Genomic DNA, 144179 nt, shown 5'->3' on the forward strand with positions numbered 1-144179 from the left:
CTAGGCCTATTCACTATAATTGAGTATCAGTTGTTCAATATATTGTCAAAAATATGACATTGTTTGAGTATAGTTGTGGAGTCAGTGAGAAATGTCAAGACAAGGCCAATTTGAGACAGGCAAAAAAAAAATCACCATTCTAACAGGATGGAGCAGTTTTTATGATAGATAAAAGTTTATGAAACATAGCTATACGTTTACACACACACACACATTTGTTTTTGTGAATTGTGGGGACTTTCCATAGACTTCTATTACTTTTATACTGACCAAACGATATTTTCTATCCCCTACCCCAGGGGTCACCAAACTTGTTCCTGGAGGGCCGGTGTCCTGCAGAGTTTAGCTCAAATCCTAATCAAACACACCTGAACCAGCTAATCAACGTCTTGATTGGCATACTTGAACCTTCAAGGCAGGTGCGTTGAAGCAAGTTGGAGCTAAACTCTGCAGGACCCCCTTGGTGACCCCTGCCCTAACCCGAGCCTAAACCCACCCCTTATAGAAAACCTGTTTGCATCGTTCCCCTTTAGATAAACATCATTTACTATTTGTAATTTTATTCCCTCATGGGGACCACAGGCCAGTCCCCAAAATGTCAAAAAATTTCAGGTTTTACTATCCTTGTGGGGACATTTGGTCCCCACAATGTAGCATAAGCAAGCACACACACGTTGGGTTACCATGCTTTATGGTTTTTATACTGCACAAACTGTATTTTGCATCACCGTACACCTAAACCTACCTCTTAAAGAAAACTTTCTGCATTTTTAGATTTTCAAAAAACTTGATTTATAAGCTTGTTTCCTTATGGGGACCAAAAAATGTCCCCACAAGGACAAGGATTTCAGATACTGCCATCTTTGTGGGGATATTTGATCCCCCTAATACAGGGTTTACCAGGACCACACACAAACAAAAAAAAAGACACCCATAAACTAAAATTTAATTCCATAAGCATGAGCTTATATTGTAAACACTGTAATATATGCAAATTACTAAATAATAAAATTTGCATTAGTGGAACATAAATTTACAATCCATTACAACTAACCAAGCTTTTCATTACAATTATCTTTTCAGCTGTATAGTTTGTATAGCTGAACATTTCATTGTAGCTGTAATTAGAAGGCAATAAAATCAGAAAGCCAGAAGTGCATCAAACTCAAATACACCAACCTCATAAAAGCTTTCAGTTAAATACCACAATTCTGTTGTTCAGTAGTTAATCTTCAATATTAAAGTCTAAAAACTTACTGAAGTGATAAATCTGGTTTATGAACCACATCTTTATTGATACTAGAATTCACCTTTAAAACCAAAAGGAAAGTGACCTCATTTTTATTTTATATAAAAAGGTTTATTTGTTTGAGAAAAGAATGACAGGATGTTTGTTCATTTTCAATTCTGCTTTGTACACGTGCTATACAATGCAGAAAGAGTTTCAAACCCTTTAACGGACAATCGTTTTACTCTGCTTAACCCTCAAATCCCTGCGGCACATTAAAAGACCTATAAAAACACTTGACTATCTTTTCCACTGAACCCAAGGACAAAAGGAATTCTTCAGTCAATTTTCATCTTCACCACATAAGTGCACACTATGGGGGAGGAGGGCGAGACGGATTTTCACCAGCTTTACCAGGCCACTTCCATCAATACATTTCATGAATTTGGGAAAGACAAGGGAGGGATAAACACTACAACAGTAATCTATAATCTTGCCCATAATGATCCAATACTTCAGAATAGCAACTTTGTCCTCACAGTATCAACCTGAGGCTCGATAAGATCACACAGCATTGTGGGTAATTGATTTTGCATGTACGAAATGAGGTGAGTTTACAGGATCTTACAGAAGTCATGTAGTTAATTTAAGTGCGTGTAATTTTAACAGGTCCATCCATATAAATTAAAGAACTGGTTGACAGGTTTCTCTTTTTTACACTCAGTACAAAAGGTCACAGCCTGTATAATTACAAACTTAACAACAAAAATATATATGTGATCATGAAAATGGACTCGAAAGAGGAAAAAGGTTCCTTCAGCATTGATCCAGAACCAGAGGATGCCACAAAAGCACCAGAACAATTGACAGACTAAACAGCCAATCAGATTTGTCTGTTTTTTTCAACATCAGGAGACTTTAAGACACAAACTCACATTGAAGTGAAAAAAAAGAAAGGGCATTAGAAGAAAATCAAGAAATGTAAATAACAGACTTAAATATGACGAAAAATGTAAACAAATCTTTATAAAAACAAAATCTAATATTCACACATTAACTGAAGGAAAAAAAGAGAAAAAAAACAACAACAACAGCAGCAGCCCTGCAACCTTGTGCTACTGACAATGACACTGTAAAACCACTAGATAGCCGATTGTGTGACTGAAATTATTTGGCGATGACATTGAAATAGGATATTCTATAAACAGTTTCCCTGTTATATGAGTTTCTTACAGAGCGCCAGAAAAGTTCTGAGTAGCCCTATTAATAAACAGTCTCTTGACAGCAACCACATAACATTAACTTTCCCAAAGACTGCAAGGTCAGATGTTGGAGCTTCGTCTCCCTCTAGTGGCCCCTAGCGAGGGCCGCAGGCGCGGATCACGGGCCTTATAATGCTCGTTGAAGTCCAGACGGAAACTGAGGAACTGAAGACTCTCATCAGAGCTGGTCATTAGCAGCCGCAGAAACTCCTGCACTATGCCCTAAAGAGAAACAACCATCTCAGGGTTAGATGAGCTTCAGGTGCTTGTTTGTACAAAATCTTGAGCTAACTAGACTCTAGCACCGAGTTCACGTTTCTATCTCTTGATATTGTAACTGCCACCCAGGGACAACGGATGAAATTTATCTTTAGACTAATAATGTGAATTGTCCTAAAATAAATAAATATTAATTTAACACCTTATTATTGATCAACATTAGTAGGTTTGAAATGATCGTTATTGATTCGTATTTAAAGCAGATAATATCAGGACTTATTTCAAATAGTAAACCATTTTTGTCAGGTTGTGTGTCAAAAAGTTTTCAAAACTTAATATACAGTACAATTTTTAAACTGTCTTGACTGTGTCAGATTTCAAAAGGTTTTTAAAAAATATTCTCCTTTTCTCTTATTTTAATACTTAAAAAAAAAATTACATTATAAATTAATATAAAACTCTACTGCATTATATGAATTTTTCAAAAAATACATATATACACATACATATACATATATATATATATATATTTTTTTTTTTTTTTTACATGTACATTGTACATTTGTAAAAACTCCAAGTATGCAAATTGATGATAAACACTGATAATATGAAAATTAAGAGAGACAAAAGTTCCCATGAAAATTCTGATTAATAATGAAATTTGGACATATTACAATTATGTGTTTAATATCTCCAGTATTTTCACAAGATTATAGTGAGAAAACAAGGATCCTGTCTTAGTTTATTCCAAATATATTGATTACATTTATATCTCTAAAGCATATAAATGTCTTTCCAGACTAGAGTTAAGCAGAATATGGGCTTTAATCAGAAAACGCTTAATATAAACATGATCAATTTTTATTCTACATTATTATCAAATATTCAAGCATAATATGTGGCGAGTATAAACCACGTTCTGCTGTAATTGTATAAGATTCCCATTAAGTGTTTGACTGTAGTAGACGTAATGTCTGGATCAGCATAAAAAGCCCTACTGAACACCATTAAGCATGTTCTCTCTCGCTGATACCTGCTGGTTCAGCATTTTTTCCCATGCATGCATGAAATGATATGGGTTTATTGGGTGAGCATATTAAAGTGTATGAAAGGGTGTGTAGGGTACCTGATAGAAGTGTGTGAGTAATCTGAGCTGAGAGCACATTTTTGGTATAGTGTCTTTAAACTCCTGCACACGTCTGTTCTCTTCAGCCTCCTGCTCTGCTGTTACACCCCACTCGCCCTGAAACACAGAAACAGAGCTATAAACAAACACAGAAAAAAAGTCACGCTCACACACATTTGTTTACATCAATTTAGCTGACGCAAGAGAAGAAGAAAAAATCAGTGGCAATAGAAAACCAACACCGTTCCCATTAAAATAGCAGCAACTTTCAAATTTTCTATAAATTTGCTAATGGCCACTTTCCAGAGTCAAATAAAGGAGTGGAACATAATTCTCTGTGCATGGAGATAATCAGACGCCTTTATAGCGATGGACCCTCTGAACATGTGACATAATCATAAGTAATGTTCTGGCCTATAAGAAGTCCTGCTTTCTTTGAACTTCTGGTTATAGCGATGGCCATTTTTGTTTTTGAGCATATGGATTTGGTAAAATTAAAAAAAAGTTTTTTTTAAAGTCTCTTATGCTCACAAAGCTGCATTTATTTGATAAAAAATACAGTAGAAACAGTAATATTGTGAAATATTATTACAATTAAATTAACTGTTTTCTATTTTAATATATTTTAGAATGTAATTTATTCCTGTGATACAAAGTTGAATTTACAGCATCATTAAACCAGTCTTCAGTGTCACATGATCCTTCAGAAATCATTCTAATATGCTGATTTGCTGCTCATTTCTTATTTTTATCAATGTCATTATTATCAATGAAAACTGTTGTGCTGCTTAATATTTTTGTGGAAACCATGATACATTTTCAATTTTCTTAAAAAAAAAAAATCCTCCCTCAGTTATAAGCAATATTTGTCTACAGTATTACACTTACTGTATAATAGAAATCTGTGGGGCAAGACATTATGGAGGTTTTAAAAAGTAGAGATATGAAGGTCATAGTATTGGTCAAGTACTTACTTTATTTTTCCATACAAAATGTGCATAATTTGAGCTGTAAAGTTAACATGATGCAGTTTTACTGAGCTGGTGACAGATTTACCAGCTCATCTCAAATAATCCCATTACCATGTGGAGATGGCCACTAAAATATATATATAGCTGATAAATGTTCTCATTTCACCTGTCAAAATATGCTAAAATATTTTTTGGACTGCAGGATGAAAGCATAAGGACTGTAATATTATTACCTATTCATTTTATGCGTGTAATTAAATGTGTGGAAAAGCACTGATTTGATTTACTGTCTATACAAACCATTTCTTCCCTCTGTCGCTTCTTGTCCTCAAACTGGATGCGTAGTTGCAGCTCTTCTAGAGCAGAGCGGTACAGAGTGTCCTGAGCATTCTGGAACTCAATGATCTGATCAAACACTGCCCGCAACTGATTCAACAGAGACTGCAAACACACAGAGGACAACAGAGTTACAGAAATGAGGACAAGTACGAGGGATTGGCGCCGGTACACAATTACCCTGTGTAAATGCATCGTACCCTGTTGTTCACATCCAGCAGGCAGCGAGAAATTATGGTGTCCAGGAAAACGTCATGAGCTGCTATAATGTGATCCAGATCCTGAGCCTGCTGAACCTTATTCCACAGCTCATCACAAGAGCACTCCAACACCTAGAGAGAAACAAACACAATATGATAAATAATCCAGCTCAAATGTTGGAAGGAGAAACAGGAGGCTAAACATACAGAGGGACGTACCTCAAATGTGATGTAATACTGCATCTGATGGATGAAGTGAACCATCTCGGAAGCGAGAACATGACATTGGTGCAACACACCGGAGAGCTCTGCGCAAATACACAGCACACATCTTATCTGTCTGCCGAGGAAAGCTAGATCTCACAAACAGTTAAAGTTGGTTTTATAACATCTCTAACCCAATGAAAACTGCACTCACCTGGCATGCTCTTCAGCAGTTTGGCGTTACACATTTGACCCTTCCATATATCTGTGAGGATGTACTCCATTCTTTTAGCTCTCCACAGGAAGTTGAACACTCGCAGGTAGTGGCTCATGCACTCACGGGTGAACACCTGACACAGGTATAACATGTGGTTAGGGATGCACTGATATAAACTTTCTGGACATTTTTGAAAAGCTGGTAATTGTTTTAAATGTCATGGCCGACAACCTTAAAAAAAAAAATTTGTGATTTTAACAGTAAAAGACTGTAAAAAAAAATGCTACAGTAAACACCTGTTAACTGGTTAACATTAAGTTTCCGTACTATAAACAGTGAGATAGTATACAGACAGTATACAGCAAGATACTGTTAAAATTATGTGGTTTCTTTGGAAGCGAAAAAGAGGAAGTCATTGTATGACACTTTTGATATTTTTTTGTTTCTTACTAGTTTTTTTTCTTACCAGTTATGCTCATTAGGGTTGTATGTTACATCTGTTGTTGTTAAATTAATGTTTATTGCATTATTTCAGTATCCCGTGTTACCATGATGATGTTTAGTGTTTGTGTGAATGACACCGTGCACCTTCTATATACTGTATAAGTATATCCCTTCTCAGCTTGTGGTCGAGCTGTTTATGATGAATTTTGGTTCATCATGTTACTTTGACAACCACCAAAAGAAAATGGTAATGATAGTGTATTACAATGGTACAAAACACATTTTAATACTTCAATACATTGGTATGTTAACATTATATCAGTAAATGAAATACAGTTTTTTACTGTAAATTTAAGTTAAATCTGTAAAACCTAATATGTTGCTACCGTATTTTTTACGGTGAAGTTCTGGCAACCACAGCTGCCCGTATTTTAACTTAAATGTCACCAATTCTTTTTTTTTTTACAGACTAAATAAATGAGAAATAAACACTAAAAACTAAAATAAATCATTTTAAAAACTACCAGTTAATTTAGGCATCACAATGTAATAATGTATGTAAAATCCAGATTACATTACAAAAACAAAAACAACTGCAAACTATTTTCGCATTCTGGGTCATTTTTGGCCCGGTGGAAAATAAGCTTATAAAGTAGTCATAACTTGATATTTTTCAACAAAAACATATTGTATCTGATGAATAACTTCTCATTAATAGGTGTTCAACATTATAAATGAATGCTGCAGTCAATCCAACACCTTGGCTCACTGAAATGTACTGCTTGGCTCTTGGACTGACATTCTGACAGCCCTTGGTCTAAATCTAAGTCTCAAGTGATTAAGTCTTGGTATGGGGTCTTGTTTCCAAGACCCAGACCACGAATAGATTGCTGAAAACTATGCGTTTTTTTAATTTATTGTTTAATGTTTTAAATCTCTCCCAGGTCAGAACCCAAATGTGGTATGGGCTAACAGTAAAGATCAACTTTAAGTGAGCAGAAAAATCATGCTGCATGTAGACGGTGTGTGTGAACTTCGTCGGTCTGCTGGTGAGGAAATATACATCATGCACAATGTCAGAGTTAAAGGACAGAACTCGGATAAACAAAATTAACTTTGGGCTTACGCCAAAAGAGTTTATTTACCGTGGCAATGGGCCCCTCTACATGATAATCCAAACTGAAGACGTCCCAACCAGTGTCCCCAGGAGAAACCTGGACAAAACAGGACACCAGATCCACATTCAGTGATGAACAATGATGTACTGAAATTTACCATCAGCCTGCATTTCATTTTTTGGACTCAGTCCCTTCTAAGTACCTCCAGTAGCCGGACATCAAGCCTCTTCAGTATCTCCGGACTGTCAAACTGGGCATTGGTTGCCCTGACAGCAGTCTCCAGGATACCGGTTAGATTGTGTTGGTAAAGAGTGGTGGCAGCCCTCGCCAACTCTGGCCTGAGAGAGAGCGAGAGATAAAGAGAGATTGATGACTCCAAGAAAAGAGAGGGATCTGTTATAAATCAGCAATAAAATCAAGCACACTCACATCAAGCTGAAACAGAGACGTCTATGTTTTAATGAGAGATCACCCGTGAACACACACACAAACTTACTTGAGGAGGTCCATGAGGTGTCGGATGAAGTCTCCCTGGCCCAGCAGCAGGTATCTCCTCATGGCCTGAAGATGCTCCAGCAGCTGGTAGTTCTTATTCAACACATTCAACAGATACTTACTGGTCTCAAAATATGCAGCATCAATCTTACTTTGAAAGGCCCCTTCCAGATCAGTGAACAACTCTGCAACTGAAAACAAGATACACAGGGTGTTAAATAAAAGCAAAAACCAGGAAGAGAGAGAGAGAAAAAAAAACAGGACAAGTGGAAAGAAAAGTGGTAAATGAAGAATAAGTGAGAAGGAAAAGTGAGGCAAAGCAAGAAAAAAAAAAGAAAGACTAAAAATGAAAATAAACTATTCTGGTAAATCCTTGTGGCAAACATTGCTTATTTGCAAGTGAAATGTCAGCTTGCAGTAAATTTCTGGCAGTGACCAGCGTTACAATAAACTAAAAAGTAGAACAAAGGCAAAACTCAAACAAATAATGGGGGAAAAATGAAATGAAACTAAAAAGAGGGGTTGAAAAACTAAAATGTTTTTGTTGTTAACAAGCATCTTGTTTTCTTTCCACCAAGCAGCAAATTATTTCTTTTAGTTGTGATTTTTGTATACATAAATGAAAAAGATTTCTAATTTTATATGAAAATTAACGAATCATAGTTCGTTAATTTCGAATAGTTAAATTATCATTTAATTGACAGCAGGGGTCGGCGATATGACCAAAATCTTATTATTTAGTAATTAAGTATGATACAAGTAATTGTATTTCAAGGTAACAATATATATCTCAATATAGTTATTTTTGCTTTAAATAAGGTCTTTATCTCAAAACTTTTAATACTATAAAAAATTCAATTCTTGTCACCAGCGTCAATATGACAAAAAACTAATACTAGCCTAAATAAAAAAATAAAAAAACAAACAAACTCAAGCTCACCGAAGACAAGTAAACAGTCAGCGATTAAATATGAATAAGAAACTAATTACAAACAATAGGACAAAAATACTACAGAAAATAATTAAATACTATATACATTAAGTAATCACATGTATAAAAACACAAATTTAATTTACACAGTAAAGAATATGCAATTTACAAAAGTGATTTAGTCAAGAGCAGTGAGAGATTTCTTCTCTTTTGTTGTTTGATTATCATGAATGACAAATCGCAGGAATATTAGACTGCCGTCACTTAAGAGCTGCCCGGATCCAATATACTGTTACACATGCATTTTTTTCTCAGCCATTTGCTTTCACTTACATGTAAGACTACTAATTTTTATTACTGCGTTTACGAGGATACTTGCAAAGACTGCCATTTTGACACATACAAGTGTGTGTATATAACCATCAAGGCCTAGGCTATAAAGCGGCAAGGATGGAATAAAGTGTGTTAGCTGAATAAACATTGTGTTTTTATTTGAATTAACAGTCTCTACCGGTTGACAAATTTCTACTGGTTAATTGTGTCTACAGGTAAATTGCCCACCCCTAACTGACAGACTAAAAACTGAAAAAAAATGAATAAACCTTAACTGAAAAAAATGAATAAACTTTAACTATTCAAACCACTGAAACCAACTAAACCTAAGCTTAGATTCAAAGTAAATTTGAAAAACAATAAAACAAGTTATAAACTATAATCACCATGGTTGTGTTATAAAAGTATTACAAAATTATGGTAAACATGAAAGTAGAATAAAGTTTTTGCAAGGTTATACATGTAAAGACCAAACAGCTTTAAGGTCAGAAAAAGTCAAACACAAAGTCAATGCAGAGAAAGAAAGAGAAGGACAAAACACCAGAAAATAAAGAACCTTCTACAATCACATTGAAGGACAGAGATGTACGCTGGAGTCTAAGAGCATTGATTAGCCATGCTAGCAAAGACGTTAAATACAGCCAGCATCGATATGGACAACTACACCACAGACAGGCAGTCAAAAACAGCACTTTCCTCCACAACAGATCAATCCTTCTCTCTCCTCTTTCTCCATCCCTCGCTTTCAGCAGGTTATTTAACTATTAGCTGCCATTATAGCCACAAATATTGCATTAGCCAGCATAAACCCAGCTATTTTAAGCGACTACATTTGCGCTAGCTCACCATCTTTGGGAGAGTCGGTGGATTTAGAGGCAGGCATGATCTTTCCCGGCGGCGTCCTGTCGTGGCATACCTGATGCAGGAAGTTGATGGATTTGCCAATGAGTAGCACCTAGAGAAGGACAGAAGAGAAGAAAACACATCATTATAGGCTCATTTCAGTCTGAAAATGACTCACTATTAGTTAATGTCTGGCATTAAACAACCAAATTGGAAGAAAGTGTAAGTGGTGCTTGGCTGTGCAAAATACACATCCTTCCTAGTGTGTAATAGGTTAGGTCAAACATGAGGAGACGTGTGCTATTGTATACTTTATAGCACACATTTTACCTGGAGAGCAGCAAAATCAGCATATATTTGTATTATATAATATGTATGAAAATATATGTATTTAAATCTTATTTGCTAGTATGTGTTATATACAGTGCCCTCCAAAAGTATTGGAACAGTAAAGACAAAATTGCTCTGTTGGCTGTGAAGTCAAGACATTTGCAAATATGATTAAAAGATGAATATGAGACAAAACTACAGAATGTCACATTTTATTATTAGCCGTTTCAACACATACATGTTTTACCAAATAAAAAGAACAGCACTTTTAGAGTTCATCCCACTCATTGATGTGAGCATAAGTATTGGGACAGTTGAACATAAGGCAGATATAAAAGATTCAAAGCTATTATTTAGATCCCTTGCGCACAATCACAGCAGTGAGTCTGTGACCCATAGACATCACCAGACTCTTGGTCTCATCCTTTGAAATGCTTTTCCCAGCCTTTAATGCAGCCAATCCCAATTGTTGCTTGTTTTGGGGAGTTTCTGCCCTTACTCTCCTCTTCAGCTGGTGAAATTCATGTTCAATCAGATTTAAATCTGGAGATTGACTTGGGCAATCTAAGACTTTTCATTTCTTTTCCCTTATAAACTCCTTGACTAAACTGGCAGGGTGTTCTGGGTCATTGTCCTGATGCAATATGAAGCACTTCCCAATGAATCTAGTGGCATTTTCTTGACTATTGGTAGGCAAGATGGTTTTGTACCCTTCCAAATTCATTCTGCTACTGTCATCATACATTAAGTCATCAGTAAAGTTGAGAGGGCCTGTTCCAGAGACAGCCATGCATGCCCATGCCATGACACCACCTCCACCATGCTTTACAGATGAGGCTGTATGCTTGGGATCATTTGCGGTTCCCTGTTTTTCTCCACATTTTTGCTTTCCCATCACTGGTTCATCTTTGTCTAATCGGTCCATAAACACAGTTCCAAAACTCTTCTGGCTCACCTTTGTGCTTTTTTGCAAACTCTAATCTTGCCTTTCTATTTTTGGTGCTGGTCAGAGGTTTGCATCTTGCTGTGTAGCATCTGTAATTCTGTGTCAAAGTCTCCTGAGGACAGTAGATTGTCAGAGCATCACCCCAGCTTTCTGGAAGTTGTTGGTAATTTTACAGACACATCGTTTAGGATTCATTTTCACAGCTTTTATGATTTGTCTGTCATCAACTACTGTTGTTTTCTCAGCCGATCAGATCATTGTTGGTTGTCGCTGGTGGTTTCCAAACTCTTGATTTCTCCATGCCCTTTGTTTTTGCTAGAGCTCTAATTGACTTCCTCTTTTCTTTTAGCATCCAAATTGCTTGCTTTTCTCTCAAAGTCAGCTCCCTCATCTTCATCCTGGTTTGTGTGTCATCATTGAATGCAAGATTCAGAATACAGAAGTAATGGATATAACTGATACGACACATTCCCTGATTTTAATATCTGAAGGATTAATGCAACAGGACACAGCTGATTACTTAGAAAGACCTGTGAGGCAACTGTTCCAATACTTATGCTCACATCAGATAGAGGGATGAACTCTAAAAGTGCTGAACTTCTTAGCTGGTCAAACATCTATGTGTTGAATCACCCAATAATAAAATGTGACATTCTGTAGTTTTGTCTCATATTCATCTTTTAATCATATTTGTAAATGTCTTGACTCCACAGCCAACAGAGCAATTTTGTCATATATATATATATATATATATAAACAATTTATAATAAATTCATAATACATCTTATACATAATATACAAAACATTATACACTGTATTTTATACAAGTGTATTATTTGTTATATAAATAGATTTTAAAATATTAGAAAAAAGATTTTGTTAAGTATATTATATATTTTTTAATTATATTAAAATAATTTTCTAATAAATATGGTATAATTATAATGGATAATATATTAAAATACAATAATGTATATTTATACATATACAAAATATTATACATCATATTTTATATGTATTATAAGTGTATTATTTACTGTGCTTGTTATATTATATATTGCCCGTTATATTATAATATTGCCTGTGTTCATAAACATATTATGACCACAGGCATGAGGTAGAAATAGATCATATTTTATATGTAAAAACATTTAAGTGCATTAATTATTTTATAACATATTATTTGTGTGCTCATTTACTCACTCAATTTTTTGTGTATGCTTATTTTATCTTACACATATGTCCCTAAGACTTATATAGATGGAAGTCTCAAGCCATTTTTAAGGATCAGAATATTCTAGATAACATTGTATAGACTCTTTTTACTGGTGCTGATAAGCAACTATCAAATAAATGATTTGTGTAGGTCTTGTTCATAGATCAATAACATCTACAATACGCCATGACAGATTTTAACTCAGTGTAAGTCAATGTAAAGTGCACAATGTACTATGAAATGCAAGTACATGATGTACTCTCATGATGCAAGTGCTGTACCTTCCTGGCTTGATCCATGGTGATGAAGGAGGGGATCATACTCTTCCTCAGAGAGTACTTGTCGTGCCACAGTCTATCTGTCTTCACCGTTGGGTCTGAGGCTACAAAGAACTGAACACAGGTTTCGATAATTAGATGGAGATCTTAATTTTTCTTATTTTAGGTAAGTTATGCTATGACCTGTAACACACACATACACACGCGCGCACACACACACACACACGCATAATGTTTATACTGATGAAACATAATTGCAGCTCAAAGACAAACAAATGACCTCCATCGACTGCTCATCTATTGCTGTAACACAACAAATGACCTTCTGTGGTAATTACACAGATGGAGGGAACGAACGCAGAAGAGCACATCAGTACTTTCAACACGGCAACTATTAAAATGACTACTGCCAAGAATAACGATGCCGAGCGAAACGAGGAGCTCGTAAACCCTTGGCCCAAGAGGAGAGCGGCTTCGATGGGTACATTAGTGATATAACCCTCTCCGTCACCTCCACCCTCAACACTGCTTACACTGAAAAAGCCTGTTACACTTCAGCGAGGGTGAGATTAAATCCTGTGATTACAGGCAGGAGCGCCTGATTGGTACCCGTGCGGAGGGGAAGCTGGGAGTTGATTGGGGGATAACTCTTCTACGCCTGACGACTTCAGACTTAGTCGAGTGGGCATAGACTAAATAAAGAAGGATTCATTCACACTATTTGGTAATGGTGGAGGACAAGGAGAAGTAGATGTGAGTGATAGTGGATGGAAAGAGAGACAGAAGGCCATAGAGGAAGTGGAAGGAGACTGGCCCATTAGCGCACGCTCATCTGTCCTCATCTGGGTGTAGGAGACTGTGGTTCACTGTGTCTGGAGCACTAAATCACACTCAAGTGCAGCCGTTTTCTCAGACACACAACACTGCACAAGTCAACAGAGTCAATTGACACTGGCCTGAGCTTGGCTTCCATTTTATGGTGGAACAAACACTGATAAAGTTAAATGCTTTTTTTATTTAATTATTAACTTTGTATTGATTAAGTGGTATTTTTTACAACTCAACCAAGCAGTTAAAAAAATATATAGGCCTAATTTAAGAATAAGAAAAAAAAAATATTAAAAGGGATGTTTTTTTTTTTTTACACAACTCAAGGAACAATAAGTGTATGCATATAAATACAAATTAATGCTAAAAAATATTTTCATGCACATATATGCGTGTGCGCGCACGTGCAAATACTTGTTTATTGTCATTCATTTATATATGTATGTGTATAAATCGTTAAATCAAAGTTTTGAATCACTTCATTAAAACTGACAGTCTTAACCAGTGTTGTTATTGTTAACTATAACTATCAAAAATAAAATAAAATGAAAAAATATAAGATATATGAAAACCAAACTTAAACTAAATATTTGTTTACATTATAAAGCTAAATAACTAAAAAACAAGACCTAATAAAAAAAAATAAAAATACAAAACCACATAAAATTACAAACATTTAAATTAAAACTGAATACATCAAAATAAAAGCTCATTCAAAATGTTCATAAAAACTAATACAGCAACCAAACATAAATAAAGTTGAAGCACTAAATACTATAGTACACAAATAATCCAAAAAAACACAGGTCTAAACTGATTCATGGAAGTGAATCAAACCGTTTCAACATCTTACCTCACTTTTGATGTGTAAAATCAGAGACACTTAAAAACCTGTCTTAACACACACTCCTAGAGATAGAGGCTTGTGAAGCAAATGATACACTCTTCAGGACATTTAATGAGCAAATTAAAACAAAGTTAACTACAATCACTGAGATATTCACCTAAATCTATACTGCCAGCAAAATCACAGAATTCTGAATATTTAGCCCAGGCCGACATGACAGGCTCTAAGTAAAGATTAGAGTACATAGTTTTGCAGTGTGCTGACTTTAAAGTAACTGCTCAAGTAATGAATTACAGTCTGAACACATACAGCAAATTCTAACAAGGATATCTGGGAGAGACTTTGCAAAGACAAGTAGTGTGTGTGTGTAAGTCCTGACCTCATGGTACGTATCCTCCAGCTCCCCGTCGTAGATCCAGCGATACAGGAAGTTAAGAATGGGGTGGGACACCAGACCAAGGATGTGCTGGATCAATGCTCTCATGTGAGGGTCACCCGTCTTTCCATAAGCATGTACAGCTGAGGCCAACTCTCCTCCTTTACGCCCTGAGAGAGTTATCTGAAATCAAATCTTTGCACTAAATGCACCTTATTACTGTGAAATATGATCAGGAGTCTGACATTAATGCTGACAACATTTTAAATGTATTGTGTTGCAGATTGTATCTTATCAATGAGATGTACCACCACTAACCTTGGCAGTAGTCCACCAGTGCGGCTAGTGTTTTCAGCCGAACCTTGGGGTCGTAGGTCCACACCAGCAGTCTCCTCAGAGTCAGACTGCTGTCCACGCTAATGTTTACACCCTGATCGTCTTCCACCTGGAGCTAAACACATATACACATCAGTTACCACTTTTCCACTGAAATGGTGCTGGTTCGTTTCAGTGTGCTTTTCACGCAACAAGGTTATTTCAGACAGGGTACATAAATTGGTCAAGGCTTTACTTTACTATATTATCCAGCAGATTGTTCCAGATAGGAACCAGCGGCGGAAAATTCAGGCTTGAGCAAACAAATGTTTCAGGGTCAAACACACATTTTCCCCTGCACATTAAGTGGTGTCCCATACTCACCTGTGCATGAAGCACAGACAACAATCTGTAGTATTCCTTTAGTTCTTGATGCAATGCAGCACAAAAACTCTGAAGATAAAAACAGGAAGCAAAAGTGTTTCTGAAATTATAGTGAAATTCCTGAATTCCTGACTACAAACAACCGTTTAAAAGTTTGGGGTTGGTAAGATTTTTAAATGTTTTAATTGAATTAAAAAATACAGTAAAAACAGTAATATTGTAAAATATTAAAATAACTATTTTCTATTTTAATATTTAAAAAAATAGAATTTATTATATAACAATTTTAAACATTTTATTGTCATTGTTGAAAGCAGTTAAACATTTTTTCAGAATTCTTTGATAAATACAAAGTTCAAAAGAACAGAATTTATTTAAAATAGTAATATATGGTAAAATATAGTCGTCTTTACTGTTACTTGTCACCTTAATCTTTGCTTCTTTGCTGAATAAAAGTATTAATTTCTTTAAAAAAAAAAAAATTTAAATGTATAATCTTGCATTATAAGGTTTGTGTAGGAGTTAAGGTTACATATGATATGTTAATTTCCTGTCATGTCACATTTCCTACCTGCCCGACTAGGCCAAAGGCTCGATCCAGGCTGTGGGAATCGGTATATTTTCTAATCTTATTGTGGAGCCAGCCAAGCTCTGCTAGCCTGCTGGTAGTGTCTCTTAGAGATTTACACAGTGGCACCTAAAGGACAAAACATACAGTTATTTACTCTCTCACAACATGCAGCGCAGGAGTTTATGATCCCATAATAACAGACTATAGGTAAAATAGAATTAGAATGCATTTATTTTTAAAGATTAAACTTAAATATCTGCTGTGGGAAAGTGTGGGAAATGAAAGTGTGTTTAGTGTAGGCTGCCTGTGAACTTGCCCGTATGTAATCTGCCCTTGTGACAAAGTGGCAAAGACATCTCATCAGTTTGAAGAAATGGCTTTAGCTAATCTTGACTTTCACTTATTTTGGGTCTTTGTGAGCAACATCTGTTCCATTCAACACAAAAACTCTTTAATAGCTTTTAATAAAAGGCCCATTTAAGCCTTTGATTAAGTGTTCACTTGCAAAGGTCACCAAGATTCCTTCAAAGCAAACGGTTGCCAAACAGACAACCAGTTCTTTTACTTTTCTCCCCAAGAGTGAGACGAAAACAAAGCAGCTACAGCAAATCTCAGACTGAATACCATAAGGAAGGGTTCATTTCTTACAGATTCTCACAGAACTACAAGGGAATATGCAAAAAGAGAGGTTCTTAAAACAATGATCCAAAGATTGGTTGGATTACTTAAACTAATGACTTCTGGCTAAATTTCAAGAAATGCCCTCATATTAATATTGATTCTATGCTTTATATAATCATATAATGCATAAAAAGTGACATTGAAATGGAGTTTGAATTTTTAGGTTTTCCGAAAGGATTCAGGCATTCATCTCCATCTGTGGTCTAATGGTTTGATATATATATATATAGTCACGTCCAGAACAAACACAAACAGCTCTGGCCCATCAAAGTGTCTACTTATCCAGCACACCTCACTGGACATAAAAAGCACATTGCTCTTTTTCAAACAACTAGATGCACCATTTTAAAAGTGTCACTTAAAAAAAGACACCTGATCGATTAACTCGGATTCACGGTCAACTTCTGCCAGGAATAATAATAATAAAAAATAAAAATAAAAAGGAAAAGGCCTTGGGAGCCGCTTGGCTCAAATGGATTCATGAGGCCACGTGAGTTGTAGCCAGACAGATGCAGCTGATGATGAGATCAATGCTTCTATATTTCCCATTATGTACTTACAAAATTGTCTACAGGTGCTCCTACTTAAGATTGTTTAATAAGAACTCATGTTACAAGTACTTTTATAAGAAGCGCTACACTAGAACATTCTGCTCATAATTACTTCCCAGCGTCTCAGTCTGACATCTAAAGTGTTTGTACTGTAGCTGAAGTGGATAGGTAAATAAACAAAGAACATAAAAAGCCCTTTGTTAATTTTCTTCACAATATAGTCATTATGAACTGATGATTGTTTTTGATTAGCTGTTCATTATGATTAAATAAACTTTCATAAGCTTTTTATTTGTGGTGCCATTTAAATGAGAGGTAATTAAAAAGCTGCTTTACGAGAACAGAGCAAGCTAATATTTATGATTATATTCTTGTGAAATTTAAACTACATTCATAATTATACAACAACATTGCAACATTATTTCTTTATTTCTCAGTTTATGCTAATATACACTACTTTTGAAAACTTTGAAGTTGGTGTTCTTTTTGTTTAAAGACGTTTTTGAAGTCTCTGAAGCTCACCAAGGCTGCTTTTATTTGATCGGTAAAATGGTTTTTACTTCTATTTTAATATATTTTAAAATGCAATTTATTCCAGTGATGCAAAGTTGAATTTTCAACATCATTACACCAGTCTTCAGTGTCACGCGATACTTCAGAAATCATTCTAATATACTGATTTTCTGCTCAAGAAACATTTATTTACAATGAATGTTATAAACAGTTGTGCTGCTAAATATTTTTGTGGGAAATGCGGTACATTTCTTCAGGATTTTATGAACAAATTTCAAAAAGAAAAGAATTGATTTGAAACAGAAATCTTTTGTAACATATACATGTCTTTCCTGTCACTTTTGATCAAATTAATGCATCTCTTATACCGATTAAAAGTATTAATTACTTTAAACGGTAGTGTATATTTAGAATTTTTCAAATATACCTACAGTATATTCCATCTGTTATTGTGACAGTGGTTCGAAATATGACAAGCACCTTTCAAAAAATGTATGCTTTCCCTTTATGCTTCACAGTAACTGTAAACAGCCTAGTTACTATAGTTATATACTCTGCATGTGAGCAAGTGATCTACAAAAATCAAAGAGAAATACAAGACCAGAATGAAAGGAAGATACAGGTAATAAAGAATCACCTTTGAATCAATTTTGTAGCAGTTTTCTGGGCTGCACATCTTGATGAACTTTCCATCTATTCCCTGGAAAACATAAAGAATGTCTCGGACGAGAGCAGCCTCCCCGATCTCAGCTGGGCCAGAGGAGATCGAAAAATATAGTGAAAAGGGAGAATTTAAATTAAAGTTCTGTAAAGGTCACACTCATATATGCAACTGCATCTTTAACACTTCTGAAATAGCTCTCTTTCAGAGGGAATATCTCTACACATAATGGATAAAAATCAAATGTAAATTGACTTAACAATTAACTAGTCAAGAGTAGCCTAAAAACAACTGAACAATTTAGTTAAATATAAGAGCTTGCATACAGAGTGAAACATTTATGGCATCTACAGCATAAAACTCCCAGGCACTTTTAAAATAATATATTTTAGTATATAATCACCCAATTATTTCCTGAAGCGTCCTGCCTATTTCCTTTAGACACTCACCACTGCCATCTCCATCCCGTCTCTGTCTCTGTGGGAGTTTGGGTGCCGGACTGGAAGAGGGTCCACTGGGGGGACGAGGGGCAGCAGCTGCCCCAGAGGGTGAACTGGAGACCGGGAGAGTCCAGGCTAGACGAGACCCTCTCATAGACTCACCGACAGCTTGGGGTCCAGGTCTGAAAATTACAAAAGCGGCAGATGTTTCCTATAAATACACATAAGTTTATCTGAAAACCTCTGCATTTCATCATTACATTGCCAAGCTCTACTATCGAAGGTCAACAACAAAAAAATCCTAAAATGTTTGCATTGCCTTTTGCTCTATGAAATTTCATCTCAAAGCCTATTTTCTAGAAACTCGTTCGCCCATTAGCAAAGCCTGTGGGAATTCACTAATTACCTTGTAATGTGAGCTTTAAACAAATAATGACACTGAGGTTCAGACATTGTAATGATGCTGTGGGTTTGACAGATTGACTGTGAAATGGATCCAGTAATCAATTAATTCTGGGCTTGGGGTACATGGCCATATTTAAAATATCTTAAGTGCTGCAGGTGCTAGACAGCTGCATTAATAATAGATGAGTGTACAGCAGTTCAATTAAACATGCTACAAATACAACAGCTCCATTAGTGAAAAAAAAATTACTTTAAAAGAGAGAGGGAGAGAAAAAAAAAAACCTCATATGATTTGTCATAGGCTGTTGCTGGGCTAAAGCACTATATGAAACACAAAACAATAAATAAATAACATTTATGAAACATAGCGTGCATTGCAATGTGATGCAACAGCTGGTTACAGTATAAACAGTTTTTTATGAATATAATGGGAGCAAAATTAGTCATGTTGGGTGGAGACAAAAAAACCAAGTACCACATGCAAACAAATTTTGCAAGATTTTTCTTTTTACTTAGAAACGGCTTCACTTTTTAAGAGACATTTTTCCGAATGTATATTAAACACACAAAGTGAAAACCTCTTTACATGAAACATTATTTTCCCTGTAGACAAAAGACAATTACAGAAAAAAAGTAAATATTTGTGTTGTAACAAACCAGAAACAAAGAAATGGAAACATTTTTAATGGACCGCAATCAAATACTACCAATAAACAGACATTGATCTATAACTGCTACATCTGCAAAAGCTCTCTGTGTTCAGAAATATTACAATGATTTCTAATCACGTGACACTGAAGATTGGAGTAATGGCTGCTGAAAATTCAGATTTGTCATCACAGGAATACATTACATTTTAAAATATATTAAAATAGAAAACAACTGTAATAGTTTACAATAGTGTTTATAATGTATTTTTGATCAAATAAATGCAGCCTTTGCATTGGTGCATTGAAGATGTAAATAATGACCTCCTTCCATCAAACACATTAACACATAAACACATATTTTTTAAGCCTAGACAACAGCCCAAAAATCTAAAAAGGACCAAAAACCACCAATTTCCCTTTCACATAATCACATGACAAAAGTATCAGAGTCGTCTGGCATTACTGACACCTAAGTTTGTGCAACATGTGATTTTATGGCACTTATTTCATCCTTTTTGGAGCTTGACAGCCCATGGTCACCATATGCTTTCACTGTATGGAAAACAAGATTCACTAAGTCAGCCATCACTGTCACTCACCCAGCGAGCAGAGACGGAGGGGTCGGCCCAGGCCCATTGATTGAGAATACTCCCATACTGCTGATGCCACTGGTAGCCATGCTGGAGTTATGGGCAGTGGCTGAGCGCTCTGGGTAGCTGAGCGGGAGGCTCTGGGGACGGGCGTAGTAAAACGGGGTGGAGTGGACATCACGAGGCAAAGCCTGGGCAAGCAGAGCTCCATAACCACACACCTGTGAAGAGGAAATACGAATCTCTGTCTTACACATAATGTAAAATCAATTTTATTATGTTACTGTGTAGAAGTGGAGAAACATCTCAGGAACATACAGGAACACGGTTAGACGGCTTCCTTGGGTCCTCACAGAGGCTGAGCAGGAGGTATAAGATGGACCATCTATGTTTCAACACACCCTGTTCACCAGAAACAAATCAATCAGCATATTTAACCATCACATGCTGTTCATTATATCTATATGTGTATATATCTCTATATCTATATCTATATAGAGTGCCCTCCATAAGTATTGGAACAGTAAAGACAAAATTGCTCTGTTGGCTGTGGAGTCGAGCCATTTGCAAATATGATTAAAAGATTAATATGAGACAAAACTACAGAATGTCACATTTTATTATTAGCCGTTTCAACACATACATGTTTTACCAAATAAAAAGAACAGCACTTTTAGAGTTCATCCCACTCATTGATGTGAGCATAAGTATTGGGACAGTTGAACATAAGGCAGATATAAAAGATTAAAAGCTATTATTTAGTTGCAGATCCCTTGCGTACAATCACAGTAGTGAGTCTGAACTGGCAGGGTGTTCTGGGTCATTGTCCTGATGCAATATGAAGCACGTCCCAATGAATCTGGTGGCATCAGCTTTCTGGAAGCTGTTGGTGATTTTACAGACACGTCTTTTAGGGTTCCTTTTCACAGCTTTTATGATTTGTCTGTCATCAACTACTGTTGTTTTCTCAGCCGATCAGGTCGTTGTTGGTTGCTGGTGTCCCTGGTGGTTTCCAAACTCTTGATTTCTCCATGCCCTTTGTTTTTGCTAGAGCTCTAATTGACTTCCTCTTTTCTTTTAGCATCTAAATTGCTTGCTTTTCTCTCAAAGTCAGCTCCCTCATCTTCATCCTGGTTTGTGTGTCATCATTGAATGCAAGATTCAGAATACAGAAGTAATGGATATAACTGATACGACACATTCCCTGCTTTTAATATCTGAAGAATTAATGCAACAGGACACAGCTGATCACTTAGAAAGACATGTGAGGCAACTGTTCCAATACTTATGCTCACATCAGATAGAGGGATCAAACTCTAAAAGTGCTGAACTTCTTAGCTGGTCAAACATCTATGTGTTGAATCACCCAATAATAAAATGTGGCATTCTGTAGTTTTGTCTCATATTCATCTTTTAATCATATTTGTAAATGTCTTGACTCCACAACCAACAGAGCAATTTTGTCTTTACTGTTCCAATACTTTTGGAGGGCACTGTATATAGATTTCTCACGTATAACTTGGAAATAAAAAAGACTTTATTTGCTGTGATGAGCTGAATACTGACCTGGGTCTGAAGCTTTCTGTGCAACTCAGAGAAAAGGGCAGCATCTGCTTCCCGTCTTTGTTTCAGCACTACAAATAAGAAAAAATAAAAATAAAAAGTTTTGCATCTTAATCGAATAAACCAGAAATATTAAAGGATAGCCTAATGAGTTTAGGTGCTGTTGACAGAATGGTCACTAGCACTATTGGGCCAGTATGGTAATATAGACTGACCAGCACTCATTTTTATACCTGATTAACTGTATGCTTATATGTCCAAAAACACATATGCAACATGTTTTATTTCTGTTTTTTTTTTTCATATTATGCCATTTATTTATTTACCATTTTACGCCATGTCAGCAAATTCAGGAATAATATATTTAAAATAGTGTAAGTAACAAAACTTCAATGAATTGCATACAATCATTTAACAATATACAATTTTATTTAACAAAAAATAAAAATATATATAGCATATTTCAAAATGATATTTGATAAATATAATTTAATAGCATTTAATAACAGCAGCAACAAAACCAACAACAGGCAAAATAAACTGACAAATTCTAATGTTTTCGAATAGAAGACATAAATGACAAAGTGGGTCTAAAAAAACTTCACAAAAATGTAATAAATAATTCAATTTAAACTACAGTTTATAATTAAGGTTTAAGCATTGTTTATTAGGCTAAGATGCAAAGACAAGTAGTTCACTGGAATAATTATACATGGTCAGAAATATAACAAACAAAACAGTAAATAAACATTACAGTATATTCCATTTCAAATGGCATGTTATTAAAATTATTTATATTTTTGTCAATCTAGATTATAAATGCCTACTGACAGTGATATTTTAGTGATACATCTGTAGGCAATCCGGCAGCAAATGACATGCACATCTAATCAGTGCTCTGACTGCTACCTGACAAAAATGTTAAATGCGTTTATTACGTTAATTTTTTTTTTAATTTTGCCCCATAAATTTAAGTTTACACTAAGCATATACCGGGGTATTGTGATCACAGATAATAAATTAATTAATTACAATTAACAGTGAAATTCATTTTAAAAAATGTTAAAAGAATTTAGAAAATTTTAAACAAGTCTGGTTAAGATCTGGTTAAAAGGTAAATACAGTGGCAATTCTGTTGGAAGTTATTAGCCATTTATTGGTGTATCTGATGGGAAAAATGCTTAAATATTGTGGAAAACAATTTGTAAAACTGATCTGGTAAAGGTTAACTTAGGTTAAAGGCTAACTTAGACGGGGTTTCGGGAAAATTTGGAGAAAGGTTTCTTTTGGAAGCATGAATTAGAATAGGTTGAAAATGAAGCAAATCTCCATATGCCATCATTATTCAGCCAAAGTGAACTTATAGTTTTCAAGCGTTATTATTAAAATTTTTTGTTATTTTTTTGGACAGGCATAACCGTTTAATGAAAACATATTTCTTACCAACACAAAAAATATGTTTTACAAATGAAATCTCGTATTTGTATTGGCAGGGCAAGTATAAATTGGAACTACTACACTGATCCACCAAACAGATAAAAAAATTTAAAAAAACTTATTATTAAGCCTTATACAGCATGTTCTGTGAAAGCCTCCTGCATGCATAATTGCACTTGAATAAAGTAAGGATAAGGTTTAAGGTTACTCACATTCTTTTTTAATCTTTTCAGACACCAGAAACTCATCCCGTTCAATTGTGGGTGCGTAATTACTTCCAATGACCCGCACAGCATACTGGAACTGATGGGCTACATCAGCTGACAGAAGATACACAGACAACAGATGCCATATTATATAAACAACTCAAAGAACTGGAGCTGTAAAAATGATCTAAAACACACAAACACATTTTTATACCCATATAAAAGACCCATTTCAGTTCAATAACAGATCTACATGCTATTTCTGTCAAAATCAGTATCTGATTACACATAGGACATTAACTCCTTTAAGGAGACTGAAAGCAGGGATCATATTCTGGTATGTCTGCTCTTTCTAAAGTCTCTTGTCCAACAATAAAGTGGAATGTCTGTTTCTCATTTGTTTATGTCTCTTGATGACTCTCTGAGCTGTTTCCTTCAGACTAGGGATTAATTCATACATAGCCTACATTTGAAATATGACAGCAGCAGTGAGCTGATAACAGCTTTAGTTTGAAGCATCGGAGTCTTTATGGACAAAAAGGGCCATTTGAAACAGTTCTCAAAGGGCCATCCCACTGATGTTCTCCAAGACTTTCCGCTTACAGCATCTCATCTCTGCTGCTCTGAGCCTCCATCTCAAACATTACCATATCACATCACACTGTCCGTTTTCATCGAAACTCACAGCCTAGTCCACCACTGCACATCCTAATCATGTTTAGCAGCTGTGTGGCAGAATGAGATGTGTGTCTTTACCTTCACTCTTGCCCGTGATCTTACAGCACAGATTCTGCAGAAGCACGTTGGGGGATTTCTGATCAAGCGTCGCCATTGTGCTCGTATATATTCCCCTCTGTGCGAGCAGAAACGGTCCGCGGTACGTTTTTAACCGCTGTCGCTTTTCATCTGCCGGGTTTCAGCTCCTGGCAACAACAGCGCCATTTTAACGGAACCCGCCGAAACGCGTCCACAGTCCAAGTATAGGTCTCTGCAGCAAAGTAATGGGAGTTACCAGATCGGGGCGTTTTTAGACCATGTGTCCTGATTGGCTGACGTCATAGTGATGGTAGGTTTAGGGGTGGGGTTAGGTAAGGGGGATCATTTTGTTTGTATGATTGAGAAACTCCCAGCAGTTTGAAAACACCCACAAATTCAGAAACGCCCTCTTTTACTCTGCAGAGACCTCAATCTCCCACAGTCGGACAGTCGACGGAAAACACAGCAGCGGCGCGCAGCGGAAAAACAGCCGGCTGGGAAATGAGACCTAAGAAAACGTTCCTCCCTAAAAACGTTACCTAAGCACCGCAAAACATAATAAAACATGTTGCATATTTATAATAATAATAACAATTGATTGATTAAATCCATTAATAATCAAAAATGGTATCTTGTACTAAAAACGGTAAAGGGGTAAATAGTCATAAACAAGTCCATCAATGAAAAAAATGAAGAAAAAAATTATATATATATAATAAAATTAAATAATCAGAATAAAAATTGCACAGTAATTTATCTGAAGAATTACTGTGTTATATTATTTAAAAATATATATTCTATGTAATAATGATTATTATGATGATTACTACTACTAGTAGGGGTGAGGTGGTTAGAGAGTCGGACTCGTAATCCAAAGGTTGCGGGTTCGAGTCTCAGGTCCGGCAGGGATTGTAGGTGGGGGGAGTGAATGTCCAGCACTCTCTCCACCCTCAATACCACGACTGAGGTGCCCTTGAGCAAGGCACAGAACGTTCACTGCTGTGTGTGTGTGTTCACTGCTGTGTGTGTGTGTTCACTGCTGTGTGTGTGTGTGTTCACTGCTGTGTGTGTGTTCACGGTGTGTGTGTGTGTGTGTGTGTGTGTGTGTGTATTCACTGCTGTGTGTGTGTTCACGGTGTGTGTGTGTTCACTGCTGTGTGTGTGTTCACGGTGTGTGTGTGTATTCACTGCTGTGTGTGTGTGTGTTCACTGCTGTGTGTGTGTTCACAGTGTGTGTGTGTGTGTTCACTGCTGTGTGTGTGCACTTTGGATGGGTTAAATGCAGAGCACAAATTTTGAGTATGGGTCACCACTTCACTTCACTTACTACTACTTCTATAAATGTGTAAAGTAGAAGTAGGTTTGCTGAATTAATTGTACTGAGACATATATTTAACTGGATTAATAACAAAAACATAGTTTTTATGAAAAGCTAAATAGCTAGTAATTTAATTTATTTGGTTAACAATTTAAATAATTTAATTGTTTTTCAATCCAAAAAGGTAGATTAATAATTCTGATATAATATTATCAATAATTACTTGTTGTTGTTGATTTTATTATTTAAAAATACAACATACATGATATTTATTAGTTATCTTGATTACTTTATAATAATTAAATTATAATGATCCTATATGTGAAATAGATAAGTGTTTTTATTGTTAATTAAAATAAAATATTTAGTATGATAATTATAATATACTTATTATGCTTATTTATTATCGTTGTTTACGGCTAAAAACACATCTATTTAATTTTTATTTGACCCTCTAACTCTAACACTCTCTATTCTAATTCTGTTTTATATATTTGTTTTCTTTTTTATTAAAAAAACATGAAGACTTGCACTCTATTTGTTTTCTGGCTGCTTGTTTTCTATAAAAAAGACCTTTAATACTAGCTTTCTCTATTCTTTTTCTGTTCTGTCGATTTTTCTTTTTATCTATTATATAATTAACAACAACAACAAAAAAACTTGCTTATTATTGCTCTTGTGTCGATTCTGATTGCTTCCATTGTGCTTTGGATAAAAGCGTCTGCAAAATGTCTAAATGTAAATGTTTCTTTTGTTATTGTTGTTGTTAGCTATGTATTTATTCTTCAAGTCACCGCACAGTCCTAAAGCACGCCTGAGAGGCGAGGTCATCACCTTACACCGGTCCGGTTTGTTGCTGGAGATTGACTGGCAGTAACTGGACGGGGAGTTACCGGACACCGGAGGGCGGGTGGGTGTAGCTGAGGAGTGCGCGTGCGCTCACTGAGCTCGTGACGTTCCGGTGCTAACCGACAGGAGTCGGGAGAGGAGAGCTCTACTACACCGAGTGCGTCAGTACACCGGAGGGACGCTTGACAAGGAAGAAGTGGCCAGTCCCTCAACATACTAAGGCAAAACGAGAGCTTGTTGTTTTTCTCCTCAGTCAGTGTGTTGTTAGGCGACACCGGAGCATGTCACTATGACAACGACTGGACTTTACACAGAAGCCTTCTTCTTCTTCATCATCATCATCATCTCGGTAACGTTAGGTGCTGCTCTGTAGATATCGTAATCGCAGTAGTCGCGTAGGACTGTCAGTTGTCAAGCCTTGAAGAAGAAGCCGTAGAAGACAGTCATGGATCAGAGACTTGCTACAATGATCAGCTAGCGTCTTATGTGTCCATTCTTCACGATTAGAGGAGAAAGCGAAGACCGCACACCTGGAGCAGCATGGATTTGAGTAGCATCAGGAGGCTCATCACTCGATACGTGAGTACAGACGCTATCACTCTCTCCAACTTGTTGGTCTGGTTTCGAAGAGCAGCGCTGCTTCCGATACACATTTATTTATTTTTTTACTTTAAAGCTAAAATGACACGTTATATATTCATTGTGTCCGTTTGTAAGGCGTTGGTGCATCACTTTTGAGGCTCTCTGTGAATATGGAAAGAGCTAGCAATATAGACTCACTCAACCAACCGGTTTCTACTGTTACTAATCTCAGGCTTTCATAATGAAGTTATCACTGCGGTTCCGTTCCGTCTGACTGTGACCTGATTCTCAAACCAACTCACTAATGTTATGTTTTCATGTCTAACGATGAGCTCACTCATGACTGAGATTCACAGACTGTGTTATGAAATATCAAAACTGGAAATTAGCCTCAATGTATTAAAAGGTAATGCGCACGCGCGGAGGGCAGGTGTGCATGAATGATGCCAAAAATTTGTGAATGGTTTAGTATTGCACACTTGTCAGTATAATACGTTAGTATCCTGTAAGTGTTTTTTCTTCTTGTTTTTAAGCATTGGAAGCAACCCATGAAATCCCAAATCCCATGTTTTGGTTTTAAGAATTGTTAGATATATTTGATTAAAATCTAACATAGAATAAAATATCCAAAAAACAACCCCCCCCCCCAAAAAAAAAATCAGAAATCTAAATAAAAATCTAAAATAAAATCTAAATATAAAATCAGACATAATTATTATTTATTCTTTTTTTTGCCCATCAAATGTTTGTATTTCCTCTCTAATCAACTCGACTGGTACTAATAACCTTGTTAGTTAGGCTACTGTAAAAACAATGATCATATAGCTACCTATTTTTCTGTAATTTGTGGGAAATATAACTGCATCATGAACTAAACCACGCTGAAAAAATGAATTATTGAATTTACTACATTTTTTTTAAATAAACAAATTTAGTTGACTATCTCTCAACATTTTTTTATGTAGCTCAATTAAATTATTTGCTACAACTTACCTTAAATGCATTTAGTATAATTTTTTTTCAGCAGCTCAGTTTTGAATAAATGTTTATTTATTTGTTTTGTGTGATACATAATTTAGTTTGAGTTCTTTTATTATTTGTATACAAAAGGAAAAATCATTCAAAAGTATAAAAATTATTTTATACTCTATTAATTGAAAGTGGCTTAAAGGCAGAATTTTTTTGTGCGTCAGTAAAAACTCCCATCAAATTCCATTAGAAACAAAGAAACATTGTTGCTCTACATCGTTTTATTATATAATCCAATCGTTTTCATAGACGTGTTCAGTCGATAGGTTATTCTATGTCATTACTACACAGATTAGACCTGCTTTTAAGCCACTTAGCACTCAGTATAGGCAAGAGTACATGCTAAACCAACTGTCCAAGCTGTTGGGGGTTAGAGAAAGAGATTTGCCCAGTAACTGAATCAAATAGTGTTGTCAAGATTCTTTAGTGGGTTAAACAGGCGGGCATGTAAGGTTAAGGACATTTTACAATAGAAAACAATTCCTTCAAAACAATACAAAATGTTATAATGTTATTTTGAAGAATATTTCTGTTTGTCGGTTGGTAGCTGAAATGGTGAAAAAGCATATGAAAAAACTGCATGACTATTTAGTTCTCCATCACTGAAGGCCATATGAATCTGTTATTCTGTTGTCTGTCACTGTATCAAGATGTCATGCAAACAGATGAGCAAAATCTCTTGCACTGTCTAGACAGTCTGCAGAAAACCTGATGAAAAGTGTGTGTGATAAACATGACGTGAGTAGTAATGGTTGTGTCATGTCACAAACACCTCTCCTGTCTGTCTGTGTTTTGTTTGCTCAGGTTTTACGGTAAACCATGTGACACATAGTGCTCAACAATAAGGGTGCCCTGATGAACGATTGCTTCAGTGTTATTTTATTAACATTGAGATGCTATAATAATTATGAATTAGTTTGTAGTTTTTGAATTTTGATTTTAATGAATTGAGTTATTAATGTAGTAGTTGTTTTTGTAAACAAGTTAAATTAAAATAAATTGAAGATGATTTTATCTTATTTAATTTTGTAAAATTGTTTTATTTTTTAGTAATTAACCCTTGGCTGTTTGTGTCACAAAATATCACAATTGTTGCTCACATTCATGGGTTTTCATGCCTTACAGAGATCTTTTTGACCAGTTAAAAATAAACGTTTTATTGTTGAGCTTTGCACACATTAAAGCAAGGTTATGGTTAAACCTTCAGAATCATATTTGCATGGTTGAGGTTTGAGAACAATGCTTCATTTGAAATGCAAAGCAATAAAATCCAATGGATTTTTTCTAAACTTTGAAATGAATTTATCCTGAGGAAAAGTTTAAACTTTTACGAAAGTTAAATGCATGTCAGTTTTTCTGGGAAACAGGCATTTTTTTTTATCCCACCCTAACTGATAATTTAGAGAGAGCTGTGTCATTAGACCGGACTGAGTGTAGTCACATGAATGTGTGTGTGTGTGTGTAAGATTGCCTGTGAAAAGCACAGTCCACCCCACTGCTCTTTGATCTAATGTGTGGTAATGCAGGTTGGCAGAGTAAAAGGAGAAAGGCAAATGAGAGTACCGGGTAGACGAGAGGGAAAGAGAGATGGAGCGAGAGAAGAAAAGAAGAGAGAAGGATGGAGAATGAGATGCGTCAGAGGAGATGAGAAATAAGTCCCTCTGCGGATTTGACAGGCTCAGACAACAAAGGAAGTGACAGTGGAATGATTTGCTTCCACCTGTAGTAGCGCTCACTTCCAGAGTCTGTCTGCTTGAATGGGCATTTTCACTGTAGGAAGATAAATATGAAATGGAAATCTGACACCTCTTTTAAAAGCTCATCATTTTTAGACCAGCTAGAATTAGTTGGAAATATGGAAATTGTTGTCTGCTTTGAAGTCTGGAAGAATGTTTCCTGTTTAAGAGAAAATAGATTAGATTAGATTCAGAATTATCAGTTGCAATCCCAATGTGCGCATTCTTATTTAAGGTTTATTTTAAGGTGGGGTGTGTGTGTTTTGTTTCTTTTTCAGTATTCAAATTCTTAAAATACTTCATACATAAAACGCTTAAAATTGTACTATTGCTGCAGTATATTGTATGCATACTATACTAGCCAGAATATTGGAAATGTACAGTTTTTAAGTGATTTTTAAAAAATTTTATAATACAGAATAATTGCCTTTATATATACAATACTTACAATTATTAACATTACAGAACAGGTTACCAGTTCTTTATTACTACGCAAAAACGCAACTCCCAGCCATCACCGGCTTCTGAATAATTTCCAGCATTGGACAGGAAGTAGCATGACTGCCCATTTCCTGTCCCAGGAGGCTCTGAGGTAATTTGAGCTCTGTGTACAGAGGTAATCTCATTGTCTGTGGTCAGCATCAGGAAAGACTTATTGGAAGTCATCCTACATGAGCAGGAATATGATTCAGCTGGTCAGACAGTAAAACAACATGGAAAGTCATGCCAAGCAAGTTCATAAAGTACATAAATGTTTCTCTTTCCAGCTATGACCATACTCAGCTGTAGACTAACTAGCCTGAAATATGTAATATGTAGGAATAACATACTACCATAAAATCATTATTTTTGTTGTATGTGTAATTTCTATGCACAAATTAACCAGAAGTATTATTTGTTGTGATTTCTCGTTTCTTTTAAACTCTTTCTGAACTCATAAATTGATCCGATGTGAATTGTAAGAAGAAGAAAAAAAGTCAGTAGAAAATGCATAAGATACTGATCATTTTCTGCCGGGACATTATCTGTTAATTTTATGGATATTTCCTTTAACCCTAAAACACAACACAATGCAATTTGTAATAAAAAAAAAACAGGGAAAACACCTTTGAAAACCTTTAATGTACTTTACTTGGAGTATAAAGCTAAGATATGTTTACCTAAGACTGCATTTTGGGTAAAAATCTCTTTAGTAAATAATTAGCAGTTTTTATCTGTTAAGATAACTGTAAATAAATCACAAAATCAAAATGAGTTCATGTGACAACAGTGTAGCATACTTTTGTTGCATAACGTTTCGTTTCACATATTATTTTAAAACTATGGTATGCAGTAAGCTTGCCAGTTGTGTCAGCCATACTAACATATTACATTGATTTAAAACATGTTTACATGACTAGCATTAATGGAGTTTAATGGCGCAAGCAACACAAATTTTATCAATAAATCTAACCTAATGGAACACTTTAGACAGAGCACATCATCCAACACAGTAAGTGCCAGCAACTAGCTGACCAAGCATCAAGAAATAAAACTATATCATTAAGACAACCATCAGTTTTACTCAAATAGTCTTAGCTTATGTCATTGTTTGTGCCTTTGGCTGGATGGTAACACCCACAACAAATCCGAGCAAACCATATGTGGATATTTTTATTGTATGTGTCTCTTATGATGGATCACATTGGTTTAATAAAGCTAACAGCAGCAGATCAGGGTGATGTTGCTAAAGGAATAGTTCATGCAAATGAACATTCTGTCATCACTACATATCTTTACGAACCAGTATGACTTCATTTATTCCATAGTGGCAGAATTGAATTTTTTTGTGTGAAGTTAAGGTTTTAGACTGTTGAGGACTCTTTGCATGACGCATACTCATGCAGGCACGTACGCATGTTCACCATTTATCTCGTAGACAGCGGACGCTGAACCGTGAACAGTATGCTAGAAGGATTTGTTGGTAATCAATATGGGTGATGAAATGATAATCATTATCCTCATGCTTGACATGCTCACCATAGTTCAACTGAAGTTCATGGTCTGCGCCTGAATTTACAGAGTTAAGAGCTGTGTTTTGAAACGACTAGAAGATTTTTGCCATACACAGCTAAATGTGTTCTCACAAACTTATTTAGACTTCCCATTCGAGTGGCCTGCTGCATTCCATTCTGAGCAGCTTATAAATGACAGCACACTGTCAGCCGAACGCTGGTCCCTCAGGGTCTGTCAAACAGCAGCCATGTGATTCTTTTCTAAGTGGAATGATCGAATGACTTGTGCTGTGGTTAAACATGATGTAACAAAGCTGATGTTTGTTCCCCAGTGTATTTGTTACTGGATTTGCATTCAGTAAAGAAAAGAAAATTAAAAAACTGAGGGAGAGGGGGGATAATCGTAGATGTAGCTTCAGGATGGAAACATGGCTGTGTGTGAGAGTGACAGTGAAAAATGCTAGATTTTTATTTTTTACCCTTGAAGTAAACGTAAAGGTCAGAAAGGCATGGTAATGTTTTGACAGAGTTGTTGCCTTCCAAGAAAATATAAAAATATCAACTTATCTCTCTTCTCTCAAGCAGAAAATAGTGTGATTCAAAAAGTGATGCATTTAGCACAACATAACAGGCACTCTTTCTCTTTCTCCGTCTGGCACAACTTCACAAAAAATGTTAAAAATGCCTAGAGCATATTCCACCCAAAACAAAACAAAAAAGATTTTATTTTAGATAGTTGTTTTATCCATATGGGTGAAATATCAAATTTTAAATTAAATCAAACATTTCAGCCCAAGACTACAGTGTAGAGACAATGACATTTGTGAAAGAAGGCCTTGAGCTTGGAGTTTTTGGGTGTAACCCTGTTTAGGCTCACTTCAGTTGTACTTTGAAGAACCAACGTGCTGCGACAAGCAGAGAATGTTGTTCATTCATTAGTATGGGAATTTTTCAATTTTTCTAAATAATATTAGATTTATTTTAAAATTCTGATGCATTTTCAAAGTTATTTTAATGTTCACCGAGATTCTTGAAGTTTTCTTAATGCACGTCTATGTCTACTGTAAATCAAGATAAGGACAGGCTAAATCGTACCTCTGCTTGAAGCCACTGCAAATGCCCTGATATGATAACTTGGTGTAGACCTTCTGCTCCCATATAAAGTACTGTAACTCTTGAGGGCTTACTGCACTCTTAATGCAACAGTCAGAGGAAAGAGCCACTGGAATAATAGCCTGTTGATGGCTGTGAAATTGAATTGTGCTTGTTAAAAGAACACATGACTCTCCACTCTATAGCAATAGAGAAGTCTGAATGCCATTGAATGGGCAGGTATTTATTTGAAAGAGGATTTTGGGCATTACATTTAGCTTTAAGATAGGGGGAGTGGAGTAGGAAAGAAAGGATTGGTTTGAAATGACCTTCACTGGATCTAAAAGTTATATATTTGACATAGATCGTGTTTCTATATTTCTCTTAATCTTTGGGAATGTTATCCTGTTTACTACAAAATTCATGTCTATAAATGTAAATGAAAAATGAGTCTGTCTTAATGACTTCAAAGATTTGTGTATTAGCCAGCCCTTCTCAAGATATCCCGCATGCTTGCACAGAAGATGTGAAGAAATATAAAGATGTTTGGTTTGAGTTATTCAACAGACATTCTTTGCTGAGTCAGACTGTCTTTGTATGAAAGGGTCGTTGAGTTTATGCAGTGTACCCACAGATCGATGGAAGCATTTACAAGGGCTTAGCTGCTTAAATCCAGGTGTCCCTGCCTGCTGCGAATGGAAATTCACGTTGCTGACCTGAGATCAGTTTAACAGTCCACCTGAAGACAGTTTTAGATAGAGGATCAGTATGAAAGGAAATATTTTAGTTATGGTACATAGAGTCCTGATTACGGCATTTCTAGGCCATGTTTTGTTTTTGACACGATAGGAATTATTTGTTTTTAGGGCTGACGTTATGTTCCATTTTTAAACCAATAGCCTGGAATGAACAATAATTAATTTTTGCTGAAATGAACTTGTCTGTTAGATTAAAAGAGCTATTTTTAGCATGTAATGGGCATTTGGCTTTTCGCAGATGTCCAGATGGAAATTTCATGAACATGAAGCATAAAAGAGTGTTTTAATATATCCCTTAATCTATCAAAAAACGCTTTCTAACCTTCACCTGTCCTCGTTCACTTTTTCTTTTCATCCCATGTAACCATCACTAAAAACATTGAACGCTCTAAATGAGATTAACAGGAGACAGGAGAGTTCAGCGGAGCGAGCTGCCAAAAGTTCAGGTCATGTGACCTCACCCCTGTCTGATCCCATAAGGCCCCAGGTGGTAAAAACCAGGCCAGAAAGGCAGAGAGAGATTTATTAGAATGGGAATTTTGGATATTTTTTATTAAATATTGGGTTTTGTAGGGCCTGTGTTTGAACTGAAAGGTTTTGTCTGTCTACACCAGCAGAGCTATTTGAATTGAATGGAGGGACGAAATAGGCAATAGACTGATAAGACTGCAAATCAAGAATCATCTCACTGCTCTTCAGGCATTGTGTGTATGAGTGTGTGTCAATCCGACACAAGCGGTCCTTGTCTAAGCGACTCACAAATGGAGCATGTGACGTACTGTGGAATAGCGATCTACACAACTAAACATAAGGCATGGAAACTGACAGGACAAAATGGACGGCCATTAACAGTGTGACCCAGTGACTTCCAGTTCCCCACAGACCTGTGATATATCTTCTGATAATGAGAAAGGAAACAAAACGTCACACTTTGTAACACAATATTCCCGAGTGACTCTCCACATGTTCTGATATGTACTGTCAGCTTTATGCAGGTGCAAGAAAAATAGGAAAGAAGGTAACAGTAACACCACAGCCAAACAGTCCAACTCTGCTCACTCACTCATGTAAAGATAGCCACAGCACACATATCACATATCAACACACTCACAGACTGCATCTGTATGTAGCTATAATAATATGTTCTTTCTTTAGGTCAGAGTGACATTTAAAGTGCTGGATTGTCAGAAAGCACTTTTTAGTCTTGTTATTTAAAAATGCAAGGCAGAGACAAACCAGGGAACTTAAAAAGTTACCCAATCACCACACACACACACACACACATACATATATATAGCTGGATGGATAGGCTTTTTATACATGCATGCATTACTATTTTATAATGTTTTTCAGTATAAACATTTCCAGATTTTAAACCACTATGCCATTCCAACCCACTACATTTGTTGTTTTAGAAGCATCGTTACATGTAAACATGGCAGGTCCTGTAAATTTCTCTACCCATCAGGGTGGATTATGAAGACTAACATGTTTGTCTGCCTTCCTGCTGGTTTGTTTAATTATGTATGAGATCAAAGTCACAGTGCCTGTGAGGGGGCTACTTAATGAGCACAGGCTAATTAGCCTGGCGCCATGCTGCCTATTAGAGATCTCTAAAGCCAAGAAAAGTTGATTTAGTGATCGCAGAGCCTCACTTGTTTCAGTTTGCATAGTACATCAGATTATAGAATTATAAAGATTGCTGTTGAAGAATGAGAAAAAAATAAGAGCAGTTGCTGTATTCACCCCAAAAAATTACATTTCTGTCATCATTTACTCACCCTTGTTCCAAACCTGAATGACTTTCTTTTTGACTTTCTTTCTTCTGTTGAGCATAAAACCAACCCAAACTGTTGCTGGACCAGCTGCTGTTTAGAAAATTACATGGAAAATAAGAGTTATGTTTTGGTACTCAAGCAGCGATAAAAGATTAATTTACTATTGGAGGCATCCACTGTTGCCAGATCTATCCTTATGAATCAAGTCTTGTAAAGGCATATGTCCAACACACTTGGCCGTCTTTGCACTTGTAGGAGCACCACTTACTTAAATTATAAAGCTGGCTGGATAAGAAGGTGTGAAGGATAATGCTGCCATCTTTTCCTTACATTTACTTTTAACTTGCCTCACTTGAGTATGTGCTGTGACCATGGGCCATTTCTTCCCAGGAGCTCACAGGAAGCAGGAACATTGATTTATTAAGAGTTGGCAAATTGAACCAAGCCTCATGAGAGCACCTGGCTTTTTTCGGCAGCTCCATTTGCCAGCATGGCACATTAATGAATAGAGGGATAATAGTCGACGCCGTCTGTGACTCAGTGACGCCAAGAGAATGTGCTGTTTTAGATGCCAGAATTACTCATGATTAACTGGTGGGATTGCGTATGATGATGGCATTTGTCTTCTTCCTCCATAGGATATTTGAAAAATAAATGAACTTTTTACACCATGTTGCAGTTCCTTAAGAACACAATCCATTCTTTTGAGTGGCCATTTATTGTTTTGACAATAAGTTGTAATGGATGAGAATATTAAGGGGCTATCATTACCAGAAAGCGCCTGTGGTCAGTTTAAATTGGAAGCTGCTTTCTTCTGTGGCTGAATACTAATGCTGGTGGGTGGAAGTGTGTACAGGGTCATGATCGTCACATTTAATATCCTGAACCCATCTGACCCACTTTAGGCTTCAGACGCATAAACGACACTAAAGGCTAAGCAACATTTTAAGGTTTTTATAGTAGTTACCCGAATAAACGAGTTCTTGATTGTCAACACACTATCTCAGCTAATTTTGCCAAATTTAAACATGTTTGAGTTCCAGATCCAGATCCATATTAGTTTACCTAGTAAGCACTGCAATACAAAAAAAAAACCCTTCTTTGTTGACATCTGTGGTTCCATGGAGAATCGTTAACATTCATGGAACCTTTACATTGGACAAAAGGTTCTTTGTTGTGAAAAATAGTTCTGTAGATAATTAAAATGTTCTTCACACTAAGAAATAGTTCTTTTAAGAACTGTTCACTGTTCCGAAAATGGTTCATCTATGTCACTGCCGCAAAAAACGTCTTATTTTTAGGAGTATACTGTTGAAAATATTCATATGTATGAACAGGTATTCTGAACATGAAAGGCTCAGCAGGATCTTGTTCTATTGACCTATTTTTTCTTCCCTAGGGGAATTTGAGGGCCCAAAGATAGATAGAGATGTTAACACTCTTGGATATTTGCTTGCGTATCTTCTTGTGGATAATCAAGCGGTCTTGCACAGGAAAGTCTCAACTGTTTCACTCTGTATCTCATCTTAGGCTGAATTTACTAAACTGTGTGAGCTGAAGACGAGCAAAGAGGTTGGTTGAAGCGACAGCCGGATCAAGCGTTGTGTAACATTAAAATCACACAGGGAAAAGCCGTTAATGGGCACAGCTAGGACCTCATAAGACCCCACAAGCCCTTGAGTCTCTGGATGATAAAGCATGTGAATGAAGACGTTTCTTCGAACTGACGAACAGGTTGAGAGAGTTCATAGTGGTTTCATTGTGAAGTGGAGGATTAAGCCACTTTATTAATGTTAGTCTGAGAGTAGAAATTGCCCTTCATTGTGTTACATAGTACGGGTGAGTTCCATAGAAGGCTCAATAGTATAATGAGAATAATGGGATATTATAACAGTATAAAAGTCTACATAATAATGGTAGAGATTCTGTACTACTCCTATTATATTTATACAGCCGTCGAAAAATTGCTTCACGTAAGTTAATATGTGACTGGCAAGGAAGCCTAAAGTTATGCAAAGATACAGAGCAGTATAGATTTTATTTGTTTACAGTTTAAAATGTTGCAACTTGTCATATTAATTGCCATATATATATATATATATATATATATATATATATATATATATATATATATATATATTATGTGTGTTAAGCACTGCTGTGTAATGGTAGTTTCTGCCTATACGCTGGGCTTCCTGAAAGTCACTGGCAGGTGGAAGAAGCAGACAGATTATGTAACACCTGTTTTTTGCAGGAAGATAAAAGCTGAAGCTATATCACTGATTGCATAGGAATTGAATGAGATGGAGCCGAGCAAGCTCAATTGTGGTGCTACCTGACTGAAGGCAGTGATGTGAAAATATAACTTTATGCAACAGCTCATTTTATATTTATGTAGGAAGTGTTTATGCTGAGGTATTAGGGAGCATCTTCATCAAATGTTCATGAAAACACCATTAGAGTGCAGAATATGTGAATAAACAGGAAGAAATGATAATCAGATTTGTGTTAGGATTGTAGTCAGCTTGATGGGTAGACCCTAAACTGCTCTGTTCTGTTTACAATATATGAAACTCATACCTTTTGATAAGGAGATTTTAAAGCAATTTATTTGTAAGAATTTAAAAATCTGCCAGACAAATCATTTGTTTATAAAGTGTTAATAAGTTGCTCTTTCCATTTCAGTTCAAGTTAATATATTTCAATACATGCTGGAATATTAATGTGACTGAAAAGTGTCAGGGTTGACAATTTAGAGTTTGAAATGGCAATCCTTGTGCTCAAGGTTGTGAAACTACAATATGCTTATTGGAATGAGGATTTAATGCTTCAGTTATTAGTTATATCAAAACTTAAGACAAAGTAATAGCAAGTGAATATTTGATTTGTCCTTGAAGATATCACTTCTTAAAAGGACGATGATGTCATTATGATTTTATTTTTATTATTTTTATGTAAGATTATAACTTTAAAAGAGGAACATGATCATGGTACACAACTTTGAGTCTTTTTAATAATACACTGATAACTAAAATATGTGTTATATGCAGTGTGTGTATATAGATTTTTTGACGCTAGATAGATAGCTCTCAACTTTCTTTTCATCTGTTCTTCCTCTGGTTTCACGGTGGGGGCAAGAGTGAATTATTCCTCTGCTGTGCGCTGTCAATTACAAACCTATGGCTCCATTTTTCAATTAGCTGGAACGCAGGATCCCTGGCTGAGATGAGCTGAACATCGATCCTCGTCTGAATCTTATTTGCTTCTGATAAAACATCAGTATGTTTGTTGTGCTTTAGTTACACTTTAAACACCTTCAAAAGTTACCTTTTGGTCCAACACACCCACATAATTATTTATTAAGTAAATACATTTATTCATGACTATTTGTTAGTTGGAATTGTTGGAATTCTCAGGAAGCTTGTATAAGTGAAGATGATAAAATAAGGACAGATGGATGTTGCGTTTAAACACTAAATGGTCGAGATACTGTACTTGAAACAGGACATCAGGTGAATGACTGGAATTCTTAAAAAAAAAGAACTTATAAAATAGTTAGTCATATTCTGTTCATTTCCCATCTTCACTCTTTCATCAGAATCCATTAGTTGTAATATACAGTATACATAAAATACACAATATGATCACACTCCTTAAGGCTCCATGGCTGTAGAACTTTGTGTATATGTGTGAATTAGTGTGTGTAAAGTCATTACATTGCAGAGAAGTGAAGCCTAGCAGAGCTTCTATATGACTCATTTGGTAAGTGGGTTAATTAGAGTGACCCACTAAAGAGGAGCAAACATGTGTTTTAATGTGAGGTTAATGATAAAAGTGCTTGCTGCAGGTCAGGACCACCGAGAGCCGTTGAACACCCTGAGAGACTGGATCCTATACATTCAGTTTCTCACACTCCCGAATCGGATCAAGAAAGGGTCCCTCCTGTCCTTAATATACTGTAGAGTATGACAGATTATTTCTCTTGACATATCCTTGAAATCTCGAACTGAAAACAGACAAGCATATGGCTTTATGCTTCATTGTATTTTATTTGAAATTGCCAGCTAGACAATGCATTAACATTTATTGATTTGTTTTGGCAAATACTATGACATAAATCTGTAGATCCTGGGAACTATTAATAACAACCATCATGTGATCATCATATGTGTGTGTTTCAGCCACACCTCCTGATCACATTATACAGACATGACATTGTGGCTCGCGTCCTGAGGCTGGTCACATGCTAGCAAGATTGATTATTGTGTGGGGTTGAGAGAGGGGCGAGGGTTTGAGTGATTAAGTGATTATTCTTATATAATTCTGGAAGGCGCTAGCAGTTTATTCTCACCGGTTCTTATACTGCTGACTCCTCAAGAGAGTGCTGCACATCTGGTCCAAGCTGCTAGCTGTTGTAAGGGGCTCTAAACATCTGTTTGATCTGTACACAGACAGACAAGAGATGACACATGCTTTCCCACGCTTGGCCACTAATGGATCATGGGTTTTGACCAATGCATGTCAACTAGATGACCTTGGGCATGGGCTTCAATCTTTCATTCTCTTGTGTATGGACTCGTTATGTGTTCGTTAAATATTTCTAGTGGAATATATGTAAGGAATAATTGATGACAGACTGTTTTTGAAAATGATTGTTGTTGTTGTTGTTATTTTTATTAGAATTGTTTTCTTCAAATAATAATTAAACAATCCATCATCTAACAACAACATTTATTTATCAATTTTTGTGTCTGAATAGTAGTTTGCTCATGTTATAGGAAATAACTATCATTGTCAACTAGACTTATTGTTGTTAATTAGTGCTGTCAAATGATTAATTGCATCCAAAATAAAAGCTTTTGTTTACATAATATATGTGTACTGTGTATGTTTATTATGTATATATAAATACTAACACATGCATGTATATATTTAAGAAAAATTTTATGTTTATATATTAAATATATTTATATATAATATAAAATATACAAATGTGTGTATATGTAAATATGTAAATATTTTCAAAATATATACTTTGTGTGTGTATTATATACATAATAAATATACACAGCACACATACATATATTATGTAAACAAAAACTTTTATTTTGGATGCGATTAATAGCAATCGATCGTTTGACAGCACTATTATTATTATTATTATTACATACTGTGTGTATATAAAATACGTTTTTGTTATTATTATTATTGTTGTATTTATATGCTTATTTATTTATTTATTGTTTTAATAATACTGTCTTTGTGTTATTAGGTATTACGATAATTGTAAGTTTCCAACAACTACAGCAACAACAACAACAACAATAATCACTGTTATTGTTATCTTGGACTTGCTTATATCAATTATCCTTTTTTTGTCATTTTGTGCTTTCATCAACTGTGCTGCTAAATATAGTGATACACAAGGACAGGTACACTTTACACTAATGGATACCAACTCCAGGCCTTTAAATATTTTATGTGCACATGTAGCACATTGGCCCAGCGTTCCCCATGAGATAGCATAGACCAGTGAAGGAATCCTAACGTGTATATGCAATGGGCATCTGGTAGAGACAGTTGTGATTAAGCTTGATGAGAGAAGAACATTATGGCATTCAAGTCTAGAAGCTTTCAGACCTCTCTGCTCTCTTCCGGGAGCGGAAGTAGCTAACAGATGGAGCGCATTTGAGAGCAAGTGTAGCGTTTACCATAGATACACCTCCACCAGCAACAGCGTGAACCCCGGTCAGCGAGTGAGCATAGCATGATCGCCACAGATGGCCAGTGTTGTTGTGTTTTGCAGATTTTTATACATTTGCTTGGCACCCTGTCTTGTATATTTCCTTAAAAAACATTTATATTTATGAGTATCTTTTTTTTTTTTCATTCAAACTGGTTTGCAAAATGGTGACTGATTCATTCGCAAACTGATTTGCATAAAGTGCTTGTCCAAAAGACTGGAAAAATCATAGAAATTCTGTAGGAGTATCTTAAAGGTACATCCGCAGCACAAAACAGCCTTTAATTTTAAGGGTCAGAGAAAATGGTTGTACAAAACTAAATTATGTTGCCAGAAAAAAATATTAAAAAGTATTATGAGAAGCAGAAAAGTTCATACATCAGCAACAGACTGAGAAGCTATAACAATTTGGGTAGCATTTTTCAATAGCGTCTTACTAGCGTCCTGGAGTTGTTTACTGCACACATTTTCTCCATGTTTCTTGGCTAGGGGCTGATTGTTTGGCCTGTTGACAACCCTATTAATCTCAGTCCTGTACGGGCCTGTCCGCCTCCCCCAACAAACTATATTTAAAATGCCTTTTGTGATTGTAAAATGTTGTTAACCTTAAGGACGAGCTGACTGGACAAGCGTGATAGCTCTTATCGCTAGCTTATGTGGACAATCCATGAATTATACACAAGTGTTTAGCAAATGTTACCAGAGCTACCATTGCATCAATAGCAAGGATGTGTGTGGGTTGTGTTAGAACGGCTGTATTTCAGTCATCTTCGCTTTGGTTATCAGTGGGTGAGATAAAATATGTGCAGCTCTGGTTTTTTGTGGTTTGGAGAAGAGCTGATTCATGAACAGACTCTTATACCTGAATCCTACACCATCAACAGAGCCACGACAAAAGCATTTCACTTTCATTTTGTGTTTGTTTACTGTATTCATGCTGAAATTACAGCCCTTCACTTCTTAGATGGATTTTGTGAATTAAATGAAGACTTTGATCATTATTAATCTCATGTAAATTTTACTGTTTGGTCTAGGGATGCACAATATTTATTGGACATTTAATTGTATGCTGTTATTTTGTATTATTATTATTATTTATTTTATTATGTATTTTACTGTCCCTATTTTTACATTTTACTGTAGCACACTTAAAGTTAATCTTTAAAAACTGTTTAATAATTTAATCTAGTTAATTTTTTATTTATTTGGGCAAAAGTAAAACATTTTAATACCAGCCATTAATCGGTTATGACACATAATATGAGAATAATTATCAGCTTATCTGTATACTAGGCCACTATTAAAATTTCTGTGTCTCTGGTGACCATGAGGTTGTGAACATCTGACATAGTGCCTTTCAGTGTTTCTACTGACTCATATCAATTATTAAGTAATGTATTATGTAATCTATCCTTCTATCGTTATATTAGTTGACTTTACTTTACTTTAGAGAGGCTAAAAGCATCTCTTTCTTATATAATTGCTGAAGCTATCTGAGTTCCCTCTGTGCACTCTTACATGAAGAGAAATGTAAACATATAGACAGATGGATACAAACACTATATTGCTTGTTCTCTCAAGACAATGATAATGCAAGATAAAAAAGAGGAAATATTGGCTTTTTTCACTCACATGGACAGTACTCACTTCTTATTTATAGCAAAAATGTATTGTGTAATTCTTATGCAATATGCATCGGACAGATAATGCACATGTGTTACTATGATATGAAGGTGTGATTTTTCCACATATACAGTAATAAAATAATTTCCCATGATAGAATAATTCAGGCATAGATGATGTGCTTATAATTCTTTAGACGATAATAATGAGCCCAGTAGGGAAAAAAGCACAAACAAACACACCATTGATCTTTTCCTTTCTGTGGTTTTCTTTTATCTAGAAATACTTTCCAGTTAGTATTAATTTAAGAGACATTATTTCTGTCTTAATAAGTGACAGTCCCACTGGCGCAACCTGGGGTTAAGTGTTCAGTCCTTAAATGATTCAAACCAGACACCCTCTGGACACCAACCCTAAGCTTTTACCATTATAAAAACCCATTACATCCTTGTTGTACAATCCAATAACTGATTTTATAGAACAGATCAGGATTAGAAATAGATTTAATGTGATCACACAGAGACAACTCGTTAATGCACTCTTCAATCCAGACATATTTAAAAGCTAAAATCTGATCAGAACCACATTCAGTGGTCTGCTCTTTAACTACTTCAATAAACTACTGTGGTTTTATTGTCCTTAAATGCTAGATGAATATTAAGCTTTTAGTCTCACTTAATGCTTGCCTTGCTTTTTTATGGTATGGATCTAACATACCATATATACCACAGAGTTTGCTGTATTGTTGCTTGGAAACACATTTGCTGACTCGCTTTCCGTATAAAAGAAGGTCTGTAACACACATGCATTTATTTTGCATTTACTTGAATGCATGCAAGCAAGAAAAGATCCGTTAATGCACATCAGTCAGACATAAGAATGCATTCATATTTTCCCTGCTATATTATTAGTGTTTTATGCATTGATAAAACACCCTGTATTGGTGTAGTGGCTTTCTGATTAATTAAAGTTTGCGGGAATGTAATCTGACAGATTTTCTAGGTTGTATAACTTGCTGAGTGCTGCATTGGTCAGAGTAGCTGCATATAATGGAATGTTCAATCATGTTGTTAAAATCCACATATTCAGACTGCACTGTGGATACCTGCTGTCTGCTTTTATTCCACTCATAAAATATTGTTGCCATGCCACATAAATCAGAATCAGAATCAGAATGAGCTTTATTGGCCAAGTATGTTTACACATACAAGGAATTTGTTGTAGTGACAGAAGCTCCACAGTGCAACAGAAAGACAGTAACAGGACAGGACACAGGTAATAAAAGAAAATAACAAGAAATAGCCAATAACCAATGTACAAAGCAGCAAAAAAACAAAAAATACACAATATATAATATAGGCGACTATGTATGTACAGGTCAAGTATGTGCAAATTAGAAATGATAAAAATAAAAATAAAATAAGTGAGTGTGGTGAATGGATAATGAATTAGTTGTGTGTTCCACATTTATTTATTGAGTGTTCATGAGATGTATTGACTGAGGGAAGAAACTGTTCCTGTGTCTGGTCGTTCTGGTGCTCAGAGCTCTGTAGCGTCGACCAGACGGTAACAGTTCAAAGAGGGAGTGTGCTGGATGTGAGGGGTCCAGAGTAATTTTGCCAGCCCTTTTGCTCACTCTGGATAAGTACAGTTCTTGGAGAGTGGGGAGGGTTGTACCAATGATTCGCTCAGCAGTCTGGACTACCCTCCGTAGTCTTCTTTTCATTTGGTAGCTGAGCTGAACCAGACAGTTATTGAGGTGCAGAGGATGGATTCAATGATGGCAGAGTAGAACTGTTTCAGTAAGTCCTGTGGCAGGTTGAACTTCCTCAGCTGGCGAAGAAAGTACAGCCTCTGCTGGGCCTTCCTGACAATGGAGTCAATGTGAATATCCCACTTCAGGTCCTGAGAGATGGTGGTGCCCAGGAATCTGAATGACTCCACTGCAGTCACAGTGCTGTTCATGATGGTGAGTGGGGGGAGAGCAGGGGGGTTTCTCCTGAAGTCCACGATCATCTCCACAGTTTTGAGCGTGTTAAGCTCCAGGTTGTTAAGACTGCACCAGACAGCCAGCTCCTTAACCTCCTGTCTGTAAGCAGACTCGTCACCGTCCTGGATGAGGCCGATCAGTGTGGTGTCGTCTGCGAACTTCAGGAGCTTGACAGAGGGGTCTTTAGATGTGCAGTCGTTGGTGTAGAGGGAGAAGAGCAGTGGGGAGAGAACGCAGCCCTGAGGAGCTCCAGTGCTGATGGTTTGAGTGCTGGATGTGAATTTGCCAAGCTTTACTAACTGCTGTCTGTCTGTCAGGAAGCTGTTGATCCACTGGCAGACGGAGGTGGGGACGGAGAGCTGAGTTAGTTTAGGTCTGTAGTCATTAAGTCCAGTAATTTTGTGTTTCTTTGGGACGGGGATGATGGTGGAGCGTTTGAAGCATGAGGGGACTTCACACAGCTCCAGTGATCTATTGAAGATCTGTGTGAAGATGGGAGCTAGCTGATCAGCACAGATTTTTAGGCAGGCTGGTGACACACCATCTGGACCAGGTGCTTTCCTTCTTTTGTTCTTCCTGAAGACCTGGCACACATCATCTTCGCTGATTTGAATTGTAGGTGTGTGGGAGAGAGGGGTTGCTGGAGGGGTGTTCTGGGCGGGTGTGGGGTGATCGTTCAAAACGACAAAAGAACTCGTTTAAGTCGTCTGCCAGGTGTTGATTATCCAGAGTGCTGAGGGGTGGTGTTTTGTAGCTGGTGTTGTCCTTCAATCCTAACCACACTGAAGCAGGATCACTGGAAGAGAATTTGTTCCTGAGCTTGTCAGAATAATTCCTCTTTGCCACTCTGATCTCCTTTTCCAATGTGTATTTGGCCTGTTTGTACAAGACTTTATCCCCCTTTCTGTGAGCATCTTCTTTGGCCTGACGGAGCTGTCTGAGTTTGGCAGTGAACCATGGTTTGTCATTGTTGTAGAATAGATGAGTCCTGGTAGGAATGCACATGTCCTCACAGAAACTGATATAAGATGTTACAGTCTCTGTGAGCTCGTCCAGATCATTTGCAGCAGCTTCAAAAACAGTCCAATCAGTGAGAGAGAAACAGGCTTGTAAATCCCGCTCTGTTTCGTTAGTCCATCTTTTAACAGATCTTAATACAGGCTTTGCAGACTTAAGTTTCTGCCTGTAGGATGGAATAAGATGAACCAAACAGTGATCAGAGAGTCCTAAAGCTGCTCGTGGAACCGAGTGATACACCACCTCTCATTGATGTAAAAGCATGTCCCGCCGCCGCGCGATTTCCCCGTTGATTCTGTGTCCCGATCTGCTCTGATCAGCTGGTAATTAGGCAGATGAATCACGCTGTCCGGTATGTCGCCATTCAACCAGGTTTCCGTGAAACACAGAGCAGCAGAGTTAGAAAAGTCCTTGTTTGTCCGGGAGAGCAGAAGGAGTTCGTCCGTTTTGTTGGGTAGAGAACGGAGATTTGACGAATGGATGCTAGGTAACGCCGTTCTAAATCCGCGCTGACGAAGTTTCACGAGCGCGCCGGCTCGCTTTCCCCGTCTGCGCCTCCTGTAGCGTTTGACCAGAGCTACGGCTCCACCAACTACAATGTCCAGCAAAAACCGGTAGAAGATTTTGTGGTGTGTTCTGCCGAATATTCAGCAGATCATCCCTGGTAAAACTGATCTTATTTGAAAAACAAAAAACAGGAGAAACAAGTTAGCAGTTACTAACATAAAATGTCAGTAACTGCTCTCTTTTAAGCAGTTAACTTTTAACCAGTAATGCACTGCAACAGCTCAGTGCTTTTATTGGATTATTGAGTTTACATCGACTTTGAATTTATGTTTTATGATTTTCAAATGCTTTTTTTCTTTTTCTTTTTTTGTCATAAACCAAAGAGGAAAAATAATATCATTTTCCCTACTGAAGGGATATAAATTGAAATAGAAAATTCAGTTGGTGGCGAAACAAGCCTTCTGGGCAGCACACTAGCATTTAGCGCAAATTTCCTTTATTATTACACTGGAGTGAGAGTATAGTTCCTAGCCATATCGGCCTAGAAAATCACAACATTTCATTTTCCGTCGGTCTTAGTACATAATGTAACTACAGAAGAGTCAAGTTATAAATAGGAAAATTAACGAAACTCTTTGGCCATTTTTGATGACCAAATGCTAATGGTCTAATGTGATTCAATGATCTATGCTAAGCTATGCTAAAAGTGCTACCGCCAGACACGGAGATCGGCTGAATGGATTCAAAAACGGTAAAACTCAACTGTTGGGGAGTTGTGAAATGAGCCTATTTCCAAAAAAAAGTGGAGTGTTCCTTTAAGACGAAACATCTGTCTGAACCACCTGCTCTCAGAGCCTCAAAGCATCCTGAATATTAATATTTATAAATTAATTTTAAGAACAAATGTCTACACTTTTGACATGCTACAGACTCACTGATGTCCCATTTCTGCTTCTTTTCTTCATTATTGTTCTTGGCCCCAGGTAGACCGCCCATGAATCATTCACATACCGCTATATATTTTATACTGTGCAAAAATTGTGTTTCCTTCAGTCTGAGGAGGGCAATTCAGTCTATTTTGAATGAGCTACTTCTTTATGGCACGCAAATCTGTTTTAGTAGGTATCGATTTCAGATTTAAACACCCCTAACGTCATCTAAGCCAAACAATAAAAAAACTTTATAGGCTGTTTAGACATCATGATCTTGTTTAAGTGGGCAGTTTGTGATTTCGAGCACCAAATGATATTTGAAGGATCATGTGACACTGAAGACTGGAGTAATGGTTGCTGAATATTCAGCTTTGCATCGCAGGAATAAATAGCATTTTAAGATATATTCATATATTCAAATAGAAAACGGTTATTTTAATTTGTAATAATATTTCACGTTTTTTCTGTTTTTGCTATATATATGTTTTTTCATTAAAAAATGCAGCTATGACGAACATAAGGGTTTTTTTCATAAACGTAAATAAATCTTACTGCCCCCAAATGGTAAGAACGGTAATGTCTCTTTTTTGTATTCCACTAAAGAAAGACAAATCAAACAAGTTTGGATTAATATGACAGAATCGTTATTTCTGGGTGAACTATGCCTTTAAAATAGTGTGTAAATCAAATAAGATTTTCATAAGTCTGTCTCTATGAGGCTTATCTGGCTTTGCATATTATTTGAGATTTGTTGTCAGGTTGGCATTGAAAAGCTTTTGAGTTCAAAGTCAGCACAGCATTAAATATGCAATTATAGTCATTTACCACTCTAAGTTAAACCTGTTTTCTTTTTTCTTACCGGCCAGTTACATCCATGTAAAAGGTCATTATGCTGTTATTTTCCTGAAAGGGCATGTTTTCCCCTTGTGGAGCGGATGTGTGCGATTGTGTACTTGTGTGTGTGTATGTGATAGAAACTTGCTGTGTGTGTAGGGTGGAGTGAAAAGGTTACCAGGCACAATATGTGTGTGGGTGTTTATTCCTGGCATTCGGTTATAAGACAACAGGTTGCCTTCATGTAGAATTAGTAAGAAGTAAGAGGGAGAGAGGAGGCGGCAAAATTAGAGTCCGCCCACAGATTATTTGAAATGCAAACACATGTTGTCCCACTTTGTTTAGAGGAGAAAGTCAGTGAATGTTTGTCCTTTTAAAACCCTCAAGGCTCCAGTTATCGCTGAAAAATAGAAAGCGTCCTTAAACGCTTATGTTTTTCCTCTGTTGATCGTACATTTCCTTCTTGTAAAGGAATTGTTTAGTTTTGCTCAGGGGAGGAATCCCCCCCTCTGTTCTCCTTTTGTTTCTTCAGTTTTTTTCTTCTTCTCGTGAGTTGTACTGAAACAACCGGACTTTTGGATGGGAAGTCGACACCCATGTGGACAATAGGACAGACAGAGATACTTGGGCAGTAGGCCAAGGTTTACTGGTTTCACTCATTATCCAGGTTGAGCAAGGGTCATGGAAACGCTGGTACGGAGAGATCAAGAGAACGAGGGTGAATAATGAGCTCAAACAATCCAGATCCAGATCAGAGAGGTGTGTACAGACACCTGCCTGATTCAGATTCAGCTCCACTTCACTTTTCAGTTACAACAGATTGGTCTGGGATGATATTGTATTAAAATAAGATGTATTATTCTGAAAATAAGTGGTCAATGACATTCCTTTTTTTTTTGTCCTGATCAAATAATCTATATGATTAATAACTTTAATAAAGAATGAATAAAAAATAATTGTGGTATATAGCAAACAAGTACACACTCGCACGCATTTCTGCGTTTCTGCATTTCCCTTCTTATCTCCACATCTTCCTCCTCTTAGGCATGTGACCCTACTGTCACACTTTTAAATTAGAGTCATTAAACGCTCACCTACATGTAAGCTGATGACAGCTTGAGTTATCACTGAATATGCCTCTATTCGATTATGACTACTTGTTTATAGATACATTTTGCCACAAAAATCATTTCTTAAGTCTTTTTTTTTTTTTTTTTTTTGAGAACCCTCAGTGTTTTGATCTGAAATGAGTTCCTGTTGTCTGTTTAATTGTTTGTATTGTGTTTCACATACGGGAGTCTGTCAGGCAGCACTGCATTAAGTTACAGGAATCATGCAGTGCTATTTTTAGCCATGTAACTTCAGTGATGCCCTGAAGCAGTTTGTGTGTGTGTGTGTGTTGAGCTCAGATTAGTAGTTATAAAAGTAGTGGTTGTAGTCATAGTTCACATTTTCCAAAAAACCCAGTTCTTTTTGCCTTTATCTTAAACATACTCATAAACTCACATTAACTACTTGGATCTTACTGTAATGATAAACTCACTCTGGCATTTTTTTTTAATTGTGTGAATTCTTTAAATAATAAAATGTTTTTAAATAAATGAAAGCCATATAATGTTGTGTACACCATTATTGATAAAATAATCTTTATTTTGCATTACAGTAATAATGAAACTGAGATTTTTCATATTATTGTAATGAGAATTTGGAGAAAAGTTATGCAATTGACACTACATGTTTATCTGAATTGGCTAATACTAATTAACTCGCTCTTACATACTTATGTTTATATATGCAAAGTAAAATAAATAATATAAAAGTAATGAAATAATTAATATACTTATATTTTTTGAAATCAGATTAAATTATAGACAGCACAATACGTTACAATTTAAATAATAATAAAAATGATATATAAATACATATTATTTTTTAATATTGTTTTATATAAGTATTAGTGTTCGACTTTCGATATATAAAGATTTGATGATCTAGAATTATTTCATATTTATTATCTTCAATGCTTATTTCTGAGTAGAAGTGGAATCTGACATTAAATAAATAAATTTATTCATCTATAAATGAAATTAAATAAATGCGCATCTATTCCATCATTTAAAACACAGGACTGTAGGATATCATGGAAAATGAAGGATGCATCCATGTAGCCTGGTTTGGATATGCCTTCTTACCTCCATATATTTGGATGTGCCCTCCTACCGCCATATAGTGTCTGCTGTTTTTGGTTTGTTCGCAAAATATCAAACTGTCATTAGCTAGTAAGGTCACAACTGGAAAATGTCGTCATGGAGAGCATTACATTTCAGTCTGTATGGCCTGTGGTGGCATGGAAAGTGCTGATCTAGGATCAGTTTTTGACACTTACTGTATATCCTGAAATATGTCATCAAAATATATTTGTTTTCATAGGTGGGTATAGCTGTTCCTGGATCAGCACTGATCAGCAGCGGCTGGAGGAATTTCAGCCGTTGTTTGCATGGACAGTTGGTGATTTTGTGTGTGTGGTAGGGTAACTTGAGCTGTTCGTCGGGAGCTCAGGCAGGAGTCGAGCGTGATATAATCCCTTTGACTAGTGAGACTACTGCCACCTCTCCTGTGTGACTGTTTGCTTCTTAGTTATGAGATTGTGTACTTGGTTTTCAAAGGAAGTTAAGCAGCGATTTTGGTCTGATTTCTCTTATTATTCAGAACCGGCCATCTTAGTTCAAACGAATAGTTTACCCCAAAATAACATTTGCCATCATTTACTTGCCCTCTTGCCATTCTGCACTTACATGCTGTTATTTGTTCTATGTATTAGAAGCGGGAAATTTCTTCTTTTGTGTTTAATGAAAAAAAAATACCAGCATGTAATTGTAGAACAACATAAGGGTGAGTAACTGAGCACTAGATAAAGGGTAAACTGTTCCTTTAACAGTAAATATACCACAATTCATCCATGATTAAACTGTTTGTTTTCCGTGTTAGCTAGCTAGTGTTAGCCTGCTAGCTAGCTAGTTTGGTGGATGTTGGGTTTATATATGTCATCTTAGACCCATCAGGTGCCTGGAAGAACACCGAACAGGCTCATTCATTGTGTGTGTGTGTGTGTGTGTGTGTGTGTGTTTTAGGGCAGTGGATTAGGTGTGATTATGAGGCTCAGGGTTCACTGAGCTTTTGACCAGCTGCTCAGTGCCGTCTGCTTAAATCCACCTCTATAACACAGAGAAAACACAGAGGAAATCAGAAGAATTCTTTATGTAATTTAAGCCTGTTTATAGTGGAATTTGCTCTCTGACCATACTTCTAGCACATTCTGTGAAGCAGCCTCATGTTTGAGGGTGAATCTCATAAAATAAATAAAATATATTTTGAAGTAGTACATAGTTTTCAAACTTTCTGAATTGGCATGACCATAACTGTAATCTGGATTTTTGTGTGTGTGTGTGTTATTCCCATTATTTCCAGTGTGAGTACCCTAAAAATAAAAATATACAAAAATGTATTTGAAATACATATTGGCCACGTTCACACAGCAGCAGAATACAGTTGTCAATCCCGTATTTGAGTCCTTAATACGGTTAAGTTCACACACAGTACGGTTATTTACGGGTGTGACAACCGCATTCTGTAACCGAACTCACAGCCTTAAATTTTCGGGACTCCGCATTCTCGGAACACAGCGCTGTGTGAACGGTACAGGACTGGACAACTAGTTGTCTGTCACGTCATACAGCCGCTCTGCCACACAAATGTGCGTCTACCGTGTGTTTCGTGTTTTCACGTGTTTTCGGTAACTTACAGTGACGGAGAAATGAGCTGCGTGTCATCTGAATTTTTTTTTTTAGATCCCATCAGTTTTCCACCGGAGGTGCTCCTGTAAGTTTTGTGTTCTGTGCGCATCCGTGCGATTCAAATGTTCTGCTCTCCACCCAAATTTAAAAGCTGCCGTCGGTTAATGAAGATTTGACAAATGAGCTCGATTGGACACTTGTCGTGTCAGAAAGTGTTTCCATTACCCTTCAAATTAAGCAAATTGAAAATACGCCTAATGGAAACGTGTCAATTTCGCAAAAACGCTCGCATGAGGTGGTTTTTCAGGCAATGCGAAAAAGGAATAATTCGCAAAACTGCAATGGAAATGGTTTTTTTTCGCAATTACAGGTCACATGGTGTACGTAAAGTGTCATATGATCAGTCTTCTATTTACTATAAACTCCAAGAAACACTTAATACGTGGCCTCTCAGGTAAAAGGGGCTTTGCCTGCCATTCATGCTTAGACAATTCACACTGCACACATTTGCGGCGCAGTGAGGCTCTGATACGGCCACCGGAGTTGATCTCAGCCACTCTAGTCTATGCTTGTGTTTATATGAGGCGTGTCGCACACATTTCTGAAGCCGCTCTCCGCTCTGCTTTTGTAAAGATACATACACACGCCTCCTTCGATCAAATATAGCCAAAATCTGTCAAAATCCCATCAAATTCCGTTGCCATGACTTATCGCGAGAGGAAAAAAATTACGTTTTTGACGCATAACATCTGTTAATGGAAACGCGGTCATTTCGCAATACTTTTTTTGTCGACATTTATAAACTATCGCCAAAGTTTTGCGCAAATCTGTAATGGAAACGCGCCTAAGACTTTCAGTTTTATGGACATCGCCATCTTTGATTTTACTTTGGTCACCGTCGCTATGGTTACTAGTGAGGAATACGGGCTTGACTCCCGTTGCACGTTCATACAGACCGCTTTCTAAACACGACTGTAAGATGCTGTGTGAACGAGACATTTCGAGACTCACACCTGTAAAGAAAATGCAGTTGTCAATCCCAAAAACTGACAGTGTGAACGTAGCCTAATTTTGTGTTAAGTATAGGCCTACTACAAATACATTTACATATTTATGTGCTTAATAAAAATAACCTGCAATTGTACTATTGGTATACTAAACTGGTATACCTAAAGTCTGCTAATTTGGAACAACTAATTTTGTACTTAATGCACTTTAAATGTGTGGAAGTAGCGCTGAGAACTAAAGATACACTGAAGTGTTTTTGATTGTGCTAAAAGTGAACTATTGCAAGTGTACACTTTAAATATCTTGCATTTAAAGACTCTTAGTAAGTTTGTAGTAGGAAATAAATTTATTTTAAATAGTGTAAATTATGGCATAGGTTTTTTACTAGTGTAGTGGAAATCTTGTTCTAATTAGATTTTTTTGTTGTTGAATTTTTTTTTTTTTAATTGTTATACTTTATATATTCTATGTAGTTGTGTGTGTGTGTGTGCAGTGATATAACTTTTATAAGTAATTCATAAATACTTTTAAATGTTATTAAATAATTAATAAAACAATAATATTTCACATTACAGTAAGGAGATTTGATTTTTACTGCAATAAGAATTGAAAAAAATTGCTTATTTGTTCTGAAAATAATGTCACGATTAAAAAATCGAATTATTCTCTAACGATGCTTCCTTTCCAGTTGAAAGCATAATGTAATGTATTGTTTTTTTTTCTTTTGAAAGTGTTTTGTGCGATTTATCCTTGAATTTGTTTTCTTTTGAATGCGTGTTGTCATTTTAGGGGAGCTGAAAGACATGTTGAGTAATTTGGGTAGGGTGGATGGTGTCTGAGCTCACCCTGCAAGGTCAAAAACACACACACACAAATACACAGATTCATCGAGATGCATGAGTCACACAGAGAAACTTCAGACTGTCTTCCTGTGGGTCTCTTAGGATTTTTCATGATGAACAAGGTGATGCAAAGAATTTGACATTGCTGTGGACCATGACGTCAGTCTGAATTCTAAAGGATTTCATTTGTATAATTGATGTTGTCAACAGTTGAGCATGACCTTATATGTGTTTAAATCCCTGCCAAACCCTAAACGAATTAAAGCCAAACACAAGAACATTCAACATGTTCTCACTGTGCTTTTATATGACAAAAATCCTCATGCATGTCCTGTTGCATGCAGTGCTGGATACAGGCATTCTTTGAAGTGGTAATAGCTCATTTTTCTCATCTTATGTAAGCGCTTAAGAGGCTCGGCCGGATTTAATCCTGCCCTGATGGAGAGGGAAAGGCGGAGTCATATAGCAGCCAATGCCATCACGGCCGTTGACACTAGCTACAGTTGCAGACAGGTTACTTGTAGTACTGGAATGTAAAGACACACGGTATCAGGTGACTCCCTTCACCCTGATCTAAGATCAGCTTTCCTTGCATAATCCAAACCTATTAAAGCTGGTGTGAAGTCAGCAGCAGTAGCAAGAGCAGATGCTTCAGAGTAGCACATGTTGAGTGAAGTATGAATAACGAAAAATGAAGAGAGAAATTAAGATATGTGCAAACCTGCTAGGATGACTATTTCACGCTGTTGGTTTTATTGTCTCATAGTTTTTCGCTTTTTGCTTTTACTTAATGTAGTATGGGAAATGAATACAAAAGACAGTAGCAGTGGGCATCCTCCTGTACTATTTTCATCAGCCATATTGTTATTGTATGCATTAAAGGGATAGGTCCCAGAAAAATAAAAATGATGTCATATACAGTCCAGTGTTGTTTGTACATTTTCAATTCACAGAAAAAAAAGAATGTCAAACAGATTTGAAACCGTGTTATTTTAGTGTTATTTATAATATTTAAATATATATAAAATAATATTTATTAGTAGAACTAGCTTTTGTTATTTTATGTTTCCAGGTTTCGTTTTAGTTTAATTTATTAATTTTGTCATGTGCTTTTGTAATTTTTATTTATTTATTTTTTAAATATTACAATTTAGGTTAATTTATTTTTAAGTTTAGTTTTTATTTATTTCCATTTAGTAATTTTTAGTGCTTCAACTTATTTCAGTTAGTTATTAATCTATGTTGTTTTGTTTTTCATCTAATATTTATAATATATTTTTTTTTCAGCTGTATTACAACAAAAATGTTTTTAATAGTTTTATTTTTTTTGAGTAAATGATGACTGAAATTTTGGGTCAACAGTTCCTTTAAACTTTGGTGTAACATTAAATGTAGCTGAATCTTAAATATCTTAAATTATGCAGTTTTGTAATTTTTGCCAGGTGGGTGATAAAATGGGTTACACTAAAAGCCCCTCCTCTCTCTCTTTCTCTCTCTCTCTTGTTCTTTGCTATGAAACTATGTTCCCCTGCGTTTGAGAGTCAAATCAAGCATGACAGGAACCATACGTTCTGTATCTGTTCTCTTTCTCATCAGAGCAAAACTCTATAGTTGTAGCTCAAAGCTGGTTCCTCATTTGTGCACCTGTTTTCTCCAGTGGGTGGATCTGACCTGTGAACTCAAGTCAGGCCGGCCGACCATGTCAATACTGATTATAGAGTGTGTTCTCCAACAGGAAGCAGTCACATTGGATGGATGATGCATGAATATCTATGAATAAATCAATCCACTCTCTCTGTCTCTTTGTTTCAGTGTACAGGAGAGGAGAGCTGGGTTGACAGCAGGACGGTGTATATTGGACATAAAGAGCCTCCACCAGGAACAGAAGCATACATTCCACAGAGATTTCCTGACAACAGAATCGTATCCTCAAAGGTCAGATGTGCTCCACAGCCAAACAACTATCTGAACCAAAAACAATATGCAATATGCAAAACAATATACAATCATCTGGTCATTATAGAAAAATAAACACAAAAAGCATGATCAGGACATGGTCAGGTGGTCTTATCACCATTACTAGCTGATGAACACATTTTTTTTTGTATTCCAATTTATATTTAAAAAGTTTAATATATAAAATATTATAAAAATCAAAAAAATTTAAATTGTGTAAGAAAATAGCTAAATTAGAAAGTGTATATTAAATTACATAATTTTTTTACCACATTGTTTTTTGCTTGTTTTAAGTATAAAGTTTCTTGGGGGTTTTTTTGGTTTGGTTTGGGTTTTGCTTTTTTGTTTTGTTAAACATATCTCTTTTTCTCCACAGTATACTTTCTGGAATTTTATCCCGAAGAATCTCTTTGAGCAGTTCAGAAGAATCGCCAATTTCTATTTTCTGATCATCTTTCTAGTGCAGGTTTGTGATGGTGTCGCTTATGGAAATTGTCCTATTAGCATGAGCTGACCTTTCTGTGACAGCGTGATGTGTGATATTTCCCCCCTCACCATCTCTCTCTGTAGCTGATCATTGACACACCTACCAGTCCTACGACCAGCGGTCTGCCTCTTTTCTTTGTCATTACTGTCACAGCCATTAAACAGGTGAGAAAAGACCCTTAACTTTCCTCTATAAAAGGTGTCATAATTGTAACGTCACTCCTTCATTGGTCTCTTTCGCCCCTGCAGGGCTATGAGGACTGGATCAGGCACAAAGCGGACAACGCTATAAACCAATGTCCAGTCCACGTCATCCAGCATGGCAAAGTCGTGCGCAAACAGAGTCAAAAGCTACGGGTGCGCAATCACATAGAATGAGTATAACATCTGAAGCTCACAACATATAGATCAGTGAATTGTGCTGTTAGCGCCACCACATGGATTTGAAAAATATGACTGTTTTCAAACAGGTTTCCCCCAATACTCCATTGGTGAAACAAGCTCATACCATTGGTTATTGGACTGAGTATTGGGCTGCTCAGGACACTTAAATGAACAGCAGTGTTTTGAAAGTCCCATGCTGTTTTCATTTTTTGGGGAAATCAGCTTGTAAATGGCTTATCATGTATGCAAATTAAGCTGGCATAGGTAAAAAAAAAATAATGCTAAAAAGTGCACACTTCAGCTCTGAAAATTAGGTTTTTTTTTATTCTCAGAGAAATAAATCAACAAAGTTTCGCTCTACTAACCAGCTTTCCGCTTACACAGCCAGCTTGCTGTTTGGAAACAGAATGTTGGCCTGTCAACAAGCAGAATGACAGTGTGCCCACATTACCCACAATGCAGTGGGAACCCTTTGTTATTTATTTTTGAAACTATTGCTCTCTCTCTTTCAGTATAGAATATAAAACTGTATATAAAACTTGAAAAGCACAGTGAAAAACACTGGAAGCTGTTATGATAAAGAGAGAATGTGCTTGAATACTTACTATTACAGCTTTTCCTGCTGATAATCCGGTCAGCATCTGTAATCCGTAACACAACACATGCAGATAAACCAGCGGGAACAACAACCAGGATCAGGATTTTCATTTATGTAGATTCATGAGTATGATTTTTTTTGTATATTCCACTGTTATGTAAGTGACAACTCATTTTGTATAGTTGAATCGTTGTTATTGATCTCACACAGCTTTAGTGTATCTTACTTTATACAAGCACTCTGTCAGGGAACATACTGAAAACATTATGATACTTGAGTATTTAGGTCATTCCAGAAGTATATTTAGATATCCGTACAAATAAAATGACCAAGAAATGATGAACACTGGAAGACCTTTTCTTAAAGTCACAGTGTGTATTTTCTGCAGTTTGTTTCACGTATCTACATTTGCTCAACAAATGGTGTGAGTTTGGTCCAGGATTGCTGGGTTTGTCCAAACAATGGTTGCTGGAGACTGTTTGGAATCAGTCATAATTTTTGGAGTTAGTTATGTTGCTGCCATTGACATAAACATTACACTCTTCACCATTACTTTTTCCTACTCATAAAAGTACAGCACAATGTAAAATATTCTCCCTTATCTTCAGGTTGTTATTTGATTCAAACTGTTACTGTAAATGTTGAATTTGACCCTTTCTTGCTCATTGACCTTTTAGGTGGGTGATATTGTACAGGTTAAGGAGAATGAGACATTTCCATGTGACCTCATACTGCTCTCCACCAGTAGAGAAGATGGAACATGCTTTGTCACGACAGCCAGCTTAGATGGAGAGTCCAGCCATAAGGTGATTGGTCATTTTATAGAAAGAAAAATGTTACTGTTATTATTCCTAAAATTCAGTTTTATTCTAAATTCTGTACATTGTGACTGAAATGTTTTGACTACTATATATAGCACACTGCCAGTAATTCTTATTAGATGGGAGACGGTAGAAATATGTGTGAGAGTTTTTGACCTTGGAATGCCAACTAGTTTCTCTCATGCTCTCCTCTCTATACAAAGACCTATTATGCAGTTCAGGACACAAAGGCATTCAACACAGCGGAGGAGTTGGATACACTGCATGCTACGATAGAATGCGAACAACCCCAGCCAGACCTGTACAAGTGAGTGGTACACACATATATCAGCAGAAAACATAAACAAACCCTCGCTTTCTCTTACAGACACTGACTGTGCATAGAACTACTGTTGGACTGGCACAACTGCATGCCACACACTCCAGATACCCCAACACAAATATCCTCACATGGTGTCTTAACCACACACACACACACACACACACACACACATACATTGACACAGAGCCCAGACTAGACATTAATTTCTGTCTTTTCTTCCTCTTCTGCTGTAGATTTGTGGGACGCATCAATATTTATTTGGATCGAGACGAGCCCATCGCGAGGTAAATCTATACTCAGGAAATTGACTCTTAATTAAGGGGCCAGTGTGCGAAAGATTGAATTCAGGAGGGACACTTTATTATTTTCATAGAACAGGTCTCTCTTCCAATCCTGATTCTTAGTAAAGTATTCTGCTCCTCTTTAGATTTCCTTACAATCCACTCTAACTTTAATTAAAAATGTTCTATGTTGTATTTGGTACAATTATGTAAATAAATATGAACGTATACAGTATTGAAATGAAATAAATACAAAATATTTAATATTATATAATAGTACATGTAATATATATTGCATTTGATATAATAAAATACAGCAAATATTGTTATTTGGTAAATTTCATATATGCAAATATGTTAATAAATCTGAATAAATTGAGTATTTAAAATAAATAATAATATATAATTATGTAATTTATTATGTTATATAGAATTTAATAGAATAGGATACAAGGTTAATTTAGGCAGCTTCACAAATATTTATTTTCATATTTAGTACATTTAGTTAATTCATATTAGGATAGTTGATACATTACATTTAATTTATATGAATGTATAATATGAAGTGCATATTTTCATTGCTTTAACTAGCCACCATTTCCATTTACCATTTCACATTTTTTTTTTTAACATCTTTTACATTCATTTTTATTTCAAATAGACCTGCAATGTGAGAGATGAATTTGCAGGAAAACACATACACACTGTAAAAAGATGTGAGCATAATTTTGTTTATTATGCTTGTAATGCTGCATTTGATCTGTTTGATTATTTTAGACCCCTGGGTTCTGAGAACCTGCTGCTACGTGGAGCCACACTGAAAAACACTGAATACATACATGGTAATAAAAACACTTCATGTTATGTTTCATTTATGCACATACATTAATTATATTTGCAGTCGATTCAAGGTATACATGTATTAGTTTGTGTGTTCCATTGTTTGCACTCAGTCTAATTGTATTGATGTCGATGCTAAGATCCATCACTATAATCTGGCACAATGCCAATGTGATTTTTTTAGGCAATAGGAAGGGCAGGAGAACACGAGAGGAGAGTTGCTGATTGAGTCGTTCTGTCACTCCGTTCCCACTGTAATTAAATGAGTCACTGAGGCTTGTGAGATCAGAAAGACGTTCTTAATTGCTAGAGAGAGAGAGAGAGAAAGGGCGAGAGAAGGAGATGAATGTCACATTATACACGTGAGGATTCTAAGAGCAGGGCAAGCTCTCAAAATGTTTAACTTTGTTGCAGCCGAGCCATTATGACATAAAAAGAGCTCAGTTATGTAACAATGGCTTTTACATTATCATAGCATCAAAGAGGCTATATAGAGATGTCATAGAGGGGAATTATGATCTCAAAATGCTCTTCGTCCTCTCTTGTTTCTCTAGCTGTGGCCATCTACACGGGCATGGAAACCAAGATGGCCCTCAACTACCAGTCCAAGTCTCAGAAACGCTCCGCTGTTGAAAAGTAAGACACGGTGATAGGCTTTCGATCAGTTTATCTTGCTGTCAGCATGTACAGGGTAATGCATTTAGTGTGCTATTTGTAAAGCAAATTGCTGGCTTCTGTATTTGATGTCACAATTTGTATCAAGTTGCGCTCACATGCGTCTCGCTGACAATTCTGTCAGACAGATAGATGCAGCCATTAAGAAAACATGCAAAATATGTTTATATCGAATAAGCAGGTGTACTTTCTGAGATCTCCTTTCAGAGTTTGGATAACATTGACTTTTTCAATCAAATAAATGTTGATTTATTTTTTTTATAGACTTAATTTAATTTACTATTGTAGATGTTTTTTTTTTCTGAAAAAGAGTGATATTAAACTCAGAGACCCTCAGGGAAGGTTACTGCAGTTAGATCTTGTCATGCTGATGAATGATATGTGTCTTTGCCATTAGGTCCAAAAATGATTATGCTCATACTGTGTGAGTCTTGGATCATCTCATCGCTTTTTGTCGTGCAGGTCTATGAATGCCTACCTGATTGTGTACCTCTGCATTCTGATCAGTAAAGCTCTGATCAATACTGTCCTGAAGTATGCCTGGCAGGCCAACCCGAACAGAGATGAGCCCTGGTACAACCAGAAAACTGAGACCGAGAGGCAACGGCATGTAGTACGTGCTAGAAAACAATTATAATTATTATTATTATTATATTTAAAAAAAATAATAATAATTGATAGATTTTTTTTATCTAACTTTTTAATCTTTTATTATAGTTTATTATTAATTTTATATTTGTTATTTATTTATTGTTTAATTTTTTTTAAATGTAGGTAATTTAACTTTTCATAGAATGACAAATTTTGTTGGTGTGAAAACCATTATATTATATGTGTGTTTTTATTCAAATTTATTTTTGTACTACTTTATGTACTACATATACATAATTATAAGAACTTTTTTAATTATTAAAAAAGAAATCAGCTATTTTAAATTGTAATAATATTTCACAATATTACTGTTTTTACTTTATTTTTGATGAAATAAATGCAGCCTCAGTGAGCATAAGATACTTTCAAAAACATACAAAATCTTAGTTATTTCAAGTTATGGCCTCCATTGTGCTGTATATACTATATATTATGTTTTCATATCATTACCACAATCAAAGCAAAACAATTGCTCAAACTCACGCTTCTTTAATTCCCTGCATTTTGTCCCTTCAGTTAATCCGGGCATTCACAGATTTCCTTGCCTTCATGGTTCTGTTCAACTACATCATTCCTGTGTCCATGTATGTGACTGTGGAGATGCAGAAGTTCCTTGGCTCTTACTTCATCCTCTGGGATGATGACATGTTTGATGAGGAGCTTGGAGAGGGACCACTCGTCAATACCTCAGATCTTAATGAAGAACTTGGACAGGTAGGAAACCTCTTCAGTCCACTCCAAAACTGCTCCCTCAGTCATTATTGGTTGACTGTCTCTCTTCTTTCTCCATCACAGGTGGAATATGTCTTCACGGACAAGACTGGCACTTTGACAGAAAATAACATGGAGTTGAGGGAATGTTGTGTGGATGGGCATGTTTACGTGCCAGATGCCATCTGTAATGGGCAGATCTTACCTGGAGCTGCCGGAATGGATATGATCGACTCCTCTCCGGGCATAGATGGAAAGGTGAGCTTGTTCTCTGTTTCTCTGTGTTTCCATAACTGTTGTAAAATCAAAGTTTAGTGGGTATTTGAACATATATTAAACTTTTAAGTTGGGGTCATTTATTTATATATATATATATATATATATATATATATATATATATATATATATATATATATATATATATATATATATATATATATATATATATATATATATATATATATATATATATATATAATGACATTTCATTATATATATATAATTGTATATATGTGTATATATAAATACACACACAAATATATAAATATAAATCTATATATACATATATAAATGTATATATAAATACACACACACATACAGAATATATTTTGAAAATATTTACATGTATTTACATGTGTATATTTATATTCATATAATTTATTATATATATATATATATATATATATATATATATATATATATATATATATATATATATATATAAAATAATTTATAAACATGACATATTTTTCTGAAATATATACATGTGTGTGTATTTATATATATAAATAATAAATATAGACAGCACACATACATATATTATGTAAACAAAAACTTTATTTTGGATAATATATATATTCCGCAAGCAAAAGTTACAGGAAACACTTTTACTTCTGTGTTACAAAAGGTTTCCATTTCAAAATAAAAATGTCATGGTTTTCACAAAATTATTTAGTAGCAGAACTTTTCAACATTGATAATAAGAAATGTTTCTTGAGCAGCAAATAAATTGCATTTAAAATATATTGAAATAGAAAACACAAATCTGATCTAATACCATTTCATTAATATTAAGTGTGACTTAAGTATGCAGATACATTTTGGACCACTGTAGACATTTGATAAAGAAACTATAAAAACTTCTGTACAGTGAGAGAATGAACGTGTTATTATGAGCGACGAGTTATGCACAGATAAATCATATTATCACAAAGGCAAGTTTTTGCATGAATATTTTAGCTGTGGATGGCTGGAAAGATGGATGGATTCTAATTTTATCTTTGATATATGACCTTAGAGGAACCTGACATTAGCAGATTAGCTAAACCATCTATTAAAGAATTTGTTAACTTGTTAAATTTCCCATTACATCTCTTGTCAGTTGTGTTTTTGAATGTGAATTTTATCAATAATTTGGATAAACTCAGTTTGTCCATTCAAAATAGTTTCTGTAATGATATTGTGTGCATGTGCATAATAAAATATCAGAGTTCACTGTTGTTGAGGTTTTTAATGCCTGCTTGTATCAAATGTATCCAAATATTTACTGGATACATGAGTATTGACTGCATTTTGTTCGGAGTTAGACACAGATAGCCTCTCTCTCTCTCCTTTTATCTCTCCGTCTCTGTCACTTAATCTTTTTGCTACTCTCTCTGTCTTCCTTTCTTCTGGTGTGTGAGGAAACAGATGAATGATTCTGTTCCACTGAGACGACTCACTCTTAAGTAAAGGGAAATAGTGTGTGTGTGTGTGTGTGTGATGACTGAATTGCCTCATGCCATTACATACAATTATTAAATGTAATATTTTACTGCTTTAAGAATGAAGCAGCAGTTTTGTGTGCTGTATTTCAGTGGAAATGTGTGTGTCTCATCAGGAGCGAGAGGAGCTGTTTTTCCGTGCGCTGTGCCTCTGTCACACAGTCCAGGTGAAGGAAGAGGAGACCGTGGATGGCATTAAGAGAGGAATCCATCAGGGCAAATCCACCTCCTTCTACATCTCCTCCTCTCCAGATGAAGTTGCGCTGGTGGAGGGCATGAAAAGGCAAGATGCATACATGCACTCACACAGACTCACGATAATTTATACTCTAGTCTCCAGATTTTGACATAATGTGTCTCACTTTGGGATTGCATAACCCTAACCCTAAACAGTCAAAACATGGATTTTATGACCATTTTCTGTCCTTAACCCTACATTTGCTGTACATACTGCTGTGTCTAACCTTTACCCTTCATCACAATAACACACTAAGTTTGCCTTCCTTTTCTCTCACCTGTTCAGGTTGGGCTTCACCTATCTCCGTCTGAAGGACAGTCACATGGAGATCCTCAACAGAGAGGATGAGATGGAGAGGTGAGCCATCTGGAAAACAGCATGAGTGCAATGACCAACAGGAAACTAGCAGCATTTAGATGCTTTTGGACAGTCTATCAGTCTCAGAAAGTGTTTTTATCCACAATCTTACTACATATGTTAAATACAGATTATTACCATAAAGCTTTTTATATTTATTTTTATTAAAAAAAAATATTTTTAATAAAAAAAAAATCATAAATATTAAAATTGTCATTTAAAAAAAAATATATATATTTTTAAATAATAGTAAAATAAATCGAATAATGTAAAAGTAAAACATGAATAGAATCTATATATACATTTATGCATTTTACACTTTTTTTTTAACCCGCACAGAATTTACAAACAAGCCTTTAGCTTTATATCAGACCACTAGCAGTGTTGCTTACACTCCCTGTGGTGACTGCAGCTTTAATTTTCTTGTCATGCTATATATTTTGCCACATGCTGTGTGAGAAAGAAACCTCAGCAAAGGAACAGTTTGCTCAGCTTAATCTGTAATCATCTGTGTATTTACTCAGCAGGTTGTCATATAAATGTCATTGTGTGTTTATTAAAATAACACCGTTGTGGGAAGCAAAGTTCCCCTGTTTAGTGGCTGTTGTAAAAGGACCAGGTTTTGTGAGATGGAGTGTGTGTGTGTCCTTGAAGGACAAGGACCAGCCATAATTAGTGCAGCTACACACTGTCCTACAGCCGAGAACACGAGGGTCAGCACAGAGCGCAGTCACATAAAAACTCTGTCTGTCTGTGATAAAGATGTATCCCAAAGGACCCAGTCAACGTTCCATATTCCACTGATTTATGTGTACATAAATGTAGTTAGTTAGTAATAGTAGATCTGTTACCCTTTTGAATCTGAACACTTGCAACATTGTCTTTTTGTGTGCATTTGTGTTTATTCTTCACAGATTTGAGCTGTTGGAGGTGTTGAACTTTGATTCAGTGAGGAGGAGAATGAGTGTTATCGTAAGATCAAGCTCAGGTAGGATGAACACACACACACACACACACAGCTTTTACTTTCACAACTTCAGCATGGAGACATTCTTTTTTATATATATATATATAAAAGAGCACCAGAACGGCCAGACATAGGAACAGTTTCTTCCCTCAGGCAATCCATCTCATGAACATTTGAACTCTTAACAATAAACAATAAACATGAAACACACAACACTATCATATTTTTTATTTTTTATTTAACACACATACTTATTACATTTTAAATTTGCACTTAACATACCTGTATATACTGAATTGTATCTATTTTGTATATTGTGTTTGTGCTATTTTGCATATTGTCCATTTTGTATATTTGTACATTATTTTTTTACTATCTGTGTCCTGTCCTGTCGCTGCCATTCTGTCGCACTTTGGAGCTACTGTCACTAAAACAAATTCCTCGTATGTGCATGCCTGGCAATAAAGCTAATTCTGATTCTGATATAATATAGCTGACTTCTGGGTACAAATGTATCCTGAAAATTAAGTAGACATACACATATACACACACACACACATATTTACTTGACAATCTAAATGAGGACAGATAAAGCTCATTATAATTATTATGCTAAATTAATGAGTAATTATGTAATTATGAGTAATTAATTCCTGGTCTAAAGAAAAATTATGTCAGTTTCACATGTTCAATTTTGTGTGATTTAAGTATTTAAAATGTGCTAAAATAATTACTGTAGTTAATCATGCCTCCTGACCAGTGTGTTAATTATATTTGAATTAAATAATTATTTATTTATTTATTCATTCATTTATTGAGGTTAGTGATGTTGAGTTATGTTTAATGAAATAGAAATAATACAAATAGATTAACTTATCATGTCTATTGTTTTATTTTGCCACAGTAATGTCTTTGAATGATTTCTGGAAATATTGATATGTGCAATTATTTGTGATTGATTTGATTAATCTGCATGTCATGCAATAAATTGATTACAATTTTAGAGATTGGCAGTCCTAATTATTCACTTTATTTATGAATGATTCTCCCGTCTGAGAACATCCCCAAAGGGATTTAGCTAATGTCTGGGGATAATTTTGTCCTCAAAGCATAGCTGAGTAAACACACACATGCACACTCATTCTGGAGCTGCTAGTGACTGTTACACATTCCACTGAAAGTCTCTGAGTCACCATGTGTGCCCAAATGAAGGGGCCAGTTAATGCAAGTGGGTCAATGTGCTACTAGCATACAAATGAGAGCAAGATTTAGACATCTGTATGATTCCTGAATGCATTCAGTTACACAATTGACCTGATAACTTATCTTCTAATATAAAAAGCAATTAGGATATTCTTGAGAGCCTGACAGCATAACTAATGTGCTAATTTAAAGTCAACATGTAACAATGTTTGTGACCCATTTTACTATTATAATATGATGCATTTTAGAGGGGAACAGGAAAAAAAAAATCAAAAGACAAATAGGTTAGTTTGATTTCATGAATGATATAAAAATGTTGCTTTACCTATTACAAATGTATTGAAATGAGCATGACATACTTGTGGTGGTACATTTTCTTCCTTATAGCTGTTCCTTATAACTTTATTTGTGTTGATAATTGTTTGTTTGTTCTAGGAGAGTACTATTTGTTCTGTAAAGGTGCGGATTCTTCTATTTTCCCACGGGTGGTTTCTGGGAAGGTGGAGCAGGTCAGAGCGCGAGTAGAGCACAACGCTGTGGTGAGCAGAAATCGGAAACATCTTCATCTTCTTTCTTATTTTAGCAGAGCTATTTATAAGCCACCTTCCTAGATATTGATGGAAAAAGCTCCTCTCAAATGTGTTTGCTTGTGCAACTTTTGTTTAGCATGAACATCATCCTCAAACAGAGCTGAAAGAGAAAAGTAGCTAAACATCACTGAAAATGAAAGAGAGCAAAGACAATGTGTCTATTGTCATTCTACTTATGTGTTCTCACACTGCGGCCCAACACTGATCTCATCAGCTTTCATAAGAGGGATGAGTATTATAAACAACCGTTATTAGTTTAATGCCTCTGTAGCACCCAGAAGTCATTGGTACTTTTTGCACTTGATAATCTAATGAATATAATTATCTTAAACTTGACAAATATATGAAGTCATTTGAAGAAAAAGAATATAATTATGGTCCCATGCATGAGGAATGGATCTTAACACAGCTCTATGTTACTTCATTGTGTTACTCAGGAATGTGGGTCAGGAATGACATCACTTTAGAAAGGGGTTTGGTTGCACTGGTGTCGATGCTGATTCATGATTTTTGGTAGCCATAGTGAAAAGGTTTCTGTAGAGACAGACAGAAATTAAGCTTTGTTTTCAAGACTTTTATTAATAGTGATAATGGAAACTTTTCTACTAGAGAATTTTTGTTATTTAATAATCTACATTTCAAAGGGATAGCTCACCAAAAAATGATAATTGTGTTATTATTTACTCACCCCCATGCTGTTCTAGACCAGTATGTCTTTCTTTTTTACATGGAACACAAAATGAGATGTTTTGCAAAATGTTCACACTGCTCTTTTGCATACAGCAAAATCAGATCAAATAAGACAAGATGTCACCATAAAAATAATATTTGTGTGCATAAAACGTAACATTTGACATGGGATGTTGTGTTTAAGTCATACAGGCTTTTTATGTTGCTTTTTGGAAGCCTATTTCCACCACATAAGAAAAAGAAATGTGAAAATTGCAACACAATTCTGATTTTTTTTTTTTTCAGAGTTGCGAGATTTTAACTCTCAAGATAAAAACTCTCAATTTTGAGTCGCAGTACCTTTTTTACGAAGCGGTGGTAATAAGCTTCCATACTTTTTAGGAGCATGTCACCACATGATTCATTCTATGGAAAAGAGCAGTGTGAGCATTCTTTAAAATATCTCCATTTGTTGTACCACAGAAGAAAGAAAGTCACAGGTTTGGAACAATACAAGGGAGCGTAAATATAAATAATGCTAACATTTTAATTTTTCTTAGCAAGGTGTGTTGTTCTTTCCTTTATATTATGTTTATTCTGAGTTAAGTTATATCCAAGATTAATGCTGTTTTTAGGAAAAAAAATAATTCTGGAGTTGAATTTAGGCTGTTTTCGTAAATGAATGGACCTGGGAGGCTAAGCTGACCATTTAGTTTCAAATCTTTCCCTTGTAGGAGGGCTTACGGACTCTTTGTGTGGCTTACAAGAAGCTGACTCATGTGGAGTATGAGGAATCGTGCCGTCTCCTCAACAGCGCTAAACTAGCTCTGCAGGAGCGCGACAAGAAACTGGCTGAAGCTTATGATGTCATCGAAAAGGATTTCATTCTTCTGGGAGCCACGGCTGTGGAAGATAGGTGAATCACTGCCTTCTGACTCAGTCAACCTGATTAACATTTACCAAATACCACAAATACCATCTAAGTTTGATTGACTTGTTTAAATTCCTCTACTGACTTGATTAAACTTTCATTTTAAAGTTGGGAACTTAGAAGAAGCTAACAGAGTGGAATCCAAGCCATTTCATGTTCAGTATTCCTTTGTCAAATTCAGAATGCAAATGCAAATAGCTCTGCCACTTAAAGGTACAGTAGATACAGTGGGATCGACCGACAGTGGAAATAGGAAAAATTCTTATTGTTATCCAGCATGATTTGAGTTTTTCTTTTTTTAAATAATACATGAATAATAATTTGAGCAAAAAAATTTAATTGAAAAAATTATATTGTTGTCCAGCATGATATTTTTTAATACAAAATGTGTTAATAACTTGAGCGAAATATTTTAGTATTGTTATGTATAGTGATTTGCGTATGTTCCAAAAAACATCAAAGAGTGTTTAATTTGAATGTTTTATTTATTTTTTTACATCTGTTTATTGGTTTAAATTAGTTTTTGAATCCCATATTTTCATTGTAGTCTAAGACTTTTGGACTCCACTGTACAGTACATTCCCAGCAATTTACAAGTTTGTAGCTACACAGGAGTGACTATAGAGAATCAGGGAAACACTGTTAATTTTTTCAGTTTTTTTGTTATGGTAGTGTCTCATTAAATCATTCAACTGTGAATATGTAGATCACCCTTCAGTACTAAGAATCAGGGCCTCATTCCCTCTCGCTTCTGCCAACTACGCCATCAAAAAATCCATAGTGTCGAAATATGGAACCGTGACGTACGATGCATTTCTGAGCTAGTCCGATATTGCTTTCCAAGTTGCATGTTGCTGTAAAAATATCGGCATGTTAATAATAACTTAGGTTTTCCATAAAATGCATTATGCATTTGCCTAAATAAACAAGGTTCATTTCCCTGAACTGAAATGGAGAATGGATGTGCATTAGCAATATTAGATTGTTAACTGGCTGAACGCCAAGGTTCCGATCGGCCCAACAACTGGATGGAAGAGTTACAGGTCCAGCGTCCGTTTGAAGCTCACGTGAGCACCCACGGCCCTGAACCAGCGTGAGTTAACGTTAATTGCACAGGCAATCAATAGAGCCCATCCATTAGGCTCCAGTGTCCTGATAATGAGCAGCTAACGTAATTAGACCCCCTCTTGAATCAATCGGGGGCCGGCAGACACGGTTCTGATGAACTACTGTTTTGGCTTATGCACTTATGGATGCTGTCCAACTCAATATTATAAATAAACACATCAATCCATGTTGGCCACCTTCATGAATTTGACAGAGCAAACAAATAGTGATTACTGGACGGGAACTTTTGTCAGGCTGTGTTGATTAGATGCAATCAGTGCCCTGTAGGCACCAGCTTGTTTGTGTCTTCAAGAGGTCACTCAAGATCATGTGTTGTAGTCAAATATACAGGAAGCTAATTTGATAAGGGGCAGCGTTAACTATTTGCAATTTCAAACACTCCCTGAATCACTCAAGTCGATGTGGCAATGGCAACAGATTTTACTACTATAAATGTAGTTACGTTTTTGCAGTCCATTGTCTGTCGTCAGTTTTGTAGGAATGTATGATGCACAGCTCACACAGAAGTCACATTCAAATCAAGCAGTTTTATGTTGGTCAATGTGGTATATTCACATGACCGACTTAAATCGGTTGCGAAATCTGTGTTAATGTGGTGACTGGACTTGAAATACAGAAATTACTGGATTTCACCCCAAAAATTCTGTAAATGTCACTGCGCCCTTAAAGGTTGTGTTTTTTGAGTGCAACAGGATATTCAACAAGTAAAAAAGAAGGGTGGGACTTTATTTTTATTTATTAGGAATTTGATTTCATAGAGAAAAGTAGGTGCTCTATAGCAGAATATAGCCTGACTTGAATGTAAGACTGCAGTGGATTGTAGAGAGGATAGAATCAATGTTACATTAAAGTTATTCAGTCTTAAATTACTGTTAAACTAATGTTAACTATTGCCAAGATTTTAGCCTTAAATAGATATTTGGCTATTGGGTTACATTAGTTTTCCCACCCCCTTGGCCTAGGTGACATCATTTGTAAAGAAAAGGCATTTTAAAGACGGAGCATGTTATCATGAAGACAGTGGATTTATTTTTAAATAAAGCACATTAATCTTGCACAATAAGGCCAGGAAAGTGTAATAAGGAAGCATATAACATAAAATCTGATTTGGTCAACTTTAAGCCAAGATTTTAAAATACAGAGCCAAGTAGAATGTTGGGGAAGGCAGAAGGAATGTTATGACTCAACTAGAATGTTGCTTTTTTTGTTTATCTTCAATAGAATGTTGTTAAGTGAAATGCAATTCATGTTATTAGAATGTTTAATAGGTAGTGTAGTAGAACATCTTGTGGTTTCTTCCTGGGAGTCTTTGTGAGAATGTCACTTCCTGCGTGGCTGGGCTGTGAGTGAGGTGCAGTGGGGGGTGGAGTCTTAATTATCTGGCAGCAGTGGCACTGTGAATCCTGACTGCTGGGCTGCTTAATTACTGAGTGAAGTGGGCTGAGACATCACACTGCGGTATAAGACCTCCCCGCCACCGAGCCATGCAGAGCACTGTCCATTAACTTTCTCTCCAGCACTGCGCAAAGAATAAAGCTATACTATGCCAAATCTTTCTGCTGCTACTATACAATTGAGACAACTGGGCTGTCAAAGCAACAACTGCGTAATTGTCACTTTGTATATTTGGTGTTGTTCTTTGGCTACTGTTTATGTCAGAGTGTGACATATTAACTTGTTTGTAAAAATAATTATTTTAAATTGACTCAATGTTAAACTCCACAGCTACGTTTTTCGATTAAATGTAAAAGCATTGTTTGAAAATTATTCTTATATTATTCTTGAGCTTGAAAAATAGTGACAGAAAGGAAAGAATTTTATATACGGTTTGTTTTTATACTACAGAGTAAAAGTTTACAAATTTTAAAAGTTAAAATTTTTTATTGTTTGTAAAAGATGTCTCTTATGCTCACCAAGGCTGCATTTATTTGATAAAAATACAGTTATTTACAGTAATATTTTATGAAAAGTATATATATATGTTATAAAAGTTATACAAGTTTTTTTATATTTAATGTATTTTAAAATGCAATTTTTAGTCCTCACTATCACATGATCCTTTAGAAATCATTCTAATATGCTGATTTGGTGCTCAAGAACAGTGATACTTTTTGTTTTAGGATTCTTTGAAAAATTACTGCCTTAACGGTGTACATGAACTGCTTTTAAAATCATCTTGGTTGTCATTTTATGTTTCAGGCTGCAGGACAAAGCAGCTGACACCATTGAGTCCCTGCACAAGGCTGGTATGAAGGTTTGGGTCCTCACAGGGGACAAAATGGAGACGGCAGCAGCCACATGCTATGCTAGCAAGTTGTTTCATCGCAATACACAAATCCTGGAACTGACAACCAAGCGGATAGAGGAGCAGAGTCTCCACGACGTCCTGTTCGATCTGAGCAGAACTGTCCTTAGACAGCATGGCAGCATGACCAGGGACACTTTCTCAGGGTAAGTACAGTAAAATTCATTTACATGCACACATAGACACTCACACACGCAGACACCTTCACACATATGTGTCGGTCCCCACAGGCTCTCAGGTGATTGCCAAGACTATGGTCTGATAATTGATGGGGCGACACTGTCAGCTGTTCTGAAGCCGACACAGGATGGAACCAGCAATGGAGGGAACTATAAGGAGATTTTCCTGGAAATCTGCAGGAACTGCAGTGCTGTTCTCTGTTGTCGCATGGCACCCTTACAAAAAGCACAGGTACTACAGCACATCAGTCTCAAAGATTATACACCATTAAAAAGATTGGGGTAAGATGTAAGGTTTTGGCAAAGCTGAATTTTCAGCAGCGATTAGTCCAGTCTTCTCTTCAGTCTTGCTGATTTGGTGGTTAAGAAACATTTCTTATTATTATCACAGTTCTGTTTTTTAATAAATAGAACGTTTAAAAGAGTTTAAATATATTTTTGTTCCAATGCGAAAGTCTTTACTTTTAATCACTTAAATGCGTCCTTGCTGAATAAAAATATTTCTTTCAAAATGAGAAAATCTAACTAACCCCAAACTTTTGAATGGTAGTGTAAATGCCCGATCATTTCCTAACGCCATTTCTTATATCGTATCATTTTCAGTATCATTTAGGTTAAGGTTAAATAAGAGTTAATATTAAGTAACTTACATTTTAGAAATGCATATTGGCAGTTACATATTGACACTGACCATACAAAAAACAGATAAATTGTTCCAGACAAGGAAATAACATTTGAATATCCGTTCTTGAATGAAATGATTGAGCAAATGATTCAGTGAAAAGAGTAACATATTTTCTTCTTGAATGAACTTGAACATTGCACAGCATATCAACCCCCCCCCCCCAATCTGATATTTTACAGTTTCATTAAAATATTTATTCGCATATGTATTAAGCCATCTTCCTTGTGCGTTCCATTGACTAAGGGTGATTTAAGGTCTTGGTGTCTATTTGGGGACATTTGGTCCCCACAGTAATGATAAAACCTGACTCATACAATCACAGCCACCTGCCAGAGAAAGGTTGTCCTCATTCCCTTAATGTAATCTCTCATCTTGTGAGTTACACGCCGCAATCAAAAGAGACTCTGGTCTCTTTCTCGTTCTCATTTACTGCACACTAAACCTGTCAATCACTCTCTGGGGCTGCTGGGAAAACCAGATACTGTAAAGTCAAGAAGTGAGAGAACTCACAGCATTACAAGACAATTATTGATGTGAAACGAACAGTAAAATCCCATGCAATTCATGTGTACGAAAAGCCAAATCAAATAGTCACTTTGTATGAGATGGGATTGATGATATCCCATCGCCTCGGCCAAAAACCCTGATTAATAATCTAATCTCTCAGTCGTTCTGATTTGACCTGTGGAAATGAAACTGTTCTTTCAGATTGTTAAGATGATAAAAGCATCAAAAGAACACCCCATCACACTGGCCATCGGGGACGGAGCCAATGATGTCAGCATGATTCTGGAAGCTCACGTGGGCATAGGTGATTTCATGCTCATAAATAAAAACAAATCATTTTAGAAGTTATCACTTCTCCAGGAAGTAAATCTCTAATAGGCTTCTATTTAACATCTGTCAGCAATATCATACATGCCTATTGACTGGTTATTCTGCCTCTAGGGATCATGGGTAAAGAGGGGCGTCAGGCGGCCCGTAACAGCGACTATGCAATTACCAAGTTCAAACACCTGAAGAAGATGCTGCTGGTACACGGACACTACTACTACATCAGAATCGCTGAGCTGGTCCAGTACTTCTTCTACAAGGTGAACTCAAACGAACAAAATGTGTAGACACACAAAATAAAAAAGATAATCTCAAGCAAAATAGCTGATTGCTAGCTGACACAACACAAACAATATTGCCTGCGGTTGTAAACACAGGAAAAAAAGTTGCTTAATATGTGTGGATGCTACTTTTTCCCAGGAGTTCTGACTAAACCACTGAACAATCTTGTTGAAAATGCAACTCTAATGCAGCGCTATTTATAGCAAACAGAATTCACACACACAATCCCCCTAAGGGTTGAGTACATCAGGTACTGAGGGTTTGTTTTCTCTCCACAGAATGTGTGCTTCATCTTCCCTCAGTTTCTCTATCAGTTCTTCTGTGGCTTCTCTCAGCAGGTAAACGCATACCTCAAAGTGTCTTAAAGGTCTATCACTAATAGGCTACATTTAGAATAGATGTTGAAATTGACTTCTGGAATATGAAAATGCATGCAGTTAAAAGAAAAATCTATTTCTATTCTGTGATTACACTGAACTTAATGGTTGATTTGCAGCAACAATAGCAAACTGGTTTAATTGTTTTTGTCCGTCTGCAGCCACTGTATGACACGGCATATCTGACCCTGTACAATATCAGCTTCACCTCATTACCCATCCTCCTCTACAGTCTGATGGAGAAGCACATCAACATGGACATCCTTAAACGGGACCCTACTCTCTACAGGTGAGGAATGTTTGGGTTTTACTAACATCTCCTTTATCTTCACCTATGGTCTGAATGTGATGCGATAATTATACTTTAAGCTTAAAGCATAGGTTAAAAAGTGTGAAAAATTTCATCCAAAATGGAAAACCAATATGGACTTTAAGTTGTTTTATTGGCTGATACGTGACGTGTGGTACGTGTCATCACGTGTACAGGGGAGGTATTTTGGAGTGGATCTGTTCACTATTCTATTTCTGGGTCCCTTTGTGAGACCTACTGATAAATCCCTGTCTACACACTGGCTATTTATACTCCCCTTGCCCTCTTTTTTGCATGACTGTTGGTTCGCTCAGACTCGAAAGACTCATTATTTCTTATCCTGAGATTTGTTGTTCTTGAGACGTCATAGAATATTCGTAAAGAACTTTTGAAATAGTTATGTGATATTTTTTTTTTGTACATACTTCTCTTTTATACATATGTATGTGTATATATATGTGTATATATATATATATATATATATATATATATATATATATATATATATATATATATATATATATATATATATATATATATATATATATATATATATATATATTATATATTTATATTTATATTTATTTATTAATTAATCAGCAAACTTTGAGGCTTATTTGCCTTGCATAATTTTTGCATCTAATGAACTGCCTGATGTAGCCCAATCTCACTCTCTATATTTTTCCCTTTAATAAAATGTTCTTTCTGATTGTGAGCCTCCAGGTTTTCTCACTTAATCACATGAACACACGGCTTCCAAATACGAGGCTGCTATAATTGGACAGTTCCATCAGCCTTTGGAAAACATATCTGCACAGAACCTTGCACTAAACTCAATTTACACACTACACTGGGCAGAAATACTGTTAGAACCGCTCTACATTTTATCACCAAATGTCCTGACACTGCATTTTTTTTCTCTCTTATTCCTCTGCATTGCTTGTTCAATATATACAGTGTTCATTACTGACACGGTGTGGGGACATTCTCACTAGAAAAAGCGCTGATCTGATATTTTTTATGTTTTCAGTTTTCTGTATGTTTTTAAAGAACGGACACAAGCAGCAGAAGTGATGCTTATTTTTTTCTGATCCCAATTTCACATTTTTTATTGGAAATGATCCCTCCAATCTCAAGTGTGGTTTGTGACTAAACTGATTTTTCATAGAGCGCTCAATAATAACCAGATGATCATACAATGAAATGTTTGACTTCTCCTTTGCTTTTCAGTTTAGTATCAGTTGCACTTCATTTGGTATACATTTATACAAACAAGACTATAAAAGACTACAAAACCTGAGCTCAGTTTGAGACATTCCTGAGATTTCTTCTGAAACTCTAAAGGTGGCATGCGGGAAGCAGAAACTTCAGCAAAATGCTAAATGAATAAAACCATTGGTTCCTCATTTAATCTCATTGTGTCAAGCAGAAATTTATGAGATTAAAGATACTTTTATATTCTCCACGTATTACACTAGGTTTAATGTTTTTTTAGTCCAGTTTTAGATTTTATTCATTTCCATTTTGTAGTTTAACATAAATTTGCCAAAACAGCATTTATAATAGTTTTTCATCTAATATTTGCCATTTATGTTAGCTATATTTCAATGACCAATATTGTTAATAGTTTTGGTTTTAGTTATTTATTGATAATAACCCATACATGATTTTGAATTTTGTTTTGCTTGTAATGTATTACATGCACTTGTATGGTAAATGTACATTGTTAAAAGTCTGTAAAGTGTAACATTTATATTACAGTGTGGTTTTGCAAACAATATGCGGTTTATCTTTATATTGAATTTTTTTTAAATCTTTCTTATTTACAGAGATATTGCCAAGAATTCCCTCCTGAGATGGCCCACCTTCATCTACTGGACATTTCTGGGGGTTTTCGATGCCGTGGTCTTCTTCTTTGGTGCGTTCTTCCTTTTCGACAACACAACCTTCACCAGCAACGGACAGGTAATGCAGTCACTGTCTAAACCATGATTTCCTTTTCAAGTTTTTCTGTGTGTGTTTTCTTTAATCAACTTAACCAGCCGTTTTGATTTTTTATAAAGCAGTCGCATACAGATTGAATGGGTGGCCGATGTTTGTTGAGTGAGTTATTTTGTGGTAAATGCGGTTTGTAATGTACATACTTGTGGTTTAACTGCAGTCTTGATCCAGCTTGCAGACTTTTGTCTGTCCTCCTTTGCGTATGTTTGAAGTCATTACAGGTGCTTCTCCATTCATTTATGCGACACAAAGCATGCTGGTTAATCAGTCAGACCAGACATCTTTCTCTGTGCCATTAAGTTAAATCATAGTAACCTTTTTGGATTGCTTTTTTACCTGTTTGATTTACTTTCAGTTATAACATCCTAATTTTTTCTTTACTTTCTTGCTCCCTGTCCCCTCCCTCTCCTTCTTTTCTTTCGTTTTCTTATCTTTCTCTCTTTCTCTATCTCTCACTTTCTCTTTTCCTCCTTTTACCTACCCTCCTTTTTGCCTTTCTTTTCTTTTCTGCTTCTCTTCCTTTCCTCAGCTAATGGCCACCAACACACAGATGGTAAGCCTGTCCCTATCTGTTTCTCATCCTATTTTTAGTTTTAGTTTTACTGTTACCCTCCTCAGCCCCTCCCCTCACCCTAAAGCCACTCCCACTCACATAGTGTCTACTAACACTAACCGTTCACTGCCATTGTAGCTCTCAAACAGTACCGAACAGCATCCCAGTGTCCCCTGTGCCGAGGACCAGCCACTGTAGGTATAGAGTAGCAAGCCCCCCGTTCATCTTCCTCTGTCTATCATCTTGTGATCGAGTAGGAGTTTGTGTCCGTCCCGTGTGTCACGTTGCGACTGTGTTTTTTGCAAACCCCCGAGTTGAAGGGGTGTTGTCATACTCATCCTCATCGGCCTGTAGGATACACGTCCATCCTCTCATGACTCACTGCAAGGGCAAATGAATGAACAAGAGGGTATGTTTATTCAACATTTCACTTTGTTTGGTACAGTACATGTTGAATGGAAGAGAATCTATTCAGAAAGCGATGCTGGAGGCTTTTTCCACAAATAGCGTACACATTAGTGACTCATTAAACCATTGGAGGTTCAATATTTTTATTGGTTTGTTTGTGAAAATTATATAAGATGATGTGTAAGATTTAATATGTTTAACATTTAGGCCCAGATTTAATTAGCATTAGAGTACAATTCCATTAAAGCGTCGATGGGAGGGAAAAATTCTGCGGATGATTTTATGATTAAGGTGTACATTAAAGAACACAGACGTAACATCTCATTTCCATAATGACCAGCGCAATCAAAATTACCGCCTGCTTTGAGACATACTTTTTTTGGCCGTTAAGTAATGCCACAAAAATACCAGTGAATTGATGAGCGCAAATCTGCGTGGTTCATTTAAATGCCCTCCTCCCATAAATTTACTGATCGAAAGGGAAACTCCTACAAATGCATATTCAATATGGTGAGTCGCAAAAATAACTGTGTCCACCCCTTTCAGCGCTAATTTCCCACTGTGTGTCTTCAGTAAATCCTGACAGTAGTTTTTTAACGCCAAATGAGGGTTTGTGCTGACGCAAGCTGATAGTAAATCTACTATCAAAAAAGGAGAAGCTAATGTTTGTTATATTTAATATATTAATAATCTATTAAGTACATTTATTATTACAATGCATATAGTATCTCTTTCTTCTTGTAATAAATTATATATACAAAAAATGTATAGCGTTTTATAATGTCTTTAACTTGGAAAAAAGTCAAACAAAAATAAACTAATATTTTTAAATGATTTAATCAAAATTATTATTATACATTTTGTCTATTTAGTTTTGATATTTATTTATTACTAGAGAAATGGCAAAATCACACAAAGCGTAGTTTTAAACACAACTTTTGGTTAAAGGGTTGTAAAAATTACCAACCTTGTATAAAATGAATATAAAATAGCTCATATAGTATTTAGTTTGATATTGGCGATTAATATGCTTAAACACCTCTTTCACTGACCGTTTGTTGAATAATAATAAAGAAATAAAAGAACGTCAAACATTTTTTCTCTATTTGTGGAAAGTAACAGAAGAATCATTACCTGATTGCAAAACTGTGCTGAAATATCAGATTCATCATTTCGAAAACTTCTTTAAACATCATTTGCCCTTGATATGTTTTGTTTTTTAACACTAAATTTCATTTTGATTGCTCATTAAGGTAAGTTAATGCATTTTCCTCAAACCTGTTGACATTTACTGTGTCCTTGTTTTTTAAACTGGCAACTCATCAACATTATATTGTTCACTAAAACCATTTGGTGCCATACAGTCTTTGACCTGCTTGTGTTTTTCTGTGGCTTGTTGACTTTGATTGCGATTGGTTTTTTAAATGTAAACATGCAGTGATTTTTATAAAGAGCTCTCATCCTAGTGTTGATGTTGCTTTGCATAGTGCCATCAACAGTGTGGCCGGTCCGCAGACAGGGGAAGGTTCTAGAAGAGAATCCATTGTGTCTGAATTCAGCCGTTTGCCAAGACTGTAAACAATGAGGGAACAAATCCTCCCAAAAGATACAAACGCAAGCGCACAGAGAAGCTTACGGCACCCAAGGCTTATTGGGCCAATCTGCAAAACCGAATCCATTATAACATTTTAAGGGACTATCTAAGCTCACTAGTTATTTATGAGGCTTTTATGGACAAAATATAAAATGCACATGTCCTGACCGAGCTCCAAACTTCATTAATAATCTCTGTAAAACAAAGTAGGATGACACAAAAGTGCTTTCGTTTACAGCACCATTAAAATAATATAATGCTACTGTTTCTTGGAAATCATTCACAAGCAATAGATTCAACAGATTTTTTTAAAGAACATTTGATGAGTGTCCTATGTATAATTTTATATGCTGTTTTGATTTCTGCATTGATGCAACTAAAACTGCTATCTTATGTCAAATTAAAATTAATAATCAACCATTATATTTTTTAATATATATAATTAGAATTAATTACAGTATATTAATAATTGATTAGGTTCTTTTATTACATTGTATAGGGTCTACAATCTTTCTGCTCTTAATATATTATATATACAAATAATATATAATATAAATTCCTACCTAAAAGAAGGACCCATTATGTTGCATTGTTTAGTTTTTTCAGCATCTTGTATTGTTTATAGTATTTAACTATATAGTATCTAAACAGCTATTCTTATATAGAATATTTGTTTGTGTTGTCTAGTATTTAAGGGTTAGTTATTAATATATTATATACCTTTGCCGGGTAATTCAAACAAATGTTTTTCTACCAAGTGCTACTGAATTGTACAAATAAAGGCACATACGTTTTTGTTTTTTTTAACATGCATTAACACCCATTCGAATGGCTATTTATGCATTAGCGTCAATCTCTTTTTGCCTTTTTCAATATTTCTGTTCCAGATGTTTGGAAACTGGACCTTTGGAACACTTGTATTCACTGTCATGGTGTTCACGGTCACGCTAAAGGTAATGCATCACACACACACACACAGACACACACACACACACACACACACACACACACACACACACACACACACACAGACACACACACACACGTTATGTTGCCAACTGGTGTCAGCTTCACCAGCTGTATCTTCCTGTTTCTCACTGTGTCTACATGCTTTAGCTTGCCCTGGACACACATTACTGGACGTGGATCAACCACTTTGTCATATGGGGGTCACTTCTTTTCTATGTCATCTTCTCCCTCCTGTGGGGAGGCATCATTTGGTACGGCCTGCCCCGTTACATACTTAATATCACTAAATCAAATACATTTGAATTTAACATGATTCCTCTGCTGTGTTTCTGTTCTTCATAGGCCTTTCCTGAACTATCAGAGGATGTACTATGTGTTCATGCAGATGTTGTCCAGCGGTCCTGCTTGGCTCAGTATAATTCTGCTGATTATAGTCAGTCTGCTGCCTGATGTGGTGAAGAAAGTGTTGTGTAGAGCTCTATGGCCCACCACCACAGAGAGAATACAGGTACGACAGCTCACTATCTATATGTGTGCATAGAGATGAAAATGTATGAAAAATATATGAAAAGTAGCTCACGTCATATCTATATAAATGTGTCTATATTTTTCATTGCAGTAATAGGCAGCTATTTAAAATAAATAATGTTATATAAATATATACATAATATTTTAAAAACCTATGATTTCAGGATATTTTGTAGCTATTTTTTAATATTATATATTTGTAGTGCTTCTGCAGCTGAAGTGTATTGAACTGACTGCAGCTTCGTTTTAATTCTCATCAACTTCTTAATCAACCTAAAATGTTGTCTAACCCAACTAAGATTAATTCCTTTGCAAGAATACAGCTATTTAAAAGAAATATTTGTGTTATTTTCAATCAAATAATTGTTGATGTGAAGCAGCTCAATAGTGCATTAGTTTTTGATCATTGCTAACTGGTCTTCAGATTTACACTTGCGTTGGACTGGTTCCCAGTGTGCTTGATGTAAGTGGATTCTGGATGCAGTTCACGATTCTCTTCATCTGTAGATTTGTCTTTATGTTGGATGACTCTTTGAGTCATTCAATGGTTTTATCTGACCTGTCGACTCTTTGTCAAACAATATATGTCATAATGAATACTGTGGATTTTACTATGTGTGCACACATAGTATGTTATCATACTATGTTAAGAAAAATTTCAGAAGGAAATTTAATGTGTGCGTGTGTGTAAACTGCCTTACCACTGGTTTAAACCTGTGTGATGCTTTTCCTTTCACTCATCTTCCCTATTAAACTTCCAGAGTGCTAATGTTATGAAATACTGTGTAAATGTGTATGTATGTATATATATATATATATATATATATATATATATATATATTTAACTTTGAATTGTAGTTTTAGTAATTTTAGTATTTAGACGTATTTAAACTTAATTTCAGTTAGGTGCCAAGGCAAAAGATTCTCATTTTTGGGCAAGATTTCAATATTTTTAACATTTTTATTTCAGCTTTATTTCAGTTAATAAAAATAATTTTTAACAGTTTGTTTTAGTTAACAATAACAAAACAGGATACCACGGTAAACGAGCTAAACGCTATTGTAAAGTTTTACTAATAATTCTACAAGAAAAGAACCTTAAAAATGCAAAATCTAACACTAAAGGTCATTGCACACCGAGTCCGAAATTTTCACATGCGTTTTTTGAATTTTTTCGTATTCGTCATCCTTTCCTATCAAAATGCGAAAACGCAGAAGATTGAACCTGATCCGAATTTTTTCATGACAGACAAAAGTTTCGGAGGCAGTGTGTAAACGTGATTGACACAACGTGAGGTCGTATTTATTTTTTAACGTCCGGATATTTCGGATGAAAATTGTGCAGTGACCTTAACACTTGCACTTCCAGAAACTTTGAAAGCTGCTGAAGTTCCTTTATTAATCTCTTGAGGATTAGACCGGTTGTTCACCTTGCTAAACCCTTTCTTTTTTATTCCTCTTCCATCTCTCTTTCTCTCTCCTGATGCTCTTCCTCTCTGATGCTTGACCTTCCCCTTCCCCCGTGTGTTTAACCCTTGACCTGTGGTAATGGCAGACAAAGCGGCAGTGTCTCACTGCTGAGCAGTCCACCATCTTTATGCTCTCCCAGACCTCCAGCAGTGTCAGTTTCTGAACTGAGCCGGAGGTGAACCTACACACTCTCTCTGCATGTGTGTGTGTGTCTATCAGTGAGCGAAGACACAACAGGGTCACAAGCATGACAGACCTACTGAACATTAATTAGGCTCACATGCCAATAAGAAGCGTTGCAGAACCCTGTGGTGTCTCTATGTTCTAAGCCTTTTATTACGCCACTTTACATGTTTGCATGCATGAAGTGTGCATGTTTATGTTTGTACATGTGTATTTTATGTTGCAGATATGAAGTTGTTTAATGCATTTTCTGCTGCCGTACTTTCAGTTTCAGCAAGAGACTTCAAAGTCAAGACAAAGTCTAGAAAATACTGTGCACATGGGTCTGTTATGTCACATTTGAGTCTGTTTGTGTGTGTGATGTTTCACAGAGAATGAGGGCTGACAGGATCTTTGAAATGGTTGAGACAAACATTCATGAGTCACTGCTAGATGGCGTTCAGAACACCACTGAGGCCTAGCAGCTCTATGGTAAAGAGAATGTGAAGTTGAAGACTAAAGCCAGAAAGAACTAATCCACACTTAACTCAAGAGGAGCTCTAGAGTTCTCAGATGATGTGTGTAGTTCCACAATCAATCTGAGAATTCCAGAATTCTGCTAATTGGCTCTTTCCAGTGAAAGCAAACTGCTTTAAAATGACTTTGGTGCACCTGTGTGGGTCTGTTGTTTGGTGTGAAACCTACAGACTGGTTTGGTTTGGTTTGGTTTGGTTTTAAAGCTTCAGAATTAAGGTATTGGATTGTGGTTTGGGGTGTGTTGTATATGCAGCTAACCGGACATGGGGACTATGGGTTCTTCTGACACATACACAAATACACACAGCAGGCTTGACATAGTTTAACATCTAACACTTTGACATGCATGGGTATTTTTTTCATATTGTGTCTAAATCAGTGAAAAGATTGTCATATATTTCAGAATGTCCACCTTTTAATGTCCATTCCTAGAATGTGCTTATGATTGGTGAAACTCACAAAATTTGTGAACTTGTCCTGGTGTTTCACTGCAAATTTAAAAGACAAAAACAAGAAATTATATTTATGCTTTCCTAAAGAAAATTAAGGTTTTTGAATAGTTTCATTTCCCCCCTATTATTTTGCCAAAATAAAAAACTTGATAAAATTATTGCAGTTTTTTTTCAATCATTTATTAAATTTTTTACAGTACATTTTAATGTAATGCCTGCTGAAAATTCAGCTTTGCATCACAGGAATAAATTACATTTACATTTAGTCATTTGGCAGACGCTTTTATCCAAAGCGACTTACAACTGGGGAATACAAAAAGCGATTCATCTTGAAGAGGCAATCAGACAGAGGAAGTGCTCATAACACCAAGTCTCAGTCATTGTTCAAATAAGTACAAGCTAGTAAGGGAGTGAGAGAAAGATAGAGGGAAAGAGTGAGTTTTTTTTTTTTTTTTTTTTTTTTTGAGTTTAGGATGAAGTCAAGTACTGCCGAAACAGATGAGTTTTCAGTTGTTGCTTGAAGATTGACTGGGATCCGGCATTCCGGATAGGGGTGGGAAGATTATTCCACCAGCCAGGAATGGTGAACGAGAATGTTCTGGAGAGTGATTTTGAGCCTCTCTGTGATGGTACCACAAAGCGTCGCTCACTAGCAGATCTCAGACTTCTGGAGGGATGTAGGTTCGTAATAGTGAGTGGAAGTAGGAGGGTGTAAAATTACATTTTAAGGTATATTAAAATAGAAAACAGTTCTTTTAAATTGTAATATTACTTCACAATATCACTGTTTTTACTGTATTTCTATCAAATAAATATGGACCTTGCAGAGCCTATGAGACCTCCTTCAGAAACATTAAAAATCTCACCAACCCCAAACTTTTATTTTAAAAATATAACTTTTTTTTTTTTTTGGGGTGAATGACCTTTCATCCTCCAATGGAAAAAAAAAACTCTAGCCTTAGCTAAATTTCTCTCAGCAGTTTATTCTGTAACAGCCTCTCAATCGATCAGTTTAGCATCTTCTGGGACTGGACTTGTGCATGTGGTAAACATTGGATTTGTGATTTTGTATGCAGTATTTTGGTATTTTTTGCATTGCTTCTTGCTGGGGCTTTGGATTTGTGTTGCTTCAGCTTGTGACCAGTGCCTGCATTTACATGCCAGTATACAATGCAATCTACTAATTCACACTCTTTCTTACTGTTTCCTCATTCTTTTCTCCAGAATGCCGACAAGTTGTACAAGGGCCACCTATCTGAGTTCACCCCTCTGTCCTCCCTCCATGCTCCACCTACACGGAAACATGACAGACATGGCAACGAAAACCAGAACCACACCCACCGCAGGTCTGACTCCTCCCCTCCCAAAAAACTGATGTGTACCTACTGGGGGGGCAGGCCTGATTACTGCAACTTCAGCTCCTTCCTCCGAATAGGAGAAAGCCCAAGATTCTCTGGGGCAGCTTACGCCTACAGCACACCAGGGCCCGAGACGTCCGTATGACAATCTCGGGCCGTGTGAAAGAAATAGTCTACTTATCCAATCAAATTAGCCCTTGATTATTCCAGAGTCAAGATTGGGACACTATTTGGAGACCAATCTTGGCTTGTTACCCTTTATCTAAAACAAAAGCACTGAAAGGCGTTCTTGTGGTATACGCTAATGGGCTAGCGATGCTGTGTGTTAATTTAGAAGCTGGAGGAAGGCCAAACTGAATTGGCTGCACCATCTGCGAGTGTGGTGTACTGCGCTAAGCAGCCTTGGGACCTATTTATCTTGTTTTCTTTGTGTGTACGTTTAAACGTGAGAGCGTGTTCCCTTTACACTGTGGGTTTACGTGTTCGCTCACCTACCCTTGTAAATCCTTCATGTGAAAAATTACTTGAAACCTACACTGGGCAGTAGTAGCACAAACCTTTCCATCTCAAACGCAACCCCTACCACTAAATATTAATGTGGATGACAGTTAAAATGGCCTTGGATGCTCTCAAAACTGACTGTCCTGTTCTTTTCTCCTTCTTTTCTTTGTTCTGTCATCTCCCTTGCCCTTTTTTGTCCTGTGCTCCTTCTCTTTTCTTGTCCTACTTTTTTATAGAACAAACTGGTGTTGCGTTTGCGCAAACCTGTTATCGAGGAACACTCCATAGCCTGCGATTGTCTTTGTCCGATTGCATTGTAAGTGGCTAAATTTGGCCATTTCTGTTGCTGCACTGTACTAGAGTGAACTCGGTGTGCGTGTGTGTGCGCGAGTGTGAAAGTAGGCCTTTGTTAGAACAACTACGAGAAGACAAATTGTAACTGGACTGTCATTATGTTTCACCCTTTAACTTTCAAAAAGGTGGAAATCCACTCATTTTCTACTGTTCCAAAGTTTGTAAAACCATTGACTTGTGTCATCATGACAACCAGTTACTCTTTCCTAGCTGCTTGACGATTTGCTTTAAAATTCTGTAGTTCCCTATGTATAATCAGTCCTTTAGTTTTTTTAGTGTAGAACCAGATACAGAATGCTAAAGGCTATGCTAGCCACCTTAGCTTGACTGTTCTGCCTTAATGCTAATATTTCCCATCTTTTACACCGCAGTTTGGAACCAAAGGTTGTGAAATACGGAGTATTTAAATGTGTGTTTGTTGCCTTATGCTCAAAGAGAAATGGAGGGAAAGTGTTTGATGGCATTAGAAGAATCCCACCACACTGCCTTAAGTTGACATTTTACCAGCTGAGGATGAAGGCCGATAAAAGTAGTATTCGACATCGTCCAGTGCCACCAACACGGCCCAGGGCTCCTGAAGAAAAACGAATGAAATTGAACTGTTGTGTTGGTGTAAACATCTTTGTGCGTTCACAAAAAGTACAAATTAACTTCCTCATCAGCATACTTTCATGATTGTAACGTCTTATATGACTGTTCCCAAAGCCTTTTGTCTGTATTAATGTAACTGTTGGAGCCCTGTGTTGGGTTGTTATCATTTCTTAGTTTCACGTAACTAATTTATGATCTGATATAAATAAGTCAGATATAATTAGCCTGTGATACTGTTCACGAACAACTCATTAAACTAACAGCCCAATCAAGGTCAGCATCACAGATGGCCTATCTTGGCCACTATGTTCACAGAAAAGGCTCTTTTCTAGTGTGCATAACACAGAAGATGAGCTTTTTAAAATGATTCCCAGGAAATGTGCCTCACACCCATTTAAAGTGACATTTTCATAAATGCATTGTGAAGTGCATTCAATTCCATCTCCGTCCTGTCAATGAATTCAAATTCACATCGATTTGAATTGAATTTGAATTGAGTGTGAATGCAATTCAGTTTAAATTCCAGATACCACTATAACAAATTAATTGAACACCCGATGACATACCTGTTTAATATATCATTCTCATAAAAATATCTTGAAGCATGTTCAGTTCCATCACCGTCCTGTCGATGAATTCAAATTCACATTGATTTAAATTGAATGCGAATGCAATTCAGTTTAAATTCCAGATGTAACACTGTGACAGATTGAACTTTACTGTGATGATTTGCCTGCTTAATATTTCATTCTCATAAAAAATATTGTTAAGTATATTCAATTCCATCTCTGTCCAGTGAATGAATTCAAATTCACATTGATTTGAATTTAAGTGAATGCATTTAAGTTTATATTCCAGGGGACACTGGAACGGGTATGGAACTAAACCAAACTAAAAATCAGACCATTTGACCATCAAAACTATATGTTTGTCTGCATGGCTCTTTCCCTCCTGTCCTTCACATTCCATGCCATTTTTTTTTCTGCTCACATTGATTCTGGAATGTAGTGTTGTTTTCCTGGAGCATCATCTCTTCATCTCGACTTCTTTCAACGCATGGGTTTCCTTCACTTACCCTGTCATTCAGTTCTCGTGATGAGGCCAGTCACCCATTTCACCATTTTAACCATCATCCATGACAGAAAGCGAAAGTAGGTGATGTCAAAGACCATCAAGACCACTTTTTTGATGGTTACTCCAAGCTTCTTGTGGGTAGGTGCCTTCTGGTGCTTTTTAACCTCAATGTATGTTCATGCGTTCAGTTCAGTGAAGCGTGCACATACGTGTTTTCATTGCCCGTCAGTCGGCCTGCAACAGTGTGTCAGATTAAAAAAAAGGTCTTATGGGTATAGCTAGTTTGTTAAAAGGTGTAAGAGTCATTTTTGAACAATTTTTTGGGGTTTATGTTGATGAAATGTCACAGAATAGTAAAAACAGAATGTCCTTTTTCATGCACACATTATATCTAAATATAGTATATATTGATGAGTATATTGATGTCAAGGTTTACAAAGGCTGAGTGGATGGATGAATGAATGAATTACATAATTATCTAACATGTTGACAACTTTTTTTTTCTGGTCCAAAAGTGTATTATTTAATTCGTATGAATGTAAAAACTGTCAAAAGTCGAACACTGTCTATTTTATTGATTATTGAGGTCTGAACTTTGCATGCCGCGTGATGCCGTAGTAATGGACCAACCACTGAGCTTTATCAAGCATTTGAGTCATATTCTCATTTATATAAACCACTTTGGTTCAAATTTTCAGTCCAGTCCAAGTGATTCACATCTACGATACCAAGTACTAATCAATGCTGGCAAATCTGAAACAAAACAAGAATGTGCTTCTACATAGATTCTCGAGTTATTATATTAATCTAGGCTTATTAAAAATCATAGGATTACACTAATTAATTTCATGTTTTTTTTACTGTTATTTTTTATTTTTGTTTTGCATTCTACTGTACTTCCTGTTTTTGTTCTTTTTGGCTTCCTGAATGTAACAAAAGAAAAAAGCCACTATTGTGCACTAAACAAAAATTGCATAGCGCTAATTGGATAGCCGAGAATGGCAACTGCAAACTACCATAGCAAGGTGGTTCTAGAACAAATGTCCCTTCACAAATGTGTTTTCTTCTTGTTTCTGACAAACTGTTGTTTTAAATCAGAACTATTTTTTGTAATGTACAAATAATTTGATCACTGAACACTGTCTGCCTCAGGGGTGCGTTCAGGCACTGGCAAACACTGTATTCTGTCTGTCTAAAAAGGCTATATGAAATAGGTATTTTGTATATCTTGTGAAAAAAAAAAGTCTTTTTGCTACTTTTGTATCTAGAGGATGAAGAGAACTACTTACAGTTACAGAGTAAGAATGTTACTGTTCAGTTTTAAAACAACCAAATGTAAGGTCATGGGAGAAGTCAACTTCAAGATGAAAGTAAAAAAAAAAATAGCTTTAACGGTCTGTTTTTTGTTTGATGATTTTAAATATGTTTGAGGTAGTTTTTAAGATGATGTGCATGGTCATTGCTCACACTGACTGTAGGAAATACACTCACTGTTTTTAAAGCAGGTGTGACCAAATATTTGATTAGATGTCTACTGCTATAACTGAAGGCTTTAGTGCCTGTAGTGGGGCTTCATCTGTGCCAGCCTATTCAGATTAACTAAATAGCTAAAGCTTTTTTTTGTTTGTTTTTATCCGCACAAAAGTGATGTTGCTCATAAATTTATTATATATACAGTATATATATGTATACTACTGTACACTTTACAGCATTTACGTATGTAGTAATATTTATGTACAGTTTGGGCTCCTTTTGTATAAAGTTTTTAAAAGGTTGATATCTGTAGATATGTGAATTTTTGCCAGTTTTTTTTTTCTGTAGCTATTAACAGCAAGAAAAAGTAAACGCTTGTAATAAAGAAAGAGATTTAAATGTTTGAAAGCCTTGGGCCTTTTCTCTTTCCTTATGACAGAAGTGATTCTCAATGAAATATCACAGCAACTAGTTTTGTACCTCACATTAAGAGGCAAATTCTTCTGGTGCTAAAGTGTTTGATTTAGCTCACCATGGAAGTAATAATGAAGAAAACCCAATGGCACAACACCTGTACTTGTATAATATGACCTCAAGGTGGCAGCAAAGTGTAGCATTAAGGCTGCCTCAAAAATGAATTCTCTACATACAACCAGCTCCTTCCAGATTATTATTATCAATTAAATGTAAGATTTATTTATATATATATATATATATATATAATATTTACATGGCAGTAAACAAATTTGATCCTTTGGCTTCTGGTAGTTTAACAATTTGTTCGTTGACAGAAGACTACACACTTTATATGAATTACTTGTATGAAATTTAAATTATTAAATGTTGTGTAAAAGCAATTTCACATTTGCAATCATGCTGCAATACTGAATATTAAAATTGGAAATGGTTACCTGCGACCTTGTGTCTACGATTAAAGAGCCGTGTGATATTGCTTTTAAATAGACCCACATGTATACATTTTGCCAAGCATGGCTGAAAACCCGGTTATAATAATATTGTCGTACATCATGCTGATAGATCGTCTAGTCAACACTCAACAGGTAAGTGTCAAAATAGCATAACTGACCATTTCATTAAATTAAAATCAATCAGGATAAATAAAGACTGTGGCCCACAGACACTGCTGGAGGTTTCTGGAAGCTGTAATCCACTGACTAAGTCTTCATTTAAAATGTTTAATGGTGTGTACATTTATGTGTTCTTAGATGTGTGTGTGTGTGGGGCCATGCTCAAGGACTTGTGAAATCGCTCTATTAGATCTGAAATTGCTGTTATTTGCTAAGATCATTTATGAGTCATTTAACTTTCTGCACTTTCTCTGGCAGTGCTAGATGGTTTGGTTCATTATTGATTTAAAATGTCTTTCAACGGTCCAGAACACATTGAGGTGCTGCTAAAGACCTCTTACTTGATTTGAGTTGGATGTCTATGATGTGATGACACTTCTGTTCGATTTGACGAGACCACCATGGCTCCTGGAAAGGAATTTTAGTAAAGCTTTACAATTTGCAAAACATTGGATTTTTAAAATGGATTTTAAACAAAGTTCTTTCTCGACTGGTTTAAAAATCACCCTTTCTGAGGACACACACACACACACACAGTATGTATGTATATGACATATATGGCACAGAATAAGGCCATTGGTTAAGAATGTGTTTAATGCAAAGGTAGTCAAGGACTGTGAAAGTATTTTTCCTACCCATTTAAAAATGTCAGGTTACATGTAGCAGGCTCATTCCACTCGCCCCATCTTCACCTCTACATTTCTGTGCCAGAAAGCATGTCAAAAGATTCTGACCTTGCCGTCACAGCTGTAACCTCACAGTTGCCTCCAGCACTGACCTTGAGCAATGAATGCAAAGAGAGCAAAGCGAAGGAGCGAGAAAAAATGAGAGAAAGGGCAAATGAGTCGTCACACGGTCCCCTCTTAACCTCTTATTATAAAAGAACAAATTGCTCTGAAATTTCATTTGATAGCGTCCCTAGATTTCTCTCGTTAGTTTTGAAGTGCGCTGATGGAGATGCTGAACAAGCTCACTAATACTTGTTATACTCTTAAAGCAGACCAGATAAATCATGGCCACAACGCTGCAATCTATAGAAAAGGTTGATCATGTTGAAGGTGCAAAAATGTCCATTTCCTCAAGTTTGGATCTATGAACTTTAGGATTTGAACCGAAAAGACTTTTTTCCACATATAATCTTTCCACACTAATAGGCTATTTTTTTAATACAGCAATTAAAGCTGGACTTGGTCATCTAAAGGACTGTAAAATACATGCACACGCACTATTGATTTATGCAAAGTTTTATACATAAACCACCTTTAAACTGCTTTATCAAAAGACCTTATTTAGCCTACATTGAATACACCTTCATTTGGTGTGTCTCTAAAGAGTGTCCACGAGGTTCTCCTCTGATGAAGAAAGACATGCCTGTATTGTAATAAATTATATCAGAGGATTACAGACAACACTTTCAAAAGCAAGTTCAGCCATCTTGATTTGAAAGGCACTATTTGCATAAGCAGACTTTAGAAGATTGAATATCAAAAGAGGAATATGCTTTATTATATTCATCATATTAAAGGGCCAAAACACGTGTTTCTAAAGACCAATATAGAAAATGAAATCCAGCTGGGGAAATATTAGGCCTGCAAATAAAAAGAACAAGTCTCTGTGCTAAAACACAGGCTCTTTTAATTGACACAAACACTGTATGATATTTTCAAATTATGATTGAACGTTTACTCTTTCAAAGTCCCAAAAAAATTGATTTATTTTTGACAGATGGCCTTATTTAAATCGGCTGCTTTTGTCAATAACAATCTGTGCTGACAGTGTTCTGAATGTATATGCACCTGTGAGAGACACAGGTATGCATTATATAACGCATAATTACCTGTTATATCTATAAAACGATTGAACTAACAGCCAGTCAAAATATACCAGTGGAGGACGCTCTGCTCCTGACAACCACTCCAGCCTGAGAGACATGCAATGTGCTGGAGACCAACAGAAAGACGAGAAACCTTTGTTTGTTGTGATTTCTTTGAAAAATTATTATTTTAACAAAGAAAATAAATGCTGATTGCTCACAATATTGCTTGCCTCTATTATAACGCAATCACATGCTGTTAAAACTGATGTCATAATTCCAGATAATGAAATTCAATTAAGTAAATTGAGCTTTATCTTGTTTTTTTTTAATCATTTATCAGTGTTTTTGAATCACGCAGATTATCCGTGATTGAGTAGATGAAGGTGGACACATGTAGCCTACAGTAACAATAATTAAACATCAAATTCAATACAAAATCTTCCTGTAATTTTATCCAGTTTGGGTCACCAAAAAGTAACTGAGCTATTTGTGTTTGTCGTGAGCATATAAACCAGTCCTCTAATTACTGACAGAACTAAACGTGCTGCCTACAGTAACAATAATTAAACATCAAATTCAATACAAAATCTTCCTGTAATTTTATCCAGTTTGGGTCACCAAAAAGTAACTGAGCTATTTGTGTTTGTCGTGAGCATATAAACCAGTCCTCTAATTACTGACAGAACTAAACGTGCTGCACCTTCGATTTAAGCCTAATATGAGCAAAACAAAGTCCAATTGAAATTCATTAATAACGATCATTCGTCGAAGTAATAAACACGGGAACAATACCCTAATCAGCGGCCGGTCTGAGTTTGGCTACCCACGGTGCTCCGCGTCATCCATCCGCGCGCAGCAGGCCTGCTGGGCAGTGTGTGGCTATGGCAACAGGGCGCGCCTAATTAACGGCGGAATCCTTCACTTCGCTTTTCTTCCCGTTGGTCTTTCAGCACAGGGCTAGATTGGCGCTGGCCCCGGGGTTTGTGGGAACCGGGACAGCCCTTTCACTCAAGCCCTCCTCAGCTCGACATTATTACACGGCCAATTAAGTCATGTCAACGGATGCGAACTCGAGCAAACAGCAGGGGCGATTGTTTTCCGCAGCCCTCCCCAGCTAGCATGCTAATTACTCCGTGGACTGCCCCTAACCAGGATGCATTTTGAAGGGCTCTGCTGACCCCGTCACCCCCAATTAAAGCTTGAACCTCCCCAAAAGGAAGTCAGAACGTAAGGTTAGGAGACTTTAAACTATACAGTTGTTTTTACATTACAAGTAACGTATGCATTAATCTCTCTCGCTCTCTCTCTGTCTGTGTGTGTGTGTAAAGATTTCTTTTAAATATTTTTTTGTGTGAGTGTATACAAATTTCAATTAAAGCAAATTCATGAAAGCATTACCACAAAACTCAAATGTGCAAAATAGATGCTATATATGGTACATCTATATTAAACATAAATATATATATATATATTTAAATATATATATATATATATAAATACAGATTACATTATGAAAATTGTAGTTATTGACATGATCTAGGTTGTTCATTTAAAGTAATGCATTCTGACTACTTTTTAGATTATCCTACTTTTAGATTACTTTTTTTTCTTCTAACTTAATTTAAACCCACCATTGCTCTTTCCTCCATATTCAGAAACATGGATTGCTAAATTATGTATAGGTAAATATAGTATATGACACACAGTAGGATTTACTGCCATTTTATGAATAATATGTAATCATAATAATAAAATGTAATATAATCCAATTACAAGTACTTTTTAAATCCAGATGTAATCAGTTACTACCCAGAACTGTATGTATTCATAAAAGCGTAACCATAAAACTCAGATGCAAAATAGATACTGAGATAAAAAAAGATCAAATTTAAGTACTTATTACTTAAGTCATTACTTATCCCAAATTAATAATTATAATAGAAAACTATGCATTTGATGTTAGTTAAATGCAAACAATGAGACAAGTGCACCCTGAAAATAACTGCAAAAATAATTTGAAACCCATCAAATAAGTAGATCATTTATTTACTATTTCCCCCATTAAAATATATTGACTGATTTTATGAACTACAATATGAAGAGCAGAAGTGATGTTTGCTTATATGTTTTCTGTTCAAATAATGGTTTCCATTACAAACAGGCCCTGAGGTGACCAACTTAAAACAGGTGACTCGTTTTGGAAGCAAAACAAACACAAGAATGGGATTTGGGTTGGAGGCAGCTGTGGATCCTAAACGCTCAGCTGGTGACGCACAAAGAAACAGGTGACGGCGTCGGGATGTTTGCCCTGCAAGGGTGCCGCCACGTGCTTCTTTCCCCTGGAACGAGCTCTCTCAGTAAAATCTGCACCTGGCCTGGTGGTCTTGGCAACATCGGACAACCTCTAGCAGATGTTCGCTTCTCTTTTGTCGATGACTTCGCGGTGGCTGCTCCGCGAGACAAAACTGCGGTGAGAGGTGCTCCTGCCATAGAACACTAATCAAAAGATAACTAACATTCTTCCCCTTTACCCCACACTTCCAGAGAGTGTGAGAGGCCACTTTCGGTGTGGGGAGCTTGGATGGGTAATTGTGCATGATTAGCAATTTTAATTACCAGGTGCTCGGGGTCCCATCTGAGAAAGTGTAAACAGGATAGCACTTAGAGCTCCTTGAACATCCCACATGACCGTCTGATGCTGTGTGTATGTGTGTGTGTGTTGACTTGCGAAATTGAAGAACATATTCCCGTTTACTGGGAAAATTAAGACTCAAAAATGTTACCATTTTGGTACGGCCCGTTTTTGTTTACAGTCCCAGAGCTTATTGTTAGTGTCATCGCCTTGAAAGCAAACCGGTGCATGCACTCCTTTCAGAAAAAGAGACAGCCATGAGCACAATCCAAGTAAATTGGGCTTTGGGTCTGAAGCGACTCTTTTCCTCTCCAGGTCTGTTAACCTTGCAAATTCTGCTGTTTGTTTGTTTTTTTGTTTGAAGGATGTCTTCTCAGTCAAAGACTTGTTTTCACTGCAAGTTTCTAATAGAGAAAATGGGTGACAGTTCTTTGTTCGGAAATATCTTGCTCTTGAATCAAAAGAGTGAAGATTGCACAAGGCTGAGGTGCCTCTTTAGGTGAAAAGAAGTCTCACAGCGACTCACACATATCTCACACCACATACATAAAGAAATATATGTGCGCATTGACCCTATCAAATTCTTGTTCTCATTTGGAGCGGGAACGTAGCCTTGAGTGCCATTCAGACCATGGTGCGAATGACCACTATCGACCAGGTTTGCTCTTTAAAGAAAAATTCAATTCATCAACACAATATGTAGAATTTATGTATTTGAGCTCTGCTTCCAGAGATCACCACAGGGCAAATTCATTAGGATACAAACTCTCCTTTTCTCGCTGAGGTCTCTCTAATCCCACTGTATCACATAATAAGAACTATTCTGAAGAACCTCAGGGAGTTTTGTGTCAGTCCAGTGAATACAGCTGTGGGTCAGGTGTTTAGAGGTGAGCAGAAGAATGTATTTCCACAGACATGGGACGATTTCTGTGGAAACCAGTGTCCTTGCATGATATTGTGATTGCACCATGGGTTTTTTTCTAAAATAGTGATTTTCTCTATAAGTGGAGGGGGAAAACATATAAATAGTATGTTATTGAGTTTAAATGTGTGTTTGTGTGTGCAGGATCATCTCATTGTGTTCCTCTGCTGCAGAGATCATACATGATGCAGCTTTACTCAGTCACCTGATCCGGGATGAAAGTTACCCTTTGGCTGTGTGACAGACAGGAAGAAAGGGACGCTCATGCTAGTGTGAAGGTATAGTTAATTAAAGGAACAATACAGTTCAAATTAAAAGCTTTTACTGCAGGGAGTCAATGTGATATGTACACACAATACATACAAATCCGGCGTGTGTAGATTCATGGACAATGCGTCAGTACAAGAAAAATATCATGAACAGAATCAGTAATAAAGATAGACTGATATGTTGGCCAGGCTGTTTAATCAGACATTATTTGGCCATTTTGAGATTATCACCCACTGGTAGAAATTATTAAATTATATTTTAATTCAAATTATAATGAAATTGTTATGATTTATTGACAGCCGTGTCATCAGATAATTGCATTTTAAGTGAATTTTGAATTAATATTGTGTGAAAAAAGTAATAATTTAAGAATTTATGTGTATGGCTCATTCACTAAGATTTTTATAAAGAAATTAACAAGTTTTTACAGAAATCAGCAAGTGTGCATTAAATATAATGATTTACAGTACATTGAGAAAGGTGGTTTGACTGAGCTCAGTTTTGTGTCAATGGCTCAATTCCTGGCTGTTTGGCTTGTATTAGTGCCTATGGCGTGTCAGTCTAGTGGCCATGCTGATAGCTAATGGCCTAATCCATATCACATTACAAACAGGATGATTAAGTGCTGTCTCGCAGTAGGATTATCATGGGATTATTATGGGATCAGTGATATCTCTGATCTGTAAGATACTCTTCTCTCTTCAAGTACCCTCCCTGAGGTACATCATATCGCATCAGATACACATCGACTCAAGAGACTTCAATCAGGTCACCTGCAGACAGAACATTTCCATTGCTGTTGTAATTGAAACCAGTGATTGTGATTCATGGCGTATTACAGTTTGACAAAGACATGTTCAAAGCCATTACAATTCCAGCGAGTTTGAGGGTTTATAAAAACAAATACACATTGTGAGACTCCATAAACATGATCCAGCACTTTACATTTGTCAGACCCATCAACACAGGTGGAATTGTATAAAACAGTGGCTCTCTTGGTTGCATTTTCTGGTTATTGCCTTCCTGAAAGGTTTTATCGGTTTCATCAGAGGCAGGTTAATGTGAGATGGTTGATGTTTGACTTCAGTAATCGCTGAAGGCCGCTGATCCATAGATCCTAAACCAACCAGAACATGATCCCTGGAACCCTCCTACTCTCATGTTGGATTGGCTTACAGATGATTGACATCTTTTGGCAGGCTCCCAAGATCCTAGGAATTCTGGGACGCTTTGGCTAGTGACTTGTCACACATCCCAGGTATATGAGATGTTTTATTTGTTAACGCCAACGGTTAGTATCACCTGTCGATGTGGAGTCGCTGTCCGCTCAGCTGGTTTGCCAAATGCAATAGTTTGCTAGGAAGTAGACCGACAGGTTTTGCAAAGTAGCTTTTAATGTGCACTTTACTGTACAACAGATACGATCTGTAAATAAAGACTTTTATTGCATTTCACTTCAAATACTATTATCAACATTTGCTTTTCTAAATGTAACGCCCTCCATTTTGAAAGGATTTTGAATGGATCGGTTTATACAGTGAAAGAAAAGTGAGCTTGTTCAATCATTCTTCACTGGTTGATATTCATAAAAAACCTTACAGAAACTATAGGAGCACACACAAAAGCACACACTCACCCACAGATTCATGGTCTATTTTAAGGTTACAGATCAAGGGCCTCTCCACTCAAAAGGGGGCACTGTTACTGCATTACAGATTACAGAGTATTATCACAGAGCTTTCTGAATTACAAATTAACATCGCTACTATAAACATTCATGTAATAAAATGGTTTCTAATATCAGGCCAATCACTTCAGCTATTGAAATATGATTCCAGAATAGCCATTAAGTACATTTTGTTAACAAAATGGTCCCATCCTCCTAGTTTTAGACTGTTATCATTTTAGTCATGCTGAGAATATAAATTGAAAAGAGGAATAGTTCATTTAGCACTTCTCAGGTAACAACTATGCACTATGATAGTCTACAAAAAGACTTCATGGAAAAAAATAGCTTTAGAATACTATAATTCAATGTTCAGCTTCATTTTCAAACCGGCAGATCAGACAATTCTGAACACAATGATCTGAAAGAATAAAAAGTGTATAATGAAAGTAGGCTTTAATTTGTACAGTGGTGAATACACTTGATTGTGTAAAAATGCTTTAAATCTCAAAAACCTTTTCCTTTTAATTGATGATAATCAAATTTTAATTTCCATTATTCAAAATAGATTATTTCATTCATTGAAAATAAATTAATACTTATATTCAGCAATGACATTAAATTGGTCAAAAGTGACAGTATAGAGCGTTAGTATGTTACTTTTTTATTTTAAATACATTTTTGGAACTAAGCATTCATCAGAGAGAGAGAGAGAGAGAGAGAGAGACATCACAGTTGAGTTCCCACAAAAATATTGAGCAGTACAACTGTTTTCAACATTAATAATAATAATAATAATAAGAAATTTTTCTTAAGCAGCAAATCTGAATATTAGAATGATTTCTGAAGGATCATGTGACACTGACGACTGGAGTAACGATGCTGAAAATTCAGCTTTGCCATCATAGGAATAAATTACGTTAAAACATGTTATTTGAAACTGTTATAATATTACCACAATATTGACTACATTTTGATCAAATACATGCAGCCTTTGTGAGCATAAGATACTTTTTTTTCAAAAACATTTAGAAATCTTACTAAACCCAAACTTTGAATGATACAAAGAGAGAGAGAGCAGATAGAAGGAAGGAATGAAGATGGTAATGTAAAGAAGGAAGAAAAGGAGTAAGACAGAGAAATTTGTTAAGAAATTGGCATTGTACAGATGTTTTTTCCTCACTAAGAGCAGAGTACCCCGGGTCGCTCACTCTCTACCTTACTGCATATACCTGTTGACCTGACATTAGGCCCCGGCTCAGTCCCAAAAGCAGCCTGCACCCCGCTGGGTCCATTCCATTAGATACTCCCTACACACTTTGTCTGTCATACTAAAAGCCAAGCCTGTGGAGAAAGGAGAGGTTAAAAGGTACGAAATGAGCCTCAGCCGAATGAGCGAGTGGTTTAGGAAGCTGATTGCTCTGATCCGATTGGGTTGAATTGATGGTTGAATTGTGGTATCTCTCATCTCGCTCTACAGTATGGTTAGATTGGATGATGAGGTTCAGGTCATTGTCTTTACTCTGAATGTAAGTCATTACGAGTCCATTTAGTTATTTCCTATTGTTATGGAGGTAATTAGCCTCCCTCAGTGTACCTGACTGCAACTAAAGAAAAATCCTATCAATGTCTAAAACCTGCTTTTTTTTAGGTTTCTTTATTAGACTAATGGACATTCACACCTAATAAAAGGACTTTTCAGAAATCAAACATTTTCAACAGACAGAAATCCTGAAATGAGATGATGTTGATTTGAGTGTTTGTGGTGACAGTGCATAGTGCAAAATCAGTCTGTGTAAAGTAGTCATGATTAACATCCATTCTTCAGAGTCCTTCTTCTGCTTCAATGTCTCCACTGGTCAGAGCAATGAACTGAAGCATGGTGCCAAGGAAAAGACAGGAAGTAGGCTGAGAATTTTAGTTTTTATTTATTTAGTTTTTGAAAGATGGAGAACTGTATGTCGATCCTTTCAGCAACCAAAAGCAATTTCCTCACGTCACATCAATACAGTAATACTTTTCTCTCAACAGCAGTTTTCAAAGGACCTTGTGGATTGTTAAAAAGATACTCATCTTGACTGCATCAGTGTTCTTAAAGTAACTTTAAAAATAAAACAGTAATATTGTGGAATGTTATTACAAATTAAAAGAACCATTTTCTATTTGAATATATTTTAAAAATTAATTTATTCCTGATATTTTTTTTTTTCAGTGTCATGTGATTTAAAACACATTTCTCCTTAAGTCAATGCCATTCATTTTCTTATCACAAACAGTACAGGACAATTTACATTGTGAAGATGGTAAACATGTCTAACCATAGAAATACTGATATTTGTCTAACTATAACATCCATCTTCACATTTGAGCGCAGTGGTTAGATTCCTCCACTCATGCAGTACAGCACCTGGTGAATCACATGGGTGACAGAGAGGTCAGGGTTGGCTGTAGACAGAGGATTTGTGTGGAGATGAAGGTGACTGTCTCTTACACAAAGACAAATAACGCTTTCCCTGTAAAACAGGCATATGAAATGGTTTCGCTGCCAGCCAAACTTCCTGAATCCTCTTCTATGGAGAGATGCCAAACCTCAGAAGAGAGAATAAGGGAAGCCAAGAAGAAGAGAAAGAAAGAGCTGAAAGAGAAAGATATAGAGGCAGGTGAGGAGTGAAGAGAGACAGAGACTGTGTGCGTTTGGTTCTCTAACTTGTGTTATTCTGAGGTTGCACTTTCAAAGCTCCCATAGCTTAATACAGTTTGCAGTTATAATTAATCTAGACATGAATTTTGTCTGATTTGTTTTCTACTTGCATCACATCTCTCTCTCTCTCTCTGTATGTGTGTGTGCTTAAGATCTCTTCTGAACATTTAGAAGCATGGGATCACTAACTAAAAGTCAGAAGGTGAAAGCTAAACTCTCCATTTGCACTGTATAATCTAATTGCTGTATAGAAGAAACAACAGAGATATTAATATGATCTCATTTGTGATGCTACTGTGTGTAAACACAGCACCAATGTGTGACAAAAGAAGAGAGAATAAAAAGAACATATCAGCTCTTCTAAAGAAAATCATAGGCTTAATGTTTCTGTCTGGATCCAGAGTTTTCAACCAGAGGGTCCCTTCTACTTCTCCAAGGGGTCTGTGAACAACATTATCTTTAAAACATGCAGAATTTTCAAAGAAATCGATAGGAGTTTAACATTTTTGGAACATAATAGAGGGTTTCTGAGAAAATCTGATAGACTGAAGACGGTAAAAGATGCTGTTCTGCATGGATTTGCTGTAGGTTATAATATATATATTGATGCATTAGAGCTGACCAGTAAATTAATAAACAAGTAACACCCAACAAACTGTAAAAGTCTTTTCAACTGTATAGATATTTAAATAAGATGAATATGAATAGCCTATTAGTGTCTGAACATTAAAAGTCAAGAATATGAAATGGCCATAAAAAATAATAGCCGAAGTTTGAGAAATGTTCCACCGCCTGAATCACATGTTGATTACCGAGAACGGAGGGCAGCTGCACGCAGAGTTCAATTAGTCAAACAATTAGCGCTGGTCCGAGCGCGGCGGGTGCGCGGCTCTGTGTGACCGACAGGTCTTGCCGAGCAGCCGTTACAGCCCTAGCGTCCGTGGCAAGCTTGATTTCTGCGGCTCCGGTGGGCAGTCAGGATGTTATTATCGAGGTCTGGAGTCAGCGGCTTAAAGTGGCGACCGTGGTTTAGATTCGAGACGCACGCAGCGCAGCGGTGCGGTGAGCGCGAGATCAACGCCATTTATAACGTGCGCCATTTATAAATGTGGACTCTCGCGCACGCAGGGTGGGTCCAATGCCGCGTGACTTCTAAGAACAAAAGCACGCGTCAAAATCGGCATTTAAAACACATCATTTTTGAAAGTGGATAAGCCGTGATCTCTCATAAATTCATCGAGTTGTGTTATGTCTGTAAGCTAATAAAATCGCATAGATGCGTCTTCTAAAACATGTCAGGTCACATACAGTCTTAAAAATATAGGTTCTTTCTTGCCATCTATGGTTTCACGAAGAACCGTTAACACCCGTTTCAATTGCACCAAAAGATTCCTTATAATGAAAAAACGTATCTTTATATGTTTATTTAAACGTTCTAAAATGTTTTTAAAGAACTGTCCACTGAAAGGTTCTTTGGGAAACCAAAAATGGTTCTTCTATGACATCACTAAGAACCATTTTTTGGTTCCCCCCAAAACCTTTCAGTGAACAGTTCTTAAAATAACTTTTTTTTTCTTAGTGTGAAGATTTCATAATCTGAAGACACATTTTACACCAAAAAGAACCTTTTTTTTTTGCAATGGAGAGGTTCTATTATGGAGGTTCTTCATGGAACCACCGGTGCTAAAAAAAGAATGTTTAAATATTCCACATCAAATTCTGAAAACAAACTATTAGTGCCATAAAGATTATTTTAATGACAATTAATTATATTTCATTTTTAGTTCTATTTAATAAGCTACAGTAAAACACATTCCAAAATCCTTGTCTTAAAAGAGTTAATTTCTTCAAAGGAAAATGTAATTTCTTTTTTCTTTCATTTTGTGACATTACTTTTTTTAAACTTTGTTTTATTAGATTCATGCCTTCACTAACATAAATATCAATATATTATTGCAGCTAACAGGTGAATTGTATCTGGTGTTTTAACTACAAAACAAACAGTAGCAAAACAAACGGCTTTAAAACGTGTATGCGCACACTTCTTTCAAAGTGCACTACTTTTTCTCCAACATGGCAGCTGACTCAATGGGAAAACAAAGGTCAGAACTTTTAGGAAATGTCACTCATTTCGTCTCTTGCCACTTAGTGGCCTGTTTGGCAGGAGGGGGCTTGGCCTGCTCCCAGTCACTGGGGGCAACGGAATAATGAATCACCACGGCAGCGAGGCTCTGCTCTGCCTGAAAGCATGGAGGCAGCCGGAGCAGCGCGGCGGGACGCTATTGTGGCTTGGCCTGCACTATAGGCAAACCAAGCAGGCAGGAGGTCTGGAAATAGTTACAGTCAAATAGAGGCATACTGATCAAAAATACAAGAGGTCTGCTATCCCCACGGGCTAGAAGAGGGTTTTCTTTTGCTTTCCTCATCCCTCCTTCCCTCCCTCTCTCTCCTGGCCCCCTGATCAGATAAATCATACTGTAACAGCACTTAGTCTTTGGCAAATTTCCGATTGTCGCAAATTTTAAAGATGTCAGTCATTGTATTGAGGCGGAAGCTTAAGCTTGCTGTTATACTGAGGCGGGTGACTGCTAGTGTATGGATGTATATTAGTATTGCAGTAATTCTGGTGTGGCGAAACAGTCAGTGGAGCAGTGACAATGATAGGGGAGTTGGGTTGTGCCAGTTCAGTGCTCTTTACTGCCCCAGGTGAGGGCAGACTGATCAGATGATTATTTCTGAAGGGGTAAACAGCGTCTGAAATAGAGCCGCTGCAATTACCTGAGTTTCAGGTAATCAAGGTAGAGCTGAATAAAGGGCGCAGTCTGCGGTCCTCCACCTCGCCCTCAGACTCCATTACCTGTTCTCTTTCAGAGAGCATAATAAGAGTAGAGTAACCCTAACCAGACCCTCGGCAGGTAAATCTGGTTGTCTGTCAAGTCCATTGTGTCAAGCAGCACAGATATGGTTCCACTATCTGAAACAAGACTCCAGGTTTGGGGTTTAAAGAATCAAAAAGCTTCCAGATTGAGACTTGACCCCAGATCAGGGATAAACTGTCACTTGTATGTGTGTGTGTGACCTGAACATCCCTTTAAAGCTTCATCATTGCAAATCCCTCTAAGTGTGTATGAGGGTCAGAAAGTCAGTGCCATGCATCTTGAATGTTATTTACAATGTAAATGTATTATGTGCATATACAATAACAGTGAAAAGTTTGGAATAATTATTATTTTTAATGTTTTTGCGAGACATCTCAAGCTTTTCAAGGGTGGGTGCATTTACAGTAATAAAGTAATACAGTAATATTGTGAAATATTTACATTCAGTCTTCAGTTTCATATCATTCTTCAGAAATCATTCTAATATGCTGATTTGGTGCTCAATTGTTATCACTTATTATTTGTGCTCAATTATTAACAATGGTTCTTTTATCATCCCTTTTGAAAAATGTTTTTACTGCTTCATATTTTATGTAGAAAGGGTGACATTCTTTGATGGATAGAATGTTCAAAATAACAGCATTTATTTGAAATAGAAATCTTTGTAGCATTATAAATGCATTTACTGTCACTTTTATTCAATTTATTGTGTCCTTGCTGAATAAAAGTATTATTATTTTTATTATTAACTTTTTAATTACTTCAAATTTGTGTATCATGATTTCCACAAAGGTGGAATGCGACACTAAAGACTGGATTAACGGCTGCTGAAAATAGCTTTGCCATCATAGGAATAATTTTAAATTGTACAAATATTTCACAATATTTCTTTTTCCACTGCATTTTTGATTAAATAAATGCAGCCTTGGAGAGAATATGAGATTCTTTCAAAACCTTTTAAAAAAAAAGGTTATTATTACACACTTTTGACCAGTAGTGTTTATTATAATTTTTTTATATTTTCTTCTGATGCTTCTCTCAAGGTTGGAAACATTGAGGATGGACCTCAGGGATAACTGCTATTTACCTTTATTATTCCTAGGTCATGCACACTCTTTTAACACTCTTCCCTTTTTCTCTCCTCCATTTGCCTTTGTTGTCTAATTTTTTCGATGGTCTTGAAAAGTTATCAAGCTTCCCTCATCTGCTCCAGTTCTGCTTAATCCCCACCAAAACCGTTTTAGCAATGCTTACCAATTGGATGCAAAAAAGATTTAGATTAGATGAAAAAACACATTTAAAACATCATATTTCATCATTTCAATCAAGTGTTTTTCAGCATAAATGTTGGTTCATTTTAGTTAGGTCTTGAACATTTTTCAATGCTTAAACATTAGCGAGAAGAACTATAGTAGCATCTATATTTAACTAGCACCTCCTCTTTTTTCCCTTAAATTATGCTTAATACCTTTCATTTGTAGACTGAACCAGTTAACTAATTCACTAAATATTACTAATTTGGCATGAATCTGTTTTTTTTATCAACTTGTGGGTTTGAATCTACAACCATTTAGTTAGAACTTTAATCATTTGGCTACATCAGGTCAGTTTAGACTCATCTCACTTTGCACAATATTGGCAGTGTGTTTGTGTGTGTGTCTTGTTCTCAATAACATGCATGTGGTTAAGTAAATCCAAGCTGAAGATTTACATAATACTGTAGAAACCCATGAAAAATTCAATAAACATGCACACAACTACACCCACACAAATACTCACAGGCGTAATGCCCATTGGCCACAGTGGGGTGTGTGCCATCCTAAACTGCATTCCAACCAAGAAAGTACCAAATGGCACTACACAAGAGGAAGACTTTGACTTCATCTCATGATTAAGAGGTTATTATGTGCTAATGAACTGCCCCACAGGGCAACAGAATGTTCTGGCTGTTTTTTTGTACCCTCACCCGCTGGCACTTCATGGGAAGCATCACAGAATTACATGCTAGGCATCATAAATTGGGCTAATTTAGAGACTTTTATTTTTTGGCAGCTCTGACCAACCAAAACCAAGAGCCAGAAGAGGTGAGGTTTTACCCACTGGCCAACAGCAAATTGCAGTCAATTGCAAATGGCTGAATGGTGATAGAGAAATAGAGTGAGAGAGAGAGAGCACTTAAAAAAATAATAAAAATAAAATAAAAAATGGTGAATGGAAAACTTACAAATATAACTTCAGGTTGCCCTTTGGTCAGCACTAAAAAAAAGTCTGACATCCTTTAATTGCATATTGTGTGCACATTATTACTTGATTTTATGCCCTAACCCTTACCAAAAAAAAAAAATTATGAATTCAGGACACAAATGTTTAAAATACTTAATGTTTACTGTTTCCATTGTACAACATGGAAGTAAAGCTATTTTGTGTGAATATGCCTATCTATAGCACGATTTATACGCAGAAACTGACTCTGGCGTGCATACGATACGCACGTGTTTCACGTGCATAAAATAAGCAGTTTTTGCGTGCATATAATACGCACTTACCCCAGACCCCTAAGCTTACCAATTGCTTATCATACGCACGCTAGTCCATTTCTTCGTATACATAGTACGCCAAATAGAAACAGAAAATCGTGCTACTGAAACGCGCATTCATGAGATCGGGTTAGTACATTTAAAATAAGTGGAAGCGAATGACACCGGAAGCCGCGCATATTCAAGTTACAAATAGTCCGTGCCCGCTCTTATGTTAAAAATAAGGTGGACATTAATAGGTGGAAAGAGTTGAGACAGTGGCTGCCTATCCCGAATAACCGTTTGATCTGACATTTGAAATATGTATATTCTGGTCACTCTGTATTATATTCTGCTGCTTGACTAAAAACATATTAGTAGCCTAGCAGACCAATGCTGTAAAGTAAAACCTGGTATTTGTTGGATGTTTGACACATTTGTAAGCCACACCTTTCAGCATGTTGGATTTCAGCACCTGGACAGCTCCAGGCGCGCACTTACTGATTATTGGTCGGTATGACATTGTAAAGTTTCGTTTTGCTTTAATCTTTTGTGCTTTTCACATTTATGTATATTTAAATCTTTCCACTTGCTTAAGCTCAACTGTTTCAGATAACTGTTTAGTTGAGACCTTTTAGGCTTCTGCTCGCGAATGCAAAATAGTATCCTGGGTAACTACAGGGATGCAGCTGCGCGCGGAAAGCTGTGCAATCCAAAGAACAATTGAGAGCACTGTTCGCCATCTTCTCGCCTTCTCCGGGCTATTTGCATACTCCGTTCTGGTTGACTGGCTGCCATAGACCGTCCGGGAGACCTCTTTTGTCCGTTAATCAGCAAGTGACAGTGACAACTCTCAGGTGACGGATCTCCCTTTGAGGAACGTGATGTAGAGGAGACATCGAGAGATCCCAATGATTCAGTGATCGAGTCGACACTTATGTAACTATCTGTTCTGAAAACTTTTAAAACCAATCGATATTTAAACCCACATGCACATAATTGTGGACATAAGTGGCATTCTTAAGGATAGCAGTATACACTGCTGTCAGCTCTTGAAAATTAGGGTAGATGCAAAATAATTAGCCTACTGAGGCTATTTAGACGTTGGCTTGCGGTTTTAAAAATCCATCATATTTTGAACTAAGGATGTCTGAGATGATAAAAAAAAATACATATTTATTAAATCTACTTATATAAAACACGTGCGACAAGTTCAATTTTTTTTAATCTTTCTCAAAATTTCCAAGCATATTTTTCAAGGTCAAATATTTTTGAGTCACGAATAACCAAAAGTTTTCTTGGGTTACTCGATTTGATCTGATCAAAACGTAGCGCACTTTTCCTTATAGAGTAAAAATACATGACACAGCAATTAAGACTTTTGATGATATTCATTTATTCTTGTCACATAATATTAAAATGGTTTCCTACATGTTGTTTAAGCCACACGGACAAAGTTTTTTCAAATATGGCCTATTATTTATTTCTCAAACAAAACCTATTTTTATTTCAAGAATTCCTTTGATGAGATTTTTATCATCAACAGTCTCAGGAAAACTATTCCTAAAAAATAATTACCTTTAAACTTATTTAAATTCGGATGTGTATTCAAATAATTCCTAATTCCATAAAACGTCAACAAAGCAGCTCAAAGACTGTCAATGCTGCAATGCTCTTTCTCCAATAGGCTATTGTAAGTCTCCCAATAAGAGAGAGAGAAAGAGAGAGAAAAGTTTATTTCAGAAATGGTAAATATTTAGTACGTAAGCGCCTCAGATGGACTACATCTCAAAGTCTTATTGGGTGAGGCAGTTTCGGGTGTTCACAACTTTCAACTTCATCTGCGAATGTTCCAACCAGGAACTTACCCTCTCGTGCACCTGCATCGCCTCTCATTGCCTTCAGGAATTCGCTGATGCTTGTAATCAGCTTTGTAAGGCCAATGAGTGCACGGATGAGCGACACTTCCCAACGGCACAGTGAGTCGAGCAGGCCCGCTGAATGACAGTCAGCGTGGGGCGCAGTTCCAAAGCCGCCACGCAGCCAAATTCCAACAGAGTCTCTCACAATCACTTCGCCGCAGGCCCCCGCACAGGCGGACACTGGTAACGAGAAAGTAAGAGTGTGTGCATACGGGAAAAGAGACCGAGAGAAAGAGATAACTCGCTAAAAATGTCTGGGCTTCCCAAATTCGCTGAACAGAACTTTAGTGGCATGTACTGCGCGTTTCCTGTACGAGCATCGTAGAACGTAAATGCGTGCGTAAATTAACCAGAGCCTCTGGCCACTAGTAAACCCATTACGTGCTTAAAGGGATCCTTCTCCTTGCGTTCAATTTGTCAGAAACAAAGACACACTTAATAAATTATGCATTTAGCTCATTTTTCAGTCATTGCAAACTGCAAAGCCAATTGACACTGTACGAGTTGGTTAAACAGCTTTTACAAACTCATATTTAGGCTATATGATAAACGAAGGTATTATGTAGACCGGTTAATAGGCTAAAAATTGAGATAGGTCTATCGTATATTACATAACAAAGGAAGTTTGAGTGAGATTGTGTTAAATATCATCATCATCTTTCTCTCCGATGTCAGGTTTAGATTATGACAATCTCATGTTGTATATTTTTGAGGGAACTTCCAAGTGTATAGTGATTAGGTCTCAATGATCTTGCACATGCACCAACAACTTATATGGACACGTTTAATATGGCGTAAGGAAAGATTATCGTAAAAAGCAGCAATAGCAACTAAAACACCAAGATGTTTTGATAAATCAGACGAAAATTAGTAAATTTTTGTTTCTGGTTATCTAAACGTGAGAGAAGAATGCTGAAAAGAAAGCCGTCCCCTAAAATATAATATTTTGTGGTTTTCAGGTTTTATTCAGTAAACATTTAACCACGTCTGAAACGACTGTAGCGCATAACGTCTCGTGCCTCTTGGAGGGTTTGTGGATTAGGAAAAAAGACTGCGAGATTGTTAAACATGTCAACGTGTAATTGCACGATAAGGCCCGCGCAAGGAATTTATTGGCCCAGTTGCTGTTTCTATTCCCCGCTAATCTGGCGCCGCACATTCGTCCTCTGCAATCTGTCTCCGTAATCTTCCGTAGCAGAACGGCAACCAGCTTTTTTTCTGAGGAGGCAAGAAAATATGCAGGGGTATGATAAACCCGATGCTAATTAGGAACATTTAGGACAGTCAGTGCAAAGGATCGCCGGTTTTACAAATGACAAAAATACAAGCATATTTTGACAATTTGACTTTAGAACATGGTGGTGTAAATGTGATAAAGGTCTGCCTGGCTGTTACAGATTTATTGGTGAGATTTGCGGATGTATTCTTTTTCTTCTGCCAGGAAACAGTGGAAGTGAATAGGGTGAGGTTTGCCAGTGTGCTGGACGGGTGCCCATGCTGGGATCACTCTTTTTGTTTCTGAATGCAAATCCGCGTTGCTATGAACAGCAGTGTTGTGTATTGCCATATCCTTGTGATGCGAGAACAGGGCTTAGTGTATAAAAATAGCGTTTATTTAATAATAATAATAATAAATGCATAAGGGAAAATGTGTATAAAAAGTATGTAATGTGTCGCCTTAACCGTAACTTAAACGACTAAAAAAACATGAAAATGTTTCGCAAAGGCTAGATGTCCTTCTGTAAAATAAGCGAGTTTCGTTATTTGTTCGTAAACCAACCTGTTGTTGCTAAAGACATTCATTTGAAACTTCGTCGACATTCTCACGGTCGTCTGTGAAGTTAAAAAAAAAAGAAAATAAAAGGGGGTTCAAAGACCTCCCTGAATCCTGCTACTTGTTGCAAGAAAGCTCCCGCGTCACGTCACTCTTCCGGTGGGTGTCATTGTAATAAGAATGAGACTTGTTCCTGACCCGGGGGTTCAGCTTTTAGGGTTGTTTAATCCTCCTCTTTCCCTGACACAAAACACTCTCTGCCACGCACTCTGCATTCATCTTAATCCCACTGACACCCCACGGAGGATACGAGCAACATTTGCTTGACGGCCCACCAGTGATTCAATTATAAGAAAATTAGGTTGTCAATTTTAGGAAAAATAAATAAATAAATCAAAAAAGCCAGAAGGCGAAAAAACTGAATTCTTCTTAAACTGCATATCAAAAGTGGAAATAAACTAACATTTTTAATTCCATTCATGGGTTTAGAACGCAATTATTCCATATCCGGTAAATATAGTTATGAGTGGCTCGCGGGTTACCCAGGCGGATTTAATTGAAGTGGAGCGGATTTAAAGCATATGTCTGCACAATCCGGGGCTCACGGGAAAAAAAACAGGGGTTGCTCCATTGAACAATGAATAATGTAGTTCGCTCTCTATTTGCTGTTCGTCGATTTTCATTGGACACTCTTTATTTTGAGAGGTCTTGAACTTTGACCTCCCTCATATACATCAAGACACAGTAACAATGTCACGGAAGGCTTCCTAAATTAAGAAAAATACAGAAGGCTTCATTACTGTAAAATAGCTTTGTAAGCTTTACCGCGATTAAAGCAGCTGATCACGCGTAACAAAAATAGTGGCATCAAATAAATAGTAATTATCCAACGATCTGAAGTGGTTTCATTTAGACAGACATAACCACGAGCTTCAAGCCAGAGCAGAGAGCTCACAGGTGTCTAAAACTCATTTAAAGAGATCATCACTCAAGTAAAATATTTTATACGTTAGGCTTTCTACCCGATTACTGTAAATGGTACTTCATTTCTTTAAAAACGTTAAATATCTAATCTAAATAATTTGCGATAGCAATGTAATAATGGGAAATTATTTGAAAATAAAAACGTGATTTATAATAATAATAATTATTATTATTATTATTATAGGCTAACAATATATCCGTAAAGTGTCTTATAAAATTTCAGTTTTCTTTTAAACTCAACTGATAGGATTTTCAGCAGATCTGACATAGATATTTCAGTTTAAACATTGATTAAATTTTTATATGCCTACATGCTAAAATACGTATTTATATTTACACCTATATAATTAAAATAATCATCTGCTCAAAATGTTTCCAATTTAAAAATTTGTTCTTGCACACTGTTCTGTGCCAATGTTTTTAAATAAAACAAGGCTTAAATTTGACTGCAACTAAATATGCCCGGTTTCGTTGTTTATATAGACATATAAAAGTTTTCACTCGAAAATGAACTCTGTTTGCATCTGCTTAATCGCGAGTCCCATGGGATGAAAAACAAAACAACACAGCAAACTAACTTTCCAGAATCAGAGCAAAAGCAGTTAAATTTATTCTCACATCAACTCAAAACGTTTTCCTTTTATCCTGGCAAATCCGAATTATATTTACAAATGTGTATCAATCTTTCTCTGTAATATATTCACAGTGTACAAGGAAAAATACAACAAACAAATAAGGAATAGTTCAAATACAATAACTCACGTGTTGACAAATCAAAGTGGGATCGAGAAATCTTAGAAAACTTTAAAAATGTTGTCATTTGACTATATTTTACACTGTGGCACCCACTCTTTTTCATGTCTTAAACACAGTCTCTCTCACTCGCTTTCTCTCTCTCTCTCTCACTCTCTCTCTCACACACACACACACACACACACACAAGAAGAATTAATCCCTCGCAAATGTGTAAAGCTCACGCATATTGTGTAATTTCGGACAAATTATTCAGACAACATCCCTTCAGTTTAAGTATTATATTTAAATAATATCACCTTCAAAATTTACAAGAACAGACATTCTGTACAAAAAAAAAGGTAGTTATGCTCTAAAAGAGGTAAATATTTGGTTATTTGAGTCTGAATGCGAAATCTGTTCATATGTGTGTCAGTGGAACGGTTCCGTTTACGCTCGTCGCGGAACTTTGATAGTGCTGCGGCACAGCGTGAAGTCTGCTCTGAACTGATGGGTCCCCTGCCTCCGCCGCCGGTAAATACATGCTTATCATCTCTCGCAAGTCTCCGGGACAAGGGGCTCGAGAGTGAGCTGTAACGGGAGGACTTACGCTCGGCTCCGATTTCACCAGCGAGCCCAGCGTGCCGATGGCCCCAGACGAAGCCACGCTGGAGTTTTGGTGTTGCGCGTAGGATATTCCCCCATAGGCTGACGGCGAGGCGCTCATGTAGCTCTGAGAGTTTGAGATGGGGCTGTACTGGAGAGTTGTCATTTCGTAGCGGTGCATAGGCTGGGGATTGTGTGGATGGTGGTGGTGGCCGTGGTGGTGATGCGCTCCGGTGCCTGGGTGCTGGCTGTAGGCGAGCTGAGCCTCCTGCATCATCGCGGCTGCAGCCGCGGCCGAGTACGCCCCGTTGGTCCAGCCGTTCATGTGCGCGTAGCTCGCCGCGGTGCCGCCGCCGTGACCCACCGGACTCTCCAACCTCTGGCCGACCCCCGCCGCACCCATTCCCAGCCCCACACTGCCTCCGCCACCGGATCCGGCGAGCAGGCTACCCGCCAAAGAGTACTTGTCCTTCTTGAGCAGCGTCTTGGTCTTCCTCCGGGGTCGGTACTTGTAATCCGGATGCTCCTTCATGTGCATGGCGCGCAGTCTTTTGGCTTCGTCAATGAAGGGTCGCTTTTCCGCCTCGGACATGACTTTCCACTCCGCTCCGAGGCGCTTGCTGATCTCCGAGTTGTGCATCTTTGGGTTCTCCTGAGCCATTTTTCTGCGCTGACCCCGAGACCACACCATAAACGCGTTCATGGGTCTCTTGACGCGGTCTTGGTTAACTTTGCTGCCGCCGTTGGGTCCCGTGTGGCCCGTGTTTGTGTTAGTCTGGGGTCCCGGGGAATGCAAGTCCGTTTCCATCATCATGCTATACATTCACCTGGCTTTAACTAACTCAGCTCACACATAGAAACATTCACGCGTCCCCGTTCCCTGGCAGGCACACACGTGCAGAACCTCTTTATAACAAAAGAGGCCACTGGAACAGGATCGGTACAATCCAGACAGAGGATAGAGTGTAACTTTGCGGCTGCTCGTCTCCCTTTGTTTTATTCTAACTTCTTCTCTGGGTGATTTTCACATCCAGTGTAGAATTGTCTTTGAGCTACTTTCGGCTGTGGGCTTGAAAAGTTAGTGGGAGAGCGGCCATGTGATGCGCGTTGACAGAGAATAAATGAGTGAGAGAGAGCCAATGGCGTTTGAGGACGAGGCAGATTTGCATATGGCTCGCGGTCAGGTGACTCAGAGCGCGCGCTACAGGCGCAGCTGAAGGGTCTTTCTGCGGCGCGCGGAAGGTAAACAGTTGGCTACAAACCACTGCTGACAAATGTTATTTGAGGTAAATGATCTCCAAATTATAATTTTCGCTGGAATAAACAATAAATCAGTGATTTTTTTTCACTGACTGTTTTGCCCTTTTTGAAACGCCGGAGCCTTAACTTTAAACATGCAATGATTTTAGTTGTAAGTAGCATGTATGGTTTTCTATCAGAAGAAAAATGTCGTTAAATAAACCACAATAATTAAATTGATAAACTGTTTCAGTCAGTCAAGTGTATTCATTAAAAAGTCCCAAATAGGAAAGAGAGAGTCTAAATGTCTCAGCAAACAGACGTCTTATAGTATAGGCAATTTTATATATCGGCCTATATAAATTTGTCCTCACACACAGTTTCTCGGTATATTTTCCAGTATTTATCACAGTTTTGCAGTATTTATCACAAGTCCCTTTGAATAAACTGATGCCACAGGTGTTTTCCTGTTGTGACCCATGTGTGCCCTTTTGTCATCAAGTGCAAAGTGGGGAACAGCTAAAATTGTTAGTGTGCAAAAAAACAGGTAATTGGTGTAACCTTCCATATTCTTTTCCAACACTGGAATCCGCGCTCTTTTTCATTGGTATCTGAAACGTTGACTTACTGCAATATCACAACAAGTATGAAGTCTGAATTAATCCCAGTTAATTAAACAATAACTATAAATAATGAAAAAATAATCCTCTATTCAATTCGACATCACTGGAAAACAGTGTGACAAGATCGCCCACATTAATGAAGCCCATTTTGTAAGCATTGCACGTAATAAAACGTTCACTGAGCTTGTTTTGACTTGACTGTCAACAAAAGGTGCAGAAAAAAAGGCAAAATATAGTCACATCGTTCTCTACATTAATTTACCGACTGTGATCGCCGTCTACAGGACGCAAACATACGAAACCCCCAGCAAGTTCCCTTTTGTTTGTACTCATTTTACAGTTTAATTACACATTTATATGTGCGAGTTTTCCTAGATAAGTAGTTATGGAAAATCAAAGTATCACAGAGGAACTTGGGAAATGTTGTGAGGTTCTTCAGAAACCCCGTTCAAACGTGAAAAGGTGCATGACATTGAGCTGAAGCGTTGAGGGAGTTGCAGGCGCATCGCTCTGATTTCACAGAAGAGTTGCTCAGAATGTCTCCGTTAATTGTGAACTGAGGCGAAAAATAAATATCGCGGACTTAATGTGTTAATCATACCCATCAGAGAAAGTGGAAAAGGCGTTGCCATTAGTCAGTTATGCGGTATTTGCAGGATTACACAACTGGTTTAACAATGGTCTCCAGATACCGACCATTTAAATCAATAAATGAAGGACTAACTGTAAGTGTCCATCGAAAAAAAGTGTGACTCCGGTCCAGATAAAGTGAAAACATAAACTACACTTTAGAAAATACTCTTTTTTTCTTCTTCTTCTTTTGTGCTGGTTGTGTCTTTTTCATCCAGCAGTCCAGATGAAAAAATATAGATCTAACATAGTATATATATATATATATATATATATATATATAGATAGATAGATAGATAGATTAATAAAGAAAGAAAGAAAAAAATTAATTCAACACAACAGAATTTATTATTATTAATTATTAATTTAATAATGATAATAGCAAAGCACATCCGATTTTTCTACTTTTGTAATGATTTATTTTGAATCAGGATTGAGAACAACTGATATAGGAAGAACACAAAGTGTGAAGAGAAAACCTATGTAGAAATAGATAAATGCTAAAAAAAAAAATATCATGGAAATAACACTAAAAGCTTAGTGAACTGCAAGATGCCTCTACCCTGATCTGAGCTTCACAGCACTAAAATCCTTGTGTGTTGGTCTGTGCTCCAAAAGCTCAGTAAGTGGAATTGCTCCGTTATGTCCCGACTGCAAAGTGAATTAGAGAGTCTCTTGAACTTGTGAGAGCGAGCAGGGTTTAAAAATGGTCAACATCTGTCAGGTGCGCCTGTTCTTGCTCTCCACTGCGTTTTAAACATAATTGGACAGGAAGGGAGGGGAAACTGGGCTGCGTGGGGGAGAAGGGGCTGTCTCATGCACATATTTCCAGCTTCATTTTCAATTTTCAGACTTATTTCCGTATGATTTACACGTTGACACTGACACTCTGGAAGTGGAAGAGGAGGATAAAGGGATGGGGGGATGCTAGGGTTGTGCTCAGGAAAAGAAGCAAATTTGCACATCTATGACCTTCACTGAATCAACAATCACGCAAAGTATGTGACATCTATTTTACACAATATCTCAGTATAATCTCAGTTTATACAGGTTGTCCAGAAGATTTCCTAAATGCACGAGGCACTATCCTAGTACAAAACTACCGGAGTTCATAATAAAGCATAAAGGAAATGTGTATTAATCCCTTGTATATCTCAAAACAGCAGTGAAAGAAGCCAAATACACTTGAGGTAGACACTATAATACTCCATCTTAATCGGATTCTTTCACATAGTGCAAATAAGACTGGAGCACATTAGTGCTAATGGATAATTATGTGTTTTCAGCAATAGTGCATGAGCTCAAATGTACCAAATCAATGCCTTGAGAGGTGGGTTTCATACTTTCATATACTGTGAGATGCTCCTCTATGCTGCTTTAATGTTTTCAACAATGCACCAGGTTTAAGGATACCTGCTTACACTGTAAAAAAAAAAAAAAAAAAATTGACCTAATGCTCATATCTTGTAGTTACCCACCTTAAAATGTAATTTCCATTATTCTTTATTTCAGCTTCCTTGCACCTTTTGTGTTCTTCTTATATCACTGTCTCTGCTGAAAGTAATCTGCTTTTCTGTTATAAAGATCTCATTGATTTGCATTACAAGCTATCAGAAGTTGATTGTGCTTTTAAGCTGTATAAATCAGAAAATGCTCCAAATTGCATACTTTTGCATATTCTCACTATCTGATACTCAAAAAATAAAATAAAAAATCACTAAAAATGAAAGTTCTTTCACACACATTCATGTCATTTGACTAATTAAGATCATGAGTTTATCCAGTGGAATGAAAAAAAACAACAACCATTAACCATTTTTTCTCCATGCAATGACAGTCACTGGGGTCCAAAACAAAGTAAAGAAATGCATACAGGTTTGAAACAACGTGAGAATGAGTAAACGACAGAATTTTCATATTGGGTGAACTGTCCCTTTAAGAATTGAATTAATTAGTTATCATAAGCCATATATATGCTAAATTTGTTATAGAACATGACTCTTAGGGGGTACAACAGGATAAACAAATCAAGGGAAAAGATGGAAACAGTTAATACACACATACAAATTGGTGCTTACGGACTGGCCTTGAGACCAAATTAGCAGCTCATCAGAAGATCAAAGGTTGTGCAGATGAACACACACACACACACACACACACAGACTATGATCACTGTATGGTTTTCCGCCTGCATGCGCACATCTCCCTGCTGTTAGCACAGGAATCTCTAAGCCCACAGTCATCTCCCACAACAGCCGGCTTCACAGGATCAGCTGAAGCTTCTAGAAACAACATGTTAGCACGCCACGGGGGCTAATGGTATCAAAGGGATTCTTTTTACAGCAGATGGCTTGCTTAAGCTACCCGTCACAGCTGCTGTCAGCTCTACTGTATGGGCGGAAGGCAACATCCCAGCGCCTCAACTATAGTTAATAGTTCTCCACGTGTCGGATACATGCCATGGTATAGCTGCATGAGCGCTTTAAGGATCTTTGAAAACATGAGAATATAATGTGTACTCATGGAAAGAATGGGTTCACATTCAGTAGCAGCACTCCTTTGAATCCTTAAGATATGTTGTTTGAGTAAAATCAGTTGTGTTTTAAGACTGATCTGGTAAAAGGAATCATTCAGTATGATGAATGTGACAAATAGAGCATTAAAGGAATAGTTCATCCAAAAAAGGAAACTTGCTGAATCCAAGAGATGTTAGATGAGTTTGTTTCTTCATCAGAACAGATTTGGAGAAATTGTGCATTACATCACTTGCTCACCAATGGATCCTCTACAGTGAATGGGTGCCGTCAGAGAGTCCAAACAGCTGATAAAAACCTCACAATAATCCAAAAGTAATCCACACGACTTCAGTCCAACAATTAACAAAATATGAAGTGAAAAGTTGCATGTTTGTTAAAAACAAATCCATCTTTAAGATGTTTAAAAAGCAGCATTAAAGCAGCTTCTGGACAAAATCTTTAACAGCATTTCCTGGAATAAGTCCATCCTCTGTTGTCCTCTCACATCAAAATCCACCAACATGTTTGTTTAGAACTGTTTTGGACTGTTTTTGCTTGTAAACGATGCTTGGTCTGTGCAAATGTCTCTCCTGATTCAGATGAGATGACTTTTTCCCTGGAGGAAGCGTTGTTATGGATAGCGGATATGTATTTTAGGTTTGGTTTTAAGTTAAAAACGTATTGATGGATTTGTTTGTTAAACACATGGCTTTTCATTTCTCAAGATGTTAACTGATGGACTGGAGTCATGTGGATTTTTTGTGGATTATTGTGATGTTTTTATCAGCTGTTTGAACTCTCATTTTGACGACACCCATTCACTGCAGAGGATAAATTGGAGAGCAAGTGATGTAATGACACATTTCTCCAAATCTGTTCCAATGAAGAAACATCTCATTTACGTTCATGTTTTAGGTATTATATATTCCAAGTTTTTTAAGGCCATATAATGCGGCTTGGATTTGTGCTAGAAATTGTGCTTTGGTGCTCCACCGAAGAAAGAAAATCAGATGGGTTTAAAAGAAATGATTATGAATAAATGATCAGCTTCTGAGTGAACTAGTCAGCTGACTTTGCAAATACACATTTGGTGTGGATAACGGAAGGTAATACGAAATGACTGATTAGTAATTTTAGCCCAACAGAATGAATACAAGAACACTAGACAGATATCTATTTAAAATAACGTCTCATACTAGCAACAGTATGTTAACAGTAAAGCTTAAAACTTAACATCGATATATTCACAAATCTAAGTGTGTAAAACAATATAAATATATTTTTTGCTTAACATTGTGCAACATATGTTTGTAGGCCTTGAGTTGACCTATAAGAAGCATTTCATAATCTACAATTTACACAGTTTACTTCTGTTACGTAACATCTATGTTCAGATAGTAACCTAAGAACAATTTTTTAAATTGATCATGTCATTATTAAGGTTCTTTGGAATAATTGGGAAAAAAAGCGTACTTTTCTGAGACAAAATGTCTACAATAATCCAGCACAAAAAGCCATTCAATAATTCACCAAGATATCAAATCTGTAAATCTATTTAAACTATTTTCTATTCAATCTTCACTCACCACTATTATTGATACCCAATGAGCATAATGAGCAGTCAGCAGATTTCACACAGGTTACTGTGTTAATGTCTGCGCTTACAGTATTCAACAATGTCAGCTTGCACCCAATTATGCCCAGGCATCACATGGTTCATTAGAGGGTTATGATGGTGTCATTCCGATGGGAGTTTGACAAAGCACAAGTGTCTTCATACAGGGGTTTTGTGGCTCACGTTGTAAAATAAAGAAAAGAACAGGCTTTTTGCTCTGCATAGTGGTTGCCATGCACCAGTAAAAAGAAAGAACGGTATCTCTGGTTAACCACTTTGCAGCTGGACCTTGTTAGCTGATGTACTTTTGTATGTTTTTGCCACTGGATGGGGTTCCAAAGGGGGATTAGAGGACTTAAATAAGGACTGCATTGTGTTGTGTTTTAGGGTTAAATGTCTGTAAACTTAACAGACAATGTCCTGCCAGAAAATTACAAGTACCTTCAGTTTTTTACGGCTTTCTTTCTTAGTGGTCTGAATATACTTGCATTTGAATTGAAATGTATCTGGAGGTGAGAAGTAGCAGTGTTTCTTCAGTAGCAAACATCAAAGACGCCTCAGATCAATACCCCACTTCTCACAGCCATAGCGTGTTATTACCCATAATCCCTCTGCAATCCATGTACAAGGGTCACCCATCCTTGTCCAAATAGCTACAATCTCATTACGCCTCAAATAAAACTTTCCTATTTATCTACAGATTTCAAATGAAACTAATAAGGCTGTAATATACCCCTCACATCCCCTCCTTCTCTCTCCTCTCTCTCCGCCATTCCAAAACCCTAATTATATTTCTCCCTATCTGAAAGCAATCAGTGATTGTGTGTGCCACGGTATGAAACGTGCTGACAATACCAGCCAATGGCGCAAGTGCCAGTGCAGCTGGACTAATTAAATTAAACGTGATGCTGCCCTGCCGCTGCGCTGCTCAGTGAGAGAGAAATGAGCCAGAGCAATAATGAGCACTGTAGTTGAGCAGGGAGGAGGGAGATATTGTACTGGAGACAGGACACTTGCAGTGATTTTGAGATGTGCTTAGTAAAGTACCTTAGTAATATGCATGTATAATTTTGTTGTTGTCATTGTTTCAGAAATGTATAGAAAAAATTTGCAGCATCATATGTACTCTCTGTGTATGTGTATATATGCAGAGAGAGAGATTTCCTGTCGTATTCCAATTCCCATTTATCTTAATGGGGACCCTTATTGGATTCTCATTACTTAATTAAGAATTAAGCTTTCTTTCTTTTTCTTTTAGAAATTAATACTTTTATTCACTAAGAACACATTAACCCCCGGTTTCATAGACAAGGTTTAAGACTAGTCCAAGACTAAAATGCATGTCTGGGCTATTTCAACTGAAAGAAACTTGCACTGAGTGATCTTAAAATATGTCAGATTCATTGTTTTGCCACAAGATGCACACACCAGTAATGTTTTTATCTAAAGCATATTTATAAAAGCTACTTAAATTTCCTAATTGCACTATGGCCAAATCCTGGTTTAACCTAATGTGTGAAACCAGGCCTAAATTTATTAAATGTGACAGCAAAGATATTTATAAAAAATATATATTTATTTCATTCATTTCAAATGAATGTTTATTTTTATTTTTTTAATTTCTATTCATCAAAGAATCCTGAGAAAAAAAAGGATCCCTGTAAAAATATTAAGCAGCATGACTGTTTTCAACATTGATATTAATAATAAATGTTTCTTGAGAAGCAATTCAGCATATCAGAATGATTTCTGAAGGATCATGTGACACTGAAAACTGGAATAATAATGCTGAAAACTCATCTTTGCATCACAGGAATAAATTACACTCCAAAGTATATTAAAATTATTTAAAATAATAATATTTCACAAATCACAAACTTAACTTGATGCACTTTCAAAACCCCAAACTTTTTAACGGTTGTGTATTTCTATCATTATCATTCTTAATCTTATTATTATTATTTTATTATTATTATATTTGGTAGGCGAGTTATTTGCAATGTGCTTAAGTGACAAGAAAATAACAAAATAATAAATCAACAAAAATCGTACAATTTCATGTTCATATTAATATATTCTTAATTTCAGTTTTTACCAACACCACCCTATAAATTCAAAACTCTCTAAAAATAGACAATGCATATAAAAGTCATTAGACAAAATGAAAGCAAAAAAAAATCAAAGCTAAACTTGTATTTTGAGAGACCCCTGCTGAGAAGAAAAAAGCCCAGCTAGACTATTAAACTATGATGAAAAGCGGGCGGCGGCAGCAGTGGAATCTGGTAAACGCGTGTAAAGCTGCTAATCTTATTTAACCCTGCCCTGTAAGCCCTGCAAATTGGACCTGACACGCTAACAACACTCGTAAAACAATCCTTAGCCTCAAATGTCAGACCTCAGAGGGAGCCCCTGACCTCAGCTCTGTCTCTCTACTCGCTCTTACTCATTTTATCTTCTGCTCATTCTCTGTATCTTTCAAGCATTTGGTGCACTTGCCAAAGTCTCCCTCGCTCAAAATCTCTCCCCTACCTGCCACCTCTCCCTACATCTTGAGCATTTCACCCTCAGTCCTCCCTCTCTTTTCTTCCCTACCCGCTGGAGTGGAACTTTCAGTGGACCTCTTTCTTTTTTCTTTCTGCAGAAAGGGCAGGGAGGAGACAACTAGACCCCCCGTCTGATGCTAGTTTGGGCCCTGATCGGATCCCAGCGGGGCTAAGTGTGAGGCGCTCAGCGGGACGGCCCCTCTTCAAACTCTCCACCTCTTCCTTTTCCTCTTTTTAGTCTCCAGACATTGTAAATGAGGTCATCTTTCCTGGTCCATCCAGGCTGATGCCCAATGGTGCTCAAAGCCAACCTCTCACTACCTGGCCTTTCCTTCCCTTTGTTTTGTCTCTCTCAGAGGCTGTCCATTAGTCCCTTTAGTCTCTCTTTATCTCTCTACCTGTCCCCCTCTCTCTCTCTCTCTCTCTCTCTCTCTCTCTCTCTTCATAAATGATTTCCTGTGTTACCACAACTTCAACAAGTGTAGAATCAAATGTAGAAAACAATCAGTCGATTTTAACAGTCCACTTGCATTGGAATAACAAGAGACTGTATTCATAAAAATTAGGCTTTGATCATATTAAATTAATAAATGTAACAATATTTAAAACTTTAAATACAAATCCAGTCTAATCACAGAAAATAATTGAACGCTGAATTCACTCTTAAAAATAAAGGTTCTTTACTGGCAAAGGTTCAATGAGGAAACTTTAACATCCATGGAACCTTTCCATTCCAAAAAAGGTTCCTTACACTGCCAGAAGAAAAAGGTACAAAATGCTGTCACTGGGACAGTACCCTTTCAAAAGGTACTAATATGTACCCTTTAGAGGTAAATAAGGTCAAAAGGTGTACCTTACCTTCAGTTTTTGAACCCTTTTTTTCTGAAAGTCTATTGTAGTAAATGTTTTTTTTTAAATCTTCACTGAAAGGGAACCAAAAATGGTTCTTCAATGGCATCACTGTGAAAACCCCATTTAGGAAACTTTTATTTTTAAGAGAGTACAGCCACAACTAAAACCACATGATATCTCTGTACAGCTCAAGTTACATGACATCAAAACCCAAACAGTTATTCATAATTCATAAGCAGTTACTCCTAAAAATTAAGGTTGTGTGTAAAGGGTCAATTCTAAGCTCCACTTGCACCTGTTGTTTCTACACCTGTATTCAAAAAAAGAGAAACCACTGAAGTATGAAGAAAAAAGTTTGACAATAAACTGGCTAACAGCTCCTATAAACAAAATCACATACACCTAGAAGACTGAAATCTTAACAAACACAAAGAAATTTCCAGCACATCTCTCAAAAAAACATCACCATAGCGTAAACACTTCCTGTATTTCGTAACATTTGCATAAAACCGAGTCTGACAGTAACTCTCCCTCTTCCTCTGTCATGGCTGCCATGCACTTTTCTCCTGACATTTCTTCTTCCTTCTGAGAAGCCGGTTTACAATTAACCCATCCCCAGAAGAGGTCTTCAGATAAACCCCTTTTGTCCCCTCTACAACTGCCCCAGCATCCCAAGACCCACCTCGGGGGGAAAAAAAATTCATGCCCCGTACCTGCTGCCCTTTTGAGGAGGGGGGCCGGAGGAAGGAGAGAGCTCCTTTGTCCTTCTCTCCATCTCCACTGGAGACAGAGGGGTGGGTGGGGACCCTTCGCTCCCCCCCATCCACTTCTCATCCTCTGCTTCGTCTCAAACCGTTTCAGCCTGAAGAACCACGAGCGAGGTGGACTAAAGCCCAGCTAGGTGCGCTCTCTCCCAGGGTGCACGCCTGTCTCGCTCCCCTGGTCCTCGCAAACTAGGCTGGTTCAGTCCGGGCCCCAGCCTCTTTAGGCAATGGAGTGGTTTATTTAATTTGCCGCTATAATGGAGAACTCTGAATGAGCGGCTGGGGAAAAACCAGCGAGAGAGAAGAGAGAATGCGGGGCGGGCGCGAAGCAAAAGAAAAAAAGAAAGAAAGAGAGCTAGACGAGTGAAAGAAAAGAGAGAGCGAGAGAGACAGAGAGAGAGAGAGAAAAAACAAAAGCTAAAAGCTACCACTATTTTGATTCACCCATCCCTTTTTTTAAAAATTACTTCCAAAGTGTGATATCTATTGTACGGGGAATAATGCGGAACAATGCAAGCGGGGGTCTTGGCAATATTCAAAGGGGCTTATTCAGAGCAGGGCCGGTGGCTGGCTGTACATTCAGGCCCAGAACACTCCCATACAAGCTCGTTCAGCAGGCACTATAGCACTCATTGTGAGGGCAGTATAAACAAAAAGGCGCCCCAGAGCACGGTGGGATGTGGGAAAAAGAGAGCAGCTTTATTCCCCAGAGGTCCTGCATTATTATGGGGTTAGAACGTGTTGGTTTTGTCTGGTGTAGGTCCGACCCCTTGCAGTCACGGCGGCATCAGCCTGCAAGAGTATTTAAACGGAGTCACAGGAGGGAAACCTTTCAGAGGGTTTGGGCTAAAATCTAGGCTCTACATCTGTATATGGTGACATTTGAACAGATTAATGGGTTTTTGCAAAACTGGAAAACAACAGTTAGGATCCATTTGTTAACAAACTAACAGGGAAAATCTTAGTTAATGTTAATTATAACAATTACAGACACATTATTTGAATCACAAGTGGTGTCTATTAATAATATTTAAGATTAAGATTTAGACCTGAGCTTATTAACAATGAAGTGTTTTTAAAATTGTCATATAGGGACCAATTCTCACTATTAACTATAGCTTATCAGCATGCCTATTATTAACATATTGGCTGTTTATTAGTACTTATAAAGCACATTCTATGATCATATTCTACATCCCTAATCTTACCCAATACCTAAACTTAATAACTACCTTACTAACTATTAATAAGCAGCAAATTAGGAGTTTACTGAGGCAAAAGTCATAGTTAATGGTTTGTTAATACCAAGAAAGGACCTTAAAATAAAGTGCCTTTACAATGACGTCTTTTTTAAGAGTCGTGGAAAAAAAAAAAGTTAACCAAATCTGTATGAGTTTCTTTCTTCTGCCAAACACAAAAGTGTCATGGTGCACACACGAGGGAGGAACAAGGAACACGGAGACGAGGATGTAAACTCAAATAATAAATTTTACTGGAGACATCAGGGCAGGACAGGGCAAGGCAAGGCAGACATCAAACACCGGGGAGTAACAAGTAGACCAGACCACATCTAACTCAACAGACAGGACTATAAATACACAGGTAAGTCATAGATAACGAGACAAACACGGCTGGATTAACTAATGATAACATTTAACAAGCACAGGAAACAAACCCAATATGGACACAAGAGGCAGGAACACATGACACACACGACAGAGGACTGACAAAAAGAAGGTATTTTGAAGAATGTTAGTAACCAAACTGTTGACGATAGCCATTATCTCTATGGTCTGAACAAAATACGATGGCTACCATCAACTGTTTGGTTACCAACATTCTTCAAAATATCTTCTTTCGTGTTCAATAAGAAAGGTTTGGGACAACTTGAGGATGAGTAAATGAAGACAGAATTTTTATTTTTGAGTTAACTATCCCTTTATTTTATTATTTGTGTTTCGAGATATCTTTGGACATTTTCTCAGAATATGTTTTTTCCTCATGCATTGAGCCAGAAATCTTCCAGTTTTATTCCTAACTATATTCTGAAGGTTTTTACAGAGGGGTTTGTTCTGATATCATTCTCCTGGTTTGGACTTTTGACAGTATTTTCTGATTCATGGATTTCCAAAATGCCCTCTGTAAAAACCTAAACCTTTAATGTCAACCAAATGAAACAAAAATTTTGAACCTGGCTTTATCCAATGTTCAGATTTCTGTGTATGTTATTGCACATATATAATGCATAATTTGCATAATTGAACATAACATTTCAGAAAAAAAACTTATAAGGCAAAACAACTGTCTTTATGCACTGTGAATAATCAACTGAAGAAGAACGGTGATATAGTTATTAGTTAAAATGATATCTATTATTTAAAAAACTAATCGCGTGTCTTGCTAATAAACTAATAAACATTATAACAAATCCATTGCTTGTTGTTAGTTAGTGCATTAATTATCAATAACTAATAGAGCTTTATTATAAAGTGTTACCAACCAAAATCAAATGCAGAGGAATGACTAAAGTTCAAAAGAAGTCAAATGAAGATTCATAATTATAACAGTCAGACTGTGGCTTTTTTGTGTAGCCTGAAAGGCTGGAGCTCCTGATTACAACCTGTTTCCCCAGATAGACTCTTCTCCATTCACGTGGACTGACACACACGGCTCTGTGAGACCTCACTGAGACTGTGTGTCTCATTCATACGACTCCACCTGAGAGACGCGCTCGGTGTTTACACAAGATTATATTCCCCATGCTCAACACATATACAAACACACACACACGGCAGCCAATGCAAGAGCTAAACAAACAGCCCCTATGCACATAGAGGAGCAGACATATCATTATGCCACATAATAGAGATGGGCCTTGAATATCAGAAGTCTGTCTGTCTGGGATGTCAATCAAAACAACTTACACGAGAGCTGAATGTTTACAGGCACTCTATAGCTTCTGTTTAGATGAGATTATATATATATTAGATTTATAGGGAAATATATAAAAAAGATTCAAATGCAGATTTAAAAGAAGGACCAAGAAAACACTGTTTTGAGGAAGAATAATAAATACTAGTGCCAAAAACTGTTGAATATTTCAGCATTTTCGAAACATAAGACAAATTTATTGGATTTAAGACATTTTCTGGACTTTCATTGCCAATTCAGTATTTTAATATGCTTATTTGTTACTCATGAAACATTTCCTGTTATTGTCATTGTGGAAAACAGTATTTTGTTGAATAATAAAAAATGTAATTAAATATTCATAATATTACAAAAGAATTCTATTTTAAATAAATCTTTTTTAACTTTATATTCATCAAAGAATCCTGAAAAAAGATTTGTGTCCACACAACTATTAGCATCACAACTATTTATAATATTGATGATTTTTTTATGTGTTTCTTGAGCAGTAAATGCAATATTAGAATGATTTCTGAAGGATCATGTGACACTGGAGTAATGATGCTGAAAATACAGTTTTGTCATCACAGGAATAAATACAAATTTTAAATAGATTCGAATAGAAAACAGTTCTTTTTCATTTGTAATAATATTTAATAATGTCACTGTGTTTTTGATCAAATAAACGCCATCTTGGTGAGCAAAAGAGAAAAAATCTTCAAAAATCTTACATATGCCACAAACCTTTGAACAGCAGTGGTGTATATATTAACTGATAAAAAATAATAATAACATATTTGAACAGATAGCTTGTTAACCAATCTTGTGCATTGCCTTAAACACAATACATTCTGCTGAAAAAGGACTGAACCGAGCCAAAGAATAGCCAGGATGTTTTCCTCCTACAGAATGGATTACGCAGGCAGTTCTATACAGGTTTCCAGCAGGCATTAGAACCAGAGCCTGCTCTCCAATAAAGAGAACAAAACATAGCGTGTGTCACAGTGCTGTCACAGCAGACAGAAAGACAAACAGACAGACACAGAGAAATTTCTTTGTCACTCATCAGAATAGGGAATTCAACACTGAAAAAAAAAACCAGAATACTAGTTTTTACCTGTCAGTTAAAAATGAAAAACCTATGGGTCAAGTTGACGCTCTCTCTCTCATATATACAGACACATGCTGGATTATACTACACAACAGTCAAGCCAAAGATGTTTTGTTCAGTTTTATAGATTATTGTAAGTCAATATAAAAAAATGTCATGGACATTAGGCTTACAACAGCAACCCTGCCAAGGATGTGTCTAGTTTCCTTTTTTTTTGTGCCAAATTTTTAAACTGCTGTGAAAAGTTCAATTAAAATTTTAACAAAAGTTATTTGTATTACCCAACAGAATCCTGCATTCATATCTGGTGACTGCCTCAAATATTGTCTGTTGCCATTGAATTTCTACGATTCTCAATGCCTCGTGCCTTGCCTGCGACAAAACAATTTCAGGGTTTTTTTTTTTTTTTTTTTAAAGTTGGGTCAGAATAATGCTGTTTCATCCTGTGATTTTTAAGCACTGCTTAATTAGTCCTCCTTCCCTGCTGCTCCTTGCTCGCAGTTAATTAACTTGAAGGCGCGAGTAATTAGCTGGAGGCGCTGAGTGATTCACGCGCTGTCCCTCCTATTAAACACCTCGCGAGAGCAGCATGCGAGCCTCACATGTGACAGACTACAGCGTGAGATGTACAATCAAACTTATATGATAGAGGAGGACAAACACAGAATTTGCAACAATAAACTTGTGAAACTGTCACACAAGACACGTAAATTTATAATGTTTCAACTTGCTCACACGCACACCTGTTTGGACAACACACTTGTAACTATTTCATGGCGAATTGATGGCTAATTTCTATGAATTTGTAAAACCTGTTTAAGCACCACTCACAGTCTAGGCCTGTATCCGAATATGCAGACTTGAAGGTGAAAAACAGTATGTGAAAGAGTAGTATATCCGAATTTACAGTAGGTAAAAATATAGTATGTCCAGATTTTGGACAGCCATTTTTTCTGTCTAACAAATGGCAAGTACTTTTATTAGGTGATATGCATATATGTACAACTTGCAGAACAGGGATACAGAGTATGCGTGAGACACACTGTTTGTGTGTAAGAGAGATAATGCTGAGAGAATAGGGTCGTAATGGGGTCTCTATTCACAGTCTTTGAAGGTAAAACTGTGCTGTTATGGCATCAGAGGGTGAAGAGGAAGCAAAGGCTATAATCACTACAATTACCCACCACTCTCACCTAGACCAGCACTCCTCAGCTCTCACTTAAATACAGTCACTCACTCGCTCACCCTCTCTGTCTTGTCATTCTGAAACACTCTTTACACACAATTTTGAACTAAAAGGTACCAGTTTCGCAAGTTCAAATCTTGTGAAACTGGCATTTAGCAAAATAGAGGTTGTCTCGCTTAAAACGACCAGCAGAAATTGATAATGGGGAGATGATATAAGAAACATAGACTTAAAAAAAGAGCCTTGCTATACCATAACATCCCTCTGACAGCTATGTCTCAAAAAAAGACAGATGCAACATACACAGTGTTAGATGCTATTGAAAACTAAGAGAAAACTGCAAAAAAATATATACTGTACCTCTAACCATACTGAACCTGCTGATCAGTAAATGTGTTCTTGAAGGTCCAGGAAGGGAACAACAGTTTCACTCAATAGTTCAACACCCCAGCCAATTTCAATTACACGCCTATTAAATATCCGTTAAGCACTTTATTTCCACTCCAACACTCCAAGTTTATATGGGACAGGAATAAGGTAAAGAATGGGGCTGGAATGGGAACTCTCTATCATTTATTATAAAATTACATTAAATAGATAAGCTTTTTTTCTTCTTCATCTGATGAAGCAGACACCGTTACATGCAGACACGGATGAAGTGTTGCAATCTAAACACACAGACAGTGATGACTTGAGCAGACAGTTGCATCGATCTTCAGTCTGCTGGTATTTCTGAGAGATTTCATCTCATCTGGAGGGAAAGCAGACAGTTTGATGGGTAAATGACAGATGATGTTTGGATTGAGTTTGACATGTCTTCATGGAGATGGTTGTGTGCAGTATATAAATGACTGGATCACATGAGCTCTGCTGAAGTTCTACAGGAGCAATTTAAGGTGTTTCATGAATTTAAACCAAGTAAACATATTTTGGAATTAATATTTTAATTAAGGTATAGGCAAATGATTTATAATATGATTTATAACAGTCAAATAGGTCCCCCTTCATATTTAACTTGTTGGTATTTTACATTTTTAGCACAACTATTTAGTACTTCTACAGTAAATATAAATCATATGCTGTTTTTCTAAACATTTGGGTCCAGTTAAATTTTTTTCATCTACAGTACTGTCAAGGAAAACATGGGACACAGGAAAAGGCATAGTATCCCTCACAATATAATATTTCACAAACCCCGTTATCATCAGTTGAAGATGTTGAAGTGAGAACAAGGGAAACAAAGCATTCTTTCACAGTCTGTGACACTGGAAGGAGATGTACTCCATTGTGCCGAGTCCAGCGCTTAAACACGTACACATTCTGTACTCAGAAGTTCTGAGAGACGCAAATATACAAAGAAAGAGGGGCTCTGAAAGGAAGCTTAGGAAAGGTTTGAGCGTTCTGTCATATTTTCTGTTTTTGTTCATGTTTTTGAAAATCTATGATAATCTATAACATAGGTTAGACGCAAGGGGAGGGGAAGATTATGATTACATTTGCTCAATAATACAAAGCTATCGTACAGAATCAGAAGACTTCAAATATAAGACATGATTTGTATGTACTTCTTATTTAGATTTTTTTTTAGAGGTGTAACGGCACACAAACATGACGGTTCGCTACTTCGGTTTTAATGCCACAGTTCGGTATGGTTTCATTACAGCAGGGGGAAAAACTAAACATAAATTTGTTTCATTTTTATTAAACAGTGGTTTACCGAACACTACTAACAGGTAAAGTAAAATATAATGAGTAAATAGTCTAATATTTCATAAAATGCTCTTCTCTAGATTTCATTTCTCTAGCGAACTAACGAGCTGTGGACTTGCTTGCCTGAGGTAAATGAAATGCTATGTGACATTTTGTTTTGTTGTCTTTCCGTGGTTGAAACGCTGATTGAGCGATTACATGAAGCATGAGATGTTCATTCATGTTTATTTCATGTTAAATGCGTGTGCTTCACGCTCCGCACTGCCGTTGAACTGAGGCGTTTATACAGAGATCTGTCGTGCCAAATCAGCATTCATTTTTTGAATTTACTGAAGAAAATGGACATAATTGAAAGATGAGACTTTGGTTCTTATTAAAAGTAACAATATATAAAACTGGAAGTTTCCAATGAAGTGTCATTAAAACATTGCTGATACAAATATATGTACCGTTACACCCCTAGTGTTTGGAAAGTATTTTTTAAAATATTTTCTGGTGCTTGACAGGTGTGGTCACTATAAAATATTGTTTAAAAAAAGCTGAGTGAAAAAAAAAAAATCTTTAAAATTTTTCCCAGAAGTTAAATCAAGAAAAACACGACTTCCAGGAAATTTTCCTTGACATTCAATTCTCCGAATTCTTGTGTCATCATACACTCCACCATCTCTTCTTCCCTTTTATCTGCCAGGCTCACCTTCTCCTCCGCTGTGTCATCACGCTTTGTCTCTCCAGTATTCTTTCTCTCTCAGCCCCTCTGCCACTCCAGGTTCACTCTCATCTCTTCCAAGGTCTGCAAGCACAATAGTCAAACAACACATTAGCATAGTGCGTTTGACATTGTGCGAGAGAATGAGCGCCGCTTCTCTAGGCCACTAACCTTGCTATGCAAGGCTAATTATAGTCTTCACAATTAGCACGCTAATGCTAGTCGCAGCATGAATGTCCTTTGATAAAGTCTCGGCCTTGCGGCTAACTGCTTGTGAGCCAGAGCATTATCCCATATTATCCGTTCAAGCCATTTGAAGTTAATGAGCTTTGATTTATGTGGAATTCGATATAAAAGGGATTTGGTAACCTGGTCAAGCAGGCTTGCCAAGTATGCCAGTGTAGACCTCCACTACTGGAGGCCCACCAATCTGGGTCTGTCTCCAAATTCTGAAAAAGCCATGAAAAAGCACTCCACATATCAAAATTACAATCAAATGAAATTTCTGGGACCATCAGATAAGCAACACAGAAGGAAAAATTGGACTTCCTTTTGTGAGGAGAGATACCACACACGCACATCACACTCCTAAATGGGACCAGCTTTGACAATGCATTACAAACTGGATGACAGTTATGACCTAAACTATGACAGATGGAGGATTGATGGGCAAACCAACTTATGTCTTGCTCCCTATGGGCTAATCTGTGTGAAACTGATTCAGTTACCTCCGTCAGCTGGACATTAGCGCTACACAACACAGCAGATTAGTGTTTCTCCCATACATCACACTTATCCAGAGGCGAAAGTAGTTGAGTGCTTTGTAGTAACCTATTACTGTCTGGTCGGATTAAGGAATGTTTAAATGATTTAATTTGGGAAAAGTGCTTTTCAGAATCCTGTGTTTTCTGTTATCTTTTTAAGGCTGTTAACAATATTTTTGTCAGCTGCTGAGGCCACAATGCCTTTTTATATCAAGAGCCAGTAATGTAAACCAATTAACATTCACACAAATTCTACAGAGCTGCTCCAATAACAGCTGTTCTCCTTAAAATTCAGTTGTAAATTCACTTGTTTAGTTAACTTCTATGACATGTTTAAGTCATGGCAGACAAATTGCAACAATGGACTAACAACGGTTTGCACAGTTTCAATATTTCTTTATAGTATACTTAACTTTTAATATTATATATCACTTTAATATTAATATTATATTTTTCATTGTTCTTGTACACATATGCATATGGTATATGAAGAAATTACTTTTATTCAAGTGAGGATACATTAAATTGAGTAAAGAAATTTTCAATGTTACAAAATGTTTCAATGTTCAATGTTTCTTGAGCAACAGATCAGCATATTAGAATACTTTCTGAAGGATCATTTGACAAGTCTGCAGTAATTCAAAGAAATTCAGATAAAATTCAGCTTTGCATCACAGGAAAAAAAAAATCAGATTTTAATATATTTCAATAAAATAGAGTTATTTTAAACTGCAATAATATTTCACAATATTACTCTTAAATGTATGTTTGTATCAGCCTTGGTGAGCATAAAAGGTTTTTTTCAAAAACATAAAAATCTTACTGATGTCAAATTTGTATAACATAAATTTTTATAATTTCACTGTACATAAAAGTTGATAGATAGATAGATAGATAGATAGATAGATAGATAGATAGATAGATAGATAGATAGATAGATAGATAGATAGATAGATAGATAGATAGATAGATAGATAGATAGATAAACCCCACCTCTGATGTGACCTTCATTAAATGCAGAAATATAAGATGCTGGGAAAAAACATGGGTAAACAAATATTTCGGCTGCCCGAGAAACATCACAACTTTGCCTCCCCAGAGTGCAATCTGCTGACAAACAACTCTCTCATTTTGCAGAACATTTTAATTAGACAAGGGCTCTCTGGATGTAAAGAGAGGGTTATGTAAATCCAGTACGACTACAATGCTGTTAAATCAATTTCATTAACAGTGGCACAGCAGCTGTACGTCTGAGGTCCTGCCTGATCTACCACAGTGCGGGACTGAAAAAACAGTGTGGCCTTGGAGGGACAAATGCAATCTCATGCAGTCCTAAAGCATCTCAACTTGAACTGCAGAAAATAATTGCTCTCCTCACAGTTTTATATAAAAAAAAAAAAACAGCTTTAACTTATAAAACATTGCCCTACATAAGTTGTCTAAGACAGCCACGGGATATTCAGTTTGCTAGGATTGATGCCACATGGTCGGGTTGAGCACACAGCAATGCCACAGAAAAAGGAACCTTTTATTGAACATTTTTTTTTAATCTAAAGAATATTTTTCCACTATGGGAAGATTCCATGGATGTTAAAGGTTCTTAATGGAAGCATAGATGCCAACAAAGAACCTTTATTCTTAAGAGTGTAAGTCATGCTAATCTTCAAATGCAAATAAACTGTAGTACTGCAGGTTGCTTCCTTTCAGAAGAGACCCAGTCAAAATCTCTTTTGCTTCAAGCTCTAACAATCAATGAGACTTTCGCCCGATGTTTGATGTAAAAAAAACCTAATTACAAATGACTCGTATTAGTGTCTGACAGGGTCAGCAGGCGGGTGTCCTCTTGCCCCTCTAATACGCCTCTCGACGCTTTCCCCCTGTTGCTCGCTCTCCTCCGCAGATGTTTTCAGACATATTAAAACAGCATCAGTAAATCTGCTGAGCGGCCACCCTCGATCCTGCCGACACCACGAGTCGTTTCATCACCTCGCCTGTAATGAAACGACGGGCCGATGGAATCCGCTCAGCACGGCATTAATCAGAGCTATCCTACTCCATGTGAAATATCAGACCTCTCCTGACAAAGGCCCCCCTTTGCATGAACAAGCCGATCATTATCTGCTCCTGTAGGAAATTAAATACGGGGCCCTCCGTCTGTAATATGCGGATATGCAGATTGGCAGATGGAATGGAGGGACGAAACTGGCCAACGCCAGGGCGACTTGATTAATATGCGCGGTATGAATACGAAATCAGACAGCATGTCTCATGTTGTTGGGGGGTGGTGGGGGCAGCAAGACGACGACACCCACATTAAAATGTCACCACTGTGGCCGCACTCACATGCTGATTTGGATGAAGAAGCTAAAATATTGCCTTTAAAAGGGCACATGGGGGGTGATTAAAAGAGCCTTGTTTGCTTGTTTTAAGATGACGGGGGTCATGGTGAGATGATTTAACCCCTCTATTGTCTTCAGGTCAGTTTTGACTCGAGCTCTAAATACCACAGTTTTGGTGTTTGGAACCAGGCTTTGTGACATTGTAAAAATCTAAAACACAGTAAAACCAAACTTTAAGTTGGTAACACTTACAGCAAAGTACCATTAGTTAATTTAAGTAAATGCACTAACTAATATTAACTAACAATGAACAAAACATTTGTTACAGAATTTATTAACCTTTGTAAGCATTAGTTAGTAAACATACTGTTCATTGTTAGTTCATGCTAGCTCAGGTTTATCAACTGGAACCTTTTTGTTAAATATTACCAACATGTTTTATTTACAAAAATTGGTACAAGTGAACAGCTTCCATCAGGAAAGAAGCAGAAACAAACTGAAAATCAGCAAAAGAATCACAGTAAATTAATCATCATATGGTGATGTGCAAATCTGAACTGTAAGAAAAAAAAAAGGATAAATTCATGAGACACTTCCCTTGTTTTTCTCTTGTACTAATCCTCTGCCCCCTCACATTGGGAGAGAGGAACCAGAGTGATTTTGTATGAGAGGCCATTTCTCTCGTATTGTTATTAATAAGGACCTGCACTGACACCTTCGCCAGGCCTGATTGTGAGGCTCATCTGCATTGTATAGCGAAATAGGGGGGATTCTGCAATATTACCAAAGCTGTAATTTCCTGCAATATCATTTCACATTCGTCCTCTTTTCTAGTCTTTTTCCAGCGCTTCTCTTCTGGCCATTTCTACCCTGTTGGAGTGTAATTAAGAGTCCTGACCCTGTGACCTCCTGGTTTTAACAAGCCATTTGGAAAATGCTCTGAAAAAGCAGATCTTTAACATCTTTAAATATCCCCCCCCCCATCTCTCTCAGGGGGTTCAGCGATAGAATAACATGATTAATCCAGTAATTGTATGGTAGGCAGTAGTTGTATTTCTCTATCTGAGTGCTGGTTTTTCTCTTTCTGAGAGGATGATTACATGAGGAAGGGATGTCCCATGGTATCGGTTCTTCTGAACAAACTATCTGCAGGAGGCATGATTATATTATGAACGAATGAACAATATTAGTATGTTTTTTCTTCTGCAGAAGACAAAATAACACATTTCAAATTCTCTTTCCATGCATTTATAATACAATAAATATCCAAATTACTATAAAAGCATCATAAAAGTGATTTGTACAGATTTGTTCCACATATTCTGAAACCACATGGTGATTTATTTCAGCAACCAACTGAAATTTAAGCAGAAGAAACACTAAAATGAGATGTAAGTGTTTGCTCAATTAATCATTTTATCCAGTGAGTAAATGATGACTGAATTTTCAATATTTGGGTGAACTACTTACACTAAACTCTGACTTAACACCACAAAGAAACCATTCATCTAAACTAAAATCATATTTATTATAAATCTAGGGATTTTATTGTCTTTTAAACAGCCTTTTAGATTTTTAGTGTCATTAAATGTTTTTTGAAAAAACAAACAAACACTGTACTACTAACTAATTTTGCATGAAGTACCCACTTTTAAAGAATAATGAGCGCTGTTTAGGATGATTCTGCCAGTGCTGTGTTAGGACACCGGAGGCTGGCGTCAGGCAGAGTAAGCTGAACAAGCAGCAGTGCGGAAGACAGCCTCTCTGGCATTCTGTGTTTTTAAAAAAGGGATTGAGGCAGAGACTTCCCTTATGACAACACGCTGACACCTCAAACGTCAATGCCAAAAACATGCACTAACTCTCTGTTCCTTTGCCCGTCTTTTGTAAAACTAGCTTTTGTTTAGTTGATGCACAGTACACCCTCAGAAAAAAGGGTATAAATGTGATTTCTTGGGCCGTAACCTTCCAAAAGATACTAATATGTAGCATTTTGATACTAATATGTACTCTTAAGATACTAATAAGCACCTTTTAAGGGTAAATAAGGTACAAAGGTACACCATTTAAAAAGATACCGCCTCATTGACAGCTTTTGTCACTGACATGTTACCCAAATTTTTAGCCCATGAATATTCAGACTTGTGGAAAAAACCTTGAGAATATATATATTTTTATACTACATTTCTAAATATACAGTTAGGTTGAGTAACTTTTTATGATTACTTCTGCAAGGATACATTAAATTGTTCAAAAGTGACATTAAAGACATTATGCTACAAAGGATTGCAATTTCATATAAACGCTGTTCATTTGAACTTCAATCAAAAAATCCTGCAAAAAACAGTTTCCACAAAAATATTAAGCAGACCAACTATTTTCAACAATTATAATAATAAATGTTTCTTGAGCAGCAAATCAGCATATTAGAATGATGTCTGAAGGCTCGTGTGACACTGAAGACTGGAGGAATGATGTTGAAAATTCAGCTTCAGAAAACAGTAATTAAATTGTAATAATATTTCAAATATTACTGTTTTTTTAACTGTATTTTTGCTTAAATGATGCCTTCACCTGCAAAAGAGACTTATTTTAAAAACCCCAACCCTAACCCCACACTTTTAATGGTTAGTATATATACTGTATATATATATATATATATATATATATATATATATATATATAAATGATGAATACTGAGTCATATGTAAGGGATAAATCGATGGACAGATGGATGGATTTGAAGTAATATAGAGAGAGAAAGAGAAATTTTGTGAGTGTGTGAGTGTGTGTGTGAATGACCATCGTCTTTCTCCTAATAGTGAAGCTGTGAGTTTAATTGCTTCAAAAACAGTAAAGTTTCCCCTCACTGCAGAGATCTACAATGTTTCTCTGGTCCTGATGTTTATTTGTATGTGTGTGCGCTTCAATGAAAGCAGTGCATTAATATAGAACAGTGATTAAACTGACTGGAACTACCTGTGCAGTGCCGATCCTAGACTTCTGGGGGCCCGACGCAAAACTGTGTCGCGCTCAAGAAAGCGCTCGAGAAACAGTATCTCTTCCGCGGCTCAGTATGCTTTAAACTCTGTTTTTTTTTTTTCATTTAACGACATTCACGTTACATAATTTGACTGATTTTTACGAAAGAAAGGGTGATAGCGCACCACATTTAAAAGAAATCGTGTTTTCATAACCGCTGGCTAAATTCAAAAACGAAACTAAAATTAAAACATCTTTGAGAGCAAGGGGGCCCCCTGATGTTTTGGGGGCCCTACGCAGCTTGCGTATTCTGCGTATAGGGAGAATCAGCTCTGTACCTGTGCAGTTTTAAAGCACACTTTCCAGCCAATCAGAATCGAGTTTTTTGCTAGATCATGGTATTAATCAGTATAAATCAGGGGTATTTGAGCTGACATCTGCACCTGCAGATACTGCTCATGTTTGTTGTGTTTTTTCTGGAAAATGGAAGATTTGACTTATATTCTCATTGAAAACATGTTTGCAACAAGTAAAAGGTCATACATTACCACTCAAGACATTAAACTAAAGAAAATGTTGTCATTCATTTCAGGACATTTTTGCAATTAACAGCCAAATAGGAATATTAATTTTGATTCTCAAGATGACAATCAGATGCTGTAATCTGATCTATCTCAAGAGGATATCTCCATCACACCAATCACCAATCCATCTTTATCTAGATTTACAACAGTCACTTTTATGGCAATTGTCAACAGAATTTAACCCCATCCGATATCACATACTGTAACTCTGATGTGTGAGGCCTGCTTTGTCTTTCACAGTGCTCGAGTGATAAGCCTTCCTTCCAGCCGACATGTACTATAGGCGCTTGCAGTTAGGACTCCCTATTAATGAGCACGCTTGTTTGGCTATGATAAGGATGTGAATGTGTGTATGTATCTCTGTGTGTCAAAGGAACATGAGCTCATGCCTCCCAAGGTAAAACAAACTGCATGTTATTCCTACTAAATATACACAGATGCACACACTTATGGATCTTTATATAAAAACATTACGAATCTATTTGTCTTCATTTAGGTAGCTAATTGTAATTGTGGAAAAATATTTTATGCCATTTTTTTCAAATGAAGATTTCCTAAAATACCCCTAAACAGAGATTATGTTTCAATTATTTGTTAGGGTTACATTATATACACACACACACACACACACACACACACACAGACGAGGTCAGAATTGTTGGCACCCTTGGTAAATATGATCAAAGAAGACTGTGAAAATTAATCTGCATTGTTAATCCTTTTGATCTTTTGAAAAAATTCACAAAAATCTAACCTTTCATTGGAGAATAAGAATTTAAATGGGAGGAAATATCATTATGAAACAAATGTGTTTATCTAATACACATTGGCCACAATTAGCGTTACCCTTTTAGTCAATACTTTTTGAAACCTCCATTTGCTAGTTTATCAGCTCTAAATTTTCTCCTATAATGCCTGATGAGGTTAGAGAACACCTGACAAGAGATCAGAGACCATTCCTTCATCCAGAATCACTCCAGATCCTTTAGATTCCCAGCTCCATGACGGTGCTTCTTCTCTTCAGTTCACCTCACTCATTTTCTACAGGGTTCAGGTCAGAGGACTGGAATGGCCAGCAGAAGCTTGGTTTTGTGTTCAGTGACCCATTTTTGTGTTGTTCTTGAAGATTGTGTTTGGATTATTGTCCGGTTGGAAGATCCAAACATGGCCCATTATAAATTTTCTAACAGATTCAGTCACTTGTTGATTTTTTATCTTTTGGTATTTGATAGAATCCATGATGCCATGTGTCTAAACAAGATGTCCAGGACCTCCAGCAGAAATATAGGCCCACAACAACGAAAATACAGCTGTATATTTCATTGTACACATGGGGTACTTTTTACTTCTTTTTTTTTTTTTGCTGTTTTTAGTTTCATCTGACAATAGAAGCCAGTCCCATTTGAAGTTCCAGTCGTGTCTGATAACTGAATATGCTGGAGTTTATTTTTGTATGAGCTATTCAAGAATTTTTCTTGAAACCCTGACCCTGAGACTCAACTATTTTCTGCAATTCTGCAGCTGTGGTCCTTGGAGCGTCTTTAGCCACTAAAACTCTCCTCCTCACTGTGCATTAGGACGATATCATCCATCATCCATCATCATTAATAATCCATCAGCGCCCTCTTTGATCATATTTACCAAGGGTGCCGACAATTCTGACCACGTCTCTATATACTGTGGTGGCCAAAATTATTACAATAGTATTTTCACCAGCTAAAAAATGTTTTTTAGTCAGTTATTTCTATCTTTTGCTATAGTGTTTCATTAAGAAATATCAATTTACATTTCCAAACAATCATTTTATCATTAATTGTAATAATTCAGTGAAATTTTTGTCTAACAACAGCCAGTGCTCCACACAGAGATCTGATCTGATCATCATCCAGTCTGTCTGGAGTGACATGAAGAAACACAACAAACTGAGACAGACTCAATCCAGAAGAACTGTGGCAACGTCTGCAAGACGCTTCAAGAAAACTACCTGCAAAGATACAGTACTGTGAAAAGTTTTAGGCACTTGTGTAAAAATTCTGTAAAATGAGGATGCTGTCAAAAATAATGGCATTAATAGATGTTCTTTATCGATTAACTTAAATTAACTCAACATTTGGTGTAACCTTCTTTTTCGTTTAAAGCAGCTTTTGCCCTCTGTGCACTTGCGCATAGTTTTTCAGGGAGATTTGCAGGTAGGTTTGGAGACGTTGTTCTCCACAGTTCTTCTGGATTGAGTCTGTCTCAGTTTGTTGTGTTTCTTCATGTCACTCCAGACAGACTGGATGATGATCAGATCAGATCTCTGTGTGGAGCACTGGCTGTTGTCAGACAAAAATCTCACAGACTTTTACAATTAATGGCAAAATTAATGTTTGGAAATGTAAACTGATATTTCCTACTGACACACTACAGCAAAAAAAATAGAAACTGATTTAAAACCATTTTTTAGCTGGTGAAAATACTAGTGTTCTAATAATTTTGGTCACCACTGTATATAATACAAAACATTTTGCATTGTAATAATAAATATATTATTATTATTGTTTTTTATTCAATTTCTGATTAAATAAATGCAGCTTTGACTTATTTCAGAAACAATAATAATACATAAAACGATAAAACAAATTTTTAAAAAGTAAATAAAAAAATAAAAAACAAAAGATGAAAATGAAATGCACGTGCCATTTTCCCTTTTCTGAGATGTGAGCTATTCTTTCTCTCTCCCTCGGCATCAGGCACGACGCCCCTCTTTTCTGACGGCTACTTGAGTCTGAATGCACTGTTATTATAGGCATTATATGAAATTGGGTGTTTTATGTGAAGGCGGATTATGGATCAATAACGGTGGTGGATGTGGTTTGGATAACTGGCCACTGTCACTTCTGCTCTATTGCTGCTGTCAGGGCTGATTTATAAAGTATGTGTGTTTGTGTGTGTCCTCCTGCTTTCATTTATTCCACATCACTCACTTGAATGGTTGTTGCAGTGTGTCTCAATTTACCCTGGAAAAAAACCTGATTTGCGAGACGTAAATGCACCTACATGAGAGGGGACAATCTACATGTGCCCATAGAGGTAAGGAGAGTGATCGCCCATGTGTGTGTGTGTGTGTGTGTGTGAGTGTGTGTGGAGGAAACATGAAAGTGAGTTTATGCACAGAATTTCTTGATTCCTAGGAGACATCTCACATTACAAAAACATTAAGAAAGTGAAAAGATGCCTTTATGACATTGAATTTCCATTTTTATGATTAAATGCCACCGAATTTCAGCATAATTAAAAGCACAGAATGCATCAATTTTTTCTGGACTACATTTTTCACATGAAATATTCTTTTCATCTGACATTTTTGGAATGCGTCAATGAAGGCGCCTTTGATCATGTGAACCTCTATATTAAAAGGCTTAATACCCTATTTTCAAATATTTCCTGCGGAACAGCATACAGGTAATAGATTTTATTTTTTACATTTTTCATAAGTTATCTATATCCACTATCTATATGTAGTTAAATACATTCAATGTTAAATACCATGCTCAGATTTATACTTAGTATTTGAGCAACTTGTCATAGAACAGATTTTTTATATGCAAGGACACAATTGTAATATCTTGCGAATCAGTCCTCGCTGGGTTTGAACCTGAAACATTTCTTTACCTGTTACATGAAACCACTTTCAACAATAAACGCAGCCATTTCACATTAAAGTTCAAAAGAATGTTGTAATATCACTGGTTTCTTAATAATCTTATTAGCAGGAAATATTTGATAGTATTTTTATTACATTATTTTATGCCACTGTATTGTTGTATAACATTCTTGATAGTCACAGTACATTCAAATCATAGTGTAATTAATTAATATTTTGTCAAATCAATGTATGAAATTCAATAAAAAAAATTGATTATGATTTAAAAAAAGAATTCATCATGGACAAAACAGTAGAATCTGTCCATATGTTAATGCATAAACCACATTGGGTTTTTGGACAAAAAAAGTCCAAATATCTCGTGTAAAATTCCACAGTGACCTGTGAGCGAGTCTAAATGAGTAATTTAACAGGTCTGTTTAACGTAGAGCTCTGTCCGTGTCTGTGGTGTGAGAGAGAGGGTGCATTACCTGTGATAAACTACTTTTAAAAATGTCCATACATTTAAATAAACTTAAATAAGACTTGAAATAGTGTGAAGTGAAATCCTCCATCCTTCTCTCCTTCCAAGAGGAGTTCTGCCCCCCAGTGGCACAAACAGACAGAGCTAAGCTCCAGATCTATGTGGAGTTTTGCCTACCGATGAAAATGCTTCTTGAGAAAGACATTAAAATGTACATGATTCAGGCAAATTTGGGGTGTTTAAAACTTTGCCCAGACATTTTTGAAATTGTAAATAAAAAAATGTTTTAAGTAGGTTTTACAAGAAAATATTTTTTTTGTCTTTCTAATTCAAAACCTAACATTTTCATTCAAATTGTTACTTTCCGTTTCTTTTAATTACAAAAATACACCAGCAATTTCTGAGAGCCAGTAGTTTTAAAGTAAATCATACCTCTTTTTTTTTAGTGAAGGAAGGTCAGTAGCTGATACGATACAGAAGAAGCCTTGTTTTGGTTACTGAAGAGACCAAAAACACAAGCTGTTATCACAACGGAAAACGAAAGATATGTGCAACCTCTACAACCTATTTAGTAAGCATTATTATCCCTACAACACAATGACTGAATGAGGTTTTTATAACCGTTATGAAATTATGGATAATTTACTCACTGATTAAAATGTTTAATGTTATCAACAGCAGCAATGATACCAAACTCACCAAAACCACCGAACACTATAGAAATGCATCTTGTTTTTTAAAGCAGCATTTAAAAAAAAAAAACATGCTAAAAACAGTTTGAATTTATCAATTAAAATGTGAGAATGAAAGAAAAGCAAAGTTGTGGCTTGTGGCTCCTGGAAGGAGCAGCGCATAAATTGCTGTTGAAATAAAGGGGAAGGCTTCTCTCTCTCTGGCTATGTCACTTTTACATAAGACCAAAATATAGGGGAACAATAGCAGCAATTCTCCTCTGAGTATATCGAGCCTGGTTGCCGCTTCCCGTTCGTTTCAGTCAAACAAGTAGGAAACAACTAAATTATATGGCACACGAGGACAGTAGCGCCCATAATTTCAGGATCGACAAACCCTGCAATAGAATTACCCAAATTACCAGCACATGAACAGTGTGAAGTGGCGCAATCCTTTGATGTTACTGACACTGCTGACTGCACAAACATACAACTGCCCTGGATATTCTCTCTCTCTTCCCCTTCCTCTCTCAGTGCTGCACTGGTACCATCACTTTCATCTCCTAACCGCTCTCATTTTACATCATTTAGAATCCATATCTTAATAACAAGACGTTGAATTCCAAATGATGCAGCTATTTTATGATGGCATTAAGAATATTAGAAGTCAGCCAAGATGGTTTTCAAGTGCTATTATAATAAACCAGAGTGTTTACAAGGTATTTAAATGAAGATGTAAACTAAAACAAATGTTCAAAGTGATCAAACAGATCAAATCTATTTAGTACATTTACATACACGAATACAGTAACATCAAAGCTACATTATCTTCTGCTTTTAAGAGGTTTTAAAAGTAATACACTAGCAATTTTACACTTATCCCATATTAAAGTAATTTTGTGCATGATTTAAATGGAGTAATCCTGACCAAACTGAAAGTAGCAGGTATGTGATACTAATGCATTTGAGAAGTGTTTTAGTCGTTCTAAATGTACTACGATTATTCATAATGAGACTTTATAAGAAATATTTTTTATAGACATACTTTTAAAAATCCTGCAAGGACAGTATATTTAAAATTCAGTTGGACATGCATAAATGCATTTTCATTATATTTGATTTTGGGACAACGGCGTCCCAAAAAATCTTGGCCTGCACCTGCAAAATACCTCTGTATATACAAATCAAGCTCAACAACAATGGGAGCACAGCGCCTTTTATGAGCCGGAGTATCTCCTAGAGCAGCGACGCCTGGTTTCTTTTGAGGAAACGCCGCTGTGTAAACAATAACAGCTTGAAACAGCGAGGATTTCTGTTCAGCGCTCGCGGCTACCACAGATATGCTCTCGCATCCTCCTACGGCAAGAGGGAGGGAACTTTTAAATGACAAACATAGACAATAGAGGAGCATGAGAAAACAAATGAACCTGTCAGCCCCTAAACAACACGTCAGCACGCCACACTTGACATGTGATACTAATCTTCTCAGTCCCTGTGGGTGAAACAACAACAACAAATAAAATAAAATACAGAAGACATGATTCTCTTCTGGTGTTTTTTATGAGATATTGTGTCATGTGCATAAAAGAGAGGATTGTGTGCTTCTGATGAGGATGTTTAGGGCTGTGGATGCTGCCGTGGACAGTTCTTACAGCTGAACACTCCTTCCAAGAGTCCACAGATCAGCTTTCTTAAATGTGTTCAAATATGCAGGTAAAATAGGCATTTTCTTATCATTTATAAACACTGTTTTTATGCTTCAGGTTTAGAAAACAAACCACAGCAAATCGCTTCAATGACTAAATGCAACTCTCATGTGCAAAATGCAGCACATGCTGTTATACTGGTGTGTTTTATTTAGGATGCTGGTGTTGAGTCAGAATCTAAATTACATTGCTTGTGTTTTCAAAGGCTTAAGCCAATCTTCCCATTTCACTCCTCCTTCTTAAGACAAATGAAACATTTAAAGACGTCCCATCTTAGAAAAGCAGACGCTGTAAGATTCTGATCAGAGGAAGAGAGAGCGCATAATGATAACACTGCTATCTTTTAGTCATTTCCGTCACGTAACCCTGCCCCCATCTCGCAATAAATATAAAGGGTCGCTTCAAGACAGCTGAAATTTAAGTAATTATCCGTGCATCAGATTATGGGTCAAACCTACTCTCTCTTAATCTTGCTTTGTTTCAGAGCACTTTCACTCACCGGTCACTTTTCATTCTGTCGGGCTACCAGAAATTCACTTTAGTTTAGCTTTTTATAGAGCACTAGATGTCACACAGGGAAGTTGTCAACTTGGTCGCTAAGGTTATTTAGGTCACTTTGTTATTTAAGTTCTAAAATTATAAATGTAGAAATATGAAATCAGAATCATTTTCAAGAATTCCATCCTCCGAACTCCACAAAATGTTTACAAATGAGCAATACATTTGTTAGTTCAAACATCATGTTAGCTAATATTAAAAAATACAGCTTTTGATTTTAATAATGTATTAGTAAATGTTAAAATCAACATTAACTATGATTAATAAGTACTTCTCTTTGTAATTAATGTTAACAAATGCAACCTTATTTTTAATAGTTAAAGCCAGTATAATATAGGCAGATTTGAACCTAACAGACAAGCATATTTTTCATAAATATCACAGAAGTGGAGAGTTGTCATGTGTTTTACATGCTGCAATTTAAATTTTATCCATTAATTAAAATTTTTGTTAGGCTTAACAATTTGCTTTTTTGTGTTACTTTTATATTCTTTGTGAATTATTTTGTATCCTAATTGTTTTACTGTTTAAAATATAAACAGGCTGCTCCTGCATGTGACAGATTACATGGGGCACGTTGTCACAAACATGTGGTCAATGAACTATATATTCAATAGCTTTTTCTGTAACCATGCCATCTGTATGTGTTTCTATACAGAAATTAACTATTTAACATGAGAAATATTCACCCAAGTAAAACGTGTGACAACTAGGCCTGGTTTCTTTTCTTTATTTATATTAGGGACTTTTAAATGATTTTCTTTCGATTGAAACTCGAGCAGCATTTTTGCCACCTAATTAACCCAGATGCACCACATTAATGAGTTCTCTCTCGTGGCCTACCTTCTTTAAAGGGAGAAGCCTTGCCTGCGATCTCCACAGGGCCAAACCATCAGGACATTGTCAGGCCAAACAATAGCCTTATCTGGCTCCTATTCAAGCCACCTGATTAGCTGAGAAAAAGGGGAAGAGAAAGAAAAGGCCATGTCCTTGCCCAGTAGCTGTAAATGTCAGCAAAAGGCCAGGAGACCCACCGCTTCTTTATATACGTTAGCATATTTGACAGACGGTCAGTGGCACGGTGAGCT

The 144179-nt window shown here is 36.5% G+C and overlaps 3 protein-coding genes across 4 annotated transcripts; 1 reads left to right on the forward strand and 2 right to left on the reverse strand.

Annotated features, from left to right (window-relative positions):
* Positions 1 to 1338: 1338 nt before the first annotated feature.
* tubgcp3 (tubulin gamma complex component 3) lies at positions 1339 to 24941 on the reverse strand. Its single transcript, XM_079420914.1, has 22 exons — positions 24472 to 24941; positions 23722 to 23829; positions 22076 to 22143; positions 20828 to 20911; positions 20519 to 20730; positions 18874 to 19046; positions 18401 to 18513; positions 16019 to 16144; positions 15448 to 15516; positions 15067 to 15199; positions 14752 to 14918; positions 12701 to 12811; positions 9931 to 10039; positions 7822 to 8011; positions 7528 to 7663; positions 7353 to 7421; positions 5761 to 5896; positions 5562 to 5650; positions 5343 to 5474; positions 5107 to 5247; positions 3836 to 3952; positions 1339 to 2712 (listed from the first exon to the last, which is right to left on the reverse strand). Exons 1-22 carry the CDS (start codon positions 24545 to 24547, stop codon positions 2551 to 2553), a joined length of 2721 nt encoding a protein of 906 aa, XP_079277040.1. The 5' UTR covers positions 24548 to 24941; the 3' UTR covers positions 1339 to 2550.
* Positions 24942 to 26788: 1847 nt separating this feature from the next.
* Positions 26789 to 88868, forward strand: atp11a (ATPase phospholipid transporting 11A). Of its 2 annotated transcripts, XM_079420498.1 has the most exons (32): positions 26789 to 27217; positions 55710 to 55832; positions 56230 to 56319; positions 56424 to 56504; positions 56589 to 56696; positions 57999 to 58127; positions 58346 to 58449; positions 58698 to 58748; positions 59523 to 59587; positions 60140 to 60221; positions 60723 to 60873; positions 61428 to 61625; positions 61707 to 61880; positions 63502 to 63668; positions 63909 to 63980; positions 64895 to 64968; positions 66586 to 66689; positions 68144 to 68325; positions 71668 to 71919; positions 72004 to 72184; positions 73346 to 73448; positions 73586 to 73731; positions 74032 to 74091; positions 74292 to 74419; positions 76270 to 76405; positions 76971 to 76994; positions 79884 to 79949; positions 80113 to 80216; positions 80308 to 80473; positions 84339 to 84460; positions 85210 to 85289; positions 86927 to 88868. In XM_079420498.1, exons 1-31 carry the CDS (start codon positions 27179 to 27181, stop codon positions 85259 to 85261), a joined length of 3534 nt encoding a protein of 1177 aa, XP_079276624.1. In that variant the 5' UTR covers positions 26789 to 27178; the 3' UTR covers positions 85262 to 85289; positions 86927 to 88868. The 2 variants fall into 2 exon arrangements, with proteins under 2 accessions (XP_079276624.1, XP_079276623.1); XM_079420497.1 differs by lacking the exons at positions 85210 to 85289; positions 86927 to 88868 and having other exon boundaries at positions 84339 to 84744.
* A 21920-nt stretch (positions 88869 to 110788) lies between these two features.
* sox1b (SRY-box transcription factor 1b) lies at positions 110789 to 111796 on the reverse strand (the record flags this gene model as incomplete). Its single annotated transcript, XM_079421171.1, has 1 exon — positions 110789 to 111796. The coding sequence occupies one exon, from the start codon at positions 111794 to 111796 to the stop codon at positions 110789 to 110791; it is 1008 nt and encodes a 335-aa protein (XP_079277297.1).
* Positions 111797 to 144179: the final 32383 nt, after the last annotated feature.

The sequence above is a fragment of the Barbus barbus genome (genome assembly GCF_936440315.1).
Source record: "Barbus barbus genome assembly, chromosome: 7".
Lineage (NCBI taxonomy): Eukaryota > Metazoa > Chordata > Actinopteri > Cypriniformes > Cyprinidae > Barbus > Barbus barbus.

Coding starts and splice junctions, on each gene's coding strand:
- tubgcp3 (XM_079420914.1), bottom strand. CDS start 24,547: ATGGCGACGCTTGATCAGAAATCCCCCAACGTGCTTCTGCAGAATCTG. Junction 14,919..15,066: donor ACTGGTGGACTACTGCCAAG/GTTAGTGGTGGT, acceptor TAACTCTCTCAG/GGCGTAAAGGAGGAGAGTTG. Junction 3,953..5,106: donor AGCGACAGAGGGAAGAAATG/GTTTGTATAGAC, acceptor TCTGTGTTTCAG/GGCGAGTGGGGTGTAACAGC.
- atp11a (XM_079420497.1), top strand. CDS start 27,179: ATGGATTTGAGTAGCATCAGGAGGCTCATCACTCGATAC. Junction 58,128..58,345: donor ATGGAGAGTCCAGCCATAAG/GTGATTGGTCAT, acceptor CTCTATACAAAG/ACCTATTATGCAGTTCAGGA. Junction 76,406..76,970: donor CCTTCACCAGCAACGGACAG/GTAATGCAGTCA, acceptor TCCTTTCCTCAG/CTAATGGCCACCAACACACA.